General features: G+C 43.0%; 2 protein-coding genes and 2 long non-coding RNA genes across 5 annotated transcripts; 3 read left to right on the forward strand and 1 right to left on the reverse strand.

Moving 5' to 3' along the window:
• The first annotated feature begins 6,783 nt into the window (after positions 1–6,783).
• On the forward strand, positions 6,784–52,076 carry ABHD3 (abhydrolase domain containing 3, phospholipase). Of its 2 annotated transcripts, XM_072152090.1 has the most exons (9): positions 6,785–7,055; positions 7,138–7,301; positions 28,064–28,249; positions 30,516–30,561; positions 38,336–38,448; positions 44,977–45,150; positions 46,924–46,972; positions 50,435–50,600; positions 51,130–52,076. In XM_072152090.1, exons 1-9 carry the CDS (start codon positions 6,897–6,899, stop codon positions 51,306–51,308), a joined length of 1,236 nt encoding a protein of 411 aa, XP_072008191.1. In that variant the 5' UTR covers positions 6,785–6,896; the 3' UTR covers positions 51,309–52,076. The 2 variants fall into 2 exon arrangements, with proteins under 2 accessions (XP_072008193.1, XP_072008191.1); XM_072152092.1 differs by lacking the exon at positions 28,064–28,249 and having other exon boundaries at positions 6,784–7,055.
• LOC140132827 (uncharacterized) lies at positions 12,983–23,444 on the reverse strand. The gene is made up of 3 exons (XR_011855722.1): positions 23,129–23,444; positions 13,915–14,048; positions 12,983–13,494 (listed from the first exon to the last, which is right to left on the reverse strand). It is a non-coding gene; the product is annotated as an uncharacterized lncRNA (long non-coding RNA).
• A 29,654-nt stretch (positions 52,077–81,730) lies between the features above and the next one.
• On the forward strand, positions 81,731–101,071 carry ESCO1 (establishment of sister chromatid cohesion N-acetyltransferase 1). Its single transcript, XM_072152093.1, has 10 exons — positions 81,731–82,047; positions 83,150–84,897; positions 86,806–86,902; positions 88,416–88,467; positions 90,959–91,082; positions 91,526–91,657; positions 92,857–92,946; positions 93,412–93,555; positions 96,540–96,721; positions 99,493–101,071. Exons 2-10 carry the CDS (start codon positions 83,152–83,154, stop codon positions 99,641–99,643), a joined length of 2,718 nt encoding a protein of 905 aa, XP_072008194.1. The 5' UTR covers positions 81,731–82,047; positions 83,150–83,151; the 3' UTR covers positions 99,644–101,071.
• Positions 101,072–104,963: 3,892 nt separating this feature from the next.
• Positions 104,964–107,142, forward strand: LOC140134018 (uncharacterized). The gene is made up of 3 exons (XR_011856027.1): positions 104,964–105,030; positions 105,447–105,651; positions 106,986–107,142. It is a non-coding gene; the product is annotated as an uncharacterized lncRNA (long non-coding RNA).
• The last annotated feature ends 3,145 nt before the right edge of the window (positions 107,143–110,287 follow it).

Consider the following 110,287-nt stretch of genomic DNA (forward strand, 5'->3'; position numbering starts at 1 on the left):
TACTCAGGATAACAAAATAACACATTCTCTAATTCATTGTTAATAACAAAAATAAAGAATTTCAGATAGTCCAACAAGGCTCTATCAGTCCTAATGTACACAATTTCAGCTGCCCCTGGTTTCTGACCCTGGGTCTTCTGACTTTAGGATCGGCAGCCATCTTGTCTGATGCTGTGGAGCTCCTTTGCATTCCGGGAGGAGCTCCCAACACATCACATCGGGAGGAAAACTGGGAAGAATGGCCATACCAAATACAAGGATTTTTATATAACCTGCTCTAAAAAATGAGATATCGGTTGTTATAGACACAATTCCTTTTTGTAGTCTCTTTAAACAATCTCTAGCACAGTTGTGGCCACACACTGCTATGTCTCTCTGTAATGTGTTTCTTTATTCTATTTATCTAAATGAAATTGCCTAGAACTTTTCTCTTGCTGCTGTGTATAATAGGGAATGTGCTGTGATGGAGGACCCGGTAAATATCTTACATCCTGTGCAGTATCCTGTGGTGGCAAAAATAGGAATGCCTGCATGAAACTAACAATGGCAGTACATTATAATAGACGTAAAGAAAGCCGTTATATAATCAAAGAATGTGCTACAGGTTCTGGCTGTGTGTTATACAATATAGCACTGGCCCTTACCACTGATTATACAAGGTACAGCAAAGCATTTCTATGTTATATCTGCTTTACACCTTCATTGTACATGTGCATAAACTTTAAATAGACACTAAGACAGAAGTATTTCTTATCTCCATAATTTTGAACTAGAATTCTATTGATTGTTCCCTGTTACCAACCACATTGTTTATATAAATGTTGGTTCTGGTAAAGGTCTATTTTGCCCAGCAAAATCAGCCACAACCTGATGGAAACTAGACACACACCCACTTTAGAGAATGGGGTTCATAAGAAGGCATACTGTATATACTCAAGTATACCCACTCGGCTTATACTTGGGTATATAAAAAAGAATTAGTACTCATCTCTGGCGCTCACTCACCGCAACCTCTTCTCACTCAGCTCATCTTCTCCCGCATTTTACGACTTCCAAGTGGTGCGGGCAGGGGCACGTCCAATATCAGGCGGCAACATGTTGCATCATAGAGTGTGTGTGCGGGCATAGACGTGCCTCTGCCCGCGCTGCCAGGAAGCCAGAGCAGAGAAGACAAGCCAGGGGAGAAGAGGATGCGAGGAGTCAGAGCACCGGAGGTGAGTAGCAAGTTTATTATTTTATCATGAAATGAGTAATACTGGTCAATTTGTTTAAAGGGGGCTCTGCTGGACATTTCTTTAAATTGGGGCTCTGTTGGACATTTTTTCCAAAGGGGGAACGGCTTCACATTCAGAGATAGTTCTGCAGAAACACAGACTGGGATGGATAGGAGATTCATTTTACCTCACTATTCTTTGCAGGAGACTCCTGCAAAAACAGTGCTGCACAAAAACAGATCATCTGCTAGCTACAAAAGAAAGCACATGACCTCCCCCCAGAGAGAGCAGGGAGAAACAGCATTATTCCCTTTACCAGTTAGAATAGTTTGTTTCTTGTGTAAGATATGGTCTCACTGAGATGAGCAGCACAGCCAGGGACAGGCTAAACTGAGGAGGATAGCAAACAAAACTGCTGGACAGAGGCAAAAAAAAGTAAAAGGTGTCCTAAATCTCAAGAGCTATTGATATATGAAAAAACATTGCTTGTGTGTTAAAGTAAATCTACCGCAAGCGCAGTGGCTTCAGCCTGGTGCATGCGCAGCAACTCCCTTTGGCCCGCAACCCCAGATGAAGCAACTACCCTTGCGTGGACTGTGCCGCTGCGTTCACAGTTGGCATGGACGCACTGCAGGCGGCATTGCAGAGGTTACTCATGGCAACTTGCTAAGAAATTATAAAATATGTCCAGGGATTATGCACACATGGGTTATCTGTCTCTGGAACTACTGAAAAAAAATGACAAATTTGTCATAGACGCCAAAAGCAAAGTGAAAAAGACTACTCCCAAAGCACTTCTAACAATAAGTGGGGCTTTATATATTCATTGTGAAAAATTCCCTTTAAAAACCACAATAGATGCACAATTAGTTTGTATAATTTTTCAAGTTTTCTTTTCAAGTTGTTAATTATTTATCATGGACACTTACCGTATAAACTCGAGTATAAGTCGAACCGAGTATAAGTCAAGGCCCCTAATTTTACCACCAAAAACTGGGAAAACCTATTGACTCGAGTATAAGCCGAAGGTGGGAAATGCATTGGTCACAGCCTCCCAGTATATAGCCAGCAAGTCCCCTGTAGTATATGGCCTGCCAGCCCCCTGTAGTATATAGCCTTCCCCTAGTAGTATATAGCCTCCCAGTCCCTGTAGTATATAGCCTGCCAGCTCCCAGTAGTATATAGCCAGGCAGCCCCCAGTAGTATATAGCCAGCCAGCCCCCAGTAGTATATAGCTATCCCCCTGTAGTACATAGCCAGCCAGCCCCCCGTAGTATATAGCCAGCCAGCCCCCTTATATATACAGCCAACCAGCCCCCTTAAGTATAAAGCCAGCCAGCTCCCTTAAGTATACAGCCAGCCAGCCCCCTTAAGTATACAACCAGCATGCTCCCTTTACTCTACAGCCAGCCAGCCCCCTTTAGTATATAGCCAGCCCGCATAAAAAAATTAACTTACATATTCACCTTCCGGCTCCCCCAATGCTTGTCGTTCTTCTTTCCACTGTAACAGCCGGCAGAGATGCGTTCAAGCGATCTGCCAGCTTCCGCATACTATGACATCACCAGCGGCCACATCATAGAATGCGCCGGCTGGCAGATCGCATGAATGCAGCTCTGCTGGCCGTAACAGCAGAGAGAAGACAGAAGAGGAGACAGAAGAGGACCCGAAACGAGCATCGTGAGCCGCGACGAGCACCGGAAGGTGAGTATGTAAGTTTATTTTTTTTATTGACTCGTGTATAAGCCGAGGTGAGATTTTTCAGCAAATTTTTTGTGCTGAAAAACTCTGCTTATACACGGGTATACGGTATATGCTGTATGTAAGCCTGTGTTTTGTTTCACAATCATCTGCACCCTGCTCTGCAGAGGTATATGCAAACAGGCACTTTGCATATATATTTGAACTTCAGGCTTTCTTTATATGTTATTTGATTTTTACTTGCTTTTGTGTTGCCGTTTTTATTCAGTGATGGGAGCTCCTCTGTACATCTGATTTAGCATTGTAAGGTGCTGTGAAATATGATGGTGCTATGTAAATACAGCACAGACCAAAAGTGTGGACACACGTTCTCATTGAAAGAGTTTCTTGTATTTTCATGACTATAAAAATAGTAGATTAACACTGAAGCCATCAGAATTATGAATTAACACATGCAGAATTATATGCTTATAAATCCGAGGTGGATTCTGACTTTATATGGTTTATATGGTTATAACTTTTGAACACTGTTACTTATCAAATTGATTCTGAGATTGTTTTTTCCCCACATGTTGTACTTCATTTTAATGGTAAATTTTGGCTGATAAGATTTGCGTTTATTTACAAAAAAAGAAAAAATTATGAATTTTTTTAAAAATTTGCCATTTTTTCAAAAATCATTGCGTTTTCAGGCAGATAGATTTACCACCTAAATAAATTGCCGAATAACATTTCCCATATGTCTACTTTACATTTTCGTCATTTTTGAAATGTCTGGATAATTTATTTTGATGTCACGCGGCTTACAAATCAAATATCGGTTTTCCGTATTTTCAGAATTGACTATTTTGGGGATAAATACAGTTTTGAATGAAATTTCACATATTTAACATCAACCCCCCCCCCCCCTATATAACCAACCCATTTTAAAATCTGCACCCCTCAAACTCAGAAACAGCTTTTAGGAAGATTGTAGAAAAGCATCAATTCTGTACAATCGTGCCTTTAAGGCAACTAAATATAAAATTTAACCTGTGTTGCTCTTTTTATCTCGATCCACAAACGCAAATGTCCGTGTCTCCCTTGTATACATGCTACCGGGTTCGCCCCTCACCCTATATAATCCCTTCAGATCACTTCTCCAGCACAACAAGCCTAGACCTGAGGAAGCACTCGTTGGAGTGCGAAACGCGTTGTCCTAAATATCTCTGAATAAAAGGAAACCTCTTAGCCCTGATGACCAGCGCCTTTCTGACGTCCCATTTTTACACATAGGGTGGCACAATTAGTGACCTACCCTCCAGCCCATTTTCTATACGCCCTTGTTACCCAACCTTGGGGTGAGGGTGGGGACGTGGCAGCGGTTACTTACCACATATGCCTGACCCAGCGTTGTGCCTGTCTCTAGCACAACCAGCAAAGGTGAGTACCCAATCTCACCCAAGACCACCCCCGAACTAACCAAGGATAATCTCGCACTAGGTAGCGCTGTTTCTCTCTGTTCCCATCCCTTTTTCTCTGCATATCCACAGTGCCTATATAATCCCGTTACAGACCGGGCTTGTATTAAAGGAGAACTGCTGGCAGCTTCATTGGGTTGATAAGGTTCTGTTTCACTGAGGCTAGTGAGAGGGATCTTATAGCCATTCAGGGTTGTGATTTATTGTTGTGCCATATTTGAAAGTTGTGTGGACAACTTTAAATCACTTCCTGCGCCTCTCAGAAACCATGCCTTCTGGGACCCCCTTCAGGGGTCAGAAACTACACCTTTTATATTCTAGGTCAGTGGTGGCGAACCTATGGCACTGGTGCCGGAGGTAGCATTCAGAGCCCTTTCTGTGGGCACCCAGGTCTTCACCCCTACACAGAGTTTGGCAGATAGGACTCAAGGCTTTCTCCTGTGATATAATACAGCCCAGGACGCGCTATTTTAAAACAACATCCTTGGCTGCCAGGACTACAGGAGGAGCGAAAAGGTGTGGATAGAGATGGTTTATCGCTGGAGCTCCTGCTCTGGGTCCCCTGATCCTTCCTCTTCATGGGACCCTGGAGAAAAGCTACAATCAAAATTGCTCCATAATCTTCCTCTTGTATTGGTGAACTCAGGACCCCAATGCAATTGAAACCTGTGATACAGCAGGGTCCAATACGTTACTGCTTAAATTGTCATGTTGGCACTTTGCGACATATAAGTGGGTTTAGGTTGTAGCTTGGGCACTCTGTCTCCAAAAGGTCCGCCATCACTGCTCTAGGTTCTTCAAAGTAGCCAGCCTTTGCTTTGATAACTGCTTTGCATTCTCTTGATGAGCTTCAAGAGGAAGTCACCTGAAATAGTCTTCCAACAGTCTTGAAGGAGTTCCCAGAGATGCTTAGTACTTGTAAGCAAGAGGCGTGCATAATTAGCAGCCTGAAGCGCTGGAAGTCTTGTCTCCCCGCTGCCAATTATGTTTATTTTCTATGTGATAACAGCATGTCAAGACTAGCGGAGGACAGCGCCGGGATCAAGAGGAAGAGGTGAATATTACTAGGTTTTTTTGTGTTTTTGCTACTGGTTGATTTACTTTAAGCGCACATTGGAAGGGGGAAGTGTTCCTGAACAGTGTAACAGCCTGGGAATCTGCAGCACAGAGGGGTTCTGGTAACCCCCCCCCCCCCCCCAGAGCCCTTCTGACTCATAATTTTAAGAGTTGATTTTAGAAGGAAGGAGGATAACAAATATACCACATTCACAGAGCCTGGATCTATGAGCAGTTGTCCTTGGTTTTACCATGATGGATTTTGATGATAGATTTGCTTTGAAGTTGAATTCCACAGGATTCTGGACCTGACAGACCCCAATGCAGGTTCTGTGATTTTGCACTAATATTTTTGTGAAAACCTTGAAGATCTCCAAAAACAAGAAAAATACATGTGCAAACACAACCTAAAATTAATACATGTCGGAAATTAGCAAAACCAGTCCAAATGATGACAGAGACCTCAGTGGAAGGCTTCACTTGCTGCCAGGAAGACACGAGGTAGAGTCAATTACCGGGTAATGGAATTAGATGCAGCAGCAGCGCTCGGCTCTACCCCTGGCGCCAATTGTCTCAGGGAGCAGAAGGCTAATAACTGCTGAGGAAAAAAACGCTGACGGGTATACACAGCACATGCCCTGCCCATGCCCCGTACACCCTCCTGGCACCCGCTAGTGGTCACACTGCTGACAGGTATATACACAGCACATGCCCTGCCCATGCCCCGTACACCCTCCTGGCACCCCCTAGTGTTCACAATGGTGACAGGTATATACACAGCACATGCCCTGCCTATGCCCCGTACACCCTCCTGGCACCCCCTAGTGGTCACAATGGTGACAGGTATATACACAGAACATGCCCGACCCCTGTCCCGTACACCCTCCTGGCACCCCCTAGTGGTCACACTGGTGACAGGTGTATATATACAGCACATACCAGGCCGCTGCTCCCCCTGAACATCCCCCCTGACACCCCCTAGTGGTCACACTGGTGACAGGTATATACATAGCACATGCCCGGCCACTGCCCCGTACATCCCCCCTGGCACCCCCTAGTGGTCACACTGGTGACAGGTATATAAATAGCACATGCCCGGCCACTGCCCCGTACATCCCCCCTGGCACCCCCTAGTGGTCACACTGGTGGCGGGTATACGCCCCCTGGCGCTCCCTTGTGGTCACACTGGGGAGAGCAGGCAGCAGCACAATGTGACAGGACGAGGTGATGCTGCTTTGTCTGCGGTTTATCTCCTTCTGCCGGGTACTAGTATCCCACCCCGGGAGCGCTGCTCCGCGCCGATTGGCTGCAGCCGGCGAGTAGGCGGAGCTCCCGAGTTCCCAGTCGCTGATTGGCTAGAGGGGAGGCATAGCACAATCTCCCCATCCCAGTGCTGCACCGGCTCCTGTGTGATCCTCGCCCGGTGTCCTTTGCATGTGGCGGAGGGGTGACAGCAGGACGGACAATGCTGGGCATCATCAGCCTGCAGGGACTCACCCGGGAGCTGTCACTCTACCTGGAGAGCCAAGTGCGGGTGGGGCTGCTGGGCTCCGGGGTGGGCTTGTCCTTGGTGCTGGGCTTTGGTGCAGCCTATGCCTGTTACTACCTTAGTGTCATCGCCAAGGTAAGAGGCTGTCAGCCATGTCTCCGGGCATCTGCTGCCACCTGTGCCCGGGCCCCCGAGTCATTGTCGCTTCTTGTCACAGAGACCTCAGCTGGTGGCCGGGGGAGAAGCCTTGTGTCGCTTCCTGAAGCAGCACTGCCCGGCGGTGACGGAAACTTACTACCCCACGGTGTGGTGCTGGGAGGGACGAGCCCAGACACTGCTCAGACCATTCATCACTGTCAAGCCGCATGTGCATTACCACAAGTGAGTACAACGGTGTCCTCTACATATATACCTGTATAATATACATATATACCTACATCATGTATACCTACATATACACCTGTACCATATACACATACACCTACATATACACCTGTACCGTGTACATATATGCCTACATATATACCTGTACCGTATACACATACACCTACATATATACCTGTACCGTGTACATATACACCTACATATATACCTGTACCGTATACACATACACCTACATATATACCTGTACCGTATACACATACACCTACATAAATACCTGTACCGTATACACATACACCTACATATATACCTGTACCGTGTACACATATACCTACATATATACCTGTACCGTGTACACATACACCTACATATATACCTGTACCATATACACATACACCTACATATATACCTGTACCATATACACATACACCTACATATATACCTGTACCGTGTACACATATACCTACATATATACCTGTACCGTGTATATATATACCTACATATATACCTGTACCGTGTACACATATACCTACATATATAAATGTACCGTGTACACATATACCTACATATATACCTGTACCGTGTATATATATACCTACATATATACCTGTACCATGTACATATATACCTGTACCGTGTACACATATACCTACATATATACCTGTACCATGTACATATATACCTGTACCGTGTACATATACACCTACATATATACCTGTACCGTGTACACATATACCTACATATATACCTGTACCATGTACATATATACCTGTACCGTGTACACATATACCTACATATATACCTGTACCATGTGCATATATACCTGTACCATGTACATATACACCTACATATATACCTGTACCGTGTACACATATACCTACATATATACCTGTACCGTGTACACATACAACTACATATATACCTGTACCGTGTATATATATACCTACATATATACCTGTACCGTGTACATATACACCTACATATATACCTGTACCGTGTACATATACACCTACATATATACCTGTACCATGTACATATATACCTACATCATGTACATATATACCTGTACCGTGTACACATACACCTACATATATACCTGTACCGTGTACATATACACCTACATATATACCTGTACCGTATACACATACACCTACATATATACCTGTACCGTATACACATACACCTACATAAATACCTGTACCGTATACACATACACCTACATATATACCTGTACCGTGTACACATATACCTACATATATACCTGTACCGTGTACACATACACCTACATATATACCTGTACCATATACACATACACCTACATATATACCTGTACCATATACACATACACCTACATATATACCTGTACCGTGTACACATATACCTACATATATACCTGTACCGTGTATATATATACCTACATATATACCTGTACCGTGTACACATATACCTACATATATAAATGTACCGTGTACACATATACCTACATATATACCTGTACCGTGTATATATATACCTACATATATACCTGTACCATGTACATATATACCTGTACCGTGTACACATATACCTACATATATACCTGTACCATGTACATATATACCTGTACCGTGTACATATACACCTACATATATACCTGTACCGTGTACACATATACCTACATATATACCTGTACCATGTACATATATACCTGTACCGTGTACACATATACCTACATATATACCTGTACCATGTGCATATATACCTGTACCATGTACATATACACCTACATATATACCTGTACCGTGTACACATATACCTACATATATACCTGTACCGTGTACACATACAACTACATATATACCTGTACCGTGTATATATATACCTACATATATACCTGTACCGTGTACATATACACCTACATATATACCTGTACCGTGTACATATACACCTACATATATACCTGTACCATGTACATATATACCTACATCATGTACATATATACCTGTACCGTGTACACATACACCTACATATATACCTGAATCATGTACATATACACCCACATATATACTTGTACCGTGTACAACTACATACACTCACCGGCCACTTTATTAGGTACACCATGCTAGTAACAGGTTGGACCCCCTTTTGCCTTCAGAACTGCCTCAATTCTTCATGACATAGATTAAACAAGGTGCTGGAAGCATTCCTCAGAGATTTTGGTCCATATTGACATGATGGCATCACACAGTTGCCGCAGATTTGTCGGCTTCACATCCATGATGCGAATCTCCCGTTCCACCACATCCCAAAGATGCTCTATTGGATTGAGATCTGGTGACTGTGGAGGCCATTTGAGTACAGTGAACTCATTGTCATGTTCAAGAAACCAGTCTGAGATGATTCCAGCTTTATGACATGGCGCATTATCCTGCTGAAAGTAGCCATCAGATGTTGGGTACATTGTGGTCATAAAGGGATGGACATGGTCAGCAACAATACTCAGGTAGGCTGTGGTGTTGCAACGATGCTCAATTGGTACCAAGGGGCCCAAAGAGTGCCAAGAAAATATTCCCCACACCTTGACACCACCACCACCAGCCTGAACCGTTGATACAAGGCAGGATGGATCCATGCTTTCATGTTGTTGACGCCAAATTCTGACCCTACCATCCGAATGTCGCAGCAGAAATCAGGCGCACGCAGCTCCGAAGCAGTTTCTGCTATAAAGTTTAAAAAGTGTTAAAACCGTGATACCGCGGTTTTAACACTAACGAAACTAAGCACCGGCACCAGCTCACCCTGAGCTGGTGCTCGGTGTTTACAGCTTACACCTACCATTTGAAATGGTAGGTTTCCTTTAAAGGACATCTACCGCCAGGTTCAAGGATTGTAAACCAAACACACTGACATACTGGTCTTTAAGCTTCTTATTCCCTTGTTTTTAAGAAAAAGAGGCTGTAAAATCATGCAAATGCTCCAGTAACACCTATGTATAATTTTAAAGGCCTTTTTTTGAAAAAAACAAAACAAAAAAAAACATGGAATAAGATGCTAAAAGAAGAGCAGACCCTGCCAGTGGGGGCACACTCCAGTATGTCATTGTGTTTGGTTTACAATCCTTCATCGTGTCCTTTAAGATCGGGGGACTGCCTGTACCTGCAAAGTAGATGACATTATGATTAATCTCAGCTACACGCTGCACCTAAAGTGACCCACAGTGCGGGTAGTAAAAACTGGGACATGTCAATTTGTGTTGCAAATTTCCATCCATAATCCACACCGTGTACAAGTGGCCAGAAGTGTGAAAAGAGAGAAACCATTACACATCAGCCAGTCTGTGGCTGACAGATCTGTCATACACGGCAGGAAGAGATAGAAGGGTTCATGGATACTACCTATGTACAGTATAATCCTCAGATTCTGACGTCACAATACAATAACTGTATGAATATTATATAAGTGACTCCATTTTGCTAATTTAAAGCTAATTTTAGAACATTTTAGAACATGCTTTTAGTCCTCCTTTGTAAGGATATGTCGGGGAGGACTCTCAATGTATCCATACCTTGAGAGGGCTTGGGCGTATTCCACTATATGATCATACAGTGACATTTGTTCTCCGGTTCGGCTCCACCCCCTAAAAGCAGAACGAAAATCAGCAGCAGTCAGTGATTTGCTGCCGATAATGTTCCGAGTTTCCGTATACAGACAGTTACATCACTGGGAAAACATCCAGAGCATACGATCAGCGGAGGCCAGGGATGGATGTAATACATTTGCATCCATCCCCAGTAGGCTCTTATGGCAACCACGGAGTATATACTGCGCTCTCCAGCTCTCATGCGGAGTTTCCTGCTGGACGCAATGGGGCACCTTTACTTACCCGGTCCAGTCGCGATCCAGCGGCGCTTTCTCCGACGATGATTCGGGTCTGCCTGCATATCGTTCACCTGATATCCACCAGGTGTCGCTGCTGCACCGAGGTCCACCGGAGTTCACCTGCTTCTTCCTGGTGTATGTGAGTGCTGATCTTGCGACACAAATTCTTATTTAAATTCCGCAGTTTTTCAGAATCTGTCGGCTTGTCCGACGGCCAAGCCCCCCGATTTCTGTCACGTGAAAGCCGGCGCCGATGCGCCAAAATCCGATCACATGGAGCTAAATCCCGGGGCAATTCGGTTCAAATCGGAAAACGACGGGAAACCCGATGAAAGTGGGCGATTCAGACCCTTTAGTAAATGAGCCCCAATGTATACTGAGCAGACAGAGGCAAAATTGATGCCTTCATCCGCCAGTGTGCGGATATATTCACCATCTACATCTACATGGAACAGTAAGGTTGTCATATCAGTTTGTCTTCCCGGTCAATATCTCATCTCTCTACTACATGTAGTGCAGTACACGTCTGGTGACAACATCCAGACTAAGCTCCCACTTCAGCAATAGCTAAAAGTTATCATTATTAATCTAACGCGGTTATTACTATTATCACTTATAAGGGCCAACAACTATTTCACCCGATAGGACGGCTTTTTTTCTTCAAGGAGTAGGGAATAAACCGCTGCCAGATCCGATTTTGGTGAATCGCGCCGGACTTCATTTTCGTCGGACAGTCCGGATCAGGGATCACGACAGGACCGGGTTAGTAAATGTACCCCAATGGGTCAGAATGCAATACGGGTTCTGCATGTCAAAACTAACATGTGTTCTGTGCAAGTGTAAAAGGCGTCTAAAACTTCCTTGTCAGGCTTGCGGGTTATGGATCCTCTGGACCACTGCAGACGATGACTCAAGCCACTACCTGAGACCGGAGTCTAAGTGGTACCCGGTTTTCACCAGAGCCCGCCGCAAAGCGGGTTAGACAAGCTGCGGCGTGGTACCACCAGGTCGTTCCTCAGGCGTGACTTGTCTGCAGTGGCGACCAAGGTTGAGGTACAAGAACAGCAATCAATCTCGTGGTCAAAGTCCAGGCACAGGGTCAGGGCAGGAGGCAGAGATGCAACGTCAGAGTTCAATCCGGGGTCAGCAACAGGAGGTCCAAGCAGAGGGGTACGGGAACACAGCACACAGGACAGCAGCACGGAGGATCACTGGTACACGGGAACACGGAGGAACTCAGGTAACACAGGAACACGGAGGGACACAGGAACGCAGGAGACACAGGAACGCAGGTTAATCGCAGTAAAGCTTTCTCTCAGGCTGTGAGGCACAAAGATCCGGTAGTGCTTGCAGGAAGAGGCAGGCTTATATAGAATTGGGCAATATGGCCAGCGCCAATAATGGCGCGCTGGCCCTTTAAATCTGGAGAAGGAGTGGGTCGCAGGCTCACCCGTGCTGCCCTGCTCCCGCCAGCGCGTCTCACCTGGCCCCGCTCCCGGCTCGCTCCCCTCCGCGGTCCGCACGCGGACCCGACTGCTAGGACAACGGAGGGGAGCGAGCCAGGAGCGGGGGCAGGGCAGCATGGGTGATCCTGCGACTCGCGATATGGGTCGCGTGACCACCCGTGACATTCCTGACTGGTAAAACGTTTTTATGCTCATTGATTTTGGTACAGATGTAGTATCTAAACTGTGATTACTCATTTATTTGCTATTTAAACCATGATAATTATTTTAATCAACTTTAGCATAATTACCTTAATATTACAGTGTGAAAAAAAAAATATATGGGGCATAGATGAGGTCTGTAATCATATGATTTAGCATATTGAACCAGAATAAATAAACATTAATTATCCGGAACAACCATGAGAATAATGGGCTCATATATACAGCAGTGATTCTGCTCTGATTTCTACAGAACTCTCATAGAGCTGCTACAGGAGAGCATGCACCCTCTTCTGTAACTTCTTATGCTCCTAATATATGGAGGTACAACAGGCCCTGTATGTGCGGAGATATTCTCGAAGCATTGCTTCTATCATGAAAATCTTTTGTGGTAAAACAAAAGCACCTGAGGTCCATGAACAGCACTGAACGCCATATAGAGCTTGAAGTGATTATAGTTCTAGGATCTTGTCATTAAACTGTTTTGCAACAACAACTGCAACAGTGGTTGCAGCTCTAACCACAGAGTGTTTATTCTACTTAAGATAAGGCTTTATAGTCTCCATATTGTGGCCATCTTGAATTCCCATGGTCTTGTTGACCGGTTTCACTATATGATCTTCATTAGAATCACTGGAGGTCCAGATATTGTGATCATAATTCAGGTCCTTAAGGAACAGGGAAAAAGATAAAACATTTGCTTAAAACTAATAAAAGATTTCCGGCTCCTATCAACATCTAATTATTAATAAATTAATCTCACTTCTTTGTTAATGCATTGCAAGTTCTTTTAATTATGGTACTTAACGTTTTGTTTACTAATATTCTCTAACGGAGTTTTAAGTTCTTTATTACCAGTGTAAATTGATTTTATTATAGCTTAATGTTTAAAAAAAAAGTTTCAAGTAAGTATAACGTGACTGTGTGACATGCTAAGGCTATTGTGTATATTTTAGGTGCTGTTCTCCCCTTCCGTCATTAATGTGGTATTCCCATGAAGACAAGATTCTTAAATATACTCAGGATAACAAAATAACACATTCTATGTTATTAACAAAAATACAGCATTTTACAGATATAATTCCAACCTGTCTCTATAAGTCCTGGTGTTTGATTGCCCCTGGATCCGAACGTAAATGTTCTGACTATGGTCGGATTGTTCTCATGAATAGCTTCTCTTGTCTGCACGGCTTCAGTGCTCTCTGCCTCCTTCACCTCCCCCCTGCATTAAAAAGACCAGTTGAGACACAGGCTCTTCCTGTCGGCAAGCAGCAGTGTGCAGAGACGTACTTTACAAGCTACAGGCAAGATAAGGTCTCTATCCGGAAGGGAGGCATATAGCAGAACTGACAGTGTGTGTTATAGGTGCGTTAGCAAAGCTGAGAGTGTCATTGGGGCAGATTTACTTACCTGGTCCCGTCGCGATCCCACGGTGCCTTGTCCGACGTGGATTCGAGTCTGGCGCAATTTCACTAAGATCGTGCGTCCGAGTTCCTTCCTGTGTCACTGTTGTGCTGAGGTCCGCCGGAGTTCACCTGCTATTTCTGGGTGCATGTGAGTGCTTATTCTTGCGACACAAAACCTTTTTTAAATTCCGCAGTTTGTCCGAATCCATCGGTCTTTCGTGTGCACCAAAATCACGGGGTAATTCGGCACAAAAGAAAATATGCGGGAAACCCGACGAAAGTGCGGCGTTTGGACCCTTATTAAATGAGCCCCATTGTGTTTTATATCCATCTCATGGATTTCATCATCTCTCATCTTTGATCTGTCTCATCTCTCTTTCTATGTCTCAGATACTAGTAGAATGTTCAGAAGCTAAATGAAAGTGTATATAAACCTCTATCCTGATAAACTAACCTCTATCCTGATAATCTAAACACATTGGGGCTCGTTTACTGACCCGGTCCAGTCGCGAACCCTTGGCGCGTTGTCCGACGAGGCGCCTGATATCCAGCAGGTGTCACTGCTGCGCCGAGGTCCGCCGGAGTTCACCTTCTTCTTCCCAGTGTATGTAAGTGCTGATCTTGCGACACAATTCTTTTTTAAAATACCGAATCCGTCAGGTTGTCCGACGGCCACGCCCCCGATTTCTGTCACGTGAAAGCCGGCACCGATGTGCCACAATCCGATCGCATGCGCCAAAATCCCAGGGCAATTCGGCGCAAATCAGAAATATTCGGGAAACCCAACAAAAGTTCGTCGTTCGGACCCTTAGTAAATGAGCCCCATTGTCCGCACACACTCTGGAATTTTGCACTGACCATCACTGAGTGATAGGAGCTAAAACAGCTATAACACTTAGTAAGTGGCGAATTCACACGGTCGTTGGGAGAAGTATATACGGTCCCCGGCAGTGGGTGCACGGAGCAGTACCGTACCATTCCACACCTGGGAAAAGATAGGGCATGTCCTATCTTTCCCCGTATTATGGCGCCGTGTGCCATGTCTCTCTATGGAGAAGGGCGGGGTGACCAGCGCTCACCCCCTCCTCTCACCGCCGTGCTACACGTTCGTTTGAATGCAGCTGAAAATTTTAAAGTAGAGGGGTTAAAAATTATCTTTATTGTGTAAACATCACTAGGGGATTCAAATTTAAAAACTTTCTTTCATGGGTGGGCAAATCCCTTTAAATAGCTAAAACAATAGCACATCAGTCTGTATCTTCAATTGCGCTATTAATAATGTACATACATTGAAGTCAATGGGGAATGAAAACCTTCCATTTTTTTAGTTTCCGTTATGTTCTTCTAAAAAGCTGAGTGTAACAGAAACCCCACAGAGGTTAACATCGCTGTTTTTCTACATTATTTTACGTATCTTAAAACATACCTCTCCATAACTGAGTTCCATTCATACACTGTTTATTCTCTACTACCCAAAATCTGTCCAAAAAAAACTTCCCACTGATTTTTCTTCATAGTTAGAAGATACAGAGACTTGTTTTCCATACAACATAGTGACATTAAAAAAGAAGAAAAACAAACTGCAACATAAAAACTGATGTTACCTAAAAAGTCAAAGAAAAGTCCCAAAGTTAATGCAGAAACAATATAGTCTTCCTATTCACAAGGCATACCACTATTAACCTCATAGTAGAAAGCTGTGTTCTGCAAGTGACACAGATGAATTTATCCTTCCCAAATATATATTCCATGTGGTAACCTTCAAAGTTATGTCATATCCACCAAAACTGAACACACATATAACTAAAAACACAGCAAGGTGGACACATTAGTATAGGTGGATCACATGGTTAGAAGGGCTGTGGAGTCGGAGTCAATGACCATTTTGGTGGAGTCGGATTCATGATAAAATAGACCGACTTTAACTCCACAAAAATATGATAAATAATAAAAATGATAAAATTTCCTTTAAATGTCTGTTCTGTTCCTGATCTAAGGATATAGGCCAGGAGTGAACAACCCTAATTGGTCCAATGACCACATTGTCATACTGGGGGCCTCTTCGGAGATCAAAGGTCCTGGATGCACCAACAACCAAAGTACAGCACAAAATGGCACCCCAGAAATCATAAATACCACCAAAAAATTTGACGATTTTCTTCTCCTCCATACATTCTAGAGTTAATAAAATATCCTCATTAAGCTAAAGACCTACTTAAATGAAGTATTTGTAAAGTGCCTCTAATGTTGCAGAAAATAAGCCCTTTTATGTCCAAATTGCCCAAAAAATAAAGATTGTATAGCCAATAAAAAGTGACAATGCATAATCTGCTCTAAATGGTGCAGCTTCCCTTCGATGCCCTGGCGTGTGCCCATACAGCAGGTTAACACCACATAGGGGGTATTGTTATACTCTGGAGAGATTGTAAAACAATTAAAGGGTTAACAAACTTCCTAAAAGTTGTTTTACGTACGTTGAGGGGTGTAGTTTCTATAATGGGGTAATTTATGGGGTCACGAGAAAACGATTTCAAAATCACTTGGATGTGTTAAAGCGTTCCAAAGTTATAACCACTTATAGTGACACAGGGCAGATTGTCAAAAAATGGACCGTGTCAGGAAGGTAAGGGGTTAATAATACCGGAGACCATGAGAGCAGGAAACTATAAATACTGGAGACCTCAGAGCAGACAAAACATAAATCCTCTCCTTTCTTGGCTGCTCTTCTCCCTGCACCACACCAGAGCTTCTTCTTTACTCCATGCACCGCTATGCGTCCTGTGCTGGTTGTATGCATTGGCATCAGGACCTGAGCAGGGCAGCGCCAGGAAAGATATAGAACCCAGAAGCAGTACCGTAAGGCTGACAAGTACTTACGACTTCTGGGTCCCCTGGGTGGCTTCTATGTGTCCTAACCCCGACACATACAACTGGTGTCAGGGTCAGGACAGAGAGTGGAGCAAAGCAAGGATTTCTTAGCGGCACCACCACTACCTGACCTTTTACACCAATGAACGCTTTCATCAGTTATGGAAGAGCTCATTGAACTTATTGGATTGTCAGCAGGGTGTAGACCACAACCCGTGGCTGTGCGTCCCAATTCTAGGCTATTAGTTGAGATGAATGTGGCTGCATTTTATGTACATGCTCAGGAGGAATAAGCAATGCTTTCACTGATCTTACTAATGCTAGAGTCATCAGAAAACCAGGGCTGTGGAGTTGGAGTCGAAGTCAGTGACCATTTTGGGTGGAGCTGGAGTCCGAATTTGGCTTACCGACTCCACAGAGATATTGCTGCTATTTATAGCTCCAGTACTTGTTTATGTTTGCCGCCATGATTTTCAGATCATCGTGTTAAAGGTACCCAAGTTTCTACTAGCGCTACAGTCAATATATTTGAAAGATAAATATTGAAAGATCATTGTTCCAGCATCGTTGTACATTGTTCAGTCAGCTTCCAGGTTTACTGTTACAGGTCTTGCCTGTATGACTTGCATTGATGCTATGAGGGGCAGGCTGTCTGTGACTCTGGCTATCATTGCAGATAGCACATGTATGACAACTAGACGTGTTGACGTGGCAGGAAGAGCTGTCATCTGTTATCAGCTGGCCAGGGTCTCCCTTCTTCTGAGTTTTTACTCTGAATGCTGGATTGTAAAGAGACACACACAGAGCACAGTTTCTAAAATCTAAATTATTCTGCATTGTTTTACTAAATCTAATACTAAATCCGGGCTGTCCCCAACTTAAGAACGCCTGATTTACAGATTACCCCTAGTTACAAACGGACTTCTGTATGTTGATAATTTAGTGTACGATAGTCTCAGGCTATCAGCTTTAAGAGTTATCTGATATTGTCTGATATTATGCTTTATTGCTAATTCTGCTTCTTATAACAACCCAAAGGTTTTAAAATCCAATTGTCACAGAGACCAAAATTATTTTGGCTGGGGCTACAATTATAAAATATATAGTCTCAGCTTACATATATATTCAACTTAAGAACAAACTTACAGAACCTATCCTGTACGTAACCCGGGGACTGCCTGTATCGGCAACTGCTTTATTTCCTCTGAAATTCATTGGATAAAGTATGGTTTGCAGTTTATCATATGCAATTGCATATGTTGGGAGATATGTATATTCTAGATTTTGAAAATGTGGCATAAGCAGTGTCTAACTGTTAACCCTGTGGCAAGTGAGTCACTGAAGGATTAGGGAATAGAAAAACAAACTTTGTGCCATGCTTCTTAAACCATTTTACAAGTTACAAGAAAAAAGGTCTTGACTTAAAGGGAACCTACAGAGAGAAATCTACAGAAGTAGATCTGATGATAGATTCCTCCTGTCTGCCTCTGCCCTAATCTGTAAATTAATCATCCTGGAACCTAATCTAACAGGTTAAAAATTTTATTTTAGAAATATGTAAATTAACTGCTGTAAGTACTGCATGTACTTGTCTTGACTCCCAGTGCCCGGCCAGGCTAGTACACGCCCAGTAGCCTCTGCAGTTAATTTACATGTTACTAAAAAATCGTTTAGGTTAGGTACCAGGATGATTAACTTACAGACTAGAGCAGAGGCAGGAGGAATTTACCATCAGATCTACTTCTGATGGTAGATTCCTCATGGAATAGAAAATTTGAATGGTCGCCATTGGAGCATTGCTTGAATTTTCTTTTTCAGGGAAGACATTGGTGACTACAGCACTGTAGCACAGAAAGCCAACAACGGTGGTAAATTAGATGCAATCTATTACTGCAGGTTACTGTACATACCTGACACCTATTACTACAGGTTACTGTACTACCTGACATTATTACTATTACTGTACATTAAAGGAAACCTACCACTTGTAGTGGCAGGTTTCCGATGGAAATACCGGGCACCAGCTCAGGGTGAGCTGGTGCCGGAGCTTATTTTAGCTAGTGTTTTAAACCGCGGTATCGCGGTTTAAAACACTTTTTAAACGTTATAGCCGGCGCAGGCAGGTACGCGCTCGGCGCTTACCGTGCACGCGGCTCTCATTCACTTCCTATGTAGCCGCGTGCACGGTAAGCGCCGAGCGCGTGCCTGCCTGCGCCGGCTATGAAGTTTAAAAAGTGTTTTAAACCGCGATACCGCGGTTTAAAACACTAGCTAAAATAAGCTCCGGCACCAGCTCACCCTGAGCTGGTGCCCGGTATTGCCATCGGAAACCTGCCACTTCAAGTGGTAGGTTTCCTTTAAACCAACAAGAAGACAGGATGCACCAAAAATGCTCATCTATCACAGTCAAATATTAATTTTTATTTAGATCCAAACAGAGAAATAATCAGACATACATTTAAATCTCTTAAAACATGTATTGTACATGAAACAACAACTGGAGACCCTGGTTTGGGTCCACACAGTATAACCACCAGCAAAAAGCACTCAGTGGGGCACAATAATTCCTCCCACACACTATACAGTCAAATGCTGTGAGTGAACAAGCCTGCGTGTCCAATAAAAGGTCCAGTATGTCAACAAGTATGTATGCCAGCATGCATTAAATTGATAGGTACCAGCCAATGATTAATCCATGGAAAAAGATACTCTCTAATAATAAAGTGCAAGGAAAAATGTATGCTTCTAAAGTGCAAGTGCAAAAAAGTTAAAGGAGAGTATACCAAAGCTAAAGTGCTAATTACCCATTAGGGTACTGGCAAGCAGACATACACGTGCTTGCCAGTACCCTGATGGGTAATTAGCACTTTACTACCTTACACTATTACTATTACACTATTACTATTACACTATTACATTGCTCTTATAATGTCAAGAAAACAGCAATTAACTGAAGCAGAGGAGTCCTGTGGAAAAATTGCCAATAAAGTCAATAGAAGACATTGGGGCAGATTTACTTACCCGTTCCATTCGCGATCCAGCGGCGCATTCTCTGCGGTGGATTCAGGTCTTCCGGCGATTCACTAAGGCAGTTCCTCCACCAGGTGTCGCTGCTGCGCTGAAGTCCACCGAGGTCCGTCGGAGTTCCTATTCCTGGTGAAGGTCAGCGCGTGTCCAGCGACACTTTTTTTTTTTTTTTAAATGCGGCGGTTTCTCCGAATCCGTCGGGTTTTCGTTCGGCCACGCCCTCCCCCATTTCCGTCGCGTGCACGCCGGCGCCGATGCGCCACAATCCGATCGCGTGTGCCAAAAAACCGGGGCAATTCAGGAAAAATCGGGGCAAATTGGAAATATTCAGGTAACACGTAATGACCCCCATTTTTTTTTTTTGACCAGTTTTTTTGTATTCTTTTTGCTCATGTTTTATTTTTGGGGAATTTTTGGGTGCATTTTTGCGAATATGCCAGGGACTTATGAAGTGAGCCGGTGAGCGTGTCTGTTCCTAAATGTATCTTCCAAGACAGATGTTGTCTTTGTTTTGCAACTTTTTGTAGAGCAAATTAGAGACTTTTTAGGTGTAAAAGCAAGTAAAATCTATGCATAATTCCATAAATGCAGTTAAAATTTGGAAAGATACATAGAACTGCTAAAGTATGTCGACTTCAGCTAACGATAAAAAGTTTCGAAAGAAAACAAAATGATACGTGTGCCTCAATGTGTCAGTACAGTTTCCTATAATATCAAAATGCACATGGAAACTTGAGGAAACTCTGGCAGGAAGAGATCTGGAAGACCAAAGACCACTATGTGACAAGGTTATGAGAGTCAATAAGCCACAGCACAAAATCCCAGTATAAAGCATAGAAGGTTGGTGACATTTTGTGAGAACACATCCTCATAACAGGGTTCTTTTAAAGCCCATTACTCTAACTTGTTTTGGATGAACTTAAAGGACATCTACCATCAGAACTACTGATGGCAAAGCCCTATAATGTACATACTCATCAAGAGGTCTTATTTCCTATACCGTTTTCATTCAGTCTTGGGACAGGGCGATATCAATAAAAAAAAAAAGAATTTGATCAAATATGCTAATGAGCCAGAGGACATCACCTGAGCGTCTCCTGTCTCCAGGGGTTGATAATATATTCAGGCTCTCATTCTTCTTAAAAGCGATTGGTCACGCCTTTTTATCAATTAGACTGCGGGTGATGTCAGCCGGCAGTCTGAAAATCTTGCGCATGCACGTTGAGACTCATGGTGCAGCCAAATCTGACGGCATGCAAGGAAAGTCTCTGCTAAAAAGGACTCTTCAGATAGATGTCCTTCGAGGTGGTTGTCCCCATATTAGATCCATAGCATGTGTCTCGCTGCTCCAGTGCTGGATATAGCCGGGTACAGTGCTTCACTATGTCGGGCACTCCCATAGAAAAGTGAGTTTAGTGATAAGGGGATCCCTGCACACTGGAGAGCTGGGGGTCCCGTTCTCGTGATCGGTGGGACTGCTGGAACCCAAAAGTGTATTTCTGGTGTAAGTTTTTAAAATAGGAGGTATGTAGTGAGATTGATCTAAATTTATTCTGGCATGATCAAAAGGAAATAAGTGTCAGAATCCATGGGGTCCCCCTAAGTACAAGTGCACATGAAGGACTCGGGTCCTGATTGCTTGGGGTGCCAGCCCTACACTTATCCTGTGGATTTCAGGGGACAACCTCTGTAGTCTACTCTTAAACTGTTAACCTTTAGACCCTTTTAGTTTCACTTCAACACAGATAATTTACAGTTTTTAACTTATTTGTCCTATTTTGTATGTACAGGGTTAAAAGACCTATCTAGTCAGCTGTAGCATACAAAATTTAAAGACCTCCATAGGAAGTAGTAACCGAGCCCTGGCACCATTATGGTTGCACATTGAGCTGGCCATATGCTTTGAGAAAGAATCATTGGGGCCATGCATTGTGCTCTGCTGTCACTCCCATGAATTGGAGCATTGTTGAAAATTAACACTTTCAGGCCTGGCCTGGCTTGCACATTCCTCAGAAAGTCACATGACACAGAATAAGACGCTAAGCTTTTGTGTGAATTATAGATCCCAGGACTTTCCTTCTGTTAGGGGGAAACTTTTCCATTGTGAAAATTACATGTAAATTATGTGTTAAGAATTAGAAATTTTTTTTCACATTTGACAATTTGTATATTTTATTTATTTTTTTGCTGGGAACGCTAAAAAGTAGTAGAATTGTGGTGATGGAGCAATTTTGGCAAGTCTTTTGTAATGTATCTATAGGTGTTTGTTATATCTAGAGATGAAGTTGCTGCTTATAGATGTGCTCTTATTGATTAGTCAATTAGCGTGGTAATCAACACATCCAAATTATAGGATAACTAAACCTTTGAAACTGTTTATTAAAAAATCAATAGTGCAGATAATATAATTCATAGTATTCTTTGTTAAAGGAAAGATTGTGTCCTATGTTTTCTCACTTTTTCCCTACACTTGATGTAGCAAAGTAAATAAACTTTACTTCCATACATCCTCATAATGTAGCTAGGTAAGGAGACAGAGGTTAACAGAGGTTCTGATGATAAAACACCTTACAGACAATCACTTGATAGACTTAAAGAAAATATTATCTTTGTGTGTAAGGATTTAAGATTTAGCCTCTTCTCCTCCTGCGTATCCTGCTGATTTCAGATAACAACCATCTGCTGGGGAGAGAAGGCTTCATATTTTTAGTTACACCTTGATTATTTGAGAAATTTGTTTTGCCCCCTCCCTGTATTTAACCCTAGATCTATTATCCCTGTGTAACAGCCACACACGCCAGACCGCGATGGGCTAGCAGGGGCGAGTTCTTTTAGGATTCTGAGGGTGTGTAGTTTAGGGGATATTAGGCCCAGATAGATAAGCACATGTTCCACAGTCTCTTTGAACAGTTTATTCTCAGCAGTATAAACACTTCAGACACCAACCACAGTAATAATAATCCAAGACAAGTTCTAGGGGCCGGGGCAGTGACTTCAGTACCTGATGTATGAGGCTGAGGTGTCTCTGTGCTCCAGTGTCCTCCCTCTGCACATGTCTCTGGATCCTCTGTAGCTTCTGCAGTTACATATATTCTTTCTCTCTGTCCTGTACAGAAATATCTTGTGCTTCCAGCTCTTTCTTATGTGCAACTAATGTGCAATCTCTTTCCAGCTTTGCTGAGGTGTTTTCTGCTGCTACAGGTTGGTGCACTACCACACAGACACTGCACCTGCTCTGCACTACAACAACTCAGACACTGGGCCTGGTCTGCACTGGTCTCTGCAAAATGTAACAATATTGTGTGATGTCACTACAGCAGCTTTGTTTAGTTAACTCTATAGTTGCTGTGTAGTAGTGTGCTGTGTTTGTGAGGCAGGGATCTAGAGATCATGATACCCCTGTTTTCACTGGGCTACACCTGCAAATAATCATTAAAGTCTATGCTGAGAAATAGTCTTATGAATTTTTATCACTATATACAGCTCCCCCAGCAATCACTATATACAGCTCCCCCAGCATTCACTATATACAGCTCCCCCAGCATTCACTATATACAGCTCCCCCAGCAATCACTATATACAGCTCCCCCAGCATTCACTATATACAGCTCCCCCAGCATTCTCTATATACAGCTCCCCCAGCATTCACTATATACAGCTCCCCCAGCATTCACTATATACAGCTCCCCCAGCAATCACTATATACAGCTCCCCCAGCATTCACTATATACAGCTCCCCCAGCATTCACTATATACAGCCCCCAGCAATCACTATATACAGCTCCCCCAGCATTCACTATATACAGCTCCCCCAGCATTCACTATATACAGCTCCCCCAGCAATCACTATATACAGCTCCCCCAGCAATCACTATATACAGCTCCCTCAGCAATCACTGTATACAGCTCCCCCAGCAATCACTGTATACAGCTTCCCCAGCAATCACTATATACAGCTCCCCCAGCAATCACTATATACAGCTCCCCCAGCAATCACTGTATACAGCTCCCCCAGCAATCACTATATACAACCCACATAAATAAATATATAAAGCCCCCTATAATAACTATATACATTCTCACTACAATAACTATATTGTCCCCCTATAATAACTATACACTGTGTAGTCCCAGGGGTTGGGCTTTGGTTAAATTAGGGGGGCACTACTGCTATATATAGAAAGTAAAGGGCACAGTGTACTTAAATAAAAAGGGCTGTAATACATAAGGTAATCTTTGAGCGTGTGGTCACACGTCACGTTTAACGCATGCATTTAAAAACGCATTGCAATAGCTGAAGAGTGATTTGCCTAATTCAACAGCTGTTAACACTTGCGTTTACAAAATGCAAATGTTAACACATGTGTTAACACATACTTTAACATTGCGTTAACAAACAAATGCGATAACCGCAACGTTAACAGTTGCATTTTGTATACACATTTGTAAACAGCAGTTTAATTATGCAAATCACTTTTCAGCTATTGCAATGCATTTTTAAACGCATGCATTAAAGAGGACCTGTCACCCAAATTTTTGGCACTAGTGCAGTGTTAGAGTGATAGCGTTATCGGAGACCTCCGGTAATGCTATCTAACACAGCGGCGGGGTACAGTGTAATTGTCAGACAGCTCGCAAAGCTGTCCGACATATTCATGAGGGGGCGGTTTGGGGCGTGGCTAGGGGCGGCCTGCGATCAGGAACGAGCCGCCGGTGTTTTGCGTTAATTTAATCGGCTTGTTCCCGATCGCAGGCGGATCCATAGAAACACTGATGCGATCGGGCCGCAGCCCGCCCTGGTATACATATACAGTAAAAATCAATGTGGTATTTCTAGTAGTGCAGTGTGGAGATGTATTGAAACAACTGGGTGCAAATTTTGCAGCAATAAATCATGACTGGGAGCAGTCTACCTTGTGGTTAAAATGACCAAACTAGCAACTTATTCAAAGAGTAAGTTTGAGAGTTATGTCTGAGGGTGCAGCCACATGTTCAGTTTTTGAGATGCATTTTTTGAAGCCAAAATCATAATGGGTGAGGACTTGTCATTAAGAAGTGCTACTCCTCCTCTATGTTCACTCCACTCCGAGTTTGGGCATCAAAAACTGAACGTGTGGACGCACCCAAGTGAAATTTGTGGGACTGTTTCAGTCCAGAGCACACGGAGCAAGTCCACAGCAGGTTTTCCATTACTGACATCATAATCCGGATGTAGCGTTTTCAACCTTGCAGTTAACACTCAGAACAGGCAACTTTGCATTTTAGGGTATTTTTTCTGTAGTATGTAAATTAGATATGTTCTACTCCCATCCATTACTTTGACACAGTAAAAATTGACAGGTTAGCTTCCTGCTATTACAGTATAACTAATAATAATCTTTATTTATATAGCACCATCATATTTTGTAGCGTTATACAGATTATGGGGCAACATATACAATAAAATAAGACATTACAGAGTCATAGTCATATGAAACAATAGGAGTGAGGGCCCTGCTCGCGAGAGCTTATGAGGATGAGGGGGCTAACCTATTGTGATTCTGATGAGTATCGCCTCAATTATAACTGTATGTGACTGTCCTGATAAGCAGGGACAGAGGGATTCATGTGAATGACTGCATAAAGCAGCCCTTACTCCGGAGTACTTTGGCATGAACATGTATTAATGGTTTCACATTCATTTGACCTGGCGCCGTGTAATACTACAAGACCTGACTGTGTGCCCACAGCTTACCCGGGTGATAACAGCTGGTTGCTTGTGGGGCTGTATGTAGAAATGTGGTTATCCTGACAAGACATCTCCTTTAATCACCTTAATTTGCTTTCTCTACTTAGAGCAGGGGGTTGTGACTGAAAGTAATGCTGAGTGTGGCTACATCCATAAATGGCAATGAATGAGTAATGGCTAGGAAGCCGTGACCTGCGCTCCATGTATAGACTGCAATGCTTTGCAACTTCCACATGAAACCTACATTAGTGTATTGCACTTGAAAAGGATGTGTGACATAAGTACAAGAAAAAACACATTTTATACCATGAGGGCAATGACTGATGTGAATGTAAGCTTAAACACCTAACAATGGAGCAGATTTATCAATAGTGTCTTAAAGTAGTTTTCCCACGAAACAAGTTAGGCCCTATCCATCGGCTAGGGCATAACTTGCTGATCGTGGGGGTGACAGTGATGAGACCCCCACAGAAGAACGGGGGTCCGATGTACCCCTGTCGGACTCCTCGTCGCTCCCTGAGGTGAGCGGAGCAGCCTGTTGCAGATGGCCAGGCTGCCCCATTCATCTCTATGGAGCTGACAGAGATTGCCAAGCGCCGTACTCAGCAATCTCCATCAGCCCAGCTGATCACTGACACCCCCACTGATCAGAAAGTTAGGCCCTAGCTTGTTTAGTGGGAAAACCCCTTTAAGATCAGACTAGACAATCTAATGCTGCACCAGATTTTTCATAGTGTCTTATGCTGGATGATTAATCTGTCTTGGTATAAGACTGTCTGGTCGTACTTTGCTCTTCCGATTAGTTGGGGTTTGAATGTTTCTGTCGATTGACAATCGATTTTGTCACATGCATGAAGGGGAGTGACAAACATTCAAATAAAGCATTTCCACTACTGAACATTATGTATGTGGATCACCATTTTTAGTGAAAGTGGGGTCCCTTGTTCTGATATAAGGGTCATCAGTTTTCAGCCAAATATTAATGGCATTTCCTGCAGATTTATTGTATATGTACTGTTTGTAGTATGGTTCTGTGTTCGGTTGGTTTGCAGAATGAACTTGTATTGTATTGTCAGTCAAGCAGGAATTTAATGGGATTATAACATTACTACCATGCATAGCACCATTTGATAAATGAAAGTTCTGGTAAAATGGAAAATAACTATAATTTAACTTATATCCATTCAAAGAAAGACAAGAGTAAAAATATATTGACACAAATTTTATCCAGATAATCAACAGAGATGGCTTGGATTCATCACTCAGCAGTAGTCTGGGTGCTTGGCGCTGTAGTCTAAATATCAGCGCCCTCCATCATATAATACAATACAATCATGGAAACATGATAGATGGTTAAAACCACACCATGACGAGAACACTGGTAAAAACAGGCATGTGAGTCATCTAAATATTCTCTTCTATTGAACCCCTCTTCTATTTTAAGGGTGATGTGGTAGCATGTCCTCCAGACTTACTGCCACTAAATTGAGATGAGACAAGAGACCCCTTTTCTTGTGATCAAATGGTGTCCATGTTCTGACCCCAAACAATTTACCACTTATCCCCTAGTCCAGTGGTGGAGAACCTATGGCACGGGTGCCAGAGGTGGCACTGAGGGCACTCTCTATGAGCACCCAAGTCATGGAGGAAGATCAGCACACAGGACTCTTCAAAGAATCTTCCTGCCGTCTCAGGCAACTCAAGATATGCTGCTCTCAGTGCTTTTTTAACACAATACATCCTTGGCCACTTCGGACTGCAGGAAGAGTGAGAAAGTGTGGAAAGGACCAGATTATTTGTGGAGGTTCTGCTGACCCTATTCCTGTACAGGAGGATTCCAAATTTAACCTTCTTATTGCCACTGTATTGGTGTCCTTAAGAGGCCGATACCATGAATGTTGTGACAGAGTAGGGAGCTATAACTTAGTTATTAAATAGCTGTGTTGGCACTTTGCGATCACTGTTGTCACTCCAGAGCATTAGCATAATCCTGCGGATGGATTGTGCAGCATTGCTGACCACGTGTCACAAGGCCCAGACACTTTTTACATCAGGCTTCCCATTTTGAAGGCAAGCTGCAGCTTTCTGTCCCTTCCTTGTAGGGTGTCGCATAACCCCACTTCTCCTGGTCAAGATGTATTCAGTTATCATTGCAGCGTCTTAGCTGAAATCTAATTAAAATGTTCTTTTTACTATTGTGTCTTACAGCGAGCTTATTAAGACAGCAGATGGAGGGCAGATTTCGCTGGACTGGTTTAGTAATGATGATGATAATACACGTTACCCTGATGCTGACACAAGGCCTACAATCCTTATATTACCCGGCCTCACAGGAACCAGCCGGGAATCCTACATTCTTCATATGATTAAGCACAGCGAAGCTCTTGGGTACAGGTAATGCTTAATAATGTAGAAAGTAAACGCAGACTCTTTTTATCAGCTATTCTTCCGTGCAACCTAATAAGCTGGAGGTGAACTAGATGCCCAGTCTCTCCATCTGATAAAACGGAGACTATTACCTTACTACAGCCGAGGGAACTCATCATTGTGTTATATATGTGGTTTAGATGTCTATTTTTATAATATTGTATCATCAGCATTTTCTGATTTGCTTAGTAAACTTTCAGGAAGTTTTATAGAAATAGAAGTGTTCCTGTCTACAAATGCATCTCTAGCAGTCAGAAGTGAACCTAAAACACCCTGTGCCCCATTTCAGGTCCCAGTAAACGGGTATTAATGCTGATCCTTTATTGGGTAATACAGGAGATACAATTTGGCAAATCTTACATGTCACCCACACAGCAGATGGTGCAGTAATGCTTTCAACTCATTGCATTTTTGGCACCTTCGTAAGATTAAGCTCTGAATCATGACACTGAAATAATGCTCTGTCATTCCAGAAGAAGCAGACGCTTCATAAGTAGGGATGTGCGTCTATAATCCATTAACCAGAATGCTGACTGCAACAGGTAGTGATAGATGATGAAAAATAGAAAGATGGCTGAAAATATGAGGAGCACAAGTCCTAAAAACCCTCAAACAGCTATAGAATATTTGGATGCTACAGGAGTTCCCAGGAGATCTACCATACCCATCTTCCTTTTCTGCTTTTCACAGTCCTGTGACTGTGTGTAAGACGACTGGCTGCAGCATCCACATTCAGTAGGACAAATAGACCATAATAATACATTTTTCCAATATACTTTGTATATCAATTCCTCATGATTTTCTAGATCTCTGCTTGCTGTAATTTTATAGAAAGCTTCTAGGTTTACTTCCAGTGGATAAAAATATCACACAGCTCTGATTATTCTCTGTGGCACTAATGAGCCGTGCACCTGTGTGACCATGGTCAGATTTCTGTCCATTGGAAGTAAACATAGACGGTGACAGCAGAGATCTAGGAAATCGTGAGTAATTGATACAGAGAGTATATTGGAAAATTGGAAAAATTTTCATCAAACAAAAAATAAAATTAATTTACCAAAATGGGAAAACCCCTTTAAAAGCTAATTCTCCGCTCTGACTTTTATCTATAGTACTTTGTGTCTAGTTGATTCAAGCAAAGCCCATATTTATTTTGTTTAAAGGGGTATTCCAGGAATAAGCATAATTCATATGCAAATTGATACTCAAAATATAAGCTATTGTGTAATTAGTTGTTATTCAAAATTTTGCTCTTAGCAGAAAAATGCTGATGACATAGACTGTGATGAAGAATTAAAATGCTACTGGCCCATTAATCAGTCCGTTAATTTCCTCCGTGCGTTCCGTCGCAGAACAGAAGATGGCCGCTGGTCACATGTCCACATCACATGTCCTGCACCTGCCTGGGCAGGTCATGTGATCACCACTATGTTTGGCTGTAGTCGGTTGGTTGCAGTGCATCCAGTATGGCCAGTGTTGTGGTGATGGCAGTTACACATCACTACTATGGTAACAGAGCAAGAAAACCTGTTACATCATCACTAGGAGCAAAGCATAAGAGGGAGGAGGAGTCACTGAGAACTAAAGGATCATGGGACTTGTATTTTCCAGTGGCGGCCATCTTGGTGATAACTCCACCTACTTTAGAGAGGCCATAAATTTTGTAAATCATAAACTCAAACTATTTAAGCTCCGTTTTGTGACTAATGACATTGAGTATTGTTGTATTCATTTATTTATATCATCAAGGGTTTTTGTGTCAGACGTTCATATTCCCGGAATACCCCTTTAACTGTCCATACAGCCATAAAGTGAAAAAGGTTGTAGAAGACTTCATCATTTAATTTTGTTTAGCGTTAAAGTTTCTCATTAGTGAAACTCTGACAAAGCATTGCTAAGGAGAGCACATACTCAGTGGTGCTGATTTACTAAGGGTCCGAATCCGACAGAAATCGGGGTGCGTGGCAGTCGGACAACCCGACAAGGAACCATAATATGTCCCACAAAAAATGATTTCTCATACATCAAAAAAAAAGAACACAGTATAGTAAAAATAAAAAAGATGGGAAAGGACATAGCCACAAGGAAGTCATTGTTTGAACTTGGGTAGGCTTGTCAATGCATTGCATGCACATGCTCAGCAGCAGACATGATTAGTGTTATATATAGTATAATTATACAACTGTTAATTATCACGGATTGTTGAGTTCATCTTTACTATCTGGTTTTCTAGGTGTGTCGTTTTCAATAATCGAGGTGTTGCTGGGGAGAATCTCTTGGTAAGCCTTTTATCCACTACAATCATTATTAGGTATTGGCTGTTTACATATCTTAATGCATACAATGAACCTATCCATGGTCCCATGCAGGAAGTCAGGCAGGACTCAATAACACATGTCTGCCCACCGCTGCCAAAATGTGAGGTGGTCGTATCCGAGGAGGCTATCTTCATGGCTACATTTATCAGAAATTATCTTCACACAGGAACTTTTTTTTTAACCAAATTGGATTTCTTTTTATCCAATTGAAGAAATGTCTACATGTGGCAAATGAATTTAATTTAATTTAAGTGCCCAGATGGGAATACCCCTTTATGTGTCTGAGGTAAAACTGTTACAGTTGCCCATGAAAGCCAATCAGAGCTCAGCTTTAATTTTATAAAATTAATTCCTACAGCTGTAGGAAAATGAAAGCTGAGCTCTGATTGGTTGCTATGGGCAACTAGAACAGTCCTGTTCTAAGAGACTTAAATTATAACATAAATTTCCCCCATAGAGTGAATTTTTTTACAATGGAGCACATTTACTAAGGGCTTTGCGCTGCACTTTTGTTGCACTGTGCACCTTCTTCTAGACTAAAACGGCTTGCACAGCTATTTAAAAAGTGTCCGCTATTGTGTCACACGCAACCCTTTTTGCTCTAGCCTCCAGCGACACAAATTAGGGGACGTTAATTTGGACGGCCCGACTGATTCAGACAGAGCACCATATTTAACTTACAAATTGTGTTGCACGCTGTTTGTTTAAGGTGCACCACAAAAATATGGTGAACTCTCTCAGACCAGCACAGGGAAGCGACAGATTCATGATTTCTGGTGCACGATCTTAGTGAATCGCCGCACCCGGCATTATACACGGAAATAGCACTTTTAGTGCAGTATCTGACTTTCTAAGTAAATGTATCCAATGGGGCACATTTACTTACCCGGTCCTGCACGATCCACGCTGTGCGTTGTCTGACAAGAATGAACTTTGCCGCAATTCACAAAGATTGTGCACCTGATTTCTTTCATCTGTCCCTTCCGCGCTCAGGTCGTTCACCTTCTTGTTCCCAATGTATGCAAGTGCATTGTCTTGCAACACAATTTTATAGTTAAATCCCGTGCTCAGTCCAAATCCGTCGGATCGTCCGACAGCCCACCCCCCGATTTCTGTCTCATGAAAGTTGGTGTGATTGTGCCAAAATCCGATCGCGTGCGACACAATCCCCTTCTAAATAGCGTCACAGCGACGCAAACCCCGAAAGTGCGATCCACAGTAAATTAGTATAGACCCTTAGTAAATTATATATGTTGCGATCAGAAGATCTCAGATCAGAAGAAGATATTTACTTCTTTTAAAACTTAGTGAAATGTGAAAAAATATTAGTCGCTGAAAAATAACCATCAGTAGCAGTAGCACAGGTATGAGAATCTTTCTAATAGGTTATTAAAACTGCGGAAAAACCTTTGGTACTGCTCAAGTATTTCCATTGCTGTCTATAAAACTTTAAAATAACTAGAACAAGGACATTTATGCCCTTCCCCTGTGCTACTCAATTCTACCCCAAAAAATGCACATGTTGGTACACACACTGGCCCTTTAAAAAGCTATTGGAGCTAAGCCTTGCGCTGACTTTCATGCGACATAAATCGGGAGTCAAGGCAGTTGGACGATTCGACTGATTCAGACTAAGCGCGGGATTTAACATTCAAAATTGTGTTGCAAGCCAAGCACTTACATGCAGCGTGAAGAAGAAGGTGAACTCTGGCAGACCTCAGCGGGGAAGTGACACTTGTAGGATATCGGGCGCATGATCTTAGTGAATCGCGGCAGCTCCGAATCCTCGTCGGACAACGCACCTCGGGATCGCAACAGAACAGGTAAGTAAATGTGCCCCACTGTGTAATAGGTCCAGGAACAGAAGCAGCTGCCAACATAAGAGATTGTAATGTCATATTGACAATAAAAATATTATCTTACTGATATGATGTGAAAGTAAGATCATCTATTAGGCCCTTCTAAATTGGAAATCAGTGGTGGTACACGAAGGAAGGACTTGTTTTTCAGGTGCCTCCATTAAAAAAAATTTTACCCAATGTACAGGTTGAGACAAAATGTGATTTCAGAAACTGTAGTCCAGATCTAGGCCTGTTTCTTCCACCGGGCGGGGACTAAAGTGTGCTGGACACCTATAGGCTGGGGTGGCTACAGTGTCATGGATACCTATATACTGGGAGGGGGAGGGGGGCTGCGGTGTGCTGGCCACCTATATACTTGGAGGGGTAGGGGGGCTGCAGTGTGCTGGCCACCTATATAGTTGAGGGCTCTCTACATATGTAAAATCATTTGCGATAGAGTATATATGTATAAAGGGAATTGGTCCTGGTGCTGTGTTTCTGTATGAAGCGCGGTTCTAGTACTATACTTATGTATTGGACTCCATACTGGTTCTGTATTTATGTACTGAGCTTTGTTCTGGTGAAGTATATATTTAAATTGTTATTATAATAATGCATGGCAGGCACAATATTATAATTTGGAAAACACTGTATATGTTAGAATTAATTTGGGGAGAGCAATGTCTACGCCATGTAGTGGGATAGTGCTGCATACACTATAATCCATACATAAATGTGTGTCTCTAATATTTTTATTTATTATTTCTATATGTTTATGTTAAATATGAGGGTGCATTCTATATATATATAGATTTGCCCTGTACAACAAATTACCTAAAAACTATCCTGTCTAGATCCATGAATTCTCTTAAAGCTCTGCAGATTATTTCCTTCCTCAGTTATCTGCTCACGGCGGTCTATTCAGAGCAGTTTAGTATGCAGACAGTACCCGGCAGTGTCTCACCAGTCTTTTCACTAAGCGCAGACTGAAGGAAACTGGTTTGCATTTGCCATTGAGAAAATATACTTTTGGTTTGTAGATTTCCTGTGCTGCGCTGCGCTACAGATCATGTACAAAAAAATATGACATTACAGTGTACCATATATACTCGTGTATAAATGTGCTGAAAAACCTCACCTCGGCTTATACACAAGTCAATTTAAAAAAACAATTTATGTACTCGTCCTCCGGCGGCCCCGATGCTCAGCGCGGCTCCTCTTCTGTCACAGCTGGCTTAGACGCGGCCATGTTATCTGCCGGCCGGCGCATACTATGACGTCAGAATCATAAGACCGAAGAGGAGCCGCAGGGAAGACAGAAGAGCAGCCGTGCCGACATCGGGGAGCGGAGGGTGAGTATATACTTTTTTTTTTAAGTGCTGGCTGGCTGTACACTTTAGTGGGCTGGCTTTATACTACAGGGGGCAGGCTGGATGTATTCTACTTGGGGCTGGCTGTATACTACTAGGGGGCAGGCTGGCTGCATACTACTAGGGGGCAGGCTGGCTGTATACTACTAGGGAGCAGGCTGGCTGTATACTACTATGGGGCAGGCTGGCTGTATACTACTAGGGGGCAGGCTGGCTGTATACTACAGGGGGCTGGCTGGCTGTATACTACAGGGGGAAGGCTGGCTATATACTACAGGGGGCTGGCTGGCTGTATACTACATGGGGCAGGCTGGCTGTATACTACATGGGGCAGGCTGGCTGCATACTACAGGAGACAGGCTGGCTATATACTACATGGGGCAGGCTGGCTGTATACTACTATGGGGCAGGCTGGCTGTATACTACTAGGGGGCAGGCTGGCTGTATACTACAGGGGGCTGGCTGGCTGTATACTACAGGGGGAAGGCTGGCTATATACTACAGGGGGCAGGCTGGCTGTATACTACTATGGGGCAGGCTGGCTGTATACTACTAGGGGGCAGGCTGGCTGTATACTACTAGGGGGCAGGCTGGCTGTATACTACTAGGGGGCAGGCTGGCTGTATACTACAGGGGGCTGGCTGGCTGTATACTACAGGGGGAAGGCTGGCTATATACTACAGGGGGCTGGCTGGCTGTATACTACATGGGGCAGGCTGGCTGTATACTACATGAGGCAGGCTGGCTGTATACTACATGGGGTGGCTGGCTATATACTACATGGGGCAGGCTGGCTGTATACTACATGAGGCTGGCTGACTGTATACTACATGGGGCAGGCTGGCTATATACTACATGGGGCTACAATTTTGATACATTAACACTACATTTTACTGCTTTGTGCCATTCCAATGCACATATGCCGAGCTGTAACCCAGCATGGATACTACACAGTATACATGTATGTATGTTACATGCTGCATCCACTGAGTAGACATGCTGACATGCTAAGAAAAAAAGGTTTTACAAATTATACAAATGAGTCTGAGGGGCTCCAGGCTCATTTACATAATTGTTAAAACCTTTTTTCATAAAAACAAGGGTTTCAGAAGCTAAAAGAATAGCAGATCCTGCCAGGGGGGTGCACACCATTTTGTCAGTGTGCTTGGTTTACAATCCTTCATCCTGGTGGTAGATGTCCTATAAAGTGATTATCTGGGGAATATATTTTGATGATTTATAGTTACCATCAGTATCAGATTCTCTGTTCTCCAGAACCATGGAACCATTACTACACAGAGGATCAAGCTTATAGCAGACACATCTGTATAATGTGCAGTGCCACAGAAGCAATGATACCAGAACCATGTTTCTGGGTACTGGTGAACTCAAGATATAGGTATCTGTAATGACACTCCCCTTCAGCCTCATTTTAGCTTATTTGCATATGGAGGTAATTTTTTTTTTATAGTTAAACGGGGAGAGGTAACAGAAATGAGAGAAAGCTAAAACAAATATTTCATATTTTACATGATGCTGCTGGTAATTAAATGGGGTGTGACAGTGTCCCTTTAAGAAGACATTTACTATACATAGTTATGATAATTTTGTCAGACCAGAGGTACGTCTGGCTGTGGCACTGCTTCATCTCGTTTTTCTGGAGTAGTAGGTGTGAGTCATTGGGTCCATAATCTAAACCATCAACTAACGTGACAAAGCAGTAAAAAGTCTTGTGAACCTGGAGAATGAATATTTAGCCATTGCTCTAGAAGGGAGCACAATGCACATTTGTGACAAGCCGCAGTGAATAACCCCACGGTGCCGGCAGATATGGTAATCAGCTTTAAATACCTTGGCATGTTAAGCGCCCGCGATGTGTTTAGTGTTCTGTCTCCCAAGGTGTTAATCCCATATTAAATTTAGATGTTCTCTCTGGAATTACTGTAACTGTAAAGAACAGTGTTAAATATATGAAGGTGAAATAAATGTTGACTCACAATTTATTACTCTTGTAAGAAATTGTGGAAAGTCCACCTCCATGCACCCTCGCTATAAATAATACAACACTTAGAGGTGACATTGACCTAGGATATGTTTTAACCTGTTAAAGGTTGCACCAACACTTCTGTCATATGGGGAAATAATGAGACTTCTGGTATCACTGCCACAAGGGCAGGCGCCAGCACTGGGCATACCTGTGCTGGGGCCCAGAGCTGCTGGGGGGCCCACCTAAGGCTGTACATAAGGAATCCATAGGGTGAGGGGGGCTGTATGTAATGAATCCATAGAGTGTAAGGGGGCTTATATAAAATAACCATGAGGAGGCTGGTATGATAAACTAGAGAATATTTTAGGACAGGTGAGTTCACTGTAATGGGGCCTACTGAAACCTGGAGCCGACCTTGACTGCCACAAAGACATATAACCCTAGATGTTTTATTACATTTTTTATCAATTTTTTTCTTGGCTAAAAGAGATTGAGATTTGAAAAAACATGGCATTCATCTTTAAACTATCCATGTTCACCCTTGACACCTCCCAGCATTTCATCGATATCAGAATGGCAGGGGTCTGACACATGGCACCCCCTGCTGCTCATCAATATCGGAATGGCAGGGGTCTGACACGTGGCACCCCCTGCTGTTTATCAATATCGGAATGGCAGGGGTCTGACACATAGCACCCCCCTGCTGGTCATCAATATCAGAATGGCAGGGGTCTAACACATGGCACCCCCTGCTGGTCATCGATATCAGACTGGCAGGGGTCTGACACGTGGCACCCACAGTTTGTCATCAATATCGGAATGGCAGGGGTCTGACAGGTTTTGATTTAAATGAAAATCTGAATTTTTATCAAAGAGATGATTCATGATTTTAATTTCTTATGTGTTCCCCAGTCTCTCTAGGTCCCCCCTCCTCTTATCTCTGTGCCACCATTTTCTCTAAGGGGCATCTTCTTATCACTCTTTGCCCAGTCCTGTGTTGCCCACCCGCTTATCTGTCTATGCCTCCATCCATCTTTTTAAGCCCACCCTCATCTCCCCCCCATTGTTTTTTATGTTCCCATTTCACTTTGTTGCCCCCTAATTATTTTTCTGTGTCCCCTATCGTTCTGTCCCCTATCTCCTAAAATAAAGACCACTAAACTATAAAATAAAAACAAGTGAGGCTCAGGAAGTCTACAATTCTCCTCCATGTTAGGTTACATGCACATGAATGTTGCATTTGGCTGTTTCTAGCAGATGTTTTGAAGGCTAGCACAAGTCCAATGTATTTTGGATGTCTCATATACGCGGCATTGGTATCCATAGCCCGCATATGAGCCGATTGCCGAGGACCTATTAGGACCTCCGACAGGTTTCCTCTGTTGTCATTGGCACAGGATTGGACTACACACAACAAGTTGTACACAGATTGCTCACATTGGGGGGATAAGTTGTGATTACTGACCCACCACCTCCATGCCAAGTGCATCACGCGGATGACCTGACCTGGCTCATTTACTGTAGCTTTCTGATAAATCCCTCGCATTGTTTGTGGGCAGTAAGCCTTTGGTAGGCAGGTCCTCTAAAGTTGTCTAAAGCAGTCGCATCCGCTATATATTCTAATCACATGAACCCCCTTCCCCTGTCTTCCAAGTTCTGATTTCCCAAAAAATAATATGCTACAATGGGGCAAAGATTGTTCTTGTTACTTTCTAGCTGTAGACGTTGATCATGAATGGGAAGATTAGTTATTTCAGTTCCTTAGACAGGAACACCTATAGGTAGGTGACTGAGGTGCCTAGAGGAAAATCTTCACTAATTGTGAAAAAAGCTAAGTCTTTCTTTGCATAGTGTATACCTCATAGTTTATTTATGTTTGTTTTTAGAGTGTAATGTTTGCACATCTATTTTTTCTTAAAGGAAATCTACCATCAAAATCCATCATGATAAACCAGGGACACTTGTTCAGAGATCCAGGCACCGTGGCTGTGGTAATCTTCTTATATTTGTTATCCATGGCCTCCTTCCCTCTAAAACCAACTTTTATGATTATACTAATGAGCCTGAAGGGCTCCTGGAGTTGTTCAGTGCTGTAGTTTCACAGGCTGTTACACTAACTCCCCCTCTGCTCTCCCAGCACCTCCCCCTTCCTCTGTCCTCTGATGTAATCTCATGGCAGCAGAGGAAGTTTAAGCACACGGTGACAAGGGGGAAGTGCTCCTGCATAGTGTAATAGCCTGTAAAGCTGCATCGTGGAAGGGCTCTAGTAACACCTAACAAGAGCCCTTCAGACTCAGTAACGCAATTATGATTGTTGATTTTCAGAGGCCATGGATAACAAATATAAGAAGATTCCCACAGTCGCGTTGCCTGGATGAGCAAGTGGATAGTAGATTTTCTTTTAGGGTTTTTACATTTGTGTTGGACGAAGACCCAAGAGCTTTCTAATTATCGTATGTCCTTGATGTTAACTTCATTACCTTCCTAGTGTATAATAAGACTTCTTATTGTAGTGTCTTGTGCCTTTTTTCTCTCAGACACCAAGGACGTATTGTGCGGCTAACACTGAAGATTTGGAGACAGTCATTCAGCATGTGAATACTCTATACCCAGAAGCTCCACTTATGGCAGCTGGTGTTTCCATGGGCGGGTAAGATCCATTACAATCTCCTTGATGTGAAATATTCCATGACACATGTTAGTTTTCACCATATATGGCAATCATCTGTTATACTGCTCCGAAAACATGAAGTATTAGGTAATTCATCTTACTGTGTAACATTGTTAGTCTTATGTCAGAAAAAAGAGAACAATTCATCCATGAGAATGGAATTCTTATGGAGAAGGTGTAAATTCCCTTTAAGATGTCCTAGAATATTAGATAAATGTCAGTCTGTAGTTTGTTGGACATGTAGCTATAATGTTATTTTTCTATAAATCTGGTTAACCAGGCAGCAAAAATACTACAGCTTTCCTGTGGCAAAGCTCCGGGAAGGTCACAGACAGCGGGAGTATTAGTAATGATAATATAGATAAAAAATGTCAAATAAAAAATTACTTTCACGTTTTAAAATTATACTATATCAATTATTGCTGCAAATTGTTCTATATTCATTTAAAGGGGTGGTCCACTTTGAACAATTTACAGCAATAAATTAATACGTTTTGTGCAATGAAAAGTTATTAAATTTTCCAATACACTCACTGTAACAATTCCTAGAAGTTTTCTAGATCTCTGCTTGCTGTCATTCAACAAGAAACTTCATTGTTTACTTCCTGTGAATAAACGCCGGTCCATGGTCATGTGATGTCACACAGGTGTTCGGCTCGTTTTATCCCTGGTCATGTGATGTCACACAGGTATTAGTATTTGCAGCGCTGGGGTCCTGGGTTCAAGTCCTACCCAGGGCAACATCTGCAAATAGTTTGTATGTTCTCTCCGTCTTTCCGTGGGTTTCCTCATGGTCCTCCGGTTTCCTCCCACACTCCAAAACATACTGGTAGGTTGATTAGATTGTGAGCCCCATTGGGGACAGGGACGATATGGCATCCTTTGTGCAGCGCTGCGTAATCTGTAGGCGCTATATAAATAAAGAATTATTAATCATATTTCATAGGTGTACAGCTCGACATGCGGCCCTATTTACACTATCTGACATCACATGACCATAGACTGGTGTTTATCCATAGGAAGTAAACAATGAAGTTTCCTGTTTAATGACAGCAAGCAGAGATCTAGAAAACCATGAGGAATTGTTACAGAAAGTATATTGGAAAAATGAATAACTTTTCATTGCACAAACAATATAAATTATTTGATTAAATTTGGACAACACCAGTTCCCTCAAGTGTAACCCTAGACTAAGGTTTCCATGTTTTTGATGTAAAAAAAAAATCTGAATATGATTGTAAAAATTGTGGCATCAAACTATTGAATCCGCCCTTTATATTTTCTTTCCCTTCATTATCCGCAATTTCATTGGTTTGAAGAAATTCGTCAAAAACCTGAAGGTGAAAGCAAAACCTTAGACCACGGCTAGATGGAGTAGCAGCCGCATAAACCCCTAGCTCTGGTTGGTGAAGGCAGTGCAGTTTAGGATGTATTCACGTGGCCAATCTTTCCCTGTGTTACAGCGCCGTTCATAGCTATAGGGAGGGGTCAACCGTCCTCCTCTCCATCGCGGCAAACGTATGCCCGCCCTGCTACGGCCCAGCCGGCAAACATTCTTGTAAATGCAGCCTTAGGGCATACTGCCGTGTGCTGGAGAGGAGGAGGAGGCGGCCCCTCCTCCCTCCATAGAGAATAGCGGCGCACGGCCGCACACACGCCAAAAGATAGAGCATGCTCTATCTTTTTGCGGTGTGTGGGCCGGATCGGTGCCACACATGTGCGGCACCGTACCGCCGCCGTGCCGCTATTGCCGTCTTTGGGGACGTACATGCGGCCGCAAATTTGCGGCCGCATGTACGTCCCCGCAGACGGCCATGTGAATGTGCCCTTAGTTAGTGAGAATGAGTGAATGGCAATGACTATTAAGAAGACTAGGCCCTGGACAGTATGGCACAGTGCAGCTACTACATCAGAACTGGCCGGATGACAAGAGCTGGTATACTTCTACAGCTAGTAAAAAATCTACAGGGAATGTTCATTAACCAACCTTAGAAATGCAGTGGTTATAGAAACCTCTATTCACAATACAAATCTTCTCATAGCTGGTTATTAAAAAATAAATCAGCTTATCCTGTCCCAATCATTATTAGAGAAAGTGGACCATGTTTATAGAGTTATAGAGTCCTACGAGAAAGTCCAATCTGATAAAATAGACAGAGATTTCCATTCAAAGTAAGTAGTCAGTCATTTGCAGATATAGGCCCTCATTTATTAAAGTGTTGTCACCAGTTTTCTGTCTGATTCTGCACTGAAAAGAAAGTGCAAACTACTTGCACGTGTATTTATAAAGTATCTGCGCCAGTATTGTATCGGGGCTGCACTGTGCCACAAAATTCTGCCCCTAAAGAGACGTCCTTTTGCAGTCGGACAGTGCACCACATGAGAGAGGTGAGATACTGCTTATCTCTTTGTAGCACGCCTTTTAAAAGCAGCAGCATGGATGACTTTATAGAGAAGCACTAAGCAGTGGACCTGTGAATCCAACTTTGCTAGGGAAATGTGTTTTACTGCCTCAACTCGACTAGACTTTTATGATTTGGGTAGTAGCCAGGGGCCCATAGCCACCCAAACCACCCACCAAATTTAATAATCAGAATGACCGTCACCCATGAAATCCTTGTTTACCTGTTCCTGCTCTCAAAACATGCAAAGGTCTTCCAAAGGTCTTGAAACCACAGATTAAAAGCAGGCAGAAGGGACACATTCTCCATTCCTCAAGAAACGTGATTCTAGTACCATATGTAGGAAGTGAATTCTGGACTTGTAGGGGCTATTATATTCATACAGCCTAGGGCAGTTTAATCTAAGATCCTTTAGCCTCCTAACACTAGCAAAACTGTACCCCATGTATAAATCTGATCACACAAAATCACAGCAGCCTCTATGGGGGTTGGAGAGGAGTACATGTGATTTCATTTTGCAAATTTAAAAGATATAGGACCTTAGATGACATTAACCTGGTCACATGACATGAACTGCTGAATAGTAAGGAGGCATAAGGCATGGGGAGGAGTAGATGGTAGGGGCCAACCAAGCAGGACACGCCCCTCTAATGCCAGGTAATATAAGATAAAGTTGATTATATGTGGATGTAACAATTTTTAGCTAAACGAAGGGTGGCAGTTAGTTAGTAGAGCTATATAGGAACCTGTCACTAGCTGTATATGAGAAAATGTGATGACAGGGTCCCTTTAAGAATCTGAATTAGCAGCAAAGAAACATAATGTTGCTATGGTTCTCAGGGAGCTTTGGGCTAGAGCCAGTTTCTTTGTAATCATACTCCCACCACATCCCCATCCCCCAGGCAGTGGTGTTCAGCAGCACTCAACTTCCTACTATCATGAAGAACAAACTGCTTGTGAGATATGAATACTGTAGTGTTCCAGATATGCTGTAACGTCATCAATTTAGCCTGTCTTTTTCTGCATTTTAATCTCTTATCATGGTACTTTGGCTGTAAGTGATTATTAATCGAGGATAATATCCTTTGGTAATGCGTGCCTAATTACTCTGTTCTCCAGGTGCTTACAGCACTGTTTATGCTATAAATGTACAGTTATGAGAAATGTTATGAGAATAGTATATAATGATATGTAAAACTATAGAATTCAAAAAGGGTATAAGAAAGGCATTTGGTCCCATGAAGGTATTAAATATAGATAAATACAACCTCAGGTAAGCAATAAATCACTTATTTAACAAAAACTGAACAAAATGCAGAAACAATGTATATCTTTGCTGTACACTTTAATAATTAAGAGAGTAAGTAGCAGCCAGGTGGTTATCAAATTCCTTCATTTATTGATTATTAGCAAATTTTTTTCATATTTTGTGGGGATCACGTAAACCAACCCCAATCATCCTCACTTCTTCTTGCCTGAATAACACAAGCATTGTAATTATGGCATTGTTCTGCCTATGTCGAATAGAGCAGTGCATGTAGGAAAAGGCTTCCTGACGAATCGCTTGCCGCATTTAAAATGGATACTGTTGGTTGTTCTACCTTCAATAATAGTATTCAAGTATTATGTTCTGGCCACAACCAGAACTATCATTTGCAGCAGCAGGCCCGTGTGTGAGGAGGGGGACCCTGACCACAGTGGCATGGGATGCCTGCAGGACTCCTAGATGTTGGGGGGGGCAAGTGTGACCACAATATAGTTACTACTTGAGACAGAATGGAGTCCAAAATGGAGATGTTTGGCCATCAGCACAAACACCCCATACTAATTGATAAGCACAGGGGTGAAGGCTTGATGATTGACCATGCAGTCAATCAACCTTGAACTTATCAATATAACAGGGATGTCCCTTTTGTCTCCAATTATTGAATAAATAATAACAAAGTGCAATCTGCTGTGTGATCTTGTTCATCTGAGGTTGTGTTAACCTAAAATAAGGCCTAGTTATTATTTTATCCATACCCGACCAAGCCTTATTGTAGTCTATGGTGTACACTCATACTAGACTGCAATTATTTCTGTTTAAATCTTACAAACCTTAATTTAAAAAAAAGTTGTATACATGTACCTCAAGGCTTTTTGTGGCTATATTAGGCTTTATTTCTGCAGTAAGCCAATAAAAGCATGTCCCAATGTGTTTTGTGGCTGCGATCAAGTTTAGAGGCTGAAAAACATGGCTGCTTTCTTGCAAAAAAAAGCTATAAGCCTTACCAGGGTTTGTAGAGTTATTAAATCTCAACTTTATAGAAATGAATGGAGGGCGTTGTAACACCACACACTACTTGTGGTCAGATGTGGAGCTGTTTGTGGAATGAAGCAAGACCCCCCACAAAACCCCTTTAAGAGTGTGTTAGATTCCTTCTTTAAAAAAAAAAAAAGAAAGAAACTAGCTATGGGTAATACTATGGGTAATAAATTTTTAATTGCTGTAAAACTGATCCTGAGATTTTTTCCAAATTGACATATTGGTGTGAGGAAAGGGTTTTTGCAGTTTTATGGGGCAATAATAATATTAATAACGATCTTTACATATATCGCCATCATATTCCATAGCAGTTTACAAATCATATGGGACATATACAAATATTATATTACATTACAGATTACAGTCATATGGAACAATAAGAGTGAGGGCCCTGATCACAAGAGCTTACGATGACCAGAAATGTGTGTTCTCCCTTCCTCTATCTGAACAACATTTATCTATTTTATCTGAATAATAGGTTTATCTCTATCAGCCTGTAGCTTTTTTTTGTCATCATTTATGTGTCGTTATACCAACTTTGCTTAAAGCGTACTGTAAAGCTATACTGATTTTACCAAATTATTATGTGTATTATGTGTGATTTCCCCCTTTGAAAACAAACAGAATAATGCCTACTTTGTGCTGCTTGTTCTTTTCTTTCCAAAGTTATGGCATTTTCTATTCTGAAAATCTTTCTCACCAGAAGTGAAGTAGGGGGTATGCCAGTGATGGCAAACCTTTTATATCACGAGTGCCCAAACTTCAACCAGAAGCCACCTTATTATGGCAAAGTGCCAGCACAGCAATTTAGGCAGTAATTTATTGCTGGGGACACCAACGCAGTTGAAAGGAGTAGGGCAAATTAGGACTATTGCAGCTTCTCTACAGGGTCCCTGTGTACAGGAAGAATCTTTGGGCCAGCATTCCCTGAGCCCTGTATGGCGAGCTCTATTCTGGGGTGACGGCCTGGGTGCCCACAGAGAAGGCTGTGAGTGCCGCCTCTGACACCCGTGCCATAGTTTTGCCACCACTGGTCTATACCCTCAAGACGAGGCCAGTTAGCTTGCCCACAGATCCCATGATGCCTTGTGTTCTCTCTCAAAGTAATATAGCATTAAATCCATTTCATTTCCCACAAGTAAAGTAAATCACATGGAGGAGCAGGGAACATGCAATAAGTAGAAGTACACCAGTCACATGAAGTGTATAGCCTGTGCTGTGTTAATGGCTTTTCTGCACAGAGCTGATATGACAAGGTAGGGAAGGGAGCAGCAGTTCTGTAGAAGGTTCTGTAGAATAACAGACTGGGATTGAGCGACTGATGGGGAACAGGGGAGATCTTGTTCCTCACTATTCTGTGCAGGAGATATCTGCATTCACATATCCAGCTCTGCTTCATACACAGAAAGCTCTGTCACATGACCTCCTCCTCTGTGAGCAGGGAGCAGCAGCCCCTCCCCTCCCATGAAACTGTCTGATAAACATCTAATGGGGATAGCAAAGAAACTAGTGAATATAGGTAACAAATGTAATAGGCAAAATTGTTTTACATCCGAAGAGCTATTGATTTGCGGAAAACAAACCCTTTACAGTTACTCTTTAATATAAGTTCAGTAAATGCATCTATGTGTACTATACACATAAACCATCCACGTGCAGCACTGGGTGCAGATATTCACAGGTCTAGGGTGAATTATTCCTGAAGCTTTGTCGGCAAGTAATGACAATTATTAGATGTGTGTGCATGTTTTTCTTTCTCACTTTAATTGAAGTAATCCAACCTTCTAAATTTATTTATAGAATGTTGCTGCTAAACTACTTAGGAAAAACTGGGCGTCAGACCCCTCTGCAGGGTGCGGCCGTGTTCTCTGCTGGTTGGGAAGTATTTGAATCGGCAACTCTCCTAGAGAAACCTCTCAACTGGATACTCTTTAATTACTACCTAACAACGTGTCTCCAAGCATCAATTATGAGGTGAGCCTCAATGGCTTTCACTAGCACTGATGTTCACTTTCCATTGAATTTAGATTTTTGTTCACTTCACCACTACATCAACATTTAAAGGGAACCTGTCATCTCCTAAGCCCAGCGGACATGTTACTGCTATGTATCCCACCGTTGAAGGAGAATGAAGCGCATGCGTTAGTAGGTATGGCTGGCACCCACAATGCTTGGAGTGGGCAGAGCATACGGCATTCAGGTGGTTGAGCCACCAAACACCTGGACGAGCAGCCATACCTCCTTGACTGCGTTTTATATGAGTATAAAAGATGATTTTTCAGAAAGGCCGGCATGTGGAAATATAAGGACCTCCGGTGACATGCCTCCGGGGATAATGGAATGATAGGTTCACTTTAAAATTTCCATATACATATAATATATGCATTTTTAATGTATTTTCACCAGGCACTGTACAGTACTATTATACCAGAACCCTGACCCTACGACTTCCCCATCAACAAGAGGGATGCTCTTTCTTAAAAGAAATCAAAATCAAGTTTGAGGTATAGTACTGCTGTACTCCGGCGCCTGGGTATAGTACTGCTGTACTCCGGCGCCTGGGTATAGTACTGCTGTACTCCGGCGCCTGGGTATAGTACTGCTGTACTCCGGCGCCAGGGTATAGTACTGCTGTACTCCGGTGCCTGGGTATAGTACTGCTGTACTCCGGCGCCTGGGTATAGTACTGCTGTACTCCGGCGCCTGGGTATAGTACTGCTGTACTCCATCGCCTGGGTATAGTACTGCTGTACTCCGGTGCCTGGGCATAGTACTGCTTTACTCCGGCACCTGGGTATAGTACAGCTGGCATCAGCAGTGGGTCAGAGGTGGCGTGCCCTGCTCAACCAAGTCCAGCATCTCCTACCCATGCCCCATTCCTTTATCACACCATTCACCTTTTCATGTTATGTGACCAGGGTGATGTCACCCAAATTTTTCAAATCTACCCCATGTATGTATCTGATCACATCAAATCACAGCATTTCCAGCATTTCTCCATGGAAGATAGGAGTAGAAGTCCATGGAGGCATACTGCGATTTTATGTGATCAGATACATACATGAGGTAGATTTTGCAAATGTATGGGGCCCGGGAAAAAGCTCCCCCCCCCCCTCAACTTGCTGCTGGATCTGGCAGTAAGCCAGATAAGATAAAGTTGATTTTATGAGGATGTGAGGGTAGCATTTAGTTATAAGGGCTCTACGGGAGCCTGTCACTAGCTTTATTTGTGAAAATGTGGTGACAGGTTCCCTTTAAAAGAGCGCATAATACTTTACTGAGGAAAGCATTTTGATCATTCCTATGAATTGTCCGCCATCTAAACCACGTTTCCCACATAGACCCCCAGTAGGAAGGATCATTAATCTGCTGACAAGCAGGAGCAGCTCACACAGGTAGTTGTTCACAATCCAGACCAATACTACTGTCTCTGGCCAGGCCATTTCAAGTATCACTAGAGTGAAATTGGGTGCCAAAGTTCCCGGGCGTCTTCCTGTTGTCAGCCAGTCATCATCAAGTTTGCAGTGGTGCCAAGAGTGAGAAACCTGGACTGGAAATGTATTGTCTTTAGTGATGCATCCAGGTACTGTCTTGCATCTAATGGTCGTCAGCTTTGATAATGGAGACCTTGTGATAAGGGCTTAACTGGCCTTTGCTGTAGATCGATAAATCCACTTACCGTAATAAATTAACGGTAGGTTAGCTGCTATTGTTTTATTGAAATCAATCTATTTGTAATTTTTTTAGGCATCGCAGCGTACTGGAAAAACAATTTAACATTGATTATGTCATGAAGGTGGGTATGTTTGTTATATATGCTATTTTATATTTGTATAAATATATTTCATTATAAATATTATATATATATATATATATATATATATATATATATATATATATATATATATATATTGATACTAGTAGTAGAAACTGTGACTGTGGTAATCTTATTAAATTTATTAAATCAACTAATCAGCTTGAAGGGCTCCTGGGGGTGTCTAGATTTTTTTAAAATACCATTTCTAATCAATTCTTATACTAATTGGGGTATGACAAAAAGCTTACCAGAGCACTAAATATATAATTCTCACAAACAAAATCTCCAATAACTATTTTATTGAACTATTGAAATATATGAATATACAGTATTGTAGTAAGATAACTGGCTGGAGCAGAATCTCTCCCCCAATGAAAAAACACTGGGGCAGATTTACTTACCCGGTCCATTCGCGATCCAGCGGCGCGTTCTCTGCGGTGGATTTGGGTCCGGACGGGATTCACTAAGGCAGCTCCTCCAACGTCCACCAGGTGGCGCTGCAGTTCCCCGGAATGCACTGATCTTCACCAAGCCGGACCGAGTGAAGGTATGCACGAGTCCCGCAACACTTTTTTTTAAAACATCCGTCGGAATTTCGTTCGGCCACGCCCCCGATTTCCGTTGCGTGCATGCCAGCGCCGATGCACCACAATCCGATCGCGTGCGCCAAAATCCCGGGGCAATACAGTGGAATATGGCGCAAATTAGAAATATTCGGGTAACACGTCGGGAAAAACGTGAATCGGGCCCTCAGTAAATGACCTCCACTATATTCAAAGTTTGTTACTTATGAACTATGTAAAATTTGCACATTATGTACTCGCCTAACCAGGCAGTGTAATATATAATTACAGGCAAATAATAGATAACAGGTGATATGATTCCGCAGTATATTATAGTAGGTAGCAAGTGTTAACATTACATATATATATATATATATATATATATATATATATATATATATATATAAGAAAAAATTGTAAAGCAGCACAGCCTTCAGGGAAAAAAAGTTCAGGTGGGTGCTATCCAAATACTCTTACCCCAAGAGTGTAGATCTAAAAGCAGAAAAATGGTGGCCCACTAGAGGTTGGGATAGCCCCCAGTACGTGGGAGTGTGACATATTAAATGTGTCATTCTACCCTCATGGGGTATGCCCCTACATTGGTACCTTGATCGACTGATCTAGGTGAAATAGGTACACTTTGACCCTCATAATTTGTGGACCGGTGTAGGAATTTATTCCCAATACAGGCAGTCCCCGGGTTACATACAAGATAGGGTCTGTAGGTTTGTTCTTAAGTTGAGTTTGTATGTAAGTCGGAACCGTATACTTTACTATTGTAACAACAGTCAAAATTTTTTTGGTCTCTGTGACAATTGGATTTTAAAAATGTTGGATTGTCAAAAGAACCAGGATTAACAATAAATCTTAATTATAGGCACTATTGATAACTGTCAAAAATGTTTATTGTAGCCTAGGACTAAAGTACAGTAAATTACCAAAATCCAGAGGTCCGTTTGTAACTAGGGGTCGTATGTAAGTCGAGTGTTCTTAAGTAGGGGACCGCCTGTATACTGATTTTATTGTCCAACTTTTGTGATGTGTCTTGCCCTTTTGTAATCGTTATCAACTCTGGCCCGAGTATTTTTCCTTTAGAGGAGACTCTCTGGTATCATTTACCTGTTCCAACATGGCGCAGTACAACATTAGCTCCTTCATACGCATGCGTGACATGCGCAGTAACTCCACACTGTCTCCTCTCCTACTTCCTGTCATGCGCATTACCTTGTTAGAGACGCCGCACGCGTCCTGCGCTACGTGGGGACCGAATCACACAGGTGATTTTAAGCATTAGATTTACACTATTACACATATCTAGACACTGTGTTAGTTTTATGAAGTGTATCTTATTATGTACACATCAATCACATTTCAACACATGTGTCACTAGGATTGTTAACTGTATATGGATAAGTTGATGATTTGTAAACATGTATCTGCATTTAATCGATGTATGTGAAACGCCACTATGTTGCAAATATTTAAACACTTGATGAACACTTGTTACATTGCTTGACAAACGTTGCTAGAGATGGAATAAACCTCACATTTTTTCCACGATTTTTTGGAGTGCTGCCGTTTTTCTGCTTATATATATATATATTTAGTAGCCAGGTTTTAAGCAAAGTGCTTATAACAAAAGTCATGTTAGTCCAGCCCAGCACGGACCTGTGCATAAAAACGTGCACTTGGATTCAAACTCAGCTACTTCCAATGTATATACAGTGTATATATATCTCAATGGGTATGTGCTATATATTAACACTTGCTATTTTCTGTTGCCTATTATAATATGCCATGTAAGCCTATGACCTGTATGTATAATTTGACGCACTGGCTTGTTAGTCCCTTTCTCTGCTGTGGACTCTTCTATGGACACAGGCTGCAGGGGGCGCCACCACCAGGAGTGTTACATCATACAGACTGTCAGTCATGTGTATAGGAGTATCTCATACACACACTGGCTGCAGAGAGTGCCAGCACCAGGAATTATAGAGAGGAGCCAGCACCCTGAGTGTCACATGACTATACAGGCTGTCAGTCAAGAATTGGGGGTGTGGCTGTGCCTCCCACTCATGAATAAGCTGGGCAGTTGAATATGATAATAAATCATTGGACCTCTGAGGTCATTTACATAAAGTTTACAGACATGTTGAGGCAGCATGATTGGATAGAGGCAATGCTCTCTAATGTCAGTTTATGTATTGTATATGTAATATATTTAGTTTGGGTGTTAATTTGCCTGACGTATTCTCTTTAAAGGGAACCTGTCACCAGGAGACCCATTTTTAGCAGCCCCCACAGAACATACACTGCCAAAGTGTTTTTGTATAAAAAATTGGTTTTACAGAAAAAAAGATATGTTATATTGTACCTTTCATTAGCATCTGCTGTGTGACTAGGCAGTTGCCAAATGGGAGTGGCTGGAAAGGAGCAGTCCCCCCCACCCTTGGGAAACATGTGACCTTTTCAAATATATGAATAACTCCCCACACTCGGGAGGAGCTAAGCCAAGTGATGGGTGTTTTCATATATTTGAAAAGGTCACATGGAGGAGCAGTTTCCCAAGGGTGGGGGGGGGGACTGCTCCTTTCCAAACCCTCCCAATAGGAAACTGCCTAGTCACACAGCAGATGCTAATGAAAGGTACAATATAACATATCTTTTTTTTCTGTAAAACCAATTTTTAATACAAAAACACTTTGGCAGTGTATGTACTATGCTCTGTGGGGACTGGGGGAGTGCTAAAAATGGGTCTCCTTCTGACAGGTTCCCTTTAAGACATAATATAACTATGTATGTGTATGAGTGGTATCTGTGTATGTGTATCTGTACTGGATGTGGCTGTATCTGATTTTCTTTCATTTTTACATCGCAGGCTAAGTCCATTAGAGAATTTGACACAAGATTTACCTCAGTAATGTTTGGTTATCCAACAAATGATCACTATTACACAGATGCCAGCCCATGTCACAGGGTGAAATCCATTGAGATACCAGTGTTATGTCTAAATGCTGTAGATGATGTCTTCTCCCCTGGACACGGTGAGTTTTTATATGTATAAAGAATAAATCGGTAAGTGATTGAAAAAAGTTGATGAAATCATCCCCAGCACACCACCGTGTAGGCTATTTAAGACTGATGCCAGCACATACTTTGGTTAGGGACATCCACCTTTAGTTTAGCTAAAAAATCGATTTACCTACATATTCAAATGAACCTTTGGTGCTACCTCTGGCCACCTTTCGTTCCATTCCGTTGGTTAATTATGCACGCCTCTGTCTTCTTATGCGTTCTCCTCCTGGTGCCGAGATCCGTGATGTCACGTTGCTCTTGGCACTTATTGCCCATGCACAGAGACAAACTATGGCGCAGCTGCAGTGAGAAGTGGCAGGCTGCGCAATAGTTTGTCTCTGCGCATGGGTAATAAGTGCCGAGAGCGACGTGACATCACGGCTCATTTGTCTGCTCTTGTCTAGTCCCTTTACATTTCTCTCATCTATGTGGTTTCTTTACATTTTTCTCATGTTTTGTTTATCTTTGATTTCTTAATATTTTTTTTCTTTTTTTCAGCAATTCCTGTGGAAAGTGCCAAACAAAATCCGAATGTTGCACTGGTGCTTACAGCTTATGGAGGCCATATAGGGTTTTTGGAGGGCATCTGGCCTAGGCAGCAGACTTACATGGATCGGATTTTCAAGCAATTTGTACAAGCAATTTTTGAGCATGGTAGTGAGCTTTCCAGCATGTAGCTTTCTACAGTGATGACGATTTTATTTTTTATTTTTCTTTGGGTTTTTTTCTATGATCACTACAGTGGCAGGTACTAAAATGTAGGTTCAGCTTATGCACAAGTTAACCCTTAAGATGCTGATGAATCATGAAATTATACCTCTAACGAAGCACAAGGGTTAACATACAATTATAGCAAGCCAGCGAGCTAGATCCAAGTGTCTAGCATCAAATACTTGCAAATAAATATATATATATATTGTTTTTTAGCAAGTACTTTCATACAGGAATGTTAGCATTTTATATTTCTTTTTCTATTTTACCAAGAATGACCTTAACTTATAATTATGCTTTGCATATACTTAATGGCACTTAACAGAACCATTATACACACAAAGATACATCCCTCAGGTATTATCATGTAAACTAGATTCTCTGCCTAGAACTGCAAGCATTATCATAATACAGTGTGACGGATTCCTACATCCTGATATGTTTTAATGTAATGCATGCTCATGAGGGCATTGTGAAGACAGAATGCAAAAACAGTAATACTAAAACTGCAGGAATGCATAACTGCACAAAGATATTATGTAAAAAGCATGAACTGTAGCAGTATTAGCTATAACCCTTATTAACTTATTTCATACAGCCTTTACAACCATGTGTAACTTATTTTGTTCTCCATGTTCCTTTTCCATATTTATTTTATAACTGATTTCAATTTACCTGAAATGAATATATTTTTAGTTTACCCCGATCAAATAAAAAAAATGTAATTTTACAAACTGTTCTGGGTCTGTGGTGTGTGATCATCAAACAAATCTTAAGGAGCAACTACTAAACATAAAGGGGCACATTTACTAAGGGCTTTGCACGTTCTTTCTAGTGGAATCTGCTTGTACAGGTATTTAAGTGACCAAACCACAAATGTGTCGCACACAACCGTTTCGTGGCACGACTGTACTAAGCACCATGCAATACAAATTAGGGGGCGCTCCGGTGCTCAGTCAGACCACGCACCGGATTTAACATTGAAGCCTGTGTGTAGCACGCCCCATGTTAAAGATAGACCAAAAAAAAAGTTGGTGCACTCATGTCGGGCCATTTCAGGGAAGCAACAGATTCATGAAGAACGGGCACCAGTAATCATGAATCTGGCGCCCCCTGCATTATACACAGGCAAGCCACACAGTGCAGTTTGCACTAATCTTAGTGAACGTGCACCAAAATATCCAGCTCCTAATCCACAATCAATGAAGGGTGGAGAACAGATACAAGTGCCATGGAGAATGCCGGGAAAGTGCTTTACAAACCAGAAGAACAAAAATGCAGAACTCCAGCAATGGATATATTAGAAGTTAAAAGCATACAAAAGAAAGCAAAACTGACAAGTTGCAAACTACACATAATTCTTAACCATAGTACAGAAGGTAAATAAGAAAATACAGGCAGTCCCCGGGTTACGTACAAGATTGGGTCCGGAGGTTTGTTCTTAAGTTGAATTTGTATGTAAGTTGGAACTGTATATTTTATAATTGTAGATCCAGACAAAAAAAAATGTTGGCCCCAGTGACAATTGGAGTTTAAACATTTTTTGCTGTAATTGGACCAATGATTATCAATAAAGCTTCATTACAGACACCTTACAGCTGACCATTGCAATTTGGGACTATAGTAAAGCACCAGAGAGCTTCACCAGAGGTCAGAGGGGTCTGTCTGTAACTATGGGTTGTCTGTAAGTCGGGTGTCCTTAAGTAGGGGACTGCCTGTATGATGATGTATATTACACAATTCGATATTGCTTGCTTAAACAGTGGAACTCACTTTTGCAGTCTACTAAGTTACAAAGGACTAATTTAGTTTGGAAGAACTTACAGGTGACATAAGTTAGTTGAAACATGATAAAGCCTCTAGTTCTCACACTAGAGCAGGGGTCAGGAACCTTTTTGGCTGAGAGAGCCATATGCGCCACATATTTTAAAATATAATTCTGCGAGAGCCGTACAGTATGTTTAAAGGGACACTGACGGAACAATCGCTCCAGCAGTTATTAGTACAGCAAGGAGTCCCCCCCCCCTGTACTAAGCCGCCACTGGACCAAAACCATGGTAATTCCCTGTAAAATAAAAATTAGATAATTTACATTCCCTATTAATTTACTGTCCCTATACAGACGGCAACTGCTGCAGAACATCCCTATACATGAGCCAACCGCTGCAGAACATCCCTATACAGACGCCAACCGCTGCAGAACATCCCCATACATGAGCCAACCGCTGCAGAACATCCCCATACAGATGCCAACCGCTGCAGAACATCCCTATACAGACGCCAACCGCTGCAGAACATCCCCATACAGATGCCAACTGCTGCAGAACATCCCCATACAGACGCCAACCGCTGCAGAACATCCCCATACAGACGCCAACCGCTGCAGAACATCCCCATACAGACGCCAACCGCTGCAGAACATCCCCATACAGACGCCAACCGCTGCAGAACATCCCCATACAGACGCCAACCGCTGCAGAACATCCCCATACAGACGCCAACCGCTGCAGAATATCCCCATACAGACGCCAACCGCTGCAGAATATCCCCATACAGACGCCAACCGCTGCAGAATATCCCCATACAGACGCCAACCGCTGCACAACATCCCCATACAGACGCCAACTGCTGCAGAACATCCCCATTCAGACGCCAACCGCTGCAGAACATCCCTATACAGATGCCAACCGCTGCAGAACATCCCCATACAAACGCCAACATGTGTCTAAGCTGCTGCAGAACCTCACATTAATGTAGAATTGCAGTGGTGAAGATATGTATTAGTACAGCAAGGAGTCCCCCCCCCCCTGTACTAAGCCGCCACTGGACCAAAACCATGGTAATTCCCTGTAAAATAAAAATTAGATAATTTACATTCCCTATTAATTTACTGTCCCTATACAGACGGCAACTGCTGCAGAACATCCCTATACATGAGCCAACCGCTGCAGAACATCCCCATACATGAGCCAACCGCTGCAGAACATCCCCATACAGATGCCAACCGCTGCAGAACATCCCTATACAGACGCCAACCGCTGCAGAACATCCCCATACAGATGCCAACCGCTGCAGAACATCCCCATACAGACGCCAACCGCTGCAGAACATCCCCATACAGACGCCAACCGCTGCAGAACATCCCCATACAGACGCCAACCGCTGCAGAATATCCCCATACAGACGCCAACCGCTGCAGAATATCCCCATACAGACGCCAACCGCTGCAGAATATCCCCATACAGACGCCAACCGCTGCAGAATATCCCTATACAGACGCCAACCGCTGCAGAACATCCCTATACAGACGCCAACCGCTGCAGAACATCCCTATACAGACGCCAACCGCTGCAGAACATCCCCATACAGACGCCAACCGCTGCAGAACATCCCCATACAGACGCCAACCGCTGCAGAACATCCCCATACAGACGCCAACCGCTGCAGAACATCCCCATACAGACGCCAACCGCTGCAGAACATCCCCATACAGACGCCAACCGCTGCAGAATATCCCCATACAGACGCCAACCGCTGCAGAATATCCCCATACAGACGCCAACCGCTGCAGAATATCCCCATACAGACGCCAACCGCTGCAGAATATCCCCATACAGACGCCAACTGCTGCAGAACATCCCCATTCAGACGCCAACCGCTGCAGAACATCCCTATACAGATGCCAACCGCTGCAGAACATCCCCATACAGACGCCAACCGCTGCAGAACATCCCCATACAGATGCCAACCGCTGCAGAACATCCCCATACAGACGCCAACCGCTGCAGAACATCCCCATACAGACGCCAACCGCTGCAGAACATCCCCATACAGACGCCAACCGCTGCAGAATATCCCCATACAGACGCCAACCGCTGCACAACATCCCCATACAGACGCCAACTGCTGCAGAACATCCCCATTCAGACGCCAACCGCTGCAGAACATCCCTATACAGATGCCAACCGCTGCAGAACATCCCCATACAAACGCCAACATGTGTCTAAGCTGCTGCAGAACCTCACATTAATGTAGAATTGCAGTGGTGGGGGAAGATATGAGGGGATGATGCAGAGGGGTCTGTAAGGGACACTTAGGAGCTTCATAGCTGCTCCTGCATACAGGACACTAAGGGGTTAAGGCAGAGTGTGAGGAGACACTGGGGGGGAGGGAGCACTTATCTCTGGCTGATCCCCGGCTCCTTCTCCTCAGGTGCTGATGTCTCCGGTGCTGATGTCTCCTCAGTATGCAGCTCTCTGGTCTCCTCTGTAGGAATCTCCCGGGCTGCTACATCCAGCCCCAGGATTGGCCGCAGTCAGACAGTCTCCTCCCCTCCCTCTCTCACACACGAGGCTGCTGCAGGGAGGGAGACCGAGGTGCCCGCCCCTGAATTAACCCCGCGGACCCTGCGCTGCTCTGCCGATTACATCCAGGGGCATAACTACAGCCGGGGACACAACAGGGGCCCCGGACATACGAGGAATACGGGCCCCTGGTCTTGGCAGGCATCTTAGCAGTTGCTGCGGCTGTAGTTACGCCCCTGGATAGGAGCCCCGGCTGCGAGCCAGATGCGGCCATCAAAAGAGCCACATCTGGCTCGCGAGCCATAGGTTCCCGACCCCTGCACTAGAGCTTCAATGACAGTAGTATTTTCACATATTAATCAATTCTAATCATAGATGCTTGCAGTGGCAAGTGAATGAAGACACATAGGGGAACATTTACTAAGGGTCCGAACGCCACACTTTCGCTGGGTTTCGTGATTATTTCCGTTTTGCGCCGAATTGCCCCGTGTTTTTGGCGCATGCAATCGGATTGTGGCGCATCGTTGCCGGCATGAATGCAAATCGGCGGGCGGGCCGTTGGACAACGTGCCGGATTCGGACAAACCGCGGAATTTAAAAACGGAATTGTGTCGCAAGATCAAGCACTCACATGCACCGGGAAGAGGAAGGTGAACTCCGGCAGACCTCGGCGCAGAAGCAACGGATGCAGGAAGTCGGGCACATGATCTTAGTGAATCGCGGCAGACCCGAATCCATGTTGGACAACGCACCACGGGATCGCGACAGGACCGGGTAAGTAAATCTGCCCCATAATGTTGTTATAAAAAGGGAGACATTGCTAGCCGGAAGCATGTTCTCCTACTCAGGCCAGAGCAGTCAATAGATTGCTAACTGGACTGAACCAGATAGGAAAAAATACTACTGGTTTTTCTTAAACGGGGGAACAGACATTAATATTAAGGCAACTTAATATCTCTTTACTACCAACACCATTCTCGCTAGACAACCCCTTTCATAAAAGGGACTGTGAACGCAGGGAAAGGTTTCCGTTGGAGCGGCTGGTTTATAGGACTGCGGCTCTGAACATCATGATTATTGGAGTAAACTAGGGATAGACACAGTAGTCCCACAGATATTTCTCGCATATCGGCTGTACTTGTTTCTCACCCTTGCTGCCCACCTTGTTTATACTTTCCCTTCATACTCATCCACTCTATTTTCTCAACCTTAATATTTGTTCATCCCGTATGATAGAATTTTTTTACCAGTTTCTTCAAGGCCAACAAAGGACCACATAACTGATACATGACAGCAGAAAACTGAAGGTGTGGCAACTTAGTTGTCAATTATAATACAGCACATCAAGCTATCACTGTGTTTCAACTAACTTATGTCGCTCGTAATTTCTGGCAAGTTATATTAGTCCTTTGTGGCTTTTTAGACAGCAAAGGAGAGTCCCACTGTTTATGCAAGCAATATCAAATTGTATCCTATATATCACAGTATTTTATAATTTGCCTTCTTTATCTATACTATATTAAAAGTTAAGTTTTAGGTTTTTTTCACCATTTGTACATAATTTGCCTCTTCTACAGTGACTGATCCTTGTTGGGGTTCATCTAACCCAACATTATTTGTACCATTAAATGCATAATGTATATAAAACAGAGAATGGAGAAAACAGGTAAAACATGAATGGATTACAAGATATCATAAATAATCTGGTCTCAAATTCATGCCTAATGGTTGCCTATTATCTAGAACAAAGATCCCGGAGGCTTCCTGATCCAATTACTTAAGTTTGTGATCTCTGCCTCTCGCAGGTTTCATAATGAAAATAAATACTTAACAGTCACAGTTATGCAGGGGTCAGGCAAAGAAAAGTCACAGGCAGGCCGAGGTCAAGGTAGGCAGTTACAGTTCAGAGGCATATAAAGCAATAGTCATCCCCAATACTCAGAATATCAAAATCTCTGGGTAGCTTTTATAACAAAAGGGGAGATCAGCATACGGACATCAGATAAAGTCAGAGAGACACCAGCATCCTCCCTTTCAAGGAATTGTGAGCAACCTACCAGCTCTAGCCAACAAAAAGGTCTTTCTTTTATCTGGACTGAAGCATGAAGAAATCACCTAGGAAATCTGGTGACCCAAGAGTTCTGGTGTACTGAAGAACTAGGAACAATCAAAACAAGAACAACGTCTCCTAAAATTTAAGAACCCCACCTAGAGTTATTAAATATACATGATAGGATCGGGTAATATTTTTGATGTAGTAAGAAGTTTTTTGAGGCTATCGCCTAGAAGCTAATATTTTTTAACCAGCCTAAGCTAAATAAAACTCCTTGCACACCTAGGAAATTGACCTGCCCGGTCTCCAGCATAAGGGTTACAGGGTTTCTGAGAGCGATCCATACAATTTAGCGCCGTCTCCCCTTCCAAACCTTGTTGCTGGAGTTTGAAAGCAAATATCAGTCTTTTTAAACCTAATGCAGCATTTCTCACAGTTGCTACTGAAAAGAGGTGATACAGGAAGCAAGTGAGAATTTATACACATAGAAAAAGGATGTGACACTTATGCCTCTCATTAACTTAGAGACAGGAGGAGGTGATTGAAAAAGCTAATTCCGTAAAATAAGTTAAAACTTGCTAGGAAAAATTAATTTGGGCTTATTTACTAAGGGTCCAGCGGCCGCAAATTTGTCGGGTTTACTTATTTTTCAGGGAACGCGTCGGGGATTGTGCCGCCCGCGATCGGGGGGCAGGCCTTCGGACGATCCAAAGGATTTAAGTGCAGGATTTAATATTAAAATTTGTGTCGCAAACCAAGCACATACATGTACAGGGAAGGATATGTACAAATGCAGGATATCTGGAGCAGGATCTACGTGGATCATGGCACAGTGCATCATCGTTGAGGATCGTGACTCAGACAGGTAAGTAAATGTGCCCCATTGGATACCATAGGGCTCCATTTGCCGGATTATGTCTAAAATGCCCTTTGAGATCTTCCTACTCTGTGCCCTCACAACTTTGGGTGTTAATAACCTCTGCTCCCCTGATCTCCCCAGATATGTTTTGAAAAACGTGCAAAAATACTGCAACACACCCAATCTCCATATGAGCCCTGAACTTCCCCTTCCTTTCATAAACACTCAAGGTCAGGATAGTCCATCCCCTATTATTGAGAAGAAACAGCATATCCATAGTACAGTGCACAGGAGGCTTCTGGAAAGTGTCAGCCCAAATAATTGGGGCAGGAAACTGCATAAGTCATCTGAACATTAGAAACATAACAAGTTTGAGACTGGTCTTCCAAGGAAGATACAGTATTTGAAAAATATAAGGATGTTGGCAGGGAACATAGGAAGGGGCTGGGAATTTAACAGGAAGGTATCGGCTTGCTGGCCCTTTAAATCTAACAGAGCCAGCGCGCGCGCCCTAGGCAGAGGGAATGCAAGAAAGGAGCGCGGGAGACACCACTGGATCCCGGCGAGGTAAGTCGCGTGCCGACCGCAGCGGGGCACATGGAGGTACATGGGTGTGCCTGTGACCCGAGAGTTTGGGAAGCGCATGGTGGGGGCAAGGCGCAGATTGTGGGCCACAGGGTTGATGCGTTTCAGTACCTCAAATGGACCCAGATAGAGAGGACCAAGCTTGTAGCTGGGAATCTACAGCTGAACATATTTTGAAGACAGCCACGCTTTATCACCCGAGGAGAAGACTGGAGGAGGCCTGCATCTCTTGTCGGCCTGGGTCTTGGTGAGGAAGTGGAAGAGGTGGGCGTGGATGTTGCCTTAAGACAACAAAGAAGGGAGTGGCACCGGGAGATTCAGAGTCCAGAGAATTATATGAAGATTCTGCCCAAGGTAAGAGGGTAGACCAATCGTCCTAACAAGCAGAGACAAAGTGCCGAATATAGCAGCCCAGAGTCTGGTTGACCCTCTCCACTTGTCCGTTAAACTGCGGATGATTGGCAGAAGAGAAGTCCACCTTAACTTGCAGTTGGCTGCACAAGGAACGCCAGAACTTGGAAACAAACTGCACCCCTCGGTCCAAGACGATGTGTTGAGGAAGCCCATGTGAGTCCACAGGCAACCGGGTATCGGCAAGGGCAGGAGCAGACCTTCTGGCTTAGAACGTGAAGACTTGTTACGGGCACAGGAAGTACAGGAACTCACAAAATCTTGAATGTCCATGACCAGATCTGGCTACCAGTAGTAACGAGATATGAGAGCGATAGAACTCTACACCCCAGGGTGCCCAGCCACACGAAAGCAGTGTCCCTAAGTCAGTATCTTCTTCCAAAGAGCTGGTCGGACATAGATCTTGCCAGGAGGAAGCTGCCGTAGGTCCACACAAGCAGCAACAACCAGAAGTTCTGGAGGAATGATATGACAAGGAGCCAGTTCTTCCCCAACAACATCAGAGGCACGAGAGAGGGCATCCGCTTTGATGTTCTTCTTTGAACTGGGAAAAGAAGAGGGACCAGCGAGCCAGTCGAGGATTGAGATGCTGAGCGTTCTAGAGGTACAGGGGATTCTTGTGGTCAGTATAGTTATAGACCGGATGATGAGCTCCTTCCAGAAGGTAGCGCCACGTCTCCAAAGCTAGCTTTATGGCCAGAAGTTCCCAAACACCAATTGAATAATTCCTCTCTGTGGCGGAGAAGGTTTTAGAGAAGAAGCCGCAGGGTAGGGTTCAACCCTTGGGCCCTTTCTGGGTGAGAATGACTCTAGCAGGAACGGTCACTTAATATCAGGCCGTGTGAGAACTGGACCAGAGGCAAAGGCAGACTTCAACTTAGAGAAAGCTTCTTCAGCCACCGGAGGCCAGAATCTCGGATTGGCGTTCTTCTTGGCCAACGCCACAATAGGAGATACAAGATAGGAGAACTGTGGAATAAATGGAAGGCTACTTTGATAAAACTGGCATTTCTCGCTTAGCATACAAGCGATTGGCCCTTAGGCGCCTAAGAACTTGCCGGACATGGACCTGATGAGACTGTAGGTCAGGAGAAAATGCCAGAATATCATCCAAGTAAAATGTCAATCTCTCCTTCTGCAACGCCCCAATTTGCAGAGACACAGTTTCCGTACGATACCCTGCAGAGCCAGAGTCCAGGAAGGCCAGGACTTGAACTGGGTTGCCTGTTCCAAAACTGAGAAGAACAGGGACATTCAGGTGAGGGGAATCTTGGATCTCACCAAGGGACGCTTCTACCAAGAACCCTAGGCACGGACGTTTTCCTGGACTCTGTGGATGGACTGAACAAGTCTCTAGAAAGTGCTCCGGACTAGCACTATAAAAGCAGAAATTTTTCTGTCTTCATCAGGAACGCTCCTGGGGGGTCAGACGAGCTCCGTCCACCTGCATTGGTTCCTCTGTAGAAGACTCTGCAGGAGGCAGCCACAAAGCGGGTTGGACTCGCTGCGGCGTGGTACCACCAGGTCGTTCCACAGGTGTGACTTTGTCCGCAGTGGCAGCCAAGGCAAGGTACACAGGCGTCAGGCAGAATTATAGTCGGGGACAGGCAGGAGGTCAGGGCGGGTAGCACAGGATCAGAGTCGGGGACGTAGCAACAGGTCAAGGCAGGCAGCAGAGGAGCGTAGTCAGGAACGGAACCAGGGTCACAACCGGAAATCACAATAAACGCAAGGGACATGGGAACAAAGCTTTTTCTAAGGCTGTGAGGCACAAAGATCCAGCAGGGCACATAGGAAGGGCTGGGAATTTAACAGGAAGGGCAACTAGCCCTTTAAATCTAACAGAGCCAGCGCGTGCGCCTTAGGCTGCGGGTACACGCGCAGGGAGACACGACTGGAACCCTGGGAGGTATGTCGCAAACTAGGAAGAAATTCCAGATGCCCTGAATCATGAAGGCCAATATCCCTGCTCTCAACTAATGTAAAAGTTAAGGCAAAGGCGCTGGCTAATCGCCTTACGGGGGTTGTCTCAGGACTGATAGGGGAGGACCAATCTGGCCCTAAAGCGCAATTAAGAGCTAACAGGAAATAACAAATACTTTCAGTCTGTAAAGGGGCACTAGGCAGGGGTGTCCGCTCTCACCCCTGCCGTTTTCTATAGCAGTGGAGCCACTGCCATGTCTTTTGCGCTCCTCTTCACATATTGGGGGATTCCCAGAGGCATCTGTAGAGGAGTGTACATCACTATACGCAGATGGCCTTTTAGTATATGTGGGTTGTCTGAAAAGGTCCATAACAGGATCCTTAAAACAGGATTTTGAAATATATTCTGGATTCCAGGTAAACTGGAGCAAATTAGCAGTCTTGTCTCTCACAGAAAAAGACCCGGATGTTCCTCGGGAAGTGGTGCAGTTGCAGGTGGTTAGCTCCTTCAAATATCTGGGAGTGCAGGTAATGGTTAGACCCGCAGACTAACTAACCAACAACTTAGACCCATTGCTTGCCCGCCTCAGGAATAAAGTCTCTCTACGTTGTGTAAACTGCCTGTGTCTCATATTGGGAGAAGAAATCTGGTAAAAATGATTTTGATGGCCCAAGCATTATATATCCTACATAACACTCCAATTTGGGTACCTCAAAGATACTTCCAAAATATCCTGAAGATCTTTAGGGCTTTAGTGTGGAAGCAAAAGTCGACAGGCATATGATATGAATATCTCCAATGAATAAAATGTTATAAGCTCCCAATTGCAACACCTCAGGGGTTGGGAGAAGGCTGGATGGCTCAGGGGGGGATGGGTGGTGGGAAAACTAATCTTAACAATCGTAGCATGGACCTCGCACAACCAGAAGCGTACAACATGTGTCAACACATAAAATACAATCTGTATACTCCAAAGAGACAATATACAATAATTCTTTATTTACACAAAAGACACATATATCATCCAACACAGGGATGGTAGACAATATAAAAACAATTAAAAATGTACCAAATACATATAATATATCATTAGTTGGTTCAACCATGTAAGGTTGATCAACAAACCATCTCCTTCACTGACAAAAGTAGTACATGAATCACCCCTACTGGTATATGTAAAAGATGAACAACATAAGAAGGTCCAAACACTGTACATACGTGCAACAGATATTTTATACTGCAACAATATCCATTCACAAATTTGTAGTCAAGTAACCAAAAATCTGTCATTGGTCAAGGTACCCTGTCCCGGCGATGGCCCTTGAGACGCGCTTTCAGGAAATACACAATACAAAACTTCCAACATTGCAAATAATGAAGAAAGGGTGGAAAACATTCAAGGATTTCACTCAGATCAGCGGACCAACAAAACATAGCCCCTTATGGTGTAATCCCAATTTACCAGAAACATTAAGGTTGGAAGCTATTTCCCCATGGGAAAGACAAGCAAAAGAAACATTGTCAAATGTCATACAGGATGGGCAACTCAAGTCTTCGATCAGAAAGTCAAGGACTTTGGTATAACAAATAGGCACTTTTGCCAATACTTGCAAGCGTTGCATGGGCAATTTGGGGACGCAGATATTAGCCTCTAATCTAATATACTGCCGACATATATATTATATAGGAATGACTCTCCCGGCATGATATCATTCATATACTGGGCAAATATTTGGATCAATTCCCATCTGCCGTGGGAGGCAGATGTGGTCCCATAGATGATGATGCATTGAGAAGTAGAAGTGGTCCCTCTGTTGTCTCTTAGTGAGGGACAGCGCATGTCACAATTATTTATAATCTATAGAGTCTACAAAAACCTGGCTATGCTATATAAATATGATATTAGGTTGGACTCTGCTCCACGTGTTGTGGGAATGCGGAGAATTGGAGAAATGTTGGAGGCGCGTATTCAGTTTGTTATGGAACATATTTCATATGTAATTAGATGCAGACCCAAGAACCTGTCTCCTGGGTATACAATCTGAAAAAATGCCGGATACCCCTGCAACAATAGGGATCCAGGGGGCACTATATCAGGCTCGTAAGGAAATACTGTTCCACTGCATCAGGCGCATACCGCCCACTATGCGGGAATATAAGAACAGAATGAATAACATTAAACACCAGGAATATGGGGTCTATCTTAAATAAAAGGCAGTTAAGAAATTTGAGACTATATGGGATCCATGGCGGGATTGCACTGGTCTACCATTTGCAGCATTATTTTGAATTAGGATGATCCACTAGGTATGTGATAGCTCTTTGGGGAAGACACTTGGTACGATCTGAAGGTATCCCTTCCCTGCCCTGGTGCCCACTGACAGAAGAGATGAACAATTTGTCTAATAGATCACCAACCTGGACTGGAGACCAGAACTAACAAAGATGGCTACCACATGGTGTAGCGAGGCAGGGCCAGACCTGTGCAGCAGGGGGTTGTCTGCATAAAAGAGGATTTATTTTTACCCACTGGACATCAAAAAGAAGTCATCAATTGAACAACCCCTTAAACTATGAGAAGTAGATCTGTGATCAATAGTAACTAATAGGGTGCAGATGAAATCCTTCTTTTATTGTTTAGATGGTTATAAAACCATCCAGGCTTGTTCCCCTTACTATGCAGTAAAGTGCTGTCATAGTAAATATTACTAAAATAAATGAGAGTATATTTATATAATAAAAGGCAATGTATTGTCAAAATTGCTGACTACATCACAGCCGAAGATTGCCGTTTCCAGGAAGCTGCACATGTACTTTTGCTATATTCAGCTGCAGGTGACCCTTGGAGAACATAATGTGCACAACGTGCGCAAGTCCTATATTTGGAAACATGACTATTTCATTTTGCTTATATCATAACATGCCCCATGATGCTTAACCCCTCAATGGCAAGGCCTAAAAACTTTAAAGGAAACCTACCACTTGAAATGGTAAGTGTAAGCTGCACATACCGAGCACCAGCTTACTTTCGTTATTGTCCTAAAATGCTGTATCGCGGTTTAAACACTTTTTAATGTTTATATCTGAAGCTGCTTCGGCGCACCATGCCACTCAATCGTGCACGCGCCTACATAGGAAGTGCCGGAGAGTAGTTGACGTCATGTGCGCACGGTTGCACACTTGGTGCGCCGAAGCAGCTTCAGATATAAACATTTAAAAGTGTTTAAACCGCGATACAGCAGTTTAGGACAATAACGAAAGTAAGCTGGTGCTCGGTATGTGCAGCTTACACTTACCATTTCAAGTGGTAGGTTTCCTTTAATGAGCAGGACATTTTTGGAGAATTTTCATACATAGTGGTTTAGGGATGCATGCTACCTTACAAATTTATTGCAATGTTTTTTCTGTGACACGCAGAGCTAGCTAAAAGTTAACACATTTAGGCTGCATTCACACACATGTATGGGAGACGTATATATATGGCCGATGTATATACGGCCAATATACACTCACCGGCCACTTTATTAGGTACACCATGCTAGTAACGGGTTGGACCCCCTTTTGCCTTCAGAACTGCCTCAATTCTTCGTGGCATAGATTCAACAAGGTGCTGGAAGCATTCCTCAGAGATTTTGGTCCATATTAACATGATGGCATCACACAGTTGCCGCAGATTTGTCGGCTGCACATCCATGATGCGTATCTCCCGTTCCACCACATCCCAAAGATGCTTTATTGGGGCAGATTTACTTACCCGGTCCGTTCGCGATCCAGCGGCGCGTTCTCTGCGCTGGATTCGGGTTCGGCCGGGATTCATCAAGGTAGTTCCTCTGCCGTCCACCAGATGGCGCTGCTGCGCTGAAAAGCATCGGAACGCGCTGGAGTTCACCGGCTCGGGCCGAGTGAAGGCAAGCGCGATCCAAGCGACACATTTCTTTTTTTAAATGCGCCGTTTTTTTCGAATCCGTCGGGCTTTCGCTCGGCCACGCCCCCCGATTTCCGCCTCGTGCATGCCGGCGCCGATGCGCCACAATCCAATCGCGTGCGCCAAAATCCCGGGGGAATTCAGGGGAAATCGGCGCAAATCAGAAAATTTTGGGTAACACGTCGGGAAAACGTGAATCGGGCCCTTAGTAAATGACCCCCATTGTCATGTTCAAGAAACCAGTCTGAGATGATTCCAGCTTTATGACATGGCGCATTATCCTGCTGAAAGTAGCCATCAGATGTTGGGTACATTGTGGTCATAAAGGGATGGACATGGTCAGCAACAATACTCAGGTAGGCTGTGGCGTTGCAACGATGCTCAATTGGTACCAAGGGGCCCAAAGAGTGCCAAGAAAATATTCCCCACACCATGACACCACCAGCCTGAACCGTTGATACAAGGCAGGATGGATCCATGTTTTCATGTTGTTGACGCCAAATTCTGACCCTACCATCCGAATGTCGCAGCAGAAATCGAGACTCATCAGACCAGGCAACGTTTTTCCAATCTTCTACTGTCCAATTTCGATGAGCTTGTGCAAATTGTAGCCTCAGTTTCCTGTTCTTAGCTGAAAGGAGTGGCACCCGGTGTGGTCTTCTGCTGCTGTAGCCCATCTGCCTCAAAGTTCGACGTACTGTGCGTTCAGAGATGCTCTTCTGCCTACCTTGGTTGTAACGGGTGGCGATTTGAGTCACTGTTGCCTTTCTATCAGCTCGAACCAGTTTGCCCATTCTCCTCTGACCTCTGGCATCAACAAGGCATTTCCGCCCACAGAACTGCCACTCACTGGATGTTTTTTCTTTTTCGGACCATTCTCTGTAAACCCTAGAGATGGTTGTGCGTGAAAATCCCAGTAGATCAGCAGTTTCTGAAATACTCAGACCAGCCCTTCTGGCACCAACAACCTTGCCACGTTCAAAGGCCACAAATCACCTTTCTTCCCCATACTGATGCTCGGTTTGAACTGCAGGAGATTGTCTTGACCATGTCTACATGCCTAAATGCACTGAGTTGCCGCCATGTGATTGGCTGATTAGAAATTAAGTGTTAACGAGCAGTTGGACAGGTGTACCTAATAAAGTGGCCGGTGAGTGTACGTCCCCCATACACTTCTATGGACTCGCGGCATGGTACGGGAGCGGTACCGTACCGATCCGTAGCCCGAGAAAAGATAGGACATGTCCTATCTTTTCCCGTATTACGGCGCCGTGGCCCATATGTTCCTATGGAGAGGGGTGGGGGTGAGCAGCGCTCACCTCCTCCTCCTCTCCCCGCGCTGCTGTGTGCCCGCCGTGCTACGGTGCGGCGGGCACACGGCAGTGTGCATATAGCCTTAATGTTGAAGGATTTTTTTTTTCATTTTTGTTTTTTTGGGGAGGAAGGGGGTTAAAGCCTTTTTTTGTAATATATAGTAAAAAAAATATTTTCTAAATTAACTCAAAATGACCATTATAAATGAATTCCCTAGTGTGTGATGGTCATTTTGATATATAAAGTCTATTAGTCTTAGACAAACGAGACAAAAATGGCAACAGGTTAGCTGGTATTTTTGAAAATTTTATTGGGAACTAGCTATAGCTCCTGGCATTGCCCGGGATAGTAAATAACTGCTCTTAGCTATAACAGTAGTAGAAAGGGAAACAAACAATATTTTATATTTATCTATCTCTATGTCTGTCTCACTCTGTCTCTCTTCCAGTTTCTCTTTGTGTCTCTCTTTTTCTGTCTCTCTCACACTCAGCGTCATAGATTAGATTATTAAATATGTATTTGTATATATTTATACACATATGTGTATTTTTTTTTACTGTGCCTCTATAAGGGGGTGGGGGGCAAACCAAATGCAGTGAAATTAACCAAATGCTAATTTTACCAGTCTAATTTTCTTGATACCTTTTTTGGGGCTTTACCTTTGCGGTACAAACGACATATCCTTTTTATTCTCTGGGTTAATACAAACACAGAGACAACAATTTTATGTAGATTTTCTTATGTTTTACTGTACAAGTTCAGTGCAAGTCTTTAAAGACCACACATTTTTTTCTTTTTTCTGCCGCTGTATACAACTTTTCTGCCACTGTTACCTCGTGCATTTCAATCCTTTTTCTCAGGACATCCTATAGCGTTTAGCGACATATATTTTGGACATTTGGTCCTCCTTGTTATGGTCTGCCTCAAACAGACTGTAAGAGAGAAGTAGTGTATTCACAATATACTTCAATACAATTGCATTGCAGTATATACTTAAAGCAATAAGGCCCCCAGTGTTTAAGTACTCTAAGGACACTAAAATAATTGTAAAAAAAAGAAAGAAAGAAAAGTTCTTAAATGTCTAAATTGACAATTTTTCAACATTTCTGTGCATGTTATGCATTATGTAACAATGCAAACTAATGTTCAATTATTGGATTTATATAGTTCATGCATTTATATTAAATTATTTATATTACATATATTTATTGTGAATATACACTGGAGATCAAAATTAGAGATCTATGTAGTACAGTCTTTTTACACAGTTGTGTGACTGTTGTGGGTTTCTTGGCAATAACTTTGCCACCAAGGATTTTTCAGAGGTTTTCTATTGGGTTTAGATTAGGACTCTGGGAAGGCCATTTCATTGTTTCAATGTTTTCTGTTTCAAGGAACTGCTTTACCCATTTTGCTGTGTGACAGAAGGCATTATCCTGCATTAAAACTGTTGGCTGAGTCATGAATGCAAGGAAGGAACCATGGGGCACATTTACTTACCCGGTCCAGTCGCGATCCAGCGGCGGGTTCTCCGGCGCTGATTCGGGTTCTGCCGGGATTCACTAAGGTCCATGCGCCGATATTCACCAGGTGTCGCTGCTGCGCCGAGGTCCGCCGGGGTTCACCTGCTTTTTTCTGGTGTATGTGAGTGCTTGATCTTGCGACACAAATGGCTTTTTAAATTCTGCGGTTTTTCCGAATCCTTCGGGTTGTCCGGTGGCCACGCCCCCCGATTTCTGTCGCGCGAAAGTTGGCGCGATTGCGCCAAAAATCGATCGCGTGCGCCGCAATCCCGTGAAATACAGCGCAAAGAGGAAATATTCGGGAAAAACCCGACGGATTCGCGGCTGCGGACCCTTAGTAAATGTGCCCCCATGTGTTTTTAAACAAGGCTCTGATACACACTTGCATTCAATCCGCCATGTAGCTGTATGAGAGGTCCAATTCCTTCTACTGAAAACATTCCCTAAATCACGACCCTTCCTCCAACACTTTTTACTAACTTCTTTAAAGGGGTTGTCCGAGTTTTGATAAAAAAATATATGTGGCCGGGAGCGGGCTGACTAAAATAATAAAGCTGTACTTACCTCCCGGTGCCCTCCCGTATCCAGCGCTGCTGTCGCTCCAGTCCGGGCGCCAAGTAAACAAACATGGCCGCCGGAGCATTCAGCTTCCGGCCGGACCCGACAACCTTCCGGCCCCCATACACAATGCTGTGTATAGGGACGGATAGGCGTACCCGGCCACGGTCGCCCGGAAGCTGAATGCAGCGCTGCTCCGGCGGCCAGGTTTGTTTACATGGCGCCCGGACCGAAGCGACAGCAGCGCTGGATACGGGAGGGCACCGGAAGGTAAGTACAGCTTTATTATTTTAGTCAGCGCCCTCCCAGCCACATATATATATATTTTTTTCAACTCGGACAACCCCTTTAAACACTTTGGGTTAAATTTTTTAATAGGATTATAGGATTCATGGCAGGAAAGAGCTCTATTAACTAACTAACACCCATCTTTTAGCTAAAAATGTTAAAAAAACTTTATCTTATATTACCTGGTATTCCCCATCTACTACATCTACTATGTCCTAGGTCCTAGACCTGTCAATCAGAAATAAGGATACAGTGCAATGTGATTTGCACAGTGTAATAGAAGATGTGTAAAATCCCCAAATACTGCCATACTGTAGTATGGCAAGATATAAAAGGATCAGACAACCTAGGGTTAAAGTACATAATAGTAAAAGTAAATAGTAATAGTAAAAAAATAATAATAAAAATTTCATTTCAAATCACTCCTCTATCCCTAGAACTGATATAAATATAAATAAATAGTAAAAATCATAAACATGTTAGGTATCCCCGCATCCCAAAATGTCTAATTTTAAGACTAAACCCCTTCCCAGCTGTCCTTGTCAAATTGCCTTGTCTAACCTAGGCAGTAAGGGACAACTAGTCGAGAGTCCATTCTAATTCTAAAGTGAAAAATAGAGATGAAGACAAGACAGTACTAACAGAGAGGAATAGTTGCCAGAGTCTGGTCAGAACCAAGAGAACAATAGCAACACAAAATCACAATATGAGGATATATAACACAGAATATCAGGATACCAGGAGCTTATTAAGTTCTAGGTTTATATCAGCCAAAGAAAACTATGACAGGCTGACCTCTTTCTGGCCAGGGGCATAACTGCATGGGGTTCCCCTTCCTTTAAAAAAATAAAGACCTATTTGTACACACATGTTTACACAATCACACACATTCATACACACATATATACACACATTAATATACGTATATACACATTAAGTTCTTTACTCATACACACATTTATACACTCTTAACTACATACATACATACATTTATACACTCATTGGCACACATTTACGTACTCATATATACATTCATACACTCATACATACCGTATATACACACAAAGTATGTACACAACCATACATTTATTCACACATTCTAAATATCTTATAAACACATAGTATATACACATCAAATTTTCACACATACTTTATTGTACATATACATGATATACAAATATAGTATATATACATTATATACTTAGACATAAAGTATATACACATCATATATACACATGCATACAATATAAACACACTATATATGCACATACATATAGCATATATACACATACTTACAATATAAAGACATCATATACACAGTATATACACACTATACATCATATACACACATACATAAAGCATCTTCACACACATACAGCGTATACACAGCATACACACACACAGAATATGCACACAGACATACAGGATGTATACATATGGGGCTTATTTACTTAGGGTCCGGGGTCGCATTTAGTTGGATTTTTCAACATTTTCGGGGATTGACAGGTATTTAGCAGGGGATTGTGTCACACGCCCTCGGATTTTGGCGCAGTTGCGCCGGCTTTCATGCAACAAAAATTGGGGGGCGGGTTGTCGGACAATCCGACTGGTTTGGACTGATTGCATGATTTCACATTTAAATTGTGTCGCAATCCAATGCACTTACATACTCCAGGAAGAAGAAGGTGAACTCCAGCAGACCTGAGCAGGGAAGCAACACATACACGATATCGAGTGCACGATCTTAGTCAATCCCAGCACAGTGCATTATCCTCAGACAGTCGTAAGCAAATGTGCCCCAGTATGTACCCACCATATATTATACACACACATACAGCAGATACACATACATACAGTACAGACTGCATATACAGCATATTGTCAGGCATCAGGGGTATTGGACCCACTGGACCAAAGCGGACGATGACTTAGGCCGACACCTGGGAGCGGTGTCTAAGTGGTACCCAGTTTTCACCAGAGCCCGCCACAAAGGGGGTTGGACTCTTCTGCAACGTGGTACCACCAGGTGGCTCCACATGTGCGACTTTGTCCGCGGTGGTGGCCAAGGCGAAGTACTGAGTTGTATAGCAGAATCATAGCCGGGGACAGGCAGAAGGTCAGGACAGGCAGCACGGGATCGTAGTCAGTAACCGAACACACAACAGAAAATCTCAATACAGACAAGGAGCATAGAGGACAAGCTTTCTCTAGGGCACAAGGCACGAGGATCTGGCCAGCAGCACAAGAAAGGGCCGGGCACAAGGAAGGGCAGCGGGCCAGTGTCAATTATCGGTTATCGGAGCGCTGGCCCTTTAAGTCTCAGAACGCCGGCGTGCACGTGCTCCAGGAGGCAGGAAAGCATGTGCAGGAGCGAGGAAACCGTTAGTGGATAGTGGACAGGTGAGTAAGGCTGCTGCAGGGGGGAGGGGGCACAGGGAGACCCACCAATGCACATGTGATCCGGGAGGGAGGTCGCAGGAGCACTCATGACAGTACCCCCTTCCCCCTTGGCCTCCCCCTCTTCTTGGTCTGAAGGAATGGTCCAGGATGTTATCCTCAGGCTCCCAAGATCTCTACTCAGGCCCAAACCTCTTCCAGTCGACAAGGAAAATCCACTTCCCTCTAACGGTCTTTGTATCTAGGACCTCCTTTACCTCGAAGACATTGGTGGAGTCAGCCACGGGAGCAGGAGGAGGTACTTGCTGGGACAAGCTTTAGGAGAGATACATGGAAGGAGTTTGGGATGCGCACAGTGGGAGGAAGTCTTATCCACCGCAGGAGTAATGCCCTGCAGTACCTCAAATGGACCCAGATAACGTGGACCAAGTTTGTAGCTGGGGATCTTCAGACGGACATAGTTGGAGGATAGCCACACTGAGAAGAGAAGATGGGAGGAGGTATGCGACAAAGTGGGACATTTGGAGAACCAGTCAGTTAACACTTAGATGATGGTATTACCAGAGGAAGGCAGAAGGTCCGTGATAAAGTCCATAGCCATGTGAGGATGTATGTCTTGCCAGGAGGAGGCTGCCGAAGGTCCATTGGAGAGGCAACAACCTGGAATGACATGCTAGGGAGCCGGTTCTTCCCCAAAAACATCAGAGGCACGGGAGAGAGCATCGGACTTCATGTTCTTTTCTGCAGGACGAAAGTGAATCCAGAAGTTGAAGCGAGAAACGAAGAGTGACCAGCGAGCTTGTCAAGGGTTGAGGCGCTGAGCAGTCTGGAGATAAAGGAGGTTCCTGTGTTCCAGAAGATAGTGGTACTCTTCCAGGTCAAGATTAATGGCCAATAGCACTTGGACTCCTATGGAGTAATTTTTCTATGCAGCAGAGAAGGTCTTAGAGAAGATTCGACAGGTGAGGGTTCAACCTTTGGGCCCCTTCTGGGTGAGAACGGCTCCAGCACCAACGGATGAGGCGTCAACCTCTAGCAGGAACGGTTTGTTAGTATCAGGCAGGGTGAAAATGGAAGCAGATGCAAAGGCAGACTTCAGTTTAGTGAAAGCTTCTTCACCTGCTGGAGGACAAAGCTTAGGATTGGCGTTCTTCTTGGTTAGAGCCACAATGGGAGATACAAGGGTGGAGAAATTTGGTATAAACTGCCTATAGTAATTGGCAAAGACCGGGAACCTCTGGATAGCACAAAGTCCTACTGGGCGAGGCCACTGAACCACTGCAGACAACTTGGCAGGATCCATCTGTAGTCCTTTGTCAGAGATAATGTAAACTAGGAATGGAAGACTCTTCTGATGAAATTGGCAGTTCTCGAGCTTGGCATATAGGCGATTGTCCCTTAGGCGCCTAAAGACTTGCCGTACATAAGCCCGGTAGGACTCTAGATCCGTGGAGAATACCAGGATATCATCAAGAGCAAATCAAAGAAGTAGCAGCACTCTGTGTCCAATTCAAAGGTGTTTATTCACCAGGTGAAAGTACAGCAATGTTTCAGCTAACTCAATGTAGCCATTAACAAGCAGTGATACAAGTGTTACAAGGCAGGTTTAAATCCCCCGCAGGATGTGACGTCAAGGATGACGTTTAACAATGTAGTATACAATGAGAATGTGCAAAATGCAAACATAATACAAATGCAAACATAATACATTAATACATTAGAATGCGCACAGTGGAATAATAATTGTGTATTATGTGTGGTGAATAATGAGATAACTCACGACACCGCAGCATTCCAACTCCCGTGTTCTAAAGAAACAATCTGCACATGTCCAAGCATTGCTTGGTAACCTCCCAAACATTGCGTGGGAAAAACAAAAATACTAGGCACCATGAAGTAAGTTATTAGGGCTTCCCTCATAAAAGGCGGAAGCTCCCCCTTACTTAATGCGTAGTTCCAAACTACCAAAAGATGTTTTATCAATTCATTCTTGTGTAACATGTATAACTTGAACGGAATCCCGTCCAAGCCAGGGGAGCCACCCCGAGCTGTTCGCGATAGTGTCTCCTCTATTTCCTCATCACTTAATAATCGATGGAGCACCCGTGTGCCTCCGTGTACCCCCGCAGCCCCTGCACGGCTGCACTCACCTCTCCTCACTCTAACGCCGGTCTCTGTGGCTCCCGGCTCGCAAAGATTTAAAGGACCAGCGCGCCAATCACTGCCACCTTCCCACATAAATTCCTTCCCCTTCCTGTGACCCTTGCTGGATCTTCAAGCTATCCCCTGAAGAGAAAGCCCCCTGTGTATCCAGTGTTCCAGTGTATCCTGCGTTCCTGTGTATCATGCGTTCCTGAACCGTGTGCCAGCATCTGCGATTCCTGACGTGAGTCCTAGTGTGCCTTCCTATGCTGTTCTCCCGCTGTCTCCTGCATTACAAACTTGGCTGCCACCGTGGGCTTGTCACACCTGTGGAACGACCTGCAGGTACCCCACCGCAGCAAAACCACCCCGCTTTGCGGCGGGCTCTGGTGATGACCAGGTGCCAGTTAGACTCCCGTCCCAGGAGTCAGCTAGTAACATCCCTGCGGTGGTCCAGAGAGTCCACAGACTTACAGCCCTGACAGGGGCATCAAGAGATGTTCTTTCTTGCTCAGATAGACATGGTAATGATATCTGTGTGATGTACATTACAAGCTCTTCTGCAAATTAAATAATTCCTCATAGTATTCTATAAAAGCCTCCTGTATATTCTCAGACTGGTAGAGTACCCCTCCCTGGTTTTTCTATAGCTTTTATTATTGTACATTTTTTATTTTCTTTTATTAGATTTGCTAACATTTTTTCTGCCACATTTACTTCCATGTACCCAAGCCTAGCATAAGCACTAATTTTCCTATTTGCATGAGACTGGGCTAGGTCTAGCAATAGGTTACTCATGTCTTGGAACTTTTAATGGAGAATTGCTGAATAAAGATATGTGAAGTTGGAGATATCTGGCTGGACTGCGATTTCTTTTTTTTAAAAATCCGTTATGCCTGAGCAGTAAGGTGGCCCGTGCCTATCCAACCATATGTGCCTAGAATCAAGGGAAATGTGAGCTGGTTAACCTTTTTTCATCATTATTTATAACCATCTTATATCTGTGAATTTGTGTTTTAAATATACCTTCATAAGGCATAAAACTTGGCCGTATCCAGGTTGGGGAAATTTTGAACCAGCCGTAGTAACGGGAGGTACTGCGGGTGCTGGACGCAGGTGCTGGGTAGACAACAACGGCTGCAACATGGCGGTGACTTGTCCTAGTTGCTGACCTTCAACAGCAATCTATTGAGACTGTTGAGCCAAGATGGTGGTAAGATCAGCCAGGTCAGGTAGCGGAACCGTGGCGGGATCCATGGCCGGATCTTACTGTCAGGCACCAGAGGTTGTGGACCCACTGGACCACCGCAGACTATGACGTAAGCCGACACCTGGGAGTCTAAGTGAAAAGGGTCGGTTTTCACCAAAGGCCGCCGCAAAGAGTTGGTACTACCAGGTTGCTCCACAGGCGCTACTTTGTCCGCCGTGGTGGACAAGGCGAAGTACTAAGTAGAATTGCAGAATCGTAGTCAGGGACAGGCAAGAGGTCAGGTTAGGCAGCACGGGATTGTAGTCAGTAACGGAACCGGGGTCACAACAGGAAATCGCAATACAGACAAGGAGCATATGGGACAAGCTTTCTCTAGAGCACAAGGCACGAAGAGGCGACAGGGGACACAGGAAAGGGCCGGGATTTAAACAGGAGGGGCAACCAGCGACAATTATCGGCGCACTGGCCCTTCTCAGAAAGACAGCCTCGGAGCGAGGAGACTGTCAGTGGATCGTGCACAGGTGAGTGAGGCTGCTGCAGGTGAGAGGGGGCACAGCGAGACCCACAGGTTCTCCAGCGACCCGAGAGGTCGCAGGAGCACCCTTGACACATATATACACACCGTACATATATACTGGCAATGGCTTTTTAGAGTAGTAAACCCTATAAAAATCACTTGATGTGCTCCTTCTTGTAGATGAAATGACTTAACTGAAATTAAATATATATAGAGATAAAACATAAGGGGAGTTTTACCGATGATATGGAATTTCTACATGAAAGATAAAAATGATATGGAATTTCTTAATGAAAGATAAAAATGAAAAAAAAAAATAGTTCTTTACCCTATATATAAAGCACTGGTTTACACAAGAATGGCTGCTATAAACAGAGGTTATTGACTTACACTTCTTCACTTTGTCTCTCCTCCCCCAAATGGCGGTGGTACAGAAATACCTGGAGAGTGGGGACCCACGGAGACCGTGTGTCTTACCACAGAAAGATAAACACAGACAGGAGGGCACAACCCTAGTGTAATACTGCATAAATGCAGAGATGAAACAATAGTGACGGAACTCGCACCTGGTGTCCAGTGAAAGTACGCCTGTAATATAAGTGGCAGCTGGTCCGATGGAACTCCACTTTGAATCCTGGCCAGGAACCCCAGGGACTGATGGGAGCAGGGGCGCACCTGCCATGAGGCGAGTTGAGATTCTGCTAGGCTAGGGGGAGGCGTCAGGCTCCCGCCCGCTGATATGTGTTCCAGCCGGCGCATCTTACCGCCGCCCCTTTCTCCCCGGACAATACTGCCGCCCATCACATTCACCCGCCAGCGGCCGGCACAGGTACCAGCGCGCAGGCCGACACTTCCCCCCGCAGCCCGTCTATCACATCCGACCGCCCGGCACAGGTACCAGTCCCTGCCCCAGCCCAATGTCCGCGCTGGTCATCCCTCCCCCCCCCCCCCCCGCTCCGTTTGTAGTAGCTTGCTGTGTTTATTCTATAGAACACGGTGGGATGCTCTATGTATTTTGCATTGCTTTATTTTCACATTAAACCAATATGATTGGGTCTGGTCCTGACACTCCTTGATATGTTACATATATGGAGAGGGGGGGAGCGTCTTCCTATAGTTCGCCTCAGGCAGCAGAAAGGCTAGGTGCACCCCTGGATGGGAGACTAATGCAAAAGATGATTGTAATATAGCAATTGTAATGGCGGTGGTAAGCAGCTCCTCCAGGCTCCACTTACCATGGCAGTTGTGCTTTTTAGGCTGCATTTCCACAAACATGTGATTTCTCTAGTCCTGTATTTCTGTGCTGTATGAATCCATATATACGTGACGATTTTCATCCACATGTGCACATATGTCATCGTATTTATACCTTATTCCTATAAAATATGGTGGGCTGGCAAACAGAATACACCTCCTACTGGTTCTGGATACTGCACCTATATACGGCAGCATACGGTGCACAACACATATACACCTCCTATTTCATACATTCCCATAGACTTCTATGGGGCATACAGTACGGAGATACATGAGAAAATAGGTAATCCTCTATATTTTTATACGTCTCACTTACGGTACTGTAAGTGGGTAATACGGCCATGTAAATGGATGGCTGTATTGCCCATTGAAATGAATAGAGCCATATGCTACCTGTATATAAAGTTGTTTTTATACCTCATGTGAATGCAACCCTACGCCTCAGCAAGGGAAGTGATGGTGGCCAGCATGGTACTACTGGTAATATGGGCTCCCGGGCTGCCTGTTCTTCCCTCTTGTTGAGGGGCCCTCGATTGTCCACAAGAACTGTCGACTCCTTCCACCGTCCAGTCCAATATCCCAATGGTGACGCACAAAAATGCATATCAAATATATTGTGTAAAATATGAAAATCATACAACTGCTTCTTTAATAATAAAAAACAAGAAATGTACATTATTGTGTATAAAAATGATTTCTAGTCAATTTGAATTTATGACAGTTTTGTTATTCTGTACTTTCTAGAAGTCAGTAATACAACTCAGGTTCCCATATTAATATTCTTCTGTATCACACTGCCACCCTCTGGTTTTCACACCACTTGGGCTTACTATAATCTGTGCATTATATCAATATTTACTAGTATCACAATATTATTTGTCATTATAGCTAAAGAGTAAGAAGCTGTTTTGTAAACAAGATATTTGCGTACAATATTCTATAAGTGGCATGTCTGGCAACCACTTTCATCTTTATAAAGAGATAGAAATAAAAATATATAGATTTCTTATCTGACCGGAGCTCCAGACGTTCACAGAGGTTTTCACTCCAAACGTTCACAATAATTGTTCTTGTTTGTCCTCCGTTCTGCTCACAGCACAAATCCACAGATTCCCCAGATAAGAGTAGCCCACTGTTCAGACCCACGTGGATGCAGTTTTCGTTCCTCCTATTGTTACCACCATTCGCCACAGTGAACCACTAGAAGAAACACGCACTCCAATCGTGTAGAATGTCTTCATAAAATGCTTTAATAAAATTAAATACTACTCACAAATGTTTAGTAAAAATGCATCTTTGCAGTTTTGTAATTACCCACAATATTCATCCAATCCTGTCCATCAAACATTTCAGGCATTGGATCTGAACAAGTGGACTCATGGAAACTGCTCTAGATGAATACCACTGAAAAAATTCAATGGACAGACATCAGAACTATACTTATACAGGCAGTCCCCGGGTTACATACAAGATAGGGTCTGTAGGTTTGTTCTTAAAGGAAACCTACCACTTGAAGTGGCAGGTATAAGAGGGAACTACCGAGAACCAGGGTGAGCTGGTGCCGGAGCTTATTGGTATCGCGGTTTAAAACACTTTTTAAACTTTATGGCCGAAGCTGCTTCGGCGCAGGGAGGTACGCGCTCGGCGCACCATGCGCGCGACCGTGCACGCGGCTACATAGGAAGTGAAGGAGAGCCGCGGGCACGGTCGCGTGCATGGTGCGCCGAGCGCGTACCGCCCTGTGCCGAAGCAGCTTCGGCCATAAAGTTTAAAAAGTGTTTTAAACTGTGATACTGCGGTTTAAAACACTAACAAAAATAAGCTCCGGCACCAGCTCACCTTGAGCTGGTGCTCGGTAGTTCCCTCTTATACCTGCCACTTCAAGTGGTAGGTTTCCTTTAAGTTGAATTTGTATGTAAGTCGGAACTGTATATTTTATCATTGTAATCCCAGACAGAACTTTTTTGGTCTCTGTGACAATTGGATTTTAAAAATGTTGGGTTGTCATAAGAATCAATATTAACACTAAAGCTTCATTACAGACACCAGTGAGAACTGTTACAGCTGTTTATTGTAGCCTAGGACTAAAGGACAATAAATTACCAATATCCAGAGGTCCGTTTGTAACTAGGGGTCATATGTAAGTCGAGTGTTCTTAAGTAGGGGACCGCCTGTATATACTATACAGAATACTGAACAGATGATAATGCCAACACAGCTCGTCAATCTGGACAATTTACTGTATTTTCCTAAAAAAAAGTTTTGTAGAAATCAAGGCATAAGTTGACATCTAAATTGTTGTTTTTAGTTTTTTGTTCCATCATAAGAAAAAAAAAACTACAAAGTTTTGTATATATCAGGATATGTCATTGGACGGGGACGGGCCGTTGGACGATCCGACAGATTCGGACTGAGCGTGGGATTTAACATTTAAATTTGTGTCACATACAATTCACTTACATACTACGGGAAGAAGTTGGTGAACTCCGGAGGACCTGAGCCGGGAAGCTACACAAACAGGAAATCAAGCGCACGATCTTCTTGTATCGCGGCAGATGTGCATTCTGGTGGACATTCAGGATCTGGGATCGCGCAAATAAATGTGCCCCACTGTATGAAAATGTGCAGCCAGCTGTGCCATATGATCCTGTTCCTGCTGAAGAGCAACATTTACTCTCAACCAAAGCCATAATGCCCTTGTAGGACAAATGCTGAGAGTACACTGAATACAATACAATACAGATAACAGGGGGAAAAAAGCTTTTAGTCAGCCACCAATTGAGCAAGTTCTCCCACTTAAAGGGAGCCCGTCATCAGAAATTGACCTAATAAACCACTAGCAGTATGTTGTTTCTTTCATGGCCTGTAGTGTCGGTATCATCCAGAAAATCAACTTTGAAGTGAGATTTAAATTGTTTTTTTGAAGGAGGAGAAGGCGTAGAGTTTAACACTGAGGTCAAGTTTTCCCTGCCATAAAACCCCCCTTCACTGTAACTGATGGTTCCGCGTCCTGGAACATCATTGATTAGTTCTTCTGAAGTCCTGTGCATGATGTCAATCATATGGGAGGTGTTCAGAGGCAGGAAGAGCTTGACTTCAATATTAAACTCTCCGCCTCCCTGACTTTATACATCTAACTTCAAAGTTGATTTTCTGGATGATGCCACCAAGCTGGGTGTCAGGCTCCAGGAGTAGTGGACCCACTGGACCACTGCGGACGATGACGTAAGCCAACACCTGGGACCAGAGTCTAAGTGGTAGAGATCTAAGTGGCAGCCAAGATGAGGTACACAGATGTTAGGCAGAGTCGTAGTCGGGACAGGCAGGAGGTCAAGATGGGAGGAGATCATAGTCGGGCGACAGATAGTAGCAACAGATTAAGGCAGGCAGCAAGGGAGCGTGGTCAGGAAAGGAATCAAGGTCACAACGGGAAATCATTATAAATGCATGGCACGTGGGAACAAGCTTTTTCTAAGGCTGTGAGGCACAAAGATCCGTCAGGAAGACACAGGAAGGGTCTGGAAATTTATTAGTAAAGGCAGCTGGCCAGCACCAATTATTGGTGCACTAGCCCTTTAAATTTAACAGGAGGCCGGGACGCGCGCGAGGAGCCGCCACTGGAACCCGGCTAGGTGAGTGGCGCAGTGGTCCACACAGAGGTACACGGGTGCACCTGCGACCCAAGACAGGGGTTGCAGGGGCACCTGTGACAATGGGTCATAAAAGAAACCCGATCCAGAAGCTGTTAAACTGCTTGACAACATACTGGTAGTAGTTTATTAGGTCAATTTCTGATGACAGGTTCCCTTTAAAAAGATGAGAGAGGCCTGTAATTGACATCATAGGTAGACTTCAACTATAAGAGACAAAATGTAACAACAAATCCAGAAAAACACATTGATTGTTAAAGAATTTATTTGCAGATTAAGGTGAAAAAAAATTATCTAGTCAATAACAAAAGTTCCTCTCAATACTTTGTTATATATCCTTTGTTGGCAATGACAGAAGTCAAACGTTTTCTGTAAGTCTTCACAAAGTTGGCAGACGGTGTTGCTGTATGTTGGCCCATTTCTTCATGCAGATCTCTCCAATCTTCAATCCGGATGCCCTTGTTGATGGAAGGAGATTTGCACTCAAAGGGGCTCATTTACTTACCCGGTCCAGTCGAGATCCGCAGCGCCTTGTCCGACGACAATTCGGGTTCTGCCGGGATTCACTAAGGCCGTGCGCCCGATATCCAGCAGGTGTCGCTGCTGCACAGAGATCCGCCGGAGTTCACCTTCTTCTTCCCGATGCATGTAAGTGCTTGATCTTGCAACACATTTTGTTTTTTAAATTCCACGTTTTTTTTCAGAATCCGTCGGGTTGTCCAACGGCTACGCCCTCTATTTCTGTCGCGTGGATGCCGACGCGATTGCGGCAAAATCCGATCGTGTGCGCAAAAATCAGTGCGGAAAGATCCGGGAAACCTGACGGAAATGTGGCCGTGGGGCCCTTAGTAAATGAGCCCCAATATCTTACATACATGGCTCCATTCATTCTTTCATGTACACGGATCAGTCGTCTTGGTCCCTTTGTGAGAAGCAGCCCCTCATCATGATGTTGCTGCCCCGGCATTCTTCACACAAGGAAAAACGCTAAGGAATATGATGGCGTTATATAAAGATTATTATTATGATTACATACATTTGATTTGAGCTGATGTCTCTAAATTTTCCCTCATATTCCCTGTGGCTGTATTCCCACATCATGTTTTAAATTGCATCCAAAACGCAAGTGGGAGGGGTGTGGCCACAACACATATGCGTTTCCAATTAAACAAAACGATTCGTATTGAGCGCCACATATTTGCAAATATAATGAATAAAATGTGGCGCTCATACGGTAAAGTGAGGGCCCGCTGCCTGCTATAACACTCATGTTCTCACCTTTTGGTGCATAATTGAGGACAGCCCCTCCTCCTCCCACCTGTTTCTATACCTGCCCCTCCCTCCTTACCATATATATATATATACCGCTGTGTCACTCTCTCCCCTCCTGCATAATAACTCACTATAACTCTAGTCTTGTTCAGCTTTTCCAAAAGAAAAAAAAAACTTGTCGCGACGTCGGTGACAACTTCTACTAGTCACGTCCTGGAGACGGACTTGAACATGAATTGAAAGCGAGGCTTGGAACGCAAATGGGGCGGGGCTTTTGACAAGTGGCCTACTGCGCACGCTCCTGACGGCTTATCTGACGCTTTGCTGCTCCGCCCGGGAAGTTTCTCCTGTGTGTCCGGAGCCGGTGATGTTACAGTGAGCGCTGTGTATCGCTCCGCGGCTCTCCCGTCTTGTGCTGTACAGTGTCCATTACAAGTCCCGGCACTGTGCCTGCAGCAGGGAGAAGGCCTGATGAGAGAAGAGAGCGAACAGCTCGCACACTCCCCCTCCAGGCTGGTGAGTGTCACTGCCGCTACATCTTCTGATCAATACCTGCGTGTTATGTATGGAGAGTCCAGGGCTCAGGATAGCCACACACAGGTTATAGGGGCACAGTCATAGAAGTCGCAAAGAGGGTGAGGACCTCCTAATCTGTCACTAAGTACTGATGGACGTGACAATACCTGCAGTATGAGAACATTATGACATATCAGATACTGTTCACATTGATTTCCTCTATCATTGGCGTTTTTCACCAGGTGTCAGCAGAGGCTCCTGTGGTGCAGATGTGATTAGTATCTAATATACACCCTCCTGGAAAAGGGGACATATGTGCTGCTTATCTCCTGTCCTTTTCACTGTCTGCACTTGTAGGAGGTCTCCTTTTGACTGATGTGAAGAGCTTCATTCCTTTAAAAGAGGTTCTTGAGCAGCTGCAGTGCTTGCGCTACAGTTCTGGGGCCTGGACCTCAAACTCTGATTGCAGCTCTTCCTTGTGGAAAGGTTAGAACATGTTTTATGTTGGTTTAGTGGTTGCCAAGGTTGGATTATTGTAGAATCTGAGAGGTCTTGTATCGCCTGGATAAATACCCTACGGATTTGAGTCTTTTTAGTTCTCTAACCTACTTAACATTGATTATTACCCGGAATTAGGTTTTAGAGTAAGTGTATTGTCTCAAGTTGTGATCAGTGGGTGTACAGGTGGTAAGCGCCAATTTCTGATGGGGAAGGGATCATAGAATAGTCCTTGCATCATAGTTATATGTGATGCAAGGTCTACTGTTCACTCCACTGTGCTCAGTCCAAGGGATCGGACCAGAACACAGGACCGTTTCCTTTGGATGTAGCACATTTGTGTGCCAGGGCCCCTAGACTGATAACGTTATTAATATCTTTAGAGAGACAGGCGGGTGTAACTCAAAGCTGCTTACCGCTACTTATTTTTAATAACAAATGGGTGGGAACCAGAGAAGAAAACTACCAGCTTTATTATTGGTACTACTATTTTGGGTAATTGTGCCTAAGTTGCTAACCAGAATAGAAATATTGCCCATTGACACTTATGGGGTTCATTTACTCAGTTTTCCTTACCTTTTTTTATTTTATTTTTTTATTTTAGTAATGACCTCAAAAAAGAGAAAGTCGTCTTCCTCTGAAACTCCAGCAAAGTGTCAGAAGAAAGAAACTAAAGGTCCTCCTGTTGCATCTAAAAAGAGAAATGGTGTTGCAAACAAGTCAAAACCGGGTCCTACACAGAATAAAACCAAGTCTCCATTGCCTAAAAACAAAGCCATAAAGAAATCGCAGTCCTCCCAATCAGATGTGGGGCGAAAAAAGAAACCTGAAAGTGTGAACGTCAACAAGAAAAGTAATGGGAAGAATGTGCCTGCCAAGCAAAGAGCTCTACCCAAAGATGTGTCCGCTTCCAAAAAGAGTGCCCGAAAAACCCTCAATAATACTTCAAAAGCCACAAAGAAGGATCTACAGACCAGTGTGCGAAAAACTCCAGCCAGAGTAACAGCTACACAAAGTAAATCTCCTAAAATAGTAAAAAGCTCTGCCAAAAGCCAATCTGTAAAACCTATAAAGAGTGAACCTGTTAAGAAACCTCAAAGTAAACTCGGGTTAAGATCCACACAAGCAAATAAAGTAGCCAAGAAAGCAGATAGAACTATACAAACTAAGGAGAAGACGCCTTCCAAGGTAAGACTTGGTAGAAACAAGCAAACTACTGCAAATAATAGTAAGGAATCATTAAAGAGAACTTCTAAGAATACTAAATCGGACTGTAAAAGAGACACAGGTCATCCAACTGAGACTGCAAAGAAACTATCTAGTGCTCAAAGGACAAATCGGAGGCCATCGACTGCTTTAAAGGAAAAAGCTTCTACTTTGGATAAAAAGAAGCCGGGAATTAAACAAACCAGAGCCACAAAGAAATCTGTAATAAGGGAGAAAAAAGAAGTTGCAACTGAGAGTCCTGAGATTGTTAACAGAACATGTCCAGTACAACCTGAGGTGGGCTCCAATGAAGTGGTTAAAAACGAGTCCCAAGATCGCGATAAATCCACTTCACAAAAGACTTGTACTGTAGTGGTGCCTTCACCAGCTACAGCTCCGACTGCAGGGACTACTTCTTCTACTGTGCCTTTGAAGCGCAAAAGGGATAGCAATAAACCAGTGATCAAGACCAGAAATAATGTGAAAAAGCAAAAAGTTGTCAAGTCGAAGTCTGATAAAATAGACGCCTTGGCTGGAAATGAACAAAAGTCCAAGCGGATAAGTATCCTAGATTTGTGCAATGAGATAGCTGGAGAAATCGAATCTGATACAGTAGAAGTAGTGAAGGAGGCACCTGCTACACCAAGTATTCCCGCTGAGGATAGTATCCTTGAGAAGGATGAAAGTCCAATGGAGGCCCCACCACCACCTCCTGACCAGAGCCCTGCAAAGTTATCCAAGCGGTTCTTTCCCAGCAGAAAGCCATTGCAAGTTAAATGCAGGATTGAGCAGAAAACAAGTCCATTAACCAAAAAATCTAAATGGAATAAAATTAAGTTAAAAAAGAATTTTTCTCCAAATAATATACTCAGAAGTCACACTGTCCTCCCTAATCTTGAATTCATCAAAGCCAAAGTCTCAGCCCAGACGACAGTGACGGAGGCTTTGAACTCTCCCAAGACCTCAAAGAAGCCGGATGTAGCATTGACAACAGACATTAAGTGCAATGCTCCCCTGTTATCAGAAAAGGTGAAAAAAGATGCCAGCCCGTCAGTGGAGGGGGAGCAGGAGACAAAGAAACCACCTACAGAAAATGGCCTGCTGGAGAACCATGTAAAACATGAGCTTGAGGTGGTCCTCGATGAGGTAATAATGTTATGGCCTTTCCACCGCCTCTCTGAGATGGTTTTGTTAATCGAATCGATTGTCTTCCTACTCTCAGGCTTTCTATGGGTATTGACACTCATTCCTGCGTAGTTTTATTTATCTTTTAGCATTGTTCTGTGAATACAGGGGTGGTTAAACGCACAGAACAGTTGCAAATCTTCCCATTATACCTTCTCCACAACTGAATTTGGCTCACAATAACTGAGATGGGATCTGGCCCTATGTTTCTTTCCATGGAATAGCCATAACTAAAGACTAGGATTGAGCAGTTCTGTTTGTACGCACCCTTGAATTTATATTTATTTGTTTAGCATAGGTTTGCTGTTTCTATAAACTATAAAGCAAATCCTATCCTAAAATTCAAACTTCAAAATTTTCTCAAAGATTTTGAGTACAGGCAGTCCTCGACTTAAGAACACAAAGCTTTCAGATGACCCCTAGTTACAGATGGACCTCTCTAACCATTGCGACCTTCACCATTGGTGAAGTTCCCTGGATGCTAGTTATTTTACTGAGCTTTATCCCCAAGCTGCAGTCATCAACATTAGAGTTATCAAAGGTGTCTTCAATGAAGCTTTTTGGTAAACCTTGTTCCCTTGACCGCCCAAAATTTAGAAAATCCTATTTTCATAGAGATGGGGGGGGGGGGGGCGGGGGGGACTTTGTCTTGAGTACAAATATACCTGTTCTGCTTTGCATACAAATTAATGTTAAAGGGAACCAGTCACCAGGGACCTCATTTTCACTAAGCCGGTTACAGAAGCCCATCACACCTGCAGTGAAAATGTCTTTCTGCTTTCTCTAAGCATTTCCATTACAATATAATTGTTTGTTATAACTTGCCTTGCACCCTGACAGAATACTCAGTGTAGTCCCAGGGGTTGAGCTATGGATGTATTTCAAAAAAACATGTGCTGCAGATTTCTCAGCTCTCAGCCCCCACCTTTGTGCTCCTGTACAGGCTGTGACCTCTGTGAAGGATCAGGAGTGCCAAGGGGCACAAAGATGGGGGCTGAGCAGTCCGAAGCACACTCAAATCAGATGTTGTTTTGCTGTGTTTTTTTTTTTTTTTTTTTTTTTTTTTTTTGTTAAACCCTGGGCTACACAGAGGATTCTGTCGGGGTGCCAGGTAATTCTAACACACAATTATATTGTAATGCAAATGTTTAGAGTAAGCAGAAAGACATATTTGTAATGCAGGTGTAATGGGCTTCTGTAACTTGTCTTTAGTGAAAATGAGCTCCCTGATGACAGTTTCTGTATGTTTGTTCTTAAAGAGATCTAATCTTGTATGTAACCCGGAGACTGCCTGTAGTGTTATTACCTTGTTTCTCCATTTCTGAGCTTCCACGTTCCTTTAGGCCATGTCCTCCCCATTCCTTGGCTGTTCTTTCAATCATACTGACCTGTGGAGCAGTGGTGATCCTCCCAGCTCTGTGACCTGCAGAGTAGAAGACAAATATTTCCGATTCTTGCTCGTCATCTAGCTCTGTCACATGGGTTTCTCGTTTCCCCTGGGGTTGTCTTAAGGTATCTGCCCACGTTGTAGAATGGATGAGGGATTTACCCAATAGTGATCCCACATCTATTCCACCAGAAAACAGCTGTAATTGACTGTATAATGCCTTGATTTTTCTGTGGCCTGATCGCAGCAAAAAATGAGGATTATTATTTGCTTTGGAGAAAAAATATACAGCAGAAAGGCGTTTGCACTAAAGATCTCTTCTACAATGTGTGTTCTCTTCATCAACCCCATACACTACGTTGCTACTATATTACGCGGAGGATTTGCAAATCCACACTTGAAATATTTCGTGTGCAGGTGGCCTTATGTGGTGGTCTGGACAAGGGAGCTATACATTGATAATTTTTTTTTCTTTCATTTAGGGATTTAGGTTACACTTGGATTCAAGCCCTGAAAACTCCCCAGTAAAGAAACCCCAGATGTCTTCTCCACCAGTGACCAAAGTATCAGAAAATCAATGTGAGTTACCAGCAGTTCTTAATATGTACGAGAAATAATTCTTATTATTGAGTCAGGACCTTGGACAGTGGTGTTGGTGATACACAATGCTGAGCATACTACTCCTGAATATTCATTGTCCCTATATAGCACAGCGGCTATGGGGGTTAGTAGTGCTACACTTCTTCTGGAAGCTATAATAATCTTTATATAGGGCCATCAAATTCCACAGTCCTTTACAAATCATGTATGGGGTTGGGAAGTAAAAGTTCTCCTTGTGGAGACTTTGCCAATTAAGGCTGCCAATAGGCGTGTGGAGACTTATAGCCATTGATGCTTCACTGGGGGATTCGGAGATATGGGGAAAAACGTTCTCCAAGATGGAAAAAGGAAACCAATCAGCAACCGTGTAAGGCAACCCCTCTAATATCAAGCGTTACTTTCAAGAATCCTAATTACATGCTATTAATTAATGGCAAACCAGTATATATAATTTAGAGGGAACTAACTATGGAGAGCACTGTTATAATCGCACACGTTTATACACTTGTATGCTTACGTACATTTATGCACTGATAGATGCATTTATACACTTGTACATACAGTATATACACATAATACAGCATATACACATTACACATATACGCACATACAAAATATATATATTGCATATTTATATCCATGCTTTTATAGACTTATACACACATGTTCAGACTCCACCTCAGGTAGCTGCCTTATCCCAGGGGGGTGTCATAGGCCACAGATCTGTCCCAGTAGCTGCTGAACAAGTGGACAAGTTTCCAGACCTTTTGTCCTGCTGTCCCTTCCCCTAACACTTCTTATCCGAGCTGTCGTCTATGGCAGATGATATAATATACCTTGTGCGTACATCCTGCAGTCTTTAGTAAAGCAGTTGTGGTACCCGTGGCTGCTACCCCTGTATTTGCGCCACTGTCTGACAATTAAATCTACCTTGCAGACTGTGCAAAGTCTCCTTGAGGAGAACTCTAACTTCCCTACCCTATTTAAAAGCCTCACTTAACTCTCGGCTAAACTAGTTCCCTACACGCTACTGATGAGATGCAAATACATTGAAACAGAGCTGTCTACTTTTGGAAATCTGTTCCTTCTGGAATAGATATAATGGTTTGGCTTCTTGAAATTGTTAAGGGGAAGCATTACAGGGTAGCTAAGAGGCAATGGATGGCACTTTATAAATAAAGATTATTTCCTCATCCCGTCGTGGAAACCATATTTACATATTTCCCACATCTGTATGGAGATGTCTGTTCCCTATACTACTTTCTACTCTGCTAAGGGATTCCTATGAATGTAAACCTGACTAATCCTGGGGACGGATGTGAGTGATATTCTTGGTGGTGATGAGAAATGTGAAGGGGAGGTGTGAGATGCTGTATCTGACTCCTACAGACATTTGTTTCATTGGTTATTCCAAATAACATAGAACAATATCCGTCTGCTGTGACAATTAATAGGAAAACTGCTAAACTGTTCCCATTGAAATCTATTTTAGGCGGCGACTGCAAGCAGCTGACGGACCAGATGGCTGCATCTGCTGAGAGAGAGTAAGTGCTAAGAGTGTATTTAACATCTCGGTGCTGCAGACGTGGTGCGCGGTTGTCACTGGACCAGAATGGGATTGTAGCTGAACCTTCTTTACAGAATCATTTTTTGGCACATTTTCCCTAATGCTATATATGTTGTGTGGCTGGATGTATTGAATCGCTCTGTTATTCTTCATGTAACTGTAAATGCCCTTAATTTTATAAATAATCCTACAAAAAAATGTGCTGAAAACCCAAACTCGGCTTATACTCGAGTAAAAAAAATATAGGTTTTACCAGGTTTTTGTGGTAAAATTAGGGGCTTTCACTGCATTTAACCCCGTAACGGAAAATAGCGCCCATAGTCGAAAATGCCACGTTTTTGCCATTTTGAAAAATATTTTAAAAAATCAATAAAAAGTGACCAAAAGGTCATACAGTCCAAAAAATGATAGCAATGAAAACATCATCAAAAGTTGCAAAAAATAACACCACTCACAGCTCCATAAAAAGTATGAAAAAGTTATTGGCGCCGTAGATGGCAAAATAAAAAAAAAATTTGTACTGGAGGTTTTAATTTTTGTAAATGTATGAAAACATTATAAAACCTATACAAATCTGGTATGCCCATAATCGCAACGAGCCAAAGAATAAAGGAGACCTGTCATTTGGGGCACACAGTGAAAGCTGCAAAATCCAAACCCACAAGAAAACGATGCAACCATTTTCACTGCATTTGGAATTTTTTTCCCGCTTCCCAGTACACGGCATAGAATATTCAATACGACCATTTTAGAGTGTAATTTGTTACTCATAAAATAAACCATCACACAGCTCTGTACATGGAAAAATAAAAAAGTTATAGATTTTTGAAGGTGATGAGTGAAAAATAGAAATGAAAAAACAGAGGCCAGGTCATCAAGGGGTTAATGGAGCCTGGAGCCCCCTGGTCTCATTTGCTCAATTTTAAAGCTTTTTTTTTTTTTAAAACAAGGGCATACAAAGCTAAAAGAAGAGCAGATCCTGGCAGATGTGCTTGGTTTACAATCCTTCATCCTGTGGTAGATGTCCTTTTAAAACTTAAAGTTTTAACAATTTTAAAAGCTGATATGTTACCAGGCTCCCTGCCAGCATCGAATCATGTGGGCGTCTGTTACCAGGCTGCAATCACCATCGTTATCTGCTCTTCTAGATATTCCTTTTTTGACCAGGGTTTGGCATATTGGTCCTAAAGCATAATTAAACTTTCAACTAAATTGTATAACTTGATGGTGCAGAGAATAGTAAACTTTTGTAATATACCATACTTTTTAAAATCTGTTTTTATTAACCACTTAACCATTTTCTTAACACAAATCCATTTCTGTAATACTGTATACCATATTTCAGAAACGTGTTTCTGTGTCCTCTTGTTGTTACCATCAATATTAAGCATGATAAACCAGTGACACCTACTCATAGATTTAGACCCTGTGACTGTGGGAATCTTCTTATATTTGTTATCCATGGCCTTTTTCCTTTTAAAATCCACACTTATGCTAATGAACCTGAGAGGCTGCTGTGTGCCTAAACTTCCTGTGCTGCAGCGACATTACGTCAGGCAGAGGGAGGGGTGGAGTGTTGATCAGGAACAGGACAGTGTAACAACAAGTGAATCTACAGCACGGAGAGGATTTGTGAACCGTCCGAGTAGTCTAATTGTAAAAGTAGATTTTTAGAAGGAAGGAGACCATGGATAACAAATGTGAAGAGATTGTCACAGGAGTAAGTTCCCCCTGCTTTATGCATGCTTTTTTACTAAAGAGTAACTCTTTAGACCAGTGGTGGCGAACCTATGGCACGGGTGCCAGAGGCGGCACTCTGAGCTCTTTCTGTGGGCACCCGGGCCATCTCCCCAGGACACCAGGCAGGAGTCAAAGAATCTTCCTGCAGTTACAAACAACTTAAAAGATGCTGCTTTCAGTCATATTTTGATACTTGCTTCACCACTTTGGACTGTAGAAAGAGGGAGAATGAGTAGACCGGGCCGAATTATCTTTGGAGGACCTCCTGCTGGCCCCATTTTCTCTGTGTACAGAGGGACACTGGAAAGAAGCTAAAATGATGTTGCTGTCCTCAGGAGTTCAATATGATTGAAAGTTGTTGAACAGGGAGCAATAAGTTACTGCTTTAATTTTTAGTTGGCACCTCGCAATAAATAAGCAGGGTTTTGGGTTGCAGTTTGGGCACCCAGGCTCTAAAAGGTTCGTCATCGCTGCTTTAGACTATAGGGGGACTGTCTGTAATCTCCTCATAGAGCTGAGTTAACAAGGGTAAAAAGTGTAGAAATGGTTAATCCTATCCGAGGTATATGGACTTGATGAGGCTTTTTCAGACTCTGCAGGAAAAAGAGAGCAAAATCGTTATAAATCTTGATTGTACCTTTACTACAGCCAAGGCAGATTTTGACACCAGACCATGTATTGCATTCTGTACCTGATGAATATATAATTGATGATAATTGTTATTACAGGAACACAGTGAAAAGCAATGTGTCCACTGCACGATCTAACCATGTGCCATCTGATGCCCATCTTCAGAAGGAGATTAAAAAACTAAAAGAAGCTGAAAAGGATAGCAGTAGCCAGCCAATCATAGTAAGTATATATAAAGAACTGTGTATTAAAGGGGTTTACGTTGAATGTCAAACTAACAAGGGACTTGGACCGGGTGGGAAAAACGCACAATGCCCTGTAGTTCCATGTTGATGCGATTATGGTGTGTGTGTGATTTCGGCAGGTCAGCCGATCAGCCATATCTATATGTAGTGTATGCACAGGAGATCTGGTGCACACACCCCTGCTAGCTGCTCTGGCACCATCCTGCCAAAAATAACTGGCTAATCAGCTCACTATCCAAAGCCACCAATATATATGGTCCCTTAGTATCTTTAGGTATTCGGGACCAGAAACCAAGACGTAACCCCCTTTAAGTATTTGGTTTTATACCTATCTTGTGTCACAGACATCCCATATGTTAGAGATCACATCACATTTGTTAGAGGATGATGTTGATAATTTGCTTTTCGTTTCTCCCTCAGGATGCGGGACAGAAGCGGTTTGGCGCGATCACGTGTAATATCTGCGGCATGCTTTACACTGCATCCAACCCAGAAGATGAGACGCAGCACCTGCTATTTCACAACCAGTTCATCAGTGCAGTAAAATATGTGGTAAATATGGGTCTTCTGCTGTACTCACTAGTGTCCAAAACAATCAATAACAAGTAAATATTGTATTTTTGTTTGAAGGCCTACAAAAGGGGGCGTGTGTGAAAGATAAAATCTAAAATCTGTTGTATGACATGAATATAAAGGTTTTGTAGAGTTGTTTGTTTTTTAACATTTGGAGGAACTTTTATTTAAAAAATAAATTAAAGTATTTTTGCCTGAAAAGGGAAATCTAATGGAAATTACAAAGGAAGTTATGACCTTGGCCCAGTTCACACCTGCGTTTGGACCTCCTCTCATAATCGCTTTAGTGGCAGAAGATCATGAAGTCTAACCGATCCTTTAAAATGTTTATTGATTTCTGTGGAGCCTTTTTGGCTTCTATTAGTGTCTATTTGCACCGCTTCCTTGAGGCTGCATTCACATGTGGCGTTAACTTCGTGTTTCGAAAACCAAATGCAATGTTAACACATCATTGGCGCATTGCGTTTTGTAAATGCTAATGTTAGCAGTTGTGTAATAAGGCAATTTTCTCCTCAGCTGGTGAACTGCATTTCAAAACGCAATGTAAATGCCACATGTGAACGCTGCCTTGGGGTGAAGACACACGTGGCGTTTTTAGGCCGTTTTTGGGCCGTTTTCAGATCTTAAAAAACGCATGCGGTAAAAACGCATGAGTTTTTGACAGGTTTGACCAATTATCTTAATTCAAACTGGTCAAAACCCGCATGCGTTTTTCAAGATCTGAAAACGTACTAACTAAAAACGGCCCAAAAACGGCCTAAAAACGCCACGTGTGTCTTCACCCTTAGGGCGCGTTCACACGTTCCGCTAGCGGCGCGTTCATAATGCGATGCTAGCGCACAGGGGGCGGAGTTTGGGGCGATCGCGCATGCGTTTTCCGGGAAACGCATATGCGATCGGCCTAAGCCCCGCTCACTGTGCGCTAGCGTTGCGTTATGAACGCGACGATAGTGGAACGTGTGAACGCTCCCTTAGGCTTTATTTAATTGAGTGAAAATTTGGATAGAAGCTGCAGGGATATTTTTTTTTTCTCAAATTATGGAAGCCGAGAGGAACGGACACTAATGCAAGCAATTGTAAATTCTTCTCTTGGCCCTTAAATTGGCAGTGTGCTTTTCTTGCAATATTCAGATCCTTACTTAGCTTTTGTTTTTTTTTTTGTTTTTTTTTCCTAAAAGGGTTGGAAGAAGGAGAGGATTGTGGCTGAATACCCTGATGGCAAAATAATAATGGTGTTGCCAGATGATCCAAAATATGCTCTTAAAAAGGTAAAATATAAAAAACTGATTTATTTTTCAAACTGAACACTCTATATATAATGTATTTGAAGGACTTTTACTTTGTGTTTCTTACATTATAAAGCAGTGTTAGCTACTAAATCTTATGATGTTGTTTAGCAAATATGCTTATTAGCTGCAAGTGCTCCGGAGGCGTTGCCAGGCTCAAGCTGCTAACAGGTCCCATAGAGCACCTGCAGCTCATTAGCATATTTGTAAAAGACTATTTAAAAAAAAAAAAAAGGATTAAAAGGGCCAGATCCTACATCAGGGGGCAAAGCAGACCCAGTCAGTGACGCTGCTTTATAAGGTAAGAAACAAATGGTGGATTTCCTTTAATTGTTTGAAATGTAAAAGTCAGACATTTTGTGATTTTATCCTGATGTGAAAACTATTTTAGTTATAAGAACCTCCCCCGCCCCCCCCTTTTTTTTTTTTTTTTTCTTTTAATTCCAGGTGGAGGAGATCCGAGAAATGGTAGATAATGATTTGGGTTTCCAGCAAGCTCCTCTCCGGCTCCATTCCAGGATGAAGACTCTCATGTTCATTAACAGTGATAAGAAGGTTGTAGGATGCTTAATAGCCGAACACATTCAGTGGGTAAGTGTTTTTATGCAGTAGGAAATGTAGTACTTTCTGAAAACTTGTATTACTAGTAGAAACCACAAGGGGACTTCCAGTTCCACACTGAAAGTTGCTGTTAGGCCATCCAGCTTGGATTATAATTTGCATGTCCTGTTTGGATCAGGGGATGTGCCCGAATTAAAGTAGCACCTTTTAACCCTTACTGACATTTAATGTAATAGTACGTCATATGCCGGGTACATCTAGTCCTCTCCTTTGCCGGTGAGTCTTTGCTGCAAATTGCAGCTTACCGGTAACACTTGCGGTCGGTGCTGGCACCGATTGTAGGTGTCAACATGCTGATCACCAGTGGCTTTAAAAAAAAAAAAAAAAGCTGCACATGGGTGCCGCCATTTTGCCAAGGATTGTCGCTCCCTGTGACGCCATCGGGGAGCGACGATCCGTTGCTATGACACCCTCGGGTTAACCCTTTCATTACAATGTGCAATCAACACATTGTAATGAATGAGGGAAATCCTCATATACCGCCATACTGTAGCATGGCAGTATATGATGAGATCGATCAGACAACCTAGGGTTTAAGTACCCTAGGGCAGTGATGGCGAACCTTTTAGCGGCCGAGTGCCCAAACTGCAACCCAAAACCCACCTTATTCATCGTGAGGTGCCAACCAAAAATTAAAGTAGTAACTTATTGCTCCCTGTTCTTCAACAACTTTCTATCATATTGAACACAGTAGAAAGATAATTCGACCCTGTCAAATTCTCCCTCTTCCTACAGTCCCAAGTAGAGAAGCAAGTATCAAAATATGACTGAAAGCAGCATCTTTTAAGTTGCTTGGAACTGGAGGAATATTCTTTTGAGTCCTTTCTGGTGTGCTTGGGCAATGGCCCTGGTGCCCAAAGAAAGGGCTCTGAGTGCCATCTCTGGCACCAGTGCCATAGGTTCGCCACCACTGCCCTAGGGAGTCTGAAAAATAATAAAATAAAGTTTAAAAAAAAAAAATTATAATAAAAAAAAAATCAAATCACCCCCCTTTCCCTAGAACTGATATAAATAAACAGTAAAATTCATAAACACATTAGGTATCACCGCATCCGAAAATGCCCGATGAATCAAAATATAATGGTTTTTGCACTGCGTTTAACCCCCTTACGGAAAATGGCGCCCAAAGTAAAAAATGGCACTTTTTTGCCATTTTGAAAAATATTAAAAATTCAATAAAAAGTGATCAAAAGGTCGTACAGTCTTGAAAATGGTAGCAATGAAAATGCCATAAAAATAAAAATTATTTATATTTTTTGTATAGGTTTTCATTTTTATAAATGTATGAAAACATTATAAAACCTATATAAATTTGGTATCCCTGTAATCGTACTGACCCAAAGAATAAAGTAGACATGTCATTTGGGGTGTTCAATGAAATCAATAAAATCCAAGTCCACAAGAAAACGGCGCAAATGTGTTTTTTTCACCAATTTCAATGCATTTGGATTTTTTTTCCCCCCATTTCCCAATATATTGAATGGAATATTAAATACCACCATTTGAAGTGCAATTTGTTATGCAGAAAACAAGCCATCACACAGCTCTGTACATGGAAAAATAAAAAAGTTATAGACTTTTGAAGGTGGGGAGTGAAAAATGAAAACGCAAAAACAAAAAAGGGCTGCGGCAGGAGGGGTTTAAGGAAATCTATCACATGGATGCAGTGCTTCTAAACCAAGCACCCTGCATGCTGATGTGAGGCACCAGAAACCAGATCTGTTCTTCTTTTTTGTTTCTAATAGTTTAGTTTTTGAGGAAACCGTCTTTTAAAATTTAGCAAATGAGCCTCATTTGCTAAATCACAGAAGCCCTGAATGGCTGTCATCTACTAATTATTAATTCCTCCATTCTGCTCTCTACCTGGGGAGGGAGAAGAAGGGCGGAAACCTCAAATGGGGACGTGAGTAATTGGCAGACAAGGGAGCCAGAAGGGGGTTCTGTGACGTTGCTAGGAGTCCCTGAAGCTCATTGGCATAATTAAATTTTTTTTTCTAAAAACTAAGCTATTAGCAAAAATGAAGAATGTATTGTGTTTCAAGGGGCACACGCCTGCACGTAACGGTGCTTAGTTTACAACCACTAAATCCATGTCTTCGGTTTCCTTGAATGCATTAGGCACTTCTTGAATTGGTTGTCTGGTATCTGGTTTTTGCATATATATTGCCCAGGGTGTACTCTCCTACTCACTCTCACGGCCGGTCCCAGCAGTGACACTTGCAGCTGTAGCGGGTATGTGCTGTTGAGACTGGGGATGCCATGATGGATAGGAGACAGGTGACTACAACTTGTTTGTTATACACCCCCCTAGGCCCTTATTGACCCCCTAATGACCTATGACATAAATGCACGTCCAGGTCCACGTGTACTTTGCACCCCTGGATGTGTATTTACGCTCTGCACTGATGACAACTGTCTGCGGTGCAGGATCCTGGCTGTATGTGACAGTAACAGCTGGGATGTAATCTGTGGGGTATAGCCACTCCAAAAATAGTGTTACTGTACTCTATACTGAGGGGTTAAGTTTTAAAATGGGGTCACTTTAGCAGTTTCTCTTGTTCTGCGATGTTATAGGCTCAGCAAATTCCACATAGCACCTGTAATTTGTTTAATTAAACTTTGCCCTCCAAAAGCAATATGACGCTCCTTCCCTTCTGCGCTGTTATGGTCCCATAAAGTGGTTTACATCTACATGGGGTATTGCCAGACTCGAGAGAAACTGCACAACAAAATCTGAGGTTTTTCTCATTTTATCTTGCATGAACATGTAAATTATAGAGATGATAAAATTTTAAATTTTTGTGAAAATTTGGGGAGCATCCTAATAACATAACATAAAAAAATTACTTCAACATAAAGCAGACGTATATGGTTAATTTATCTTGGTTGTAGTTCCTAGCACAATGGAAATGCTATTCAGCTGTTTGAGCTGATGACATTGTTCTTCTTTGCAGGGTTATAGGGTAATTGATGATAATGTTGACAACTGTGACAAGGACCGAATAATTTCTGAGCGAGTGAAAGCTTGGTGCTGCTCCACCACTTCTGAGCCTGCTCTCTGTGGAATCAGCCGGATCTGGGTATTCTCAATGATGCGGAGAAAGAAAATCGCCTCCAGGATGCTTGAATGTTTAAGGTAATGGTGGTTGTAAAAACTTTATGACTATGGGGAAGCTTTATGACGAGGCACCACTGAGGTCCCAGGGTACAAATCTATGCCACGCCTGTCGGGTGTAGATTGGTGCTATTAACCACGACCGCTCAGCTTGAACAGTCGCTGGCTGTAGCAAGTTGTCTGGCAAGGGGCAGAGGCAGGTGGCCCACTCCTACACCATCCGCACCTCCTTCCATGTCCACTTGGTATGGAGCAGACATAAAGCGGATAATAATCGCAATGCCAGGTGGGATAAAGAATATTTCAGTGTTTGTACCCCAGAAAACTAGTGTACAAACCATGATAAATCTCCCCCTTTCTTTACCTCTTTTTATGGTTCAATAAAGGTTTATTGATAACAGTATATAACAACAGTACAAGGACCAGGGACCTACAAAGCAGTCAAAATGTTCGGGACGCAGCCCAATAATGCAGTGTAGGATAGAAGCATGTGAAGCTTTTGTGGGTGTCCTGGGCACCTCTAACATATTTTTTTTTTTTTTCTGATACTAAAGGGAAGAACAAAAAAAAACATGGGGCAGAAAGGTTGGGGACGGGAGGGATAGGGAGTAGGAGTGGCACCCATGACTCCGCGCTGTCGTTGAAGCAACAGATTTAGATCAAAATTACCTCTTTTTAACACTCGCTTGCACCTGAAGTTCATGTAGTATTTACTAACCTGCTCAAAGCAAACCTGCTTCAATTACGTGATTGAAAGGGAAAACTAATCACCATGTGAAGCCTTTTAACTAGCGGCATATTCGCCCACATCAATGTACAGTTATGATGTGGTGGTTGCATAAGCTTGTGAAGGTCATAAATTGCGATCTAGTAGTTTTATTTAATTAAAATTTTTTTGGTCACCACCAACCTGCCAAAGATTTATATCGGGGAAAATAACAGCATATCCCACAAAAAACAACTTGCACAATGTATTTTTTATAAAAGTGTAAAAAAAAATTAAATATATTTATAGATCTGTGTGAATATTTTTTTTTTTTTTTTTTTTAGACCAACTGTAGTTTTAATTGACACAATTTTGGACAATATATGGCTTTTTGATAACTTTTCATTTTAAATAATATTGTAATAGTTGTTCCAGTGTCCTAAAATCTTTTAACCTCTGTTGAGACCTGTCACTGCGGAGCTTTATTAGACCTATAAAATGGCTAAAGGGTTTCTGATCAGTATTTTTATAAAATAAAAGTTTAAAAGAAAATAAATGAAGGGTTTAATAGAATTTATGATGCTTCCCAATATCATAGTAACCAAATGGTCCAAAATACAACTATGCTCACACACTTATGACTTGGATTCAGGGGTTTTCAATTGACTTCACCATGTAGGGAGAGCTGCACACTCTGGGTGCGTCCACACATTCAGTTTTTCAGATGCAGTTTTTGATGCCCAAACCAGGAGTTGAGTAAAAGTAGAAGTAGCAGCTTTCAATTATTTGTCTCAATCCATTATAATATACATCTGCTTTTGGCTTCAAAAACTGCATCTGAAAAACTGAACGTGTGGATGCTCCCTAAGAGAAAATGGCATTGAAAACCACAGGCAAAATCCACACAAGATGGTCAATCTAGACCATCCATGCAGAATTAAATTGACAACTTTTGCTGATTGTTTCCACTGACAAATATGTAATAGAATCTGTACCATGTGCAAAATAAATAAAACATGTATATGACATTTGTAAAATGTCATATACTACAAAAGTCCTATATTGCACAGTATAGCTTCTCCACCAGAAAAAGGCATAGTCAATGCTTCCCTATAATTCTGCACAACATGTAGAAGGCATGTGTGAAGCCCCATCCCCACCAGTTTTTAAGGTTTTCCGCACCCCAGTTTTGGCATGACAGGGCGGGGAGTTGGACAGGATTGGGGCGGCCGGTGTGAACGTCTTGGCCAGCTCTATTTACTGCAATCTCCACTGAAACAAAGCTAAAATCTCAGACCTGGAGGAGATGGCTTCCAGATTTACTAAGAGGCTGAACCATCTGGGTAAACCCAGGAATTTTAAGACTGGCATTTAAAACACCAGTGTTAATAAATCCCCCCCCCCCCCCCCCCCATAGTTTCCTAACCACATGCTATAGGAAATAACAGCTGCAGTCTCCATCCCTTTATTCCGTTTTATTAGACCAAAGGTGCAGCTGCTGTTGAGAAATGTAATCAATCCTTTCCCCTTCTCCACCCACAAGTTTTTCATGGGTATCGCCCACCCTACCCTTCTGCTGTGTCAAACACTGGGACAGGGTGGGGAGACTCCCTTGCAACGTTTTCTTTTATTAATAAGAGGATACAGCTAATTATAGCAAGTCCCCACAAATCTTGGACGTCTCAAATACTAGTCATAGAGGGAAGGTGAAGGCCAAAACTGCCAACAAAGTCAGGAGATTTGTGCTGGAAGATCTGTCATAGGCTGCAGAACAACCATCTATTGAAAGCAGTTACACATGCTTTACATCAAGATTGTAGGAAGGTTTTTAAGAAGACAATTTAGAAAGTTGCTTTTTTTCATGGACACTTCTTTTTGTGAATGAAATAAGTGTTCTAGGAGGAGATAAAATCCTGAACCTGTGCCATGCACACTATAGGTATAATGGTCTCCTATTGTGTGTCCTCCCTGCAAGTGTCTGGTGATTGATCATTCTAAGCAGATGTGTGCCCAGATTATTCTGACTTGCAGTTTGGTTAATATCCTCTCTTATTGTACTTTACTTTGTGTGCATTTCTCCCAACAGGAACCATTTCATATATGGATCTCACCTGAGCAAAGATGAAATTGCGTTTTCAGATCCAACGCCAGATGGCAAGCTGTTCGCAACACATTACTGTGGCACCAGCCAGTTCCTAGTGTATAACTTCATCAGTGGACACAATCCATCGAGCTGAAGGATGGACTTGGTTTAGTTTACAGATAAAACTTGCACCATGCTTTCAGATTCTACTTTAAACGAACTCAGGATGTGAACACCCGAAGGGGATGGGGGGAGGGTGCATCTTTTTTTCATAAAATTGGAAAAAGATTCAGAAATAGAAAAAAAAGCTTAATTTTTAAAGCAGATATTTTGATATCTTTTTCTTCCAAAAGATCATGGTTCAAGTATTTTCTATACAGTTCTTTAGTCATGTTTACATGCAGCAAATTATTTTGTTCATAGTGGACTAAACTAATTATAAAGAAGGAAGACTTTGAGTGTGACCTGAAGATCCTTATGTTGGTATATATAGATATCTGCACATGGTTTTTAGTCATTTGGCTTTTAGAAATGTAAATGAATACTCAGCCATCACATCTGTTCATCTGATGTTACAGTATGGATGCTACGTAGTGAGGGATAGTCCGGCTGATCCTTATAACTGTGGATTACTTCTTATTTGTCTTTATTTTGCAGCACATCATGGGTAATAAATAAGTCCCTCCCCCTTTCCTTACAGTAATGTCCACCCCAAATTTTGAGGGTCTGATTTAAGAAGCACAATCCAGGTAGTGAATGTTGGCCTTGTATGGAGGACTTTCTTGCCCTACATGATGGACATCCTTCATTTGAATAGCTCCTGTGTAATGTGGCATTTCAAATCTTACAAGCGCTGCAGAAGACGGAATAGGGTTAGAAGCACCTGACACCCTGATTGTCTTCATTAGTTGGAGTATATTGAAGTTCCTACTAAACCACATTACATATATAATTACTTTACATTTTGGGTGGAAACCCTCTTAGTCCATTTTTCTGCATGCAGTATTATGGCCACCAGCTCTTTTCCACATTCAAGCTGAAATATTGCTGCATCCTATGTGATAGCTGGATTTTCTTTTAATAATTTTATTTTGTGTGACATAGTGTTTGTTATAGCTTGAATTTTCCATTGCAAACATCAATTCTCCTTTTTCCCCACAAACACAATTGATGATTTGCAGCCAATGTTGCATCCCGTCACGTGTATGGGGTATCATATCTATACTGTATCACATACTTGGTGCAATAGCAGATGTCATATATACCTGTTGCATCATTTAAAAGAGCACATTTTATTATAAAAGGGGCAAATTATAGGAGGATTTTGAAAATGTTGCAAGGAAGATCATTGCTTCTTACATGGCCTCCTGTGCATTATATATACCACTGAGAACTTCAGAGCTCCACCAGTCTTCATAGCAGTCACTCTTTTTAAAGGGTTTTTATACTGTATGTTAATAAACTGCTGTGGCCTTTTCTGTAAATGTGTAGAATATCTAAGTTTTCATTTTGTTTTCTCCTTCTCTGGTTTATGTTTTGCTTGTTTTTTAACTCTGTTATTAAACTGACCGATTCCACCTTCTTTGTGTTGTAATATTCTTTCATAAAGTGGATCCTGCTATCTAATTCATCATTTTTGACTTTGTATTCATAGACTTATTTTACTGGCTGGCCACTTTGCTCATTTTGTGCTTATAACGTCTATTGATTTGAGCAAATGTATTTAATGGGAACCTGTCTTCAGGATCATACATTTTTAGATTCCCAAAGTTTTTGTAATATCCAATTCTACTGGTATAATTAACATTGCTGCTTCTACTCACCTTTTGCATGCAGGAAAAAAAAAGCATCTAGTCACTGGGTATCTGTTGTAAGGCTGAAATTATAATCATTATCTGCTCTTCCTTCCGACCTCCTACCTCATGCTGACCCCCTTGCTCCAAGCAACTCATGTCTCCAGAGGGGGGGGGAGGAGATAATGCTGATGACACCAGGGACTCCAACACCCCTATGACTCAATGCAGATTTCTAGCAGGGCAGGGAGCCAGATAACCCTTTACTGCTTTCACTTTTAAAAGTTGTGTTAATTCTCAAAGCAGATTCGAACATAGTATTAAAAGCAATATGGGAACCTTACGAAAGGTTCCCTTTTTAAATTGGAAGGATTTGGCTGATGGCATACTAAGAAACGAGTCATTATAAAGTGTTTTACAGATGGGATACAGATACAAACATTGGGCATTACAGAGTGATCTAATTATAGTAAAGTATCCTGAACAGATTATGTTGAATACCAGATCAGCTCAGGAATAATGTGTTGATATATGCAGGGTTGGCCCTTAGGTGAATGATGTAATATGCATCTGGACATGGACTGGAGCTAGTCCGTGCTATCAGCTGTAAACCGCAGCATTTCCTCGCACTAACCATTATCTGGGAAATCTCAAAATCTGGTTTACAGTAATTTAAAAAAAAGTACCACTTGCTCAGACATAACAAAGTGAACATATTATATCCTGCCATCGTTTATCAATCTGATTAGGAAATAAAAGCATGCACTGAACACTAGCAATTTTCTTGTCTCATTAGTTATAGAGGCTTCACATCGCAGATCAAGCTCACGTAATCTTTATCCTGCCATACACAGACTAGCATAACGTTCCCTCCGAATGTTGGGATTGTGCATCATTGTAGCCGCAGACGGTTTCCTGCACATATGATAATCTCTTGTCAAACTTTCAATGATTCTTTTATAGAGGTGTGTGGTTGGTTCACTTATTTGCTGATGCATAATTTATCTCTTGAAAACGCCATGTCCAGCTCATGAACACAGATCCACTTGCGTTTTTGAGTAAAAGCAGGTATTCTTTATTGTTCACATCAATAGACAATGTAAAAGTCACATGGAGTCATCACTTGAGTAAATGAATAATCGCCTACGCGTTTCGGGTAGGTACTCTACCCTTATTCAGCCATGAAGTCATGAATACCTGCTTTTACTCAAAAACGCAAGTGGATCTGTGTTCATGAGCTGGACATGGCGTTTTCAAGTTACTTACAATCCGGAGGAGGCGGAATAGAGTCTGTGCTATACTGATCCACGTGGGTCCATAATCAACTATCCAGGTGAGCTGACACTATCGTTGCTGTTGACATAATTTATCTCTGTCCTACTCTGATGCTTAGCTGTCCAAGGCAATACCTTTTATATGGTGGGCAATTTGGTATTCGTTCAAAATGTTATCTTTTAATGTTGTGGTCCACCTAGATTACAATAAAATCTAAAAATGACAAGCTCAATGCATCTGATCATAGATCTTTTCAGAACAAATTCATAAGTGCATCCCTTGTCATGGTTCCAGAAACAGGACTCTATTCAAAATAGGCTCATGTTCAGATAAGATGCACCGTGGGGTTGTAAAGGATATAAAACAACCTTTAATTTATAATTACATAAAACCGCATCAGGATTGATGCATAAGAATTATAACCATAAAACACCTACACGGAATAATTCATATTGCGGAAGTGTACAGTCCAAAATGGTAGTCGTCCACTGGAAAGGAAAATGTCACCACCTGCAATTAAAGGCAACCATATCCTACCGTGATTCAGACGTCTTTAAAGGTGGTGGGCTGGATAAGCAGGGGCATATAGAGCTATACTGTCCCTATAAAAAAAACCTCAAACTCCTGCTCTAACAAGGGCAGTCCACAACTGTACTTATCCTTGAACACGCATGCCCCCTGTATAGCGCCACCTTCCCTGACGCGTTTCGTCTTCAGACGGATTTTGTAAGAACTCACTGTCCGTTTTAGGCTGAAGCTGAGTCTGGCATAAAGGGGCATGCAATTAAAGCCACATAGCTGTAAGCTAAACTGTGGAGAAATAGATCCTGCTAGTCCACAGTCCTAGTGGTGGATTCAAGTACAAAGTGTGCAGGCTGACAGCGCCAGATAGACGGCACTTCCGCCTTTTAAACCTGAAACCCCACCCTCTGTGGACACTCATTGGTCACACCTCCTATCTGGTTGATGATCCTATTGGTAGCTCGCGGTGCACTACACGCAGTGCTGCGGACCGCAATGTAAACAGCCAAGGACCCGGTATGAGAGGGGTAGTGCGCATGCGTCGATGCGGTGGAGAAGGAATGTAGATGCGTCTCCATAGAGACGCTTGTAAACCCGTCCCCTAGCGGGCACAGTAACCACTTGTAATGAACAGAAAACCAAGGCAGGTAAGCGATAGGCTATACGGCTCCGAATGGCGCTGTAAAGTATTCAATCCAGCGCCAGAGGAAAACAACAAACAAGACAGGACAAATTACCACACAACGAGGCAATCATAAAACGAGAAACTGTCCGGCAATATTATGGAAAGGGGCCCCCTTCCCATAGAAGATCATGCAGCAGTTGTCCAATCCCAGTACTAATTAAATAGAAAGGGTGTTATCACGAGCAATATTAGTAAGCATAAACCAGCACAGAACAGAAGCGTACTGTGGGATCATATGACACACAGTATGTTAAGCCAAACCATGTTCGTTGGATTTGCATTTCGCACAGCCGGGAATTATAATATGAGATCGCGTGGCACTCCGTATATCGTACTGTACAGTGTTAAAGGCCCACCGGGTTAGTTAATGGGGAACGTGAGAGACTACGGGGTCGCTACCACGATCCAACAGGGCCCAAAAGGAAAGGGCAACCACGTCCCTCAGCCTGGGTGGGAAATCTCTTCCAGGCAGCGGGAGGCACATAACTTGAGGGGGCCCACGGCCAGCCCCCCCGCGCCAACATTAAACAGAGGTTAAGTGTAAGGTAGTTACAATTTGCATAACTAGAGAACAGTTACTGTATGAAGGCAGCTACATGTGGAGACGGTACTTAAGCTTCAAACGGCAGAGGTGCTGATAAGTCCGGGAAGTTCCCAGGAAGATTCGTAGAATCCGTGAGCCGAAGTTCTGCAGCAGGAGGCTCAGAACGTCTAATTGGAGTGGGTGAGTGGTCCCTTCTGCGACGCCTTTGTCGACCAGGTTCAGCTGGAACTTGTAGCCAATCTGGTAGCGAGATCGTGTGCGGGCCGTCTCAGTGTGAAGACCTCGGTGTCTCTTCTGACGAGGAGATGAAAAGGGTGGCCCCAACAGTAGGACCCTCCACTATCTTTGATCTTGGCTAGGAGAGGTTGAAGGGTGCGCCGCATGTATAGAGTGCGGGCGGACACATCAGGTAGCAGTTTAACTTGCGATCCATCAACTAGTAGTGGTCCGTAGGACCATGCAGCTTGGATAATGCGTTCTTTATCTGTGAAATAATGCAATCTGCACAGGACGTCCCGGGGAGACTCCGAATCAGGGCGGCCCAGCCGTTGGACTCTATGCACCCTATCTATTGCAAACGGAGAATCGGGGGAGTTGTTAGTTACCAGATTGAAAATGTCTTTCACTCTCGTCTGCAGGTTATCTGATGGGTGGCGTTCAAGCAAGCCTTTGATCCTTACATTATTACGGCGCCCCCTGTTCTCCTGTTCGTCTAGTTGCAGGTAGAGGGTTTGAAAGTGCAGTTGGGCTGTAGTAGAGGCACGTTCAAGTGTTTCCACTCTGTCAGACAATGAAGTAAGGGCAAGTTCAGTGGCCGCTGTGCACTCAGCTATCTCATCCACTTCCTGCCTCACAGCTTCTAAAGCCTGTTGTTGTGAATGCTCCAGGCGGGCTACTACAGAGTCCAAGTCCCCTCAAGCGCTGAGCATCTTCACAGCGCCATAGTCAGGCCACGCTCCCACGAAGTGGTTTCTATATGAAGTTGCCTTTAATGATACATTAATTCCTTGGTATTGATGCCATCTACTGACCATAACTGGTAATGCAGCTGTATGATATCTGCCTGGGAAAGGAGAGTTTCTATAATAACCAGTTTAGAACTGTTTTGTTATTTACGTCAATCCATCTCTGCATCCAGGTCCTCGATTGCAAGCATGGACTCTCCGCAACCTGCTGCTGCTGTCACACCTAAGGGTAATCCAACCCCAGCAGGCCTGCTGCAGCTCTGACTACATACAGAGCCTTCCTAACATTGCTGCCAAAGCCATCTTCTCCATTCCCAAGTTCCACTAGCTACCTCAGCCTGTTTTGTTGCCGTGTTGAAGTTCTGGAATAAAAGAACTGTAAGTTGATGCTCTACATCTTATCTATGTGTGATCCCTGGCAGCTGCTGACATCAAGGGATCACCTCCCCTTTACCATCTGACCAAGGATCCATAATATACACATACAGTGCCCCAGGGGAAATCTCCATTATACTGCGGCCGCCCCCTCTTCTTGCAATCCACTTGCCAGACCTGCCCGGCGTGGACAGTCCTGTTCCATCTGGACCAAACGACTGTGACAAGTCCAGCGCTGGGCCACGTTAAAGCCAGCCACCTAGGTGCCAGTGGAATCTAGCTGCCCCAAAACCATTAGGTCAGGCCTCGGCGGGAGGACGTTGCAGATACATCATATGGCATATTGGTAGCAACATCAAAAATATCAGTAGCCAGCGATACTGTCCGGGTAGTACTCTGATCACCAGCAAGTCACTGATGTCCATCCCTTTAGTTAATCAAATTATTGCAAATAAAGGAGACTGGACAGGATAGCATCTCAGCATTAGTATGCGGTTTTCCACACTGACATTGGGGGGAAATTTATCAGTCAGTATTTGGAAGTCATGAGGTCATACCTGTTGGTCGCACTTCTACCCATGGTAGCCACAGTGGTAGTGGCACTCTAAGAAAATAAAAAATGATTAGGGGAGTGGTTCCTGTTTTAGGCTGCGGTCACACATGCCACCAGCATTGTGATCATAATGCAACGCCAGCGCACAGGGGACGGACCTTGGCCTACTCACATATGCATTTATAGCGAAATGCATCCAATTGGTAACCAGACCCTGGGGTCTTATTGTTTAAAGAGGATCTGTAAACGGCACTGAAGTAAGCAGCTCCTAATGCTACAACAGTCCCAGCAATGTTACACCGCTAGCGTTATCGGCAGACACTGCCACGATGTAAACTAGAAACGCTGTACCGCTTTGAGAGCGTGTTCATGAGGGGGGCGGGATTAGGGGCGGTGACTCCCGCATGGCGCTCAGCAGGCACCGCCGGCCTAAGGAGTGGGCGGGGAGGTTCGGGGAAGAGACAGTGCCTAATTTACATAGATTGCAATATACATCGTGGCAGTGTCTGCTAGCGTTATTGGAGGTTTTTGATAACGCTAGCAGTGTAACACTGTTGCGTCTGTTTTAGCACTAGGAGCTGCTTACTTTAGTAATCAGCTCCTCGTGGCGTTTTTACAGGTGACAGGTCCTCTTTAAATGCCCCCGTGCACTAGCATTGCGTTATAAAACGCAACACTAGCGGCACTTGTGGCCTGAAAGTTCTTAGTGATTAGATAACTGCCAGTCACATACAATATCATGGGGGCACAAGTATCTTATTTTTTTTTTTTGTACCTTTTCTAGGAGCTTTTACATTTCGTGAGATTTTTTTTTACCCAAGCCATTCTCCCTTCAAAGTTTGCCGATTCTAGATGGGAAAGCTGCAACTTTTTAGAAAGTCACAAATTTTCGCAGTCAATACAGTTTTTTGAGCACGATGAAACCTTTTTTGTCAGTCCAAAATACACATCAAACTTATACAACTTTCTGCAGCACAGATGCCCTGAACCCTTGGAATTCTGGGTAAGCAGATTGCAACAGAGGCAGGAATTGTTTGCCATACGATTGTGGTCTTGTCCTCAGGGTCAGTGAGGGAATTAAGCCTAACAGGTGGTGTCATCCCAATTAAGCAAAGGTCTCCAGAATTCTCTTACATCTGCAACTGATGCCCCTCCAGTAGATCTTCTCCTGCTCACAATAAAAACAAACCAAAATGGTAGGTAATAGTCTGCACTTATCTACTGGCGTCATGCCCTCTCCAGTGACTTAAAATATGGCTACTAAATGCCCAACACCGCCAGATATCTCCTGCTTCTCTATTGTGTATACATCTTTACTGCCACAATTGTGACTACTTATACCTCTCCACAGATGGAAATCTCTTCCGTTGTCCATTGGGTTCAGCTGTTGATACTTATCTTGTAACCCAACCAGAAAGCTCCTTGTCCATCGTTTGCCATAATGTATGGAACACACGATTGTGTTACCTAGCAAGTGATCTGCAAATACTGATAGTACACCAATGACACCCATTAAGCAGTCATATTTTTTACATTCCAATAGACTTCTAAATGAAAGCCCTAGCCACAAACATCGGCCGGAAATAGGACCTTCTCTGAGCTTTCTACAGATCCATGAAAAGCACGTTCATGTGAATTGCTCCATTAAAATTAATGTATCAGTGTGTGATCAGTTAAAAGCAAAAAAACAAATAGATGGCACCTAGACAATAAAACATTCATGTGCATGTAGCTGCAGACTGACATCCTTAGGGTGATGCCACGCATGGCGTTTTTGGTCAGTTTTTAAGCATGCGTTTTCAGTAAGTTTAAAAACGCTGCCGTTTTTGACCATTTACCATGCGTTTGGCTGCTTACAATCGGTTTATCTATTAAGATAATTGGGGAAAAACAGACAAAAACTGACACGTTTTTAAACGGACTGAAAAGGCATGCTTGCATCATCATCTGCTTGCCGGAATGTTTGGCCCGAATTATTAGAGACCAGAACCAAACTCAGCATGTCGAACATTCTGGCAAGAACACAAAGGAGTTAGTCACATCAGACTTGCTTGTGGGTTTTAGGCCTTAAAAACTTTTCAAATCTGCTCTAATGTAGTTACCATGACATTGTTAAAGATTTTTTTTAAATGGCTAGAAAGTGGTAGGGCACCTCAGGTGGGACATACTGTACACTTACTGTATTTTTTGGACTATAAGGCGCACCAAAAAGCCTTCGATGTTCTCAGAAATCAAAGGTGCGCTTTATAGTCCAGTGCGTCTACTTACAGACAATAGCTGCCTTGAACTGTGTACAGGTCTGCCACCTGCTGGTCATTCATTCTTCTAATCAGGTGCGCCTTATAATCCGGGGCGCCTTATATATGAACCTAGACATTTAAGCTGACATTTATTGATGGTGCACCTTATAGTCCGAAAAATACTGTATATTCAGGGGCACGTTAAGATCTGGACTGAAATAATCCATTTCGAACCTTCAGATTTCAGGTGTGACTAGAACCTCAGTAGATTCTCATCTCTTAAAAGGTGTTTTTTTCTATATAAGCAAAACAAATGCTGGAGTTGTACTTTAATTAAGGGGAACTTTCATCTGTGTATTGACCTTTAATTTAATTCATCTGCAATATACATACATTTCTTCAATTGGATGTTATTTTAAAAAAATGTACCCGTGTGATGCTAATTTCCCATAAATGTAGCCATGTTGTCCCTTAGAAACAAGATTGTGTTCTTGGATACAACCACTGCTGGAGTGATTGCACAAAGAATCTAATTTTTTTTTTCATTTGAAATGGCCAGGAGTTTATTGATTTTTCTTGTTATATTTTTTATTCTATTGATTGAAAAATACATAAGAATGTATTATGGAATAGCCTTGTAAATAGAGAATATGGGATACTCATAGGCTTTGTCATAGCACTGTGATTCATAAGAGGCCAACACCTGTGACCCTACCAGCATAAACAGTGAATGGACTGAGGGCCTCCACATCTACATGCCAGTGAGTACAGACGAGCTCCAGCTCCTAGCACGGTGGATCTGATTGCAAGGAAGTTGTAAAGGGGAAATTGCTTTAAGATCTCTAGTAGAAATCTCCCCCACAAAAGTGGATTACACTTAAAACCTCTTATTATAGTGTATTTACTGCACTGAAGGTGCAGTCCCTTCCATTTGCTTAAGATCAGACACAATTATGATTTTTTGAATTTCTCTGCTCTGCCATCAACCCCATGATGCCTCAGCACAGCAACACTTGAATTAACAGAAAAAGTACCTTCCCTTGGCTTGTAGAATGACAATGATTACCATATTTTTCGGACTATAAGACGCTTCTTACCATAGGACGCACCCCAGATTTAGGCTTCCAAAAAAAGGAAAAATATATTTTACACCAATTAAAATATCCCTGTTGGTTGCACTAAAGCTCAGCCCTGCATCCGCCTCACCTGTACACACGCAACTCACCTATACACACTCACACAGAACCACACACACACATACTTCCCCCATTTCCCTTCTTCTTACCCTGTCCCAGTGCAGCATGGCATGTAAGAAGCATGTGATCAGTCACATGATTCTGACATCACCGCAGGTCCTGGACTTGTAGGACATCGGGGAGAGGTGAGAGTAGTACGGAGGCTCCTCTCTGGGAGATCGGGTGTAGCTCTGTATCAGAGCATCTCCCGATCTCCCTTACAGCGGTCAGGAGGGTCTGGCAGTGCTAGATCCTCCTGACCTCCGGTCTATAAGACGCAGGGACTTTTTAGCAAGATTTTTTTTCTTGCTAAAAAGTGCGTCTTATAGTCCAGGAAATACGGTTTGTTGCCTTCTATCTTTTCTCCTACATTTAGACACCATAGGTAAATAGTCTGAGGGGTAATAGCAGTTTTGGCCTTTCCATCATGAATTGCCTGTCTGGAATTCGGGTGCAGATAGGAGTGACAAACAATATCTTATAAATTCAACAGAGAAAAAAAAAATAAAATCACTAAAGTATAATTCACACTAACTTGCAGGTCAATTTACATACATCTTGATCCAAGCAATTGTTTGGGGATGAGAGTTATGGGATGCAGACTATTCTCC

The sequence above is a fragment of the Engystomops pustulosus genome, chromosome 5, assembly GCF_040894005.1.
Source record: "Engystomops pustulosus chromosome 5, aEngPut4.maternal, whole genome shotgun sequence".
Lineage (NCBI taxonomy): Eukaryota > Metazoa > Chordata > Amphibia > Anura > Leptodactylidae > Engystomops > Engystomops pustulosus.

What these genes read in the sequence shown, in the direction of transcription:
- ABHD3 (XM_072152090.1), top strand. Translation starts at nt 6,897, where the DNA reads ATGCTGGGCATCATCAGCCTGCAGGGACTCACCCGGGAGCTGTCACTC. An exon ending in GCTGGTGTTTCCATGGGCGG is followed by an intron (nt 38,449 to 44,976) that starts GTAAGATCCATT and finishes ATTTATTTATAG; the next exon opens with AATGTTGCTGCTAAACTACT. An exon ending in CTCCAAGCATCAATTATGAG is followed by an intron (nt 45,151 to 46,923) that starts GTGAGCCTCAAT and finishes TAATTTTTTTAG; the next exon opens with GCATCGCAGCGTACTGGAAA.
- ESCO1 (XM_072152093.1), top strand. Translation starts at nt 83,152, where the DNA reads ATGACCTCAAAAAAGAGAAAGTCGTCTTCCTCTGAAACTCCAGCAAAG. An exon ending in CAAAGTATCAGAAAATCAAT is followed by an intron (nt 86,903 to 88,415) that starts GTGAGTTACCAG and finishes AATCTATTTTAG; the next exon opens with GCGGCGACTGCAAGCAGCTG. An exon ending in GCTGCATCTGCTGAGAGAGA is followed by an intron (nt 88,468 to 90,958) that starts GTAAGTGCTAAG and finishes TTGTTATTACAG; the next exon opens with GAACACAGTGAAAAGCAATG.